The sequence below is a fragment of the Phodopus roborovskii genome, unplaced genomic scaffold, assembly GCF_943737965.1.
Source record: "Phodopus roborovskii unplaced genomic scaffold, PHOROB, whole genome shotgun sequence".
In the NCBI taxonomy this organism is placed as follows: Eukaryota; Metazoa; Chordata; class Mammalia; order Rodentia; family Cricetidae; genus Phodopus; species Phodopus roborovskii.
Window position 1 is genome coordinate 32,709,265 of NW_026126407.1, and position 115,107 is coordinate 32,824,371.

Below are 115,107 nucleotides of genomic sequence, written 5' to 3' on the forward strand. Positions count from 1 at the left end.
AAATGAAGTTGCCAGTGAGAGTGAGGGCAAGCAACCAAAACACAGTTTCCTTTCTTCTTGTCCTTTGTCCTTTTTATCTGAGCAGCTACATGAACATGCCACCATTCTTCCTGCTTCTAAAAATCTGATTAAGGAAATTCCTCACGGGGGCTCACAGTTAGTTATTTCAGATTCAAACAAGTTAATAATCAAGATTATCCAGCACCTGAAGATAAGTTACTAGGGCTGAGGATGCAGTTTAGTTGGTAGAAAACTTGCCTAGAATACATGAAACTGTGGATTCTATCCCCAACATTGCATAAGCCAGACATGATGGCCCATACCTGTAACCTCGGCACTTAGGATGTCAAAATAAAAGGACCTGGAATTCAGAAATTCAAGGTTATCCTCAGCTATATAGTTCAAAGCCAATTTAGACTATGTGTGGATGTGTCTCAGAAAAGAAATAAGGCAAAAAAAAAAAAAAAAAAAAAAACGATTTCTCTAGTTTTATAATCAACTACTACATCAATATTTTGATTCACATTGTCTCTGGTTCCAATTAAAAGCTACCCTTTTCAAACTACTAATGACTTTTAATTGGCTTGTAATCCTTCCCCATCTTGCTCCCCCCATCAATATTCATCAATATTCATCAATCCAGTTTTAGCATGTCTGAATCAAGTTTTTCTCAAGACACCAACATGTTCCACATCACAGACTGCCAGTGTTATGTCCAGTCCTCACCGCACACCATCTGCCAGCAGTACTTAGCATATATGATCATTTGGATTACCTCAGGACTCAGTTGTGAAGCCACTTCTCAGTCACATGGTGGCACATAGGTAATACCATGAAGACCCTGGAACCCCCTCACCTCTACACTTCAGACCCTAGCAGGCAGCTCTACCCAATTGTATTGCATCTGTTTGCAAACAGTCCCTCTTTTTTCCCTCCAGTGCACCGAAACCACCCAGCCAACCCCTTGCATTAGTTTTCTTCTAAAGTGTTTCAAATACAAGAGATTGTTACCACTGTTGTGACTCTGTTGCCATTCTTTCTTACCTTGATTACTGCAATAGCTTCCAAAATGGTTTCTTCCATTTTTCTCCCTTATTCTGCTTCGCACACTGATCTGAAGTAGAAGATTGAACTCTGTTCAACATTCTCCTTCAAGGCAGTTTCTATCACTTATACCATGAAATCTAGCACCCCTACCATGGATTATGGAAAGCTCTACAAAGGTATGGTTGCCCTAAACATTTTTAGATGCACTAAATATCCTTCATAGAGTTTGTAATAGACTGAAGTCATCTTTATGTGGCATTTTTATTGTCTTCTCCATCAGAGAACAAGTTTATGAGCATAGAAACTTTTCCAGTTTCAGTCACCGTTGTATTGTCAGCACCTAGAACAGTGTCTGAGATGGGAAAGTACTCAAGAAATATTTATTGAATAGGCAACAAAATGACTATTAACTGTCTCCTGTACCTTCAGGGGATATATTCCATGATCACTAGTGAGTACCTGAAAGCAGATAGTTCCTAACCCTGTACATACTATACAGTTTATTATACCCACCTATAATAAAATTTAATTTATAAACAAGTACAGTAAAGTGAACCACAATAGATAGTGATGGAATAGAATAATTATAACAACATATACAGTGGGCGTGGTCTCTAAGTATCAGAACACTAATTTTCTTATAGGAAATACTTTATGACTTCCTGTTGTCATGTGCGAATAGCAAGATTGACTCCTCTTGCATGTGAGCATCATTATTAAGTGAAAGAAAACTTGAGCACAAGTACAGCAATAATGTGTTAGAAAATCTGATAGTTGATGGTGTCTACTAAGATACTACAGGTGACATACATACATACATACATACATACATACATGGCAGGCCAGAACTGGGCACTCTATCATTCTGTTCAAATTGTTGCACACTTTAAAATATAAATTTATGTCTTGGAATTTTTCACTTAGCATGATGGTCTTGAGTTACAGCTTGAAAGGAACCTGGTGCACCTCTTGTGGCATGCATGTTACTCCTTGTGTCAATGAATGTAATGTTACAAACCTTTGAGTTATAATTGCTCTGCATCTTCAGTCTGCCCTTGGCAATTGCTTTTGCTTTGCTATCCCAATAGATGAGCAGTAGTTTAATCTGCCATCATTTGGTGTTAGGAATTTGTCATATGCATCTTTTCTCCAGTTAACTGCTTGAGTTTTTTTATTATCCTTTTTAAAAACTGGCTTGTCTTCTCTGTTGAGCTGTGTGAGTACATCCCCCCCCCACCTCTGTATAATAAATTATTTACTGGGTATATGTCTCATAAATATTTTTAAGAACTTATGGCTGATCTTTTAACTTTCATAATAGTATACATATATGTATGCACAATGCATGCAATGCCTGGTGCCCACAGAGGCCAGAAGAGGGTTTTGGACCCCCTGGGACTAAAGATACAGCCATGTCTATTATTTTCGTTCATGGCTCATACTTCATGCATCCTATCCAAGAACTTTTGATTAAGCCAAACATTGTAGGGGGTTGTTGCTTTTTTTATGATTTTAAGTGTCACATTGAGGTTTCTAACATTGGGCAGATTTATTTTCATATATAGTTTAGGTAAGAATTAAGGTTCCATTTATTTATTATATTTGCATATAGAAATCTAACTTTACCAGCACTTCACAGACTCTACTGGTATTATAGTGCCATTAATAGAAAGTCAGGTTCCTAAGTAATAATCTGTGAGTTGTCAGTTTGTATTTTCAACCTGTTAATTGGTCTCAGTAGAAGAATTAGAAGCTAGCAAATGAAAAAAGTTGGTTCCAGTATCTTCCTATTTGTATCATGTAATATATAGCACATATGGTAATATATAGTGTTATTTGTGTGTGTGTGTGTGTATGTACATATATTCAAATATATAACCTAATGAATTTTCCTCTGAAATCTACCGTATAGCTTCAATGCCTAATCACCATCTGAAATTGTTCTTGTTGCTGTTGCTTTATTGGTGTGAACAAACTTACCGCTAACAGCATCAACTGCCCAGACCTGGTACCACCTTTGGTGGGAGGGGCAGTTTGCTTTGCTCCTTACATTTTTCTTACCAGCAGGGGGCAGCGGTAACTGGATCAGCTAAATTCAGGCTGTGGGGCTTCTGTGCTGATTTCCCCACTGTCTCCCACTTTCCATCTGTTACTCATACCACTGCCAGGCTGCTGTGTGCTTGGTGTTGATGTACTATTTCTCACCTTTTGTGTGGATAACCAGGCTTTCTGGGTCCCTCCACTCTATCCAAAAATAAACTTCAGTGACACCGCCCCCCAGTCACCCATCTCACAGAGAAGTTATTTTCTAGCTTTCTGATTCCAAATGCAGGGAACCTGGAAAAACACTGGAAATGACTCCCTGTGTTGTGTTCGAATCTCAGTGCCCTTGTTCTTGGTTTAATCTCCAGCAGAACCAAAAAGGGGCAAAGGACAACACACAATGATTAAGACAACATTTTAATTAAAAATTTAAAAAGTAACATTTAAGACAAAACATCTATAATAGCAAAAATGTGACCATTCTAAATAAGGATAGATTCCATATTTAGTTCAATGCCACCACTAAAAGGGAATCTATACAGCCCTTCACATTTGAAGACTGGAATTATTTTCCAGATGGTATGGGTGGCAGGGCTCTTAGGCTTTTTGAATTTGTGTACTTACCTTCTGGTGTTGATTCATCAAGTATTTATTGCTCACCAAATAATAAATAGTAGGACAGCAGCCACTGCTAGATGATGTAGATACAGTGTTCTACCCACAACAAGTCCAGTGTTACTTCTCACAATTCTCAGGAGTCTTTACCCCATTGATCCACTCTGCTTCAGGTCTTCAATGCAAGTTTTCAGAACCTTCGGTGTCCTAAAGACAAGGACAGATTTCATGATACAGACACAGTTTGTTTAGTCAATTCAGACTGTCATTGGATTTTCCTGTGGGCCACCAACTAACCAAAATAATAATAATAATAATAATAATAATAATAATAATAATAATAATAATTAAAGAAAGAAAGAAAACAAAAAGTAACAGAGATTTATTATTAATTATGAAGGCTGGGACTATAGCTTAGGCTTGTCCCACTAGCTCTTATAACTTAAATTAACCCATTTCTATTCATCTACACGTTGCCACATGATTCGTGTCTTTTACCTCTCTTCCTGCATGTCTGTTGCCTCTGTGTGCTCTGGGGACTCCTTACTTCTTCCCAGCATCCTCTGTGCCAGGAAATCCTGCCTACCTATTGGCCATTCAGCTTTTTTATCAAGCCAATCAGAATGACACATCTTCACAGTGTACAAAAAGATTATTCCACAACATCAGACACCAGCATAAACCATGCACAGGACTTGGCTGTCTTCCTTCTGTATCTGCTTTCCCTTGTCTTCGTATTTCTCACCAATTGACTACCAGTTTGGCCTCCTATAACTATCAATGTGGACTGAGAAATTTCCTGTTAAGTCAGGGTAGAGCAAAGTACAGAAGGTCCTCTCTTGGGATTTAGGAGACCTGAGTTTGGCTAGTGTGATGGATAACTTCAGGTGAGCCACATCTCTCAGTGAAATGAGTGAGACTGTCAGGCAAACGAGACTAAGGCTGGGAAATGCTGTTCAGGGGTCAGTTGGGGCTTCAGGTGCTCGCCTTGTGCCTTCTTTCAGCACCCTTACTTTCTCTTTTGAGATTTCATGATTTTAAAAGTCATCTGATCACTAAAAGTCCTTGAGAGCTGATGCTGGCTCATTCTATTAGAACCACCCCCCCATGTATGTGTTATTAATAACAGAGAAATGTTGCAATCTCAGAGACTTCATAGAGCACTTGGAGAGTCACATCTGAAGGAGGGAAAAGCTTGCCATTCCAGGAGCCAAGGAAAAGGCTTCTGTTTGAATTGTATTTATTTGTTCATTAATTCATTTACTTAGTTATTTTCTCCATTACTAAGCACACCCCTTACCTTAGATCAGTGGTTCTCAACCTCCCTAATGCTGTGTGACTCCCCCTTGCTACTTTTATGAATCATGATGTAAATATATGATATGCAGAGTATCCAATAGGCAACCCCAAAAGGGGGTCATGACCCACAGGTTGAGAACCATTGCCTTAGACTTTTTTGTAGCATACTTTTAGGCTAATGGCAAAACTGACTAGAAAATGCTGAGTTCTACTAAAATCCTTCCTTCCATATCCCAAGAGCCTTCCCCTCTGTCAGCATCCTGCCTCAGAATGGTATAGTTGATGCTGTTGAACCACTGTTTGTATATCACCAGCACTTAAGTCTGTAGTCTACTTCAGGGTTCACACTTGGTATTGCACATTCTAGAGGTTTTAATAAATGTGTAATGGCATATACCCACCTTCATACCCTAGAAAATAGTTTCCCTGTCCAAAATACAAAAAAATCCCCTGAACTATACCAGCTCTCCCTCTCCCTCCCCCCCCCCAAGTCTCTGGAATTCATTGACATTTTTACTATCTGAATGATGTGGCCTTTCCAAAAATGTCATATAATTGGAGTCACATATAGTGTCATCTGATAATTTTCTTCTACTTAATTTAGGACTTTTTCATTTCTTTTGTAACTGTATCTTTTTTTTTTTTTTTTCATTTAACAACATTGCATCATGTGGGCATTCCTCATTATCCATTCCCTCTAGAAGAGCATTCTAGGTGCTTTCAGGTTTTAGAAATTGTGGGTAAGGCTTCTGTAAGCCTCAGTCTCTAAGTTGTTATGCAGATATAAGTTTTCATTTTGCTAAATACCAGAGAGTGTGATTGTTGGATCTCATGGCAAGAGTATTTTTAGCTTTGGTAAAGCAATAAAACTCTGAACTGTCTTTCCCAGTAGCTGTACCACTTCATTCCCCACAGCAGTGAACAGGAGCTCCTGTTATATTTGCTGGTAACATTTTGAATTTTAGCAGCTCCTGTAGATGTGCAGTAGCATCTCCCTATTGTAACTTGATAATGTCATACATTGTAGCCATCTTTCCTTCTGCTTCTTCACCACCTGTGAATCTTTTCTGTTGAAGCATCTGCTCATGTCTTTGCCCATCTTCAGTCAGAATGGGCATATTCTTTTATTATTTACTTATTTTCCAACTTTATTTATTGATCAACATGTGTATATGATGTTCAGGTGGGTGAGTGCTCAAAACCCAGCAAGCACATGTGGAGGCCAGAGGACAGCTTCGTGGAGTTGGTTCCCTCCTGTGTTTCTGTAGGCTATGGGGATTGAACTCCGGCCAGCAGGCTTGCACAGCAAGCACCTTTACCTGCTGAGCCATCTCACCCATCTGTATTGCTTGCTTTTAAGAGTTCTTTGAAGATTTAGGGTAATAACCTTTATCAGATACATCTCTTACAAGTTATTTATCCCATTCTGTGGCTTATCTTCTCACTGTTCAGTGGTGTCTTTCATTGAACAGAGTTGTTTTTTGCTGTTTTAGTCAAGACTGGCTCTTATTTACATGGATTATGTGCTTGTTGGTGATACAGTTTCACATTTTACAGACAGGGCTTGGCTTGCCTTTGTGATGGTTAAGGTCTTGGGATGGGATGTCTAGTTGCTTCTGTTTACTGACATGACCATCCTGCTGCCAGTGAATTGCTTCTCCTTCTTTACCAAAAGTTAGTTTTTGCGGTTACCCTGTTTGGATACCCCTTAGGGGAGGGGGTAAGAATCCGCAGTAGCAAGGACTCAGGCACTGGGAGTCAGTGAGTAGCAGGGTGTACTGCAGACTCTCTTATTAAGGAAGTTAGACCTGACTTCATACCCTTTCCCAAGGTCCTATTGGCTCAGTCGGCTAATTCTTCTGTGCTGCCCTTTCCTCATTGGTGTCTCTGGTCAGGTGTCTCCTCACCAGCAGTCTCTGGGTATAGAGGCAGGCAGGGAGAAAATGCCTGCCTCATATGCTCGTTCAGGCTGGCCTGCGCATCTGGGTGGGGGCTTGAATAGGCTGGTCACAGTTTCTCCTACAGTTACTCTCTTTCTGGGCTTTCCCTTCCCTCCCTTGGGTTTGTCAACTGTTTCAACAGTGCTACATTGTACTATTGCAATAGTTTAAATAGTCTTAAAGTCTGGTGCTATTAACTGTTTTGGCTTTATTTTCTCTCAGGATTGCATTCTAGATTTCTTGCCTTTCCTTATAAACTTTAGAATCAGTTTGTCAGTATCCATAGAAACCCCTAAATAAACTAGTTATTAAAATGGGAGACAGTTGTAGGCAGTTACATAAAGCAATGCAGAGAGATCCCTTGTACACTGTGTCTGGTTTATCCTGATGCTAGGTCTTGCAGAATGAATAGTAGGGCATAATTATTACAGCCATGATATACTACAGTCAAGGTCCCTTCCCATCACCTCCCATAGTGCCGCTTTATATATCTATTTCCTATAGCTCCTGGAAACCTATTAGCCTGTTGTTCATTCTATAACATTTTAATTTAGGAACATTGCATAACGGGATCCAGTAATTGTGTAACCTTTAGGGCTAGCTTTTCCAATTAGAACAACTACTTGGAGAGGCAGATAGGTTGTTTGATAGCATATTCCTTTTTTTCTGGGTATTACTCTATGGCATAGATGCTAAGAGGATATTTTAACCACTGAAGAACAGCATCCAGGACTATTTTATTATGTGGAAAAGCTACTATAATCATTTGTCTAAAGATTTTTATATTGAGATACATTTTTATTTCTCAGGGATAAATACTGAGGGGTGAAATTGCTATAAAACATTTACATATTTGGTATTTAAGAATCTATCAAACTATTTTCCATAATGGATGTACTTCCTTACATGCCCATTATCAACAAACACAGATGAGTGACATAATTTCTCCTGCTCTGCATCACTCTTTTGTGTTTCCTTATTTATTCTTTTTTACTTTAAATATTTTCATAGATAAGTAGAATTATAATATTGTGATTTTAATTAACATTTACTCAAAATATTTTATGAATTTATTTAATCTTTGCGGTAAATTTTTTCTTTTTATCTTTTCAACCGAATTGTTTGTTTATTTTTAAAATATTTTTATTTTTGATTATGTGTGTGCATATGAGTGCAGTGTGTACAGAGACCAAAAGACGGAATCAGATCCCTTGCAGCTGGAGTTGGCAGTGGCTGTGAGCCATCGGTTGTGAGTGCTGGGAACCAAACTCAGATCTTCTCTGTGACCAGTGTGTGCTCTTTACAACCCCAGGTGGCTTTCTTAGTGCTGACATTTGACACTTTTAAACTATAGAAACCATTCCTCTGTGGGCTATTTGATTGACAAATATTAATATTTTTCAAGTTTTCAGCTTGTTTTTATTTGGTTAACAAGATCATTCAAAGGACTAGTGTTTTTTAATTTTGAGCAAGTAAAAATGACCAGTTTGTCTTCCTTTATGGATTACATTTTTAACGTCTGGGGTTTCTTCTTACATTTTTTATGATTTTGTTTTCTTTAACTAAATCTTAAATAAGTCTTTGACTCACTTTGAGTGCTCTTTAATAAGGTTGAGATTAAATAAAAATTTATGTATTTATTTCCTTTGTTTGTTGCTATCCAGTACCATATGTTGAAAAGGCTCTTTTTCCCATTTAATTGCTTTTGCACCTACATAAGGAATGTGCCAGCTGTCTCTACATTAATGTACCTCAGAGTTTCCCATTGTGATCCGTTCAACACTGTATTTTTCCACTTAGGCCACATAGTCTTGGTGACTGCCATTGTACAGTGTCTTGAAATTGGGTAGCTATATACCTAATACTTTGTTATTTTATAGTTATTCTAGATACTTGTATTTATTTTTCATACCTATAATTTTTTTCATAAATTTGTCTTTACAAAAATTAGGGTTTTAATTGATAGCATGCTATACTTATAAATCACTTTGGGAAAGACAGAAATATTCAGACTTCAAATTCATGAACTAGATGTATCTTAGAGCTTCTTGATGTCTCCCCTCAGTGATGTTTACAGGTTTCTAGATTTACATGTAAATATCTAGGTTTTGTATTCTGTGAACTCAGGGAACTCACTCACCACTTCTTGGAATTTTGTTGTTTTACCTTTTAGAATTTTTAAAATTTCTGTGTGTATGAGTATTTTGCCCACATGTGTGTGTGTGTGTGCATCACATGCATGACTAGTGTCTGTAGAGGTCAGAAGAGGTATGCTATCCCCTTATACTGGAATTATAGATGGTTGTGAGCTGTCATGTGGATACTGAAAAACAAACCAAATCTTCTACAAGAGCAGCAAGTACTCTTTACTACTGAGCCATCTCTCCTGCTCCTCTTCTACTTTTTTTTTTTTTTTTTTTTTTTTTTTTTTTGAGACAAGGACTCACTATCCTTTAATCAGTATTCCTTTCTTTTAATTCAATATTTTGATGCCTCAGTCCCTTTGATGCCAGGATTACATAAGTGTGTAACCATATCTAGCCCTTCTTTTTATTACTTTGGTTTTGGAATCAGAACACTCCTAGCTTTATGAGATAAATGGACAAGTATTCTACCTTCTAGAAGGCATTGTGCTGAGTTGTGTTCCCTTCCTCCTCTCCCCTGCACTCATCCCTCAGCCTCCAGAGTGCTACAGTTACAGGTGGTTACTGCTGTGCTCAGTGTTTATTTCTTTTAACTGGAGGTAGGATTCTCCATTGAAATCATCTTGATTAGGTTTGTTTTAGAGGGAGTTCAATTAAAATGGCAGTTTAATATCTATCTTGTGGTTGTATACGTGTGAGAGTTTTTGTTCTTTAAGAAAACTGGTACACTTTATAAAGTTCTGAAAGATCTGTATAGCTCTGCTTATAGAGTTCCCTTAGTATCTTTTTCATGTTCTTGGGGTCTCTGTATTTCGGGTTTTCATCTGTGATATTAGCAATGTGTGTCATTCCTGTCCTGTCTTTGCTCATTTCACTGTAGGTTTGTCAACTTCAAACAACCAGCTCTTTAATCTGTTTCCTCATTTTCAGTTTCACTGACTTTTTGCTTTGGTCATATTACTTCTTTTCTATGTCAGCTTGACTATAATGTGATTGTTTTGGGTTCTTCTCTTATGATTTTAGTCTTAGGATAAGAACTTAAGTCACTTAATTGAGACTTTTGCCTTCTGTTGTATATGCAGAAGATGTGTACATTTGCCTCCACACTGGTTTAGCTATATTTCACAAATTTCAATATTATTTTTATTTTGAAGTCTATGTATTTATTTCCCTTTGGAATTTATGAAGACTGAGGCTATAGCTCAGTTGTAGAATAAATTCAATCTCTAGCACTAAAAACAAGCACACACACACACACACACACACAAAAAAAAAAAAAAAAAAAAAAAAAAACTGGGTCTTAGACTTCCTATATGATCTTGGAGAGTTAGAAGTGTACTGTTGAGATTTGTAGTATTTGGAGTGTCTATTTCCTGTTATCTTTCTGTTTTTGATCTCTGGCTTTCTTTCATTGCAGTCAGATAGTACACAGTATAATTTCAACTCCTTTATGTCTGTAGAGATTATCTCTAAGGTTAGAATGTGTCTTGATACATTTTTTTTAACTTGAAAATAATGCATTTCTGACAGTGGTGAGTGGAGTGTTCAGAAAATCCTACCTGGATGCTTTTGGTAGATATTTTCTTTTTTTTTTTTTAATTTTATTTTATATAACCAAGTCCATTTAAATGAAAACAAACATTTATACACAATATTTGGGAATTTGAGCATCGTTCTTTCCAAGCTACTTTCTGCTGGTAAGGGGCACTGTCATGGGGAATTTGAAGAAGATTCAGAAATCCTGGCTGTAGTCTGTAAGGCTGCTTTGTCCAGCTGTTTTGAATATAGGATCACCTGGTACTCTGTTTCAGGCGGTCTGGCATGATCAAACCACATTAGTCTGGAAGGAATCCACATCTTTTCATTTTCTGTGGAAACAAAAACAGAAATCCTTTTCCCCAGTAACTAGTCCTTGAACTTAAATTTTGGAGTCAAAGCATTTTTTTGATTTAATTTATTATTTTACATGTCGATCCCAGTTCCCTCTCCCTCCCTCCCACCCTCCCTTCTTCCCTCCCTCCTTTCCTTTTTCCCTCCCTTTTAACCTCTCTGCCCTCTCACATGCACTCTAAACACCCTCCCCTCCCATTCCCCCACCCCAATTCCATATGTAGGGGAATGCCATCCAGTTGGGGTCATGTAGATCTGACAGGTCATGTGAAGTAGGGACTAGGGCTTCTCTCCTGTCTCTAGATTAAGGCAGTTATCCCTCCATGGGGGATGTGTTCGCAAGGTACTTTTGTGCACCAGGGATACATCCTGGCTCCACTGTCTGAGGTCCCTTAGACTGCTCAGTCCTTCTGGCTGAGACCCATGTTCAGGGGGGGCCTGAGTCAGTCTGGTGGCCCGTTAGCTCCTCCTTGTTCAGGTAAGCTGTCTCTATGTATTTCTGCCACCTGGTCTTGTCCTCTCCATCTGCATCTGGGTTCTACTTCGACTCAGTGTTTATGTATGGGTGTTTGCTCCTGTTTCCATCAGGCATTAGTTGAAGGCTCCATGGATAAGTTAGTTGTTGATCTCACTCTCCGGGAAGGGCATTTATGATAGCCTTTCCACGGAAGCTGAGATTGTTAGTTGGGAGCAGTCTTGTAGTTCCCTCGACCTTTCTTTGTGTTCAATTTTATCTTCAAACCAATATTGGCTCCCTCTTTTATGTGCTCCCCCCCCCCCTCTCTCTCCCCTGTCTTCTATTCCTAACCAGGCTCAATCTTCCTGGTCACATGTGTTTTCCTTTCCTCCCCCTCGTTTTCTCCTACTTCTCTCTCCTTTTGCTGCACCCCCCCACCTCCCCTGAGCTCTGGGGAACTTGTCATTTCCCAGTTCTGTGAGGGACTTTATATGAATCTCTTAGAATACACCTTGTATCCTAGTTCCTCTGGTGGTGTGAATTATAGGTTGGTGATCCTTTGATCTAGGTCTAAAATCCATATATGAGTGAGTACATACTGTGTTCCTCTTTTTGTGACTGGGTTACCTCATACAGGATGGTTTCTTCAAGTGCCATCCACTTGAGTGCGAATTTCAAGATACCATTATTTTTTTTCTGCAGAGTAGTATTCCATTGTGTAGATGTGCCACATCTTCATTAACCATTCTTCAACTGAGGGGCATCTAGGTTGCTTCCAGGTTCTTGCTATTACAAATAGTGCTGCTATGAACATAGTTGAACAGATGTCTTTGTTGCATGGATGTGGATCCTTTGGGTATATGCCTAAGAGGGGGATTGCCGGGTCCTGTGGTAAACTAATTCCCATTTTCCTGAGGAACCACCATACTGATCTCCAAAATGGCTGTATGAGTTTGCATTCCTACCAACAGTGGTGGAGTGTACCCATTTCTCCACATCCTCTCCAACATGAGTCATCATTGGTGTTTTAGCCATTCTGGCAGGGAGTAAGATGGTATCTCAAAGTTGTTTTGATTTGCATTTCCCTGATAGCTAAGGATGTGGAGCATTTTCTTAAGTGTCTTTCAGCCTTTTTGATTTCCTCTATTGAGAATTCTTTCTTCAGTTCTGTACCCCATTTTTTAATAGGGTTATTTGGTGTTTTGGCTACCCTGGGTCTTTTGTTTTTCCATATAAAGTTGATTATTATCCTTTCAAGGTCAGTGAAGAATTGTGGTGGGATTTTAGTGGGGATTGCATTGAATCTGTAGATTGCTTTTGGCAAGATTGCCATTTTTACTAGTTTATCCTACCTATCCAAGAGCATGGGAGATCTTTCCATTTTCTGGTATCTTCTTTAATTTCTTTCTCTAGGTCTTTTACTTGTTTGGTAAGCGTTACACCAAGATACTTTATGTTGCTTGTGGCTATTGTATTGTGGCTGTGATTTCTTTCTCTGTCTCTTTGTCATCTGAAAAAAGTAGGGCTACTGATTTTTTTGAGTTTGTCTTGTATCCTGCTAGTTTACTGAAGGTGTTTATCAGCTATTGGAGTTCCCTGGTAGAGTTTTTGGGTCGCTTATGTAAACTATCATATCATCTGCAAATAGAGACAGTTTGACTTCTTCCTTTCCAATTTGGATCCCCTTGATCTCCTTTTGTTGTCTTATAGCATTAGCTAGAACTTCTAGTACAATATTGAAGAGCTATGGAGAGAGAGGGCAGCCTTGTCTTGTTCCTGATTTTAGAGGAATTGGCTTAAGTTTCTGTCCATTCAGTTTGATGTTGGCAGTTGATTTGCTGTATATTGCTATTATTATGTTTAGGTATGTTGCTGTTATCCCTGACCTCTCCAAGACCTTTATCATGAAAGGGTGTTGAACTTTGTCGAAGGCTTTTTCAGCATCTAGGAAGATAATCATATGGTTTTTCTTTTTCAGTTTGTTTATATGGTGGATCACGTTGATAGATTTTCATATGTTAAACCATCCCTGCATTCCAGGGATGAAGCCTACTTGGTCATGGTGGATGATTTCTCTGATGTATTCTTTGTTGAGTTTCTGATTTGTGGTCCTGTCTAGTATTGAGACTGGTATATAGAAGTCTCCCACTGTAAGTGTGTGAGGTTTTATATGAACTTTGAGTTTAGTAGCATTTCTTTTACGAATGTGGGTGCCTTTGTATTAGGGGCATAGATGTTCAGAACTGAGACTTTGTGTTGATGGATTTCTCCTATGATGAATACGAAATGACTGTCTTCATCTCTTTTGATTAATTTTGGTTTGAAGTCTAACTTGTTAGATATTAGGATAGCCACGCCTGCTTGCTTCTTGGTTCCATTTGATTGGAAAATCTTTTCCCAACCCTTTACCCTGAGGTAATGTCTATGTTTGAAGCTTAGATGTGTTTCTTGTATGCAGCAGAAGGATGGATTCTGTCTTCGTATCCATTCTGTTAGCCTGTGTCTTTTTATAGGTGAGTTAAGACCATTAATGTTGAGGGTGAGTAAGGACCATTGATTGTTGATGCTTGTTTGATTTAGGTTTGTTGTTGGCAGTGGTATTGTGAATACATTAGTACTTCTTTACCCTTGGTTTCTGGTGTAGTTGGATTATCTGTTGCCTACATTTTTGTGGGCGTAGTTACCTTCCTTGGGTTGGAGTTTTCCTTCTAATACTTTCTGTAGGGCTGGATTTGTAGATACGTATTGGGAAAATCTGGTTTTGTCATTAAATATCTTGTTTTCTCCATCTATAGTGATTGAGAGTTTTTCTGGATATAGTAGCCTAGGCTGGCATCCGTGTTCTCTTAATACATGTAGAACATCTATCCAGGATCTTCTGGTCTTGAGCGTTTCCATGGAGAAATCAGGTGTAATTTTGATAGGTCTGCCTTTATATGTTACCTGTCCTTTTTCCTTCGCTGCTCTTAATATTCTTTCTTTATTCTGTATGCTAGGTGTTTTGATTATTATATGTCAAGGGGTCTTTTTTCTTTGGTCCAGCCTATGGGTTCGGTATGCTTCTTGTACTTTCATGGGCATGTCCTTCTTCAGATTTGGAAAGTTTTCCTCGATGATTTTGTTGAATATGTTTTCGGTACCTTTGAGCTGGGCTTCCTCACCTTCCTCTATGCCTATTATTCTTAGGTTTGGCCTTTCCATGGTGTCCCACATTTCCTGGATGTTTTGTGTTAAGGATTTGTTGGATTTATGATTTTCTTTGGTCGATGAATCTATTTCTTCTAGTTTATCTTCTGCACCTGAGATTCTCTGTTCAATCTCTTGAATTCTGTTGGTTATGCTTTTTGCCCACTTTTTCTATTTCCAGCATTCCTTCGGTTTGTGTTGCCTTTATTTTCTCTATTTCAGTTTTCAAGTCTTGAACCATTTCCTTCACCTGCTTAATTGTTTTTTCTTGGCTTTCTGTACTTTCTTTGCTTTCCTTAAGGAATTTGTTCATTTCTTCCACTTTTTTGTTTGTTTTTTCCTCCATTTCTTTAAGGGATTTCTCACATCTTCTTTGAGGGCCTCTATCATTTTTATGACGGTAATTTTTAAGTCGTTCCCTTCTGCTTCCTCTGCTTTGTTGTTGTGTTCTCTTCTAGTTGGTGTAGATTCCCTAGATTCTGGTGGTGTCATGCTTGTCTTTCTGTTGTTAGGTGTTTTCTTGTATTGCTGTCTTCCCATAGCTTCTTCCAGTAGATGTTGGTGGGGTCTCCCCCTCTCTCTATGATACTTCCCCGGTGGGCTTATGTGGGTGAGAGATTCAATATCTGTATCTCTGGGTGATCCAAGCTCTCTAGGAGGTTTCTCCGCAGACAGGGATGGGGTCAGGGCTGAGAATCCAGTAGAAGATGCCACTAGCCAATGGCTGGCAGAAGAGGACAAAGGCTGAGCTGAAACTTGGGAAGTTTCTTCAGGATAGTCTGATCTCACTGGAAACTGGGATTCTCCAGCTGAGGCCTCTTTCTTTAGCAGAGGCCCTGCTTTGGGGGGGTCAAAGATCTTGCAGGCGGGAACTCAGAGTGGACCCGCAGAGAGAGGCGGATCTCTGGGATGGGCCCGGGACTCCAGCAGAGGACTGGAGGTAGGGTCAGAGACCAAGCAGGTGGAAATTACGGGTGGTCCCGCGTGGATAGGCAGGTCTCCTTTGTTCAGAGTTGCTCCAAGAAGTCTCCCAAGTAGGGTGGACTGTTGGCTCTACCCTCTGTCCCAGTGCACAACCAAAGCGGCAGGACAGTGGGCAGGGTAGGGCACAGGGTAGGGGGGCAGGCTCGTGGTGGGGATGGGTGGGGGTGTATCAGAGCTCCAAGGGTGCTCTCGATGGGGACAGGACACAGGAGCAGCAGGATCAGGGGCCAACCCCTTGGTAGATATTTTCACTGATGTAGTCTGTATACTTGCCAATCTGTCTAGTTGTTCATCATATTGTAGAGAAATGTGGAACTTGACACCTAAATCTAACTACAACTATGAATCTGTTTCCTTCTATTCAAATTTTGCTTGTCATTTTTCACACCTCTTCTGTTTGGTGAATACTGTTTTCTTGGTCCCTTAAATGCCCCTCTGCCTTTTTTCCTCCTATCATGTCTCACTATGTATCCCACTATGGCTTTGCATCCTCAGCTTCTGAGCGCTGGGAATACAGGTACATATCACACTGTAATGTCTTCCTTAATCACAACATGGCATGTTTCTCTTGTTCATGATGGTTTTCATTGCTCTGTGGTCTACTTAATTATATTAATATAACAATTTTTGCTTTCTTTAATATTTTCTTTCTTTTACCTTTAACATTTCTAGGTCATCAGAGGTGAAATGAGGGTTTTTATATAGATAGCATATAATTGGATCATGCTTTTAAAATGGGTACATATAGTTTTTTTTTATGTTTGATAGGACTATTAATATGCCAGGGCTTACAGATACCATTTTGAATTTTTTGTTTTGTTTTCTGTGTTTTTTGTTTATAGTTTATAATTTCTGTTTTCCTGTGGATTTTGTTAGCATTTTCTAGAGTTTCATTTTGGTTTATCTATAATGTTTTAAATATGCCTCTTATTTTAAAAGTTAGTCTTTTCTTTTATTATGCTTATGTGCGGGTATGTGCCTGTGAGTGCAGGTGCCTGGCAAGGCCAGAGGCACTAGACACCTTAAGAGCTGGAGTTGTAGGTGTGAGCCACCTGACATGGGTTCTGAGAACAAGACGCCAGTCCTCTAGCAGAGAAGTGCTCTTAGCTGCTCAGCCATCTCTCCAGCCCCAAATATATCTTTTTTCCAAGCACTTTTACTCTGCCACCGCAGGTATGACATATAAACATATCTTTTCACAGCCTACTGTTGTCATTTTATAGTTTAAGTAAAATATAGAAATATGTATATCCCCTTTCTCTTCACTTAGAATATAATGACCTTAGATATTTTTGTTAACATTTAGAACCAATCAAAAAGTATAATAATTTTTCCTGAAGGTGTCAGACACAATTTAGAAAAATCTTACAGCAGAAAACCTATGTATATTTTCCTGTATTTTTGTTTACTGCATTCTTCCATCTTCCAGATATTTAAATAAATCATTTTGAGTCCATCAAACATGCTCTGTGTCTTAGTGTTCTGTTCTTGTGAAGAGTCATCATATCCACGGCAGATAACAGAAGAAAGCATTTTTTTCCTTTTAAAAAATTTTATTATTTAACAACCTGATGACAGTTTCTTCTCCATCCTCTCCTTACACCCTTCCCCCACTTGTCATCTCCCCCCCCCCCATCCACACCTCCTCTGTCTCATTCAATTCTCTTCTGAAAAGGGCAGGCCTCCCATGGATATCAAGCAAACAAGGCATGTCAAGTTGCAGTAAGACTAGGCAACCTTCTGTTAAGGCTGGATGAGGCAACCTAGTAGGAGGAAAGAGTCAGAGACAACCCTTGCTCTGTTAGGAGCCCCACAAGACTAAGCTACAAAACTGCCAGCCCCAACTCCCTGGTTGTCAATTCAGTCTCTGTGATCCCCTGTGACCCCAAGTTAGTTGATTCTGTGGGTTTTCTTGTGGTTGTTTGACCCTAGAGAAGAAAGCATTTAATTAGCTTGCTTCCAGTTTCAGAGGATTAGTTAGTTCATTAACATCATGATGGAGAGTATGGTGGCAGGTAGGAGGCATAGTGCTGGAGAAGTAGCTGGGAGCTCTACATCCTGATCCATAAGCAGGGAGAAGGAGACAAGACGCTGAACCTACCATAACTTTTGAAACCTCAAAGCCACCTTGCTGGGTGTTGGTGGTGCATGCCTTTAATCCCTGCACTCAGTAGGCAGAGGCAGGTGGATTTCTGTGAGTTTGAGGCCAACCTGGTCTACAGAGTGAGTTCCAGGACAGGTTCCAAAGCAATAGAGAGAAACCCTGCCTCGAAATTACAAAAATAAAACAACAAACAAAAAAAAAAAAAATGAAAGAAAAAAAAAAAACTAAACAAAAACCACCTCTAGGGACACAGTGCCTCCAACAAGACCACAGACCTCCTAGTCCTTCTCAAATAAATTCAGGGGACTAAACATGAAAATATATAAACGTATAGGGCCAGTCTCATTCAAACCACCACACTGTGTAAGGGAATATGACCCTGAACTTCTGATCTTCCTGCTTCAAACTTCCAGGTAGGGAAATTATTGGCCTATGTTGCTATCTTTTTTTTCTTTCTTTCTTTCTTTCTTTCTTTTACAGAATGTCCTTCTGTGAGTCTTTTAAAACAAGTTTTCTGGACGAGTCCTCCCGCCCTTGTCCCTCACTTGCCCTTCACCCTTTATCCCCTTTCCTCTCCTCCCCGTGTGTGTGTGTGTGTGTGTGTGTGTGTGTGTGTGTGTGTGTGTGTGTGTTTGTGTGTTTTCCTCCCAGAAAGTGTCTTTCTGGGAGATGGTGGCAAAGGCATTTAATCCCAGCACTCAGAAGGCAGAGGCAGGCAAATCTCTGAGGCCAGCCTGGTCTACAGAAGTGAGTTCCAGGACAGTCAGGGCTACACAGAGAAACCCCATCTTGAAAAACAAAACAAGAGTTTTGGGGGAGGGATGGAGGGATAGGAGGCAGAGAAGAATGTTTTGATTTCATGTTCATTTCTGAAGGGCAAATTTCTTGCAAAAAAGACTGGGTATTTTCTTTTGTTTTATTTAAGCATTTGAAAAATACTGTGCCACTTGTTGCTGTCTTCCACTGTTTCAGATGAGAAATTCTTGTCATTTGAATTTCTATTCTCTGTAGGTGTATTATCATTTTTCTCTAGTAGTTTTCAATATTTTTACATAGTCAGAGCCTATGAATTGTCTGCATATATTTTTCTGAATTATCCAATTTTTTATTCACTTAGCTGAATCTGTAGATTCCTCTTTTATTACAATTTAGAACTGTCAGCTGTTATTTCTTCTAGTATTTCTATAGCCCTCCCCTTTGTGCCCATTTCAGGACTCAGTGGCGCGGTGCTAGGTCTTCTGTTGTAGTTTCACAGGCTCCTGAGTCCCTGTTCATGTTTCTCAGTTTTCTCAGATTGTTCTAATCACATCCTGCCTATTACTTTCTCTTTCAGTGCACTAATTATTCCCTCTTCCTTATTTTATCTGGTATGGAGCTCAGTCACAGCATTAAGTGTGAAGGTCTTTTATTATTTTTTAGTCTATGCATATGTGTGTATACATATAAGTTGGTGCAGGAAACCAAACAGGCTCTCTGCAAGAGTGGTGAACTCTCTTAGCTGCTTGGCCATCTCCCCAGCCCCTTCCTCTGCTGTTGGATTTCCAGTTCTAAAGCATCTACTTGCTTCTCCTTTACATATTTGATTTCTTTGCTGGGGGGTTTCTATCTTTTCCACTTGTCTCAAGAACTTTCTCAATTGCTTTGTCAAAGAATACATGTCAAATAATTCTGACATTTCTGTCATCACAATATCTTGTAGACCTATTCTTCATTTAGTCACAGATCTTCCTATCTCTTGGTTAAAATATGGGGTTTTTGGTCAAGACTGGACATTATTGCACTAATGTTATGATGTACTGTAAGTTTTATTTATACATTTTTTAAATGGGCTTCCTGTGATACTATTCTAGTAGGATACTGGGAAGGCCTCTTTTTTTACTATTTCATAAATCTACATTCTCCCCTTGGCCTCTGTTCACATTCCCAGATGTTAGGGCTTCTCATCACTGCTCTATGAAAGGAGAAATTCCATATCTACAATGATATGCTCTGTCTTTTTGGAAGTATAAGTTTAACTTGTCCATTTTTTCCTGGACACCAATAGACGATTGTTTCCTTCTTGTTTGTATATCTTTAAGTTCTAAATTTTCCTAAGTACAAATTATTTTGTAATAATAAAATATACTTCAAGATGTTTAAAACCCAAACCATGCAGTTGATATTTCATGTTTTCTGGCTATTTATTGTATTTCACAGCGCTAGTGGAGTTGGAAGGAGATGACTCCGATGTGTTACACTAATATCCTAGGTTGTTTCTCTGAGAAGCAGATCTGAGATGGAACTATGGGAAGGAGCTTCTGTAGGACCAATGTCTGTGAAGTGGAAGTTGGTGTCAATGCATTATTGCAGGGATCTCTGGGAAGGGGAGAGCCTCTGAGGTTAGTCTCCATGCGTTCTCAATGGCCACAGCTTCCTGCTCTTTATCTTCACTCCTTGGTGAAAGTTCTAAGAAGACTTGACTTTGAGTGGAGGCGTTCATGACAGATGAAGCAGTTCTCAGACTTAGTGGAGACTGATGGCTATCACTGAGCAGTACTTATCTGCCACCAACCCAAGTCCTTCACTGAAGAATTTCTGGGTGCTGTGCGCATCCTTGTGTCCACTCTGCATGGATATTTGTAATTGTCTTTCAGAGCATCACTTGTATCTCCTCACTTTATATAACCTACTGCAAGAGACAGGTAGCAGAAGGCCATGGATTAACTCCTCTCTTGATTGTTTCTCCTCACAATTACCATTGTGTCCTTTATAAAGTGCAAATCCAGTCAAGTCTTCTCAATTTATAATGGGTTTAGTGGCTTCCCATACATAGATCTCAAAGTTTTACATTGCCTGTTATCTGCTTCTTTGTCTCCCCAGCTTCTCTCTCCTCATTCTTACCTTGATAGGCATGATGGCTAGCCTTCAGTATCTTGTCTGTGCAGTGTTTTTATCATATGCCTCTTGCTTTAAGCATTCCATTCCATAGTTTGATACAATGGTACATGCTTAAAATCTCACTGCTGAAGAGACTGAGGTAAGACATTCATGACTTCCCATCCACCCTGAGCTCTATAACAAGTTCCTGACCAGTTTGGTTTACACAGTGAGAAACCACAAAAATAAATAAATAAATAAATAAATAAATAAATAAATAAATAAATAAATAAGACTCCACTACAACATTATAACAAGTAAGTGATCTTACTGTTCTTGGCAAAAGATTGTTATCTTTGCACTTGTGTGAGTGTGCACTGTGAGTTTGGAACACTGGTTGGTAATGAGCTGCCTGTTGCCTCACTGCACTTGCAACAGAATTGCTGCCATGGTGATAGATATCACTGCTAAGAATGTCAGCCTTTATCTAATGGGGCTTTGACTTGATACCCCAACTGATATCTCTGTCCAGAGGAAGAGACATGTTACTTTGAAATACATTGACATCTGTGCATGTTTCTTTTGATGACATATCAAGATAGGAAAGGAGGTGCGTAGAGGATATATTGCAGAACAGGCTATGGTGGGCAAGTCCCTGACTCCATTTCACTTTGGTAGCATGTGTGTTACTTGTGGTTCTGATTAGAATCCCTGCATACTGGATATAGTCATGTTAAAGCAGCCCCACCCAAAGGCAGGAGTGCCAAATGCCAGAGTAGGACAAGGAGAAGAGATGAAGTCAGGAAACTTAACTGTCGCTAAGACGGGGCTGTAAACTGATGATTTAGAACAGGCCCTCACTTTATCATCTCCCTTTTCCTGTACCCCACCCTCTCTTATTCCCCAATGGCTTCTCTAAGGGCCATACTTTAAAGTATTCCTCTCTGTACCCAATGATTGAAGGATCAACTCCAAAGCCATCTGGGGTTCCAGTTTCTGTTGACCTTTGAATGCTGAAAATAACAAGGTAGAATTTTTTTGGGAGCACTCCAGTGTAGCTACTAAAGGCTCCCTGTATTTACTGTAAAACCACCACTCCCCTTAGAATACCTTGTTTCTCTCTCTCTAGCTCCATAAACACTTTTATTTGTGTGTGTGTGTGTGTGTGTGTGTGTGTGTGTGTGTATGAGCCATTGGTTCTCAACCTTCCTAATGTTGTAACTTTTTAATACAGTTCATGTTGTAGTGATCTCCCCACCATAAAATTATTTTTGTTGCTACTTTATAACTGTAATTTTGCTACTGTTATGAATTGTAAATACCTGTGTTTTCTGATGGTCTTGGGTGACCCCTGTGATAAGATCATTTGAATCCCAAAGGGTTCATGGCTCATAGGTTGAGAAGTGCTGCTCTTGTACAAATGGGTGTCTTGCACCATGTAGTGCCCTCAGAGGTCAGAAGAGGGTGTTGGATCTGCTGGAACTTGAGTTACAGATGGCTGTGAGCTGCTATGTGAGTGCTGAGAATCAAACCCAGGTCCACTTCAAGAACAAATACTCTTAAAAGTAATTTCACCAGCCTCAACACATTTACTCTTTAGAGAAGGTCCCCAGGTTCCCCTGGAAACTCAACTTCTTCATGCAAACAAAATTATTTTGTGCAATTTTTCTCGAGTTCAACTTTTATCATATTTTGTTAACTATCTGATTTCATGTAGAATTATGAATTTATCATTTGTTTCAAAATTAAATGACAAGGCAATTCTGTAGTATATTTGAATTTTATAATTTCATATCTATATAATATATCATATCTAAACCTTTGGGCATACTTGTGTAGTATACATAATTTATATAGTTAATTAGTAGAATTATGCAGTATTCTGTTTCCTTTTCTGTCCCCCTTTTTTGTTTTGCGTGCTATGAATCGATCCCAGGACTTCACTTCATTCATGCTAGAATGCTAAAACTCTGAGCTACACTCCCAGGATCATCTCGTCCCTTATAAATATATTGAAATACTTTCCACGTTTCCAAATTATGGTCATTAATTTTTAATGTCTCTGAAATTTTTCATTTTATGTTTATGAAAGACATGTTTCCAGATAATGTGTTTTGTCATAAAGCCATCTTCTACGTATGCAAAGGGGATAAGCTTACATGGGCACATCCTCTTGCTTGAGTAATAGGCTATTTGCTTATGCCTCTCACATCATGCATTCCTCCCTTTAACTCTGTAAGTCGTCTCTATCCTGAATTTTGTGTTTCTGTTTTTCCAAATGCTTTCAGCAAATATACTCCTCCAGGAATTGTTTGTTCTTTTTTTTAATGTATTTTATTTTATGTATATGGGTATTTTGCCTGAATGTGTCTGTGTATCATGTGCATGCCTGGTGCCTGTGTAGGTCAGAAGTTACAGGTGGTTGGTGAGCTGCCATGTAGGTGCTGGGAACTGAACCCGAGTCTTCTGAAAGGGTATCCAGTGCTTTTAAATAGCTGGCCATCTCTCTGGCCTTTGTTCTTGTTTTCACAGTTCCACAAATGGAATCCCCTGAAATCATCTGAATTTCATTAGTCCATGTTATATAAAAATCATTCATGCCAGAATGAGTAGCTGCTGTTTGTTTTCACTGTCATAAAACAGGGCCCTGTAGCCATATATCACAGTTTATGAATTTCCCTGTTTGATGAATATCTGGGCTATATATGCCCAGGGTCATGTTATTACAGTGTGTTTTTCTGCAAGCATTTTTTTCTGGCTGGCTCCTGATAAGTATTTCTCTGAGTTTCTCCAGGGTGTGTATACATCAGAACTGTTAACACCTCCTAGACCAGAGGTTGTAAACTCCATTATGCCTTCACCCTAGGACTAGGTATATAGGTCGTTTTGTTCTTGATTTTCCTTTTCTTAGAACACACTTGTTATTCACTGTTTCTCTAAAGGGAAAGATGGTAAACATTTAAAACCTGGGGACACTAGAACCTATGTGCAGCAGATCAGATCTACCATTTTAACCTGACAACTGCGTAGACCACAATGACTATACCTGTGTTTCAATCACACATTATTCAGCGGCCAGGGAGATGACTCAGTCAATAAAGTGCTTACTGGACAAGTATGAAGACCTGAATTTGGATTCTCAGCAAACACATTAAAATCTAGGCTCTAAGACAGGAGGCCCCCTGAAGTTCATTGGCCAGCTAGTCTAGCAGAATAGATGAACTTCAGTTTCAGTGAGACGTGTGAAGGAAGATTGTGGAAGACACCAAACTTTAGCCTATACACACATGCACACACAAACTTGGTTCATTCTAATCAAAAATCCAGTGCTCTGTGTTAGGTCTCAGACCCAGGACAAATGGCTGGGGTACTTATTTAACATATCAAAGTGAGCCTGGCTCCCAGCATCTCTCAGTCCCTACCTGTTTCAGGGTATGGCTGGCATACCCCACCCCTTACCCTAAACTTCTCTAGCCCAGGGGCTGTCCATTCTTATATAATCCATCCATTTTGGTAACCTGGCAATTTTTTTTATACCCTTTACCCTGCTGGCCTCTTGGTCTCATGGCTGTCTCCTTCCCCCTCCCCATTCTCCTCACATGGTTCAGGTTTTAGTTACTTAGGGTTGGGTATGGAAGGTGATGCTTAGACTCAGGTATATCTTTTAGACAGGAATAGGGTATGGTTGGGAAAGATATGGTTTAGATGGAATATAGGTAGATTAGCCTATCTTCTTATAAATTATTGAGTAAAAGTGAGATAATAATATACAGCTTACACTGTTATATGTTCTTATTTGTGGTAACCCTTCCCAGAAGAATGGTATATTATTTTTTGTCATATTGTGTGAAATCTTTCCACTTATGATGTTTTATGCACATTATTCTTACCATATTCTACATATGTATACTTTTACTTATGTTCAAGATATTTCATATATTGATACAGTTTATGCACATTTATTCTTGCCATATTCTATGTATGGATACTTTTTCTTTATTCAAGACATTTTGTATATTGATATATTTGGGGATGTTTATCATGCTGCCCTTTATAATTCTACCTCTTGTCTAGACATTTCTACTCTACCTCTATTTTAGGGATTTACATATATATATATGTACATATATATATATGTACATATATATATGTACATAGTTATATTGTTTAGGTATTAATCCCTGATTTACTCAAGGAATTTTAATCAGTTTTTTTAAGCTAAGTTTCTGAGTATTGCAGATTGTCTTCACCCATGTTTCCTTTACCTATGAGATTAGTCAGACATAGATGCTTAATCTTTAATCACTTCATAGACATGCAGAACATGGCATTTAAATGTTTTAATATTAGTACTCCATTGACATGAGACAATATTGCTCCTGACAGCACCGTTCACTTTCCCGAAAATATGTTGGACACTGTTGTTACTCCTTCTGGAGTTCATCCTCGCTTCAGCTAATGGCCTCTTGGGCAAAGAACTACCCCCACCTTTGTAACGAGTACGGTTTTTCCGCCTGCCGCTGTTGGTACAATACTGTTGGCCCGGTTACTTGTTTTTTATCGGCTAGCTCTGCCTTAGTTATTAACCCATTTCTGTTGATCTATGTATTTTCACATGGCCTTCTCTTACCGGGGAGGCGGCTGGCGTCCAGCTCTCTCCAGACTCTCCATCTTGACTCCTCCTTACTACTTCCTATTTCCTCCTTGTCTCCTAGTCCCTTCTATCTTCCTTTCCTATTGGCCAACAGTGCTTTATTATTAACCAGTATGAGAAACATATACAGAATGACATCTCCCATCACACCTTGACCATTGGTTTGGACATGCGGTCCTATGTGCTTGCAGGAGACAAATATAGAAGACTACTGAACCTTGCCAAGTCAGAGTAAGACAGCCTTTCTACATCCCTGCTGCTGTTGTGATCTGTCAAGTACTCTTGGCCTTATCCAAAACTGGATGTACCAATGTTGCTGTGAGACCTTGGGTGATTGTCCAGGTAACCTGCTGTTTCTGTCCTCACTGCACCTTTTGGAAGTTGCCCATCTGCACTTCCTGTCTACCCTAGTGTCGTTATTTTCCTTCTCAGGTCTTGATGAGGTTGGAGATTAAACTATCACAACTATTATTCTCTCTTCCTAGTTAAATATATTAGGTACCAGACTTAAGTTTTCCAGCTTAGGACAACTCTATTGTAAACTCCATTATGCCTTCACCCTAGGACTAGGTATATAGGTCGTTTTGTTCTTGATTTTCCTTTTCTTAGAGCACACTTGTTATTCACTGTTTTGTATATAGTTTTGTATCAAGCCTAAATCTTTTCTTTAGACTAAAAGGGGAATTGTAGTGGGATATTCACTTTGTCTCCTGTGGCACTGACCACACCCATTGGAGGGTGGAGCCAGGGGCAGAAGTGACCTGTGGAACTAGGTCTGAAGAGGAGTGCAGGAATGCTCTCTTGCAAGCTGCATGGGGACAGGAGGACTTATGGAGGCATTCTTGGAAGCAGGAACCTGCTGGTGTTCACCTGTCTATGTTGTGAGTTATTTCTCCCTGAATAAACATCTGTTCGGCATAATTGTTTATCCACATCCTTATTAAACTGCGATATCATACATTTTCACATGTGGTACTGGAATCTTGATCAAAATCTGGGGAGGTCATAGGTCCTAGGGTAGAACCATGGCTAAATGCTCATGCTGCCAAATAGCCTTCTACATATTTATGTTCATATCTGTAGACCTGAGCTGCTTTCAACCTTGGTCAGAGAAGCTCCTTTGTATGGTGGGCAACAGTCATTTCAGGGATGTCCAGCTGGTTCAAATTCTCAGAACAAGAGTTCTGAGTGCTTCACCCTAAATAGGACATCTATACCAATCCACCACTAGGGCTCAAGGAGCATTGTGTATGGTGAACAGGGGAGAATGTAGGAGCTGGAAGATGAGGGATGCTATAAAATGCTGTCTTCTGGACATGGCATGGCTGTCACATTTGTAAACTCATGACATCTGTGGTTACCCATACATGATCGACACACCCAATCTAAGGCATAGGTGGGGTCTGTGAGCTCCAGGCCCTATGCCTTGTTGGGAAGCTATTGGCAGCTGACAGCTGCTTGGAGAGGGACAATTATTATTGTTGGAGGATATGGCCACTGATAGGCTTCTCATGCTCTGGGGGATGGCCCCATACCCAGGCAGATATGGGCAGCACTAACTAAACTTCCTAAATTATAAATATACATACATACATATATACATACATACATATGATGAAGTTGAGAGGGTGACCTGTTGGGAAAGATATGAGGTATGTTGAAAGAGATGGATGTTCAATTATTTCATTATGTATAGTAGAAAGTATAGTTCAAAAGAAAAATTAAAACATTATTTTAAAAAGTTCTTTTAAATGCATTTAATTTTACTGCTTATAAGAGAGTAAAGCAAATTTGTGTATCAATGAGATAAGTATAATGTTTTTACATAGAAATTAAATATTGGGCCTGGAGAGATGGCATAATGCTTAAACTTGCCCTGCTTGCAAATAACCTGTGTTCATACCCCAGCATTCCTATTGGGTAGCTTACAGCTGCCTGAAACTCCATTTAGGAGGATGTGATGCCTCTAGCCACCAAGCACGCCTGCACACATATGCACATACCCACACATAGACACATGATTTAAAATAATGAAAACAAATCTCTAAAACGTCATCTTAACTAGATATTTGATACTTCTGGATGTGGAACATTTTCAACATTTTTCAGACTTGACCAATATTTTGATTTTGTAATAACCATTGCTCATTGATACTTCACATGAATACATACTAAGACATGACAGAAATACGTCCAGGGTTATTTCAGAAATTGTGGGAAACTGGTCCTGATCTCAAGTCAAAATGCATTCAAAATCACACATGCTCACACAGTGCAGTCCAGAGATACTTATATGGTAAGGGGTGAGGGTGGGAAACGATGGAAAGGCTTTGTTTTCTCTAATTAAACCATTGTTTTTATGAGAGCAGAAAACTATTGTAAAAAGTCTTCATCTCCTAACTTACACTAACCTTTAATCAGACACCTTTGACTGGTGTGGCTTGGTATGATAGTGTGTACATTGTGGAGTGTGTTAGTTGTGTGTTCAGAGCCAAGTTTGCTTTGCCAAAGTCATCTCTCCTTCATTAATTCTGATTTTGAACTTTTTGTTTTTATAAATTGAGAAAACTTTAACTGTTGCCAGTGATATTTTTTGTTCGTTTGTTTGCCAGCCTGCATTTAGGATTTGCACCCACAGTTTAAGGAGGTTTGATTTAGATCATAGATTTCCCTATGCCAATTTCCTGGTAAGGCCACTGTATCTTCTTGCCCTGTCTTCCCTCAAATATGCACTAGACTGAATGCCTCTACCGACTAATAGCCTTTGGGAAGGAGGACAGAATGGATCCATGGGCTCTAATTAGCGAACCAAAGATATAAGGGCACTAATGCTTCAACCTTGGCTCATTTGGACCTCTGGGCAAGACGCTCTACCTCATCAGAGCAGTTAATGTCACAGAAGCCACTGTGAAGTCACTGCCAGGGTGTGCAACACAGAAATGCAAACAGGAGACAGGATTCTTTTCGAGTTATGTGACCTTTATTACTGGAATTGCCATCAAGGAAGCTGGAATGAGCTCACCAGCACTGCTTTCCTGAGCCCTGGTCTCTGGCGCAGCTTCCCACTCTGGATCTTACTAAATGGATTTGGTTTCAAAGATGATCCTCTCCGTTGTCTCAGTTACAGTGCCGCTGAACTCTAACTCCTTGCCTTTCTCCATCTTTGTCTCTATGTTGTGCTTCTCCACTGTCTTTGTCACAATGTCTACCCCTCCTCTATCACGTGAGGTGGGCCCTAGTTTTGAAGTAGGCCTTATTATGAAGCTCCTCAAAAAGGAGCTAATCTTACTGGATTTCTTACTCACAGACCCCGAGCTAGGTGTAGATCGGCTCTTGCTGGGTTTCTGAGCAGTCCTGGACTCACTCTTGTGAGAAGAGCCATGTCTCTTGCCCCTTAAACTGCTGTACCTTTTTTCTTTTTTGTCTTCTCTTGTTTTCCCATGGCCAGATACAGACCGGTGGGAAGATGATTTCCGGGTCTTGTCCTTGCCTGAGCTTCGGTGACTTGCCCCCGACCTGTGGTGATGGGAACTTTTCCTGCTGGAATTTCTGTCCTTCTTTTCTCGCCTCTCCTGTTTTTCCTTCTGGGCCTCAGAGCCAGTGTGAGAAACCTTCTGGCTTCCATCCCTTTCACACATGTAGCCTTCACTCTGCAAGGTTGACACGAGTGGGGCTTCAGGTTTGTCTGCAGCAGGCTCCTTGGTCGTCATGGTGCCCGCAAATGCCACACTTAGGCTGCTGTCTGCAGTGGCACTGGCAGCACCCCCGGCAGAAATGGACTCCGAGGAGGAGCTGGCAGCTCCTGCCAAGACCACATCTATATCTTCCGAGGATATGTTAGCAACAGCTGCCAGGGCCTTGCTGGATCCATTTCCTCCCAAATCTTTGCTGGCTGTTCCTGCCAGGGCTGTGATTATCTGGCATGAGCCTGGAGACTTGGTTGTTGCCATGCTTACAGCACCTGAGGGAGAGCCTGTAGCTGCCCCCACTTTTGCCACACCTGCTGAGGGGCTTGTTGTTACTCCTGCAGCCACTGTGCCACCTGCTGCCCCTGCTGCTACCCCTTTGGCAGATCCTTGACTACCAACGGCTGTAGAAGCTGCAATAGCTGGTTGTGTTCCCTCTCCTCCTGCAAATGCAGCAGAGGTGGTTCCTGACACATCTCGAAGCCTTTGAAGCCCGGAATCCTGATCCCCTTCTCCGTGGATATCTGAGCCCTGTGCCAAGGGGAGTATAAACAGTGAGATAGAGATGATGGAGAGGCCAGAATGCTCAGGTCCTCTCTCACCTCAGAGCTTAGTAACCCAGGGGCTTCTTATTGAAACCATCCCATCTGAATTCCCATTTATTAGAAGATCCCTCCCATTGCACTTCAGTCCATGGCCACTCAGTTGCACCTCAGCAATTCTAGGGCAAAAGGAAGCACTGTTATAGAATGTATTTTCCACATTTGTGTTTGTCTTTGCTAGGCACATTTCTACAAATGGAATTGTTGGGTTAGGGATACGTTAGACATGTTGATGGCCTTGAAACCGGTTGTGCAAGTACACACATGGGGATTGTGCTTATTTAAACAAAATCACATAATAGGCACAGGGTGACAGATCATGGCTCAAGGGAAGGAAGTTAAAAAGTGTTCTAGACTAAAAAGCTGATCTCAGAAATAGATTAGTGGGCACTAGGACCTGAGAGGGTTATTGAGGAGCAGGAATGTACAGAATATGGCTAATAGATACAGTTAGATAAGAGGAGTAACTTCCGATGCCTTATGTTCCTGAAGGATAATTATGATTGACAACCATTAATCTGATCTCAATAATGAGTAGAGAGGATTTTCCATATTCCTATCACAAAGAAATGATCAGTATCTAGGGTGATAGACATACCAACCACCAAAGTTTGATCACTAAATATTAAATATAAGTATCAATATGTCACAGTATACCATATTAATATATATAATCAATATATTTCAGTCAAAATGTAAAATGTAATTTTGTCAGGTGTGGTAGCACCTGCCAGCAATCTCGATGCTTGAGAGGCTGAGGCAATTCGAGGCCGGCCTGAGCTACATAGTAGGTTGAGTTCCAAGGCCAGGCTGGGATACATCTTGAGACCTTGCATCCAAAAGAAGAGAGTATATATGTAATCTATTCCCTTCATGTTATATATTACACAATATTCCACAACATAGGAGGCTGAGTTGGTGTGTAAAGAGCTTAAGACCAAACCATCAGGAAGTTGTAAGGGTCACCTACAGTCTTGGATGTGAGGCAGAATGACCAACAGTTCATGCCCCTGACATTAAGCCCCATGAGACATTTCAGAGAAGCAGTTCAGCCTCCCAGAATATAATTAAGTCCCTAGTGCTGGCACAGGGCCCTTACAAATATAGCACATTTCCCAGGCGGGCCTCAGAAAGCACCTGCATGTCTGTGAGACCTGCTCTGAGATGCTCTCCAAAGCTCCCCACCCTGTCTGAGTCTTTAGAAACTTACCAGTAGGCTTTTGTCTTCCTCCGGGGTACATGTGTCACCGGTGTGAAGTGTTGGACTACTGCTGCAACTGTCTATCGGTGGCCTCAGGAGATAGACAAGCTTTTCCCAGTAGCAAAAGAGGTCTTCTCGTGCGTCAGAAGAGGGACACAGCTGCAGGTAAAACGTTCGGCCTGTGGCAAGCTTCAGGCGTAGCTGCTGTTTCTCACGGTCGTGAATGGAGATCTTGACAAACTTCAGAGGAAGCAGCCTGGTGAGCTCTAAAGTCTTCGAAGGCTTGCGGCCTCTCCCCTTGATGAACCGGGCCCGCCTGGCATGTTCTTCACAGACTTTAGCTGGTCGGGCCAGCAGCATGACATCAGGTAGTGGGAGAACCGGGCTGGTGGATGCAATGCACACAGTCACCATTCGGACGCGGTTGTGAACATCAATCACCTCTCCTTTTTTGCTAATCTGGATAAAGTCGCTCTCAAACATCGGTGCATACTTGAAAATATCATACTCTCCTCCCTTGTACAGTTGTCGCTGTAGGTTTCCCATGGAGGTGTTGAACACGCCCATGGATCGGTAGCTGTGGGCAGTGTAATAAGGTAACAAACATTCACTGCTCATGGTTCTCTTCATTCCAGGCATCACTGACAGCCACAAATCGTGTCCCCAAGAGAGGGAGGGAGTGAAGGCAATTGCCCATCTCCCAGCAAGGTTTCTGCCCACATCTCCTCATGTCTGCACAGTTATCCTCTGCTGTCCTTTGTGACCTGTCACCAGCACACACCCCTTTGTCCTGGCCTCCAAGCAGTCACCCCCCTCAAAGCTGGATCAGCAGCCTCTTCTTGACCCCAGCCACACCACCACCTTCATGGGGGACAGGTTGCACCCTGCCAGAGTGTATGTGTGGGTGTGCTGGACATTTTTAAAATTGGACTATAGGATGCTTGAGTTATAAGCCAATCTGCTTTTGTCAACATCCACATCTAGGATGTGTATCTCCAGTTCTATTGTTGGTCACATTACACTCCTCTAAGGGCCATCTTCCTGCAAATACATTTTTCCTTCAACCAAATGACTTCCTGGGGTATAATCCTAGTGGTGGAATGTAGTTTGCTAATGGCAGGACCCCATCTGGATTATGATTCACCAAGGTCTCCATGTGTAAAAGCACAATTTTGGCAGGCTCTCAAAGGTGGTTAAAGGAATGGTTCCCCGCTGCTCCTGTGACCTGTCAGGACCAGAGTTTTATCAATACAACTTTCTTGGCCATGTACTCATTTAGGGAAAGTTAATTTTTCAAAGCCATAAGTTACATCGAGGAAACCAAGGCTACAGATTATCTTGCCTGAGGTCAGAGTTCAGGGCTGGATTCTAAGCTAGTCTTGGAACTGCTGTGAGAATTTTCTCTGACAGGCTAGGAACTTGTAAGACTCCTGTTTTTTACACACAGCAAGGCTGGTGGTCAGCAGTGTGTGGGGTTGGGTGTCACTGGGAACCGCAGGGATTCGATCACAGTAGGATTTCCCAAAATGCCACTTTACCCCCATGCCTTCCTGAATGGTTCTCTGAGTGGTTTTTCAGAGAAACTGTAGCAAACGTGTTTCTGGAGTTTTTTCTTTAGTTGGCAGAAGGTGATAAAGCTAAAACCCCCCTCCTCCAGTTAGCAAAGTACTTCTGAAATAAACCCACACCCTGTGATTGCTATGTAAAGATCTTGAAATAAACTCAAGCCACAGAAAAACCTTTCTTCTGTTCTCAGTGTGGAGTGCACAGTAGCTTTTTAGTGAATATGGACCCGTGTCTACTGAGGCTCATTCTTCCATGCATTTTTGTAGCAAAAAAAATGAATAAACAAGTGTTTTGTTCATTACCAATAAGAGAAGAATATTTTTAAAAAAAATAAAGTTTTTTTTTTTAACCACAGAAGAACTAAAATACTTTTTCTGAAGATACTGAGTTACTTCTCCAAAAAGAGTAGCACAGTGGCTTGTAAGGGAATAATGATTAAAAGTCAATGATACTAGATTTTATTGACTAAGAAATAATTTATCCCTCCTAACTCACTTTTCCCACTTGGCCCTGTCCCCATATAATGTACAATGTATATTATACTTTACACATTATAAAATATATGTTCTCATATATAAGTCACAGATGTATTACTAAAATGAGAGATTTGTCTAGCATGTATGAAACTCTGAGTTGGATTTTTATTATTTATTTTTTTAATTAAGACAGGGCTGGTCAGATCCTTCAGTAGGTAAAGGCCTCTGTTGCTAAACCTGGTGACCCGAGTTTAATCCCAAGAACCCACATGGAGAGAACTAACTCCCAGAAGTTGCCCTCTAACCTCCACACATTCCTCATGATATGCACATGTGCGCACACCACACACACACACACACACACACACACACACACACACACCTAATAAGAGTAAACAATTCTAGAATAGACAAATCATGGTCATATTAATGAGAACTTGTGTAAGTCAAGCATGGTCCTAATCAGTTTATGTTAAGAAAATATTTTTCTTCAAAATAGTCCTATAAAATGTAGGTCAGACTAGCATCCTTATTGTACAGGGTGGCAGGGGGAGGGGGGAATCAAGGCTCAGAGAAGTTAGGCAACTTCACTGAGGTCACAAGGGGATGAGGAAAATACTAATCCCCAAACATACACTAGATTGGGTCACACTAGTGGAAGGTAAATATATAAGTAGTATGTAACCTTAATTGGCTCAGTTTAACCTCATTAGCAGCATACTCTGTGCTGCACCCTGTTCTGAGAAAACAGCCATGGATGAGATAGACAAGTGTACTTGGTCTTGTGGAGCTTTGTAGAGGTTACGAGCAGTTTCCCACTAGCCTGGTCCCAGAGCTGCGTCAGTCCCAAATTACACACAGAGACTCTATTAGTCTCTGTGGCTGGTTACTAGCATTTCTTATTGGCTAGCTCTGTCGTAAATATTAACTCATTTCTATTTAAGTGTTCCACATGGTCTTACCAGAGAAAGAGAGAGTCCAGGCCTCCTATTGTTCTCATGACCTACATCTTGACTCCTCTCTTCTACACCTCCCAGCATCCTCCTTGCCTCATAGTTCTGCCTATCTTGCTTTCCTATTTGCCAACAGTGCTTTATTCATTAACCAATAAGAGAAACATATTTATAGTATGACATCTCCCATCAAGTGTGTGGTACAGTATTCACAATGCTGGTAAGATCTGTGGAGAAAGAGAAGTAGGCCTGTGTGGCAGGAGTGCTGCCAGGTAGCGCAGGAGCAGAGGACTAAGGAAGATGTGGCAGGAACAGGTCTCAGGTTCTCATGGGATCCCTGAGCACGCAGGTGTGATGTATCAGCACCTATATGCATTTCTTGTGCTTTTTCTTTGCCTCTTTTTCTTGTTTGGTAGTCTTGTCATATTCTGATTTGCTTGTCTTTTTACTTATTTTATTTTATCATTATTCCCCCAGATTCCTGGTTTTTTGTTTGTTTGTTTGTTTTTCTTTTTTCTGATGAGAGACAGAAAGGAGTGGATCCAGGTGGGAGGAGAGGTAGGGAGGGCCTGGGAAGAGTATAGGGATGGGAAACCATAATCAGGCTATATTGTATGAAAAAATAAATCTAATTTTAGTAAAGGAAGAAAAATGGAGGAGAAGGAAGAAAAAAAGAAGAGGGAGAGGAGGGGGAAGTGGAGGAGAAGAAAAGGAGGAAGAAGGAAAAAGGAGGAGAAGGAGGAGCAGAAATGACCTTTGAGCAAAGGCATGGAGAGGGTAGGGGGAAACAGGCAGCAGTCAAACTTGATGAACTTGATGAAGCTCCTCTTGGAGGTATAGCAAGGAAACACAGTCCTGCAGCTGAACGTGCTTGGCACGTTTAAGGCAAACTACTGGGAGGGTTGTCGGCAGCTGCTGCAGCCCGAATACTTCCCTCCCCACCTCAAATAAAGCCAGATCATTGACATCCTGAACACATAGAAGGCGTTCAGGATGAGTCATAATGAAGCAAAGTTAGCGGGTTTCTTAAGTCATGGAATCCCATAGGAAAAGGACAGTACACAATCCAAGATGAGGGTGCAGGCTTCTCAAGAGAGAGCCATGCTTAAGTACCATTGCAGTCTTCATACCTGTATTCCTGTGGCTTTCCAAATTGAATTTCCAAAGCATGAATTCCCAAAACAATTAAGCAAAACTTCATACTTAAGTAAAGCAAAGCTTCATATTTAAAATGCATATGCTGGTTCACATCTTTTAAAGGACTATTTATTTACTTTTTTATTTGTTTGTTTACATATGTGTATATGTCCATTTGCCACATTGTGCGTGTAGAGGTCAGAGGACAACATGTAGGAGTGAGCTCCCTTCTTTCATCCTCTGAAATCAAATTCAGGTCATCAGACTTGGCAGCAAGTGCTTTTACCTTCTGAGCCAGCTCTCTGGCCCTAGTTTATTAAATTTTTTTTATATAAAATGAAATTGTATGGTGGCTTTATAAAGTGCATCTTTTAGATTGAGGAGTAAGAGAGGAATGCTTACATGACAAATTCAAGGTTTTGGACATTCTGGCACTAGGTTGCTCGTTTTTAACATCTTGTTTATGGTGTTTTAGGATGTTAAACGCTGTCTCTGTCAGCAACATCAATTGTATTTGTTGTGTTAAAAGTTTCAGACTCACATCCAGATTTCCAGAGTGAGGAGTTCCTTTCTCCTCCTGTGTCCTCCTAATTTTTCCTTCTTGTTTATCCTGCCTCAGAATTTGACTTGTAGGGAAGGTTAGGCAGACACATTTTGTTCCACCAAGCCTAGAACCTACACAAAAGGAATTAATACTTCCAGTTTACAGATTTTCAAGAATATTATGTCTGTAAAACTACATTCTTAGAACAACGGTGATTCAAGCCTGGATACATACATACATACATACATACATACATCTTTATTCAGATCTTATCCTGGCACAGAATTCCATAACCTGCGAATGAAAACTCAAAATCATTAACTCCCTGATATTTAAACTGTGTGGACATGTACCCTCTACTCTCAGAGTTTAAAATCAGGTAGATTGCCCAGCATTTGAGATCCATTTAGTGATTGCCCACCATGCTGTACCCATCATTATGCCAACAGTATGCAGGTTGTCAAAAACGTGTTTCAGAAAGCATGAACCATGACTCTTATGCAAACATAGGAATCAGTTTCGTATACCAATGGGGGAGCATTCAGGATGCTGAAGCTGGTTCAAATGAGAATTAGAAAAAGAAACTGTCACTAGAGAAAAGAATCCTGGAGTGATGTTACCAGGCTGGGTAGAAAGCCAGTTCATTGTCTCAGTGCACCGAAACAGTTCACGTGCTTTGGGATAGCCCTTTCTACTAAGCAGAGGTCATTTGTGTCTCTTGAATGAAGGTCTGCAGGTTACTAAGGAGCTAAACAGAACCGAAATTTTAATCAGTAAGATATAGCCTTCACAGGAGGTTGAAGTGTGATGGCTGTACAATGTCATGAATATGCTAAAAACAACTGAGTTGTACATTTTGGCTGGTTCAACTTTTTGGCATGAAAGACATATCTTAACTAAAGTGTTAAAAATAACAGATAAGCTGTTCATATATGCTTTGCCTTCGTTAAACAACTTATACATGAAAGCCCTAAACTTAGCGTGTCTCCCTCTCCACCTCACCACTGTGTATGTGTGCATGCACATGCATGTCCATGCCTGTGTCTGAGTATGTGTATGCATATACAATGTGTGTATGCTGTGTGTGTGTATGCATTCATGTTAAGGAAATATGGGCACACACATGCCATGGTATGAGTGTGGAAATTGGAGGACAACTTAGGCCCCTAAGCTTACAGAGGAAGCACCTTTACCAGCTCAGCCATCTCCTTGGTCCCCAATGTTATTCTTAAAATCATATTATTCTAAAAATAATAATAATAATAATAATAATAGGATACAATGCTCAATTCTTAAGTTATCAATGCAGTGGCATTATTTTCATTTCTTTTGTGGAATAATTAGGCAATTCTTAGGTGAGAATGTTAAGTAAGCTTTAATAAGACACAGTAAGTACAAATCGTCTGTTCTACGTGTTTCCAGTGCATTTTTTTAAAGCAATGTTGTGGAGCATGTAAGTACAATAATCTATGCTCAGAGAGTTCACAAACTGCAGAAAATTCTTAAAAGACTCAGAGAAAACAGGGAGACAGCAGACATAAGCTGCATCTAATAATTATATCATTATCACTGTATTTACAATCAACAATAACTTTTTGCGAGAAGGAATGCCATCAAAAACAGATTCTAAGTTTTCTTGCCTATACATTTTAAATCAGGCTAAGGTGCAAGAGAGGTGAAGCTTGGGAGCATAAAGTCTCGTGCTGCATATTGAGTATGGACATGCATGGTTATAGACAACAGGAATCAGGACATTTACTGTGAAAGAGGTTACAATAGAGTGTGTTCCCATTGTTATTTTTGAACAGCAAGGCAGAGAGGCTGCTATGTATAGCCTTTTCAATGAGTCTGCAGCCTGAGGAAGGGATGTTGTGTGCTAGGCAGGATGTGAGGGTGGGGAGATTTCCATATTATACACAATATGTACCTACTGGGTAAATCCCCAGGCCTAAAATATAATCCACAGTACTTTCATGTTGGGTGCTGCACAGTGGGTAGCGTGGGATGGGCTGTGGTTTACCCTGGGCACCAGGACTTGAAGAAGCCAACTTGATTTCTGCATTGCCTTCTTGCTGTCTGGAAAGACCACGGGTACCTGAATCTTCCCCTGAGGGTCAACATGCAAATCAGCTCCCTCCTGCCCTGGGTGAGAGGAAAGGAGCTGGCATACAAGACAGCTGCAGCTGATCAAAAGAGTTGTGTTGCTTAATATTATGCTCCAGCTGTCTCCTCCTCTTCCTTCTGCCCTGCTCCGCTGTACTCAGCTGTACTCTCAACCAAAATTCTTCCCTGCTCAGCCAGGTCTTAGGACTCTTCTCCGAATTTCCTACTTGGCCCTATTGGTTCTGTGTGAGATATCCCACCTCAAGTCTTAGGTTTATTTATTTGGTGTTAACACTGAAAAATATTGGAGCTAAATACGAATGCACACATGTGTGTGCACATACACACAATTACATGCACATGTGCATAATCTCATTAGAGATAAAACAAGCTACTGAGAGGTAGAGATGTGAGCAGTCCAGGATCTGGTTTGAAATGATGATTGCAAGTAAATAATTTAACTCTTGAAAAAAATAATCAGAAAGTGTAAAACGTTATTATCGATTAGAAGTGATTTCAAATTTACTGACATGATTTTTATTCCAAAACTATGAAACACTTTCATAACTAGATTACCTTTATTTTTAGTTTATGTGCGTAGGTGGTTTGCCTGCCTGTTATGGTTGAGCACTACTTGCACGCAGTACCCTCAGACACCAATAGTGGGCACTGAATTCCCTGGGACTGTAGTTAACAAACTGTTGTGAGCTACCATGTAGGTAATGGGAACTGAACCTGGGTTCTCTGGAAAAGCAGCTGTTGTTCTTAATATATAAGCCAGCTCTCCAGTCTGGGTTAGATTTCTATGGTATGAATGCCTTTAATCCTAGCATCTGGAAGGCAAAAACTGAAGGATCTCTGTGAATTTGAAGCCAGCCTGGTCTAGACAGCAAGTTCCAGAACAGCCAGATTACATACTGAAATCCTGTCTCAAAGGTAAAATAAAATAAGTAATTAAAAAAAAACAAAAACAATAACAAAAAAAAAAAAAAAAAAAAAAAACCACTAAGCTTCCTGGCCATTTCCCTTAGCACGGACAATAACTTCTTTTCTTCTTCCTCTTCCTTCCCTGCCCCTCCCTTCTTCTTTTATGTGTATGTGTGTATACTTGTGTGGATGTGTGTGGATATCTGTGGAAGCCAGAAAAGGGTATTGGTTCCTCCGGAGCTGGAGTTACAAGTGGTTGTGAGCTGCCTGATGCTTGCTGGGAATGGAATTCTGGTCCTTTGGAAGAGCAGAAAGCACTCTTAGTCACTGAACCATCTCTCCAGCCTCTGTCAATGACTTCTAACCAAACTGAGGATTTCTGATAAAGGACATTTTATTCTTTTATTTTGAATTAGAAATCTAAATATTTTAACAAAATCAACACCCCTCTTCACCCTCAATCCTACCCGACACCTGATATGGGATAATGCTCTTGTTCACTGTAAAGATTTGTCACTCCTGTTGGTTTAATAAAATGCTGATTGGCCAGTAGCCAGGCAGGAAGTATAGGCGAGCCTGCCACATTAGGAGACTTCTGGGAAGAGGACAGGCAGAGGTCAGTTGCCAGCCAGACACAGAGGAAGCAAGAGGAGAATGCCTTACTGAGAAAAGATACTAAGCCATGTGGCTAAACATAGGTAAGAATTATGTGTTAATTTAAGTTGTAAGAGCTTGTTAGTAATAAGCCTGAGTAATAGGCCAAACAGTTTACAGATAATATAAACCATTGTGTGTTTATTTGGTACTGAATGATTGCAGGATGGGGCAGGACAGAAACTTCTATCCACACACACCCAAATCCAGAAACACCTAGACTTTCACAACCATGACAGGTAGTCATGGAGAGGCACTCAGGCTCAGGTCTTCAGGAGCTCTTGTGTCCCCCAGCATTTGACAGCAGCAAGCAGGCGGCACTGTCTACTGTTACGCTCCCATGCAGGCATCTGGTAGTCAGACCCTTAGCTGTAGTGCCCCAGCTCTTGTCTATGCCTTAGGAGTCTGGATTCCTGAACTCTTAGAAGTAACCAATAATACGGTTTCCAGGCCTGATGTATCTGAGTCACTGACCCTAAAGGCTTGTGAGCTCTCTGAAATTCTTCCAGTACCTCGGGCCTACAGTTCCTCTTCTCTGGCACTCTACCCTATTGACAGTTCTTCCATCCCTCCCTTTCATTCCCAGGAAGGTCTTTCAAAATGTTCAACCTCCCTGTGTTGCTATAGTTCTTGTCACAGTTGCCACCATCTAGGAGGCAGCTACTGCTGCTCCTTTACTGCCGATGCTGCTGTCCATCAGTCCCGTGGCTCTGCCCCTTCTTCAGCTGCCCAGCTTGTCAGTTCTGCAAGTCAGCATGGAAGTTACTCCAAGTATCACGTTTTCTATTGCTCTGCCATTGCTGCACCGCTGGCTGTGGCTTTCTTTTCCCATTACTAGCTCAGCTCAGTGCACTCCTAGAAGTGGTCAAGAATAGACCACTACAGAGAAACCATTGTGAGGCCTAGTGTTGCAATGCCAGGGAAAGCAGCCCCACCAGTATTTACCAGTCCACTCTCCAAGTGAGGTTAGGAGCTTGTTTATATAGCTCAAGATGGGTATTTGCACCAATCGCAGCTAATTGCCCATGCAAATGAAGGATTGTGTCAGCACCAATCACAGCACTATCCCCTTTGTATCAGCTGCAGCACTAGACTGCTATGGTCGGTGCTTTTCCTCCCTGGTCTAGGTGCAAAGGTTAAAAAGCATCTAGCATTCACCAAGGCTTGTGATAGCAAAAAGCATGGTACAAAATGAACAACCCTGACAGGAGCTACACCTCCAAGAACCAGAGCCAAGCAGCGCTGACTGCTGTGTGGTTTCTTTCTGGCATCCGTACAGTGTTCAGAACAGCTGGTGCTGGCATAAGGGCAGACCAGGTGGCTATTTAACTAACAGTCTTTTTGCTCAAGGCAGCTAGGAAAAGAGCAACAGTTGCAAATTAGGAAGTTGCTCTATAGTCCCCATGAAAATGAACGTAGGAGTGCTTAAAATGAGAACTTCAGAAAGCGTAATCAACACTAGCAATGATGTTCACATAGTCCCTGCCCAGTGTCCCACAGAGAGAAAGGTCCTGCTCATTGGAATCACTGAAACTCTTCTTTAATTAAAAATTAGTTTTTCCAACTTAATTTACGAAGTAATGGTCTCACTGTATTATTTTCATACCTACCATGTTCTTACTCATCTTCTCCTGTCCTCCTTTACACCTTTTGCTTCTTGCTGGTCCCTTTCCCCCACCTCCCCAACAGCCCCTTCTTCCCTCAGGACACATGTGTTCATTACCCTCTTCTTCCTTCTTTTAGACCTCTTCTCTCATGGTTCCTCTCCTAGTTTTGTGACCTGCACCCCTCATACCTCCCCACACATACAGATGCAAATCTAGGATTCACTTACAAAAAAAAATGTGGCATTTGTCACATATTTTTTTTGAATCTGACTCATTTTTTTTTAACATGGTGATTTCCAGTTCCATCAATTTTCCTGTAAATGTCATTCTTCTTTACTGTTAAAGAAAGTCCCATATTATATATGCATTTCTTTATCCTTTCATCCATTAATGGACATCTAGGCTTTTCCCATTTAGTCTCTCTGAGATGCTTTCTGGAACTATTAGGAAAAAAATCCTATTCTCATTGCAAAATGTCAGAAGATTGCTTCTGGCAACCATTTTCATGCTATAAAGAGCATATCTGGTAAGCAGAGGCCAACACAGAACCAAGGAATGGCAAATAAAGTTGCAGATGTTTTAATAGACTACCTGGGCCCCACAGAATTAAGTTGAAATGTCTCTATTGAAAGACATTAAGAAAGGCTTTCTCAATTCATCTGAGGCTGCAGAGGCTCATAAAATTATAATTAAAGGAGTGAAATATTTTAAGATTCTAACTTGGGGTGTCTCATCCACTAAAACACAGGAAGAGGCAAAACCAGTTCCTCTGGTAAGTGTCCACCAACTTCTAGCCTTCAGAAGCCAGGACTGAAAGAATCATGGGATTGAGTTCTTGAGGCACTATAAATGCATTAATACCAGTCAGCAGGAAGAGCCCTCAGTGCTTGTATTCCCCAGAAGCTAAGTAACAGGGCCTTTAAAGGCCAACTCCTTGAACCTTGGAAATGTAAAAAAAAATATATATATATATGTATCTAAATCTGAGTAGGACAATAGCAATAACTCATGGGAGAGCTGTTTGTCATTAGAGAGAAGATTGTGTCCTTGGGACATGTGTTGTATCTACAGCTGCAAAGCAGGAGTGTTGGTTGGAGTTGTTGGCAGAGATGTAAAAGAGAACAGCGGGGAGTGGGACCAGGAGACTCCCAAAGGGGCCTCAGCTGGAAAATCTTGAAAAAAAAATATTTGGGACTAGTGTTTTCCACAAAGAAAAGAAACATTGTGTGTCTATATCACATCACAAGGGTGCCAGCCCAGAATTACCAATGTCATCATGTTGCATTCTGTGCCTTTGCTTCTCTTTCTTCTTCCCTTCAACCTGAAGGGGTAAAGCAGAAACCCAGCTGGTACCTGAGGGAGGAGACTGAGGTAGAACACAGTGGGAAAGTCTGTGTGTTTGCCAAAGCAAGCCCAGCTGATGCTGAGGAAAAGCAGTACCTGGAATATGTGCTAAGATTTCTGTTGCCACTTATTTTAGTGCATGTGTGCATGCCTGCCCCCCTTCTCTCTGTGTGTGTGTGTGTGTATGTGTATGTGTGTGTGTGTATGTCTGTGTGTGTCTGTGTGTGTGTCTGTGTCTGTGTGTGAGCGCGTGCGTGTGCGCCTGTGTCTTTGTATGTATATGTGAGTGTATGTGCAGATACCCATGGAGGCCAGAAAAGATTGCCTGGTGCCTTGGAATTAGAGTTGTGAGCCACCTGTCCTAGATCTTGGAAACCAGACTTGGTCTACTTCGAGAAAAGTGCATGCCTTTAACTGCTGAGCTGTTTCTCCAGCCCTGTGCTTAGAGTTTTGATCATCTACATAAACTGCTCTTTGAAGTGTTTGTTATAGACGCTTCAAACAGATCCTAGTGTAAGGAAGACAATAATAAACCCAGTACCCCATCACCCAGCCTCAGCAATTGTCAGTTCAGGAACATCATTTTTGCCCTATTTGTCCTCCCTGGCCTCCATTGCATTATAATAAAGCAGATCTCAAATAGGTGATCATTTTGTCAATCATTTTTTGCACACCTGTGAAAAGAACTCTTTGACTACAGCAGTGATGTCATTAGCTTGCCTTAAAATTTCATAGCAGTTCCTCAGTTTCTTCAGTGTTTAAATGTCCAACGATGGCTCATAACTCCTTTATACAGTTGATTTGTTTGGCTCTGAATCCAAAGTCCTCTCATATTGGAAACATCTCCTAAGGTCTTTTTCCTGATGTATAGGTGCCCAACCACTTCATTTGTTGGGGATCTTGGGTTATTTGTCCTTAGCATTTGGTATATTCTGGACTTTCCCAGTTATATCTCTAACTGTTCTTTGCCATGTTCTTTCATGTCTTGAGCTTCCTGGCAGCTCAGATTTTAGATCTAGAGCTCTGACCAGAGTCGTATGTGACTCTTCTCTCTACACAAGACGTCTATGTGGGTGGTTTGTTTGCTTCCTATCACATTACACAGAAGCCACATAGTATTTGCTTGTCTCTCTGTCATGTGAAGAAAAGTCAGTCTGTCACTGTCAGCTTCTTACTGTTGTACATTTCCCTACTGACTTTTGGCATGGAGACTTTAACAGCTATCTAGGGTCATCATCTACATTCATTATTGTATTCAGGTTGTAAAATAACGATGCTCTGTTATTCCTTCTTGGCTTACTTTGCATTCTTAAGTTTTCATTGACTATACCAAAATGCAATCCTTCATGAAAAGCAGGATGTTCTGGTTTGCTTTGTTTTCAGTTTCCAGAAAAATAAGTTGGTTATTTACCAGTCTCTGAAAGTAGTCATTGGGGTGGACTTTTTTAGTTTTCTTTTGAACTTGATGTTCTAATACCTTTACTTAACTCATCACAGTTACAAATTTTGGTGCCCAAAATTGTTCTATCTTTGGCTAGTAGGAGCTCTTTTGTATTGTTAGGGTTTTTGTTGGGCGTGTAGGATGTGCGTGTGTGTGTGTGTGTGTGTGTGTGTGTGTGTGTGTGTGTGTGTGTGTGTGTGGTGTATGTGCACATGCATAGGCCAGATGAAGGCTTCAGGTGTCCTCATATATCACTCTGTGTGTTCTTCATTTGCAGCAAGATCTCTCCCTCAAGCTGGAACTCATGTTTTTTAGCTATGTTGGCAGCCAACAAGCCTTGGGAATCTGCCTGACTCCACCCTTCAAAGTGCTGAGGTTACAGGCGTGCAGTAGACCATGCCTGGCTTGTTATGTGGATGCTAGTATCTGAACACCAGCCCATATATCATAAGTAAGTACTCTCCACCACTGAGCCATCTCCCCAGCCTTCTTTGCATTTTTTGTTTGCTTTGTTTTTGAAACAGGTTAACACCTTGTAGCCTAGTTACAGGCACCAGTATGGAATGTGTCTCCTGTAAACCAAAATATAAATAAAGAGACTGTTTATCTTAACATTATGGGGAAAATACTGGAGGCTCTAATATTATATTTAAGAGTGAACATAGACTCATCCCAGTAAGTGTTTTTGGAGTGTTCTGTGTTGTAGAAAGTAAGATTATTTTTTATTGCACTACGTAGAGACTTGGCAAATGGAAGTCAATAGCTCCTCATATTCTGCTTTCTCAGGTGAAAGTGCTATGTAAAGTCACTAAATCATCGTGCCTGAATCAACCTGGCATAAATCTATCCTTTCTGGAGTAATTTACAGCATAACTGAGAAGGTAGTACATGATACTACATTGATACTACATGATAGTACATTATGTTAGAGTTGGGTATGCTACCAGTAACAGAAACTAAAATAACAGGGTCCTAGGAAATATTAATGGCATATTTCTTTTTATATTAACAATAAGTTAATCCACTACTTCTCATCCCTTTGTCTAAGATGGAGTGTAGAACAGGTATTCCACAGCTGTGTGAATGATCCAGTCCATGGTCATTATAACCCCAGACTCCTCTATCATGTGATCAGTCACTCTCAACATGTAACCTCCAGGGCATAAAGTGTAATATAGTTCTTCCAGCTCCAGCCATCAAGTCAATACCATGATCATTAGGAAGAGAAATGGAAGAGATAGGGAGGCTCCAATTAAGTAACCCCCTTCTTTTCTTGAGACAGCCTCCCAAGGAGCTGAGATTACAGGTGTGTTCCATCACATCCTGCCAGGACGCTTCCATTTCTGCCATATACTTTTGTTCAGAAAAGAGTTACATGGTTCTTCCAAGTAACTGGAAAAGCTAAAAATAATGTGTTCCTTACTCAGGCTGACCAGATGTTCAGATAATTTTCAGCAAATCAGTTACCCCTGAAAAAGGAAAGAGAAGGAAAATAGTAATCTTTGCTGCAAACTATATTTTGAAAAGGCTACCTCTTTTGTACATTTTATTTCCACATCTTAAAAAAAAAAATCTCAGAATATCTTCCCTTCCATTCCTTCCCTTCTTCTTTTCACCATTCCCTTCCCTTTCCTTTGTCTTCATTATTCAACAGCTTCCAATACATGATGTGAAGAGGCTATAATTAGCAATTCACATCTAAAAATAAACAACAGAATTGTGGTCCCCCACTTTGTTTCATCATATGTCCCTCTCTGATCTGTGATGTCCCTACTTGCATTGGGACTTCTTAGTTATTGACTTCCTGGTCACAGTGAACCTCACATGAGTATATATCTTAATGTTGTCCTGACGCATTATTCACAGAACAGATGCAGTTTAGTTCCCAAATACAGTCACGAGGAGATAGCTTCTTGTTTGTCTGTGCATGCTGCCTCCTTGTAAGGGTCCTTATATACAGGGAAAAAATAGATTAGAAGATTCCGTGTAGGAAAGTGTGCAAACCTCCCCGGAGGAAGTGCATGTTGGCTAAGGCTGGCAATATCACTTCAGAGTGAACCAGAAGAAAGAGACAAAAAGGATACATTAAGATACAGCTTATAGCATTTGTGCAGTGGCATACACAGAAGGCTAATGTGACACCGGTGAAACCAGGCATACTTTGAGGCTGACAGAGGAGCCAAAAAGAGCCCTTCAGTGCCTCATACAAGGCCCACATTGCTTCCTTTAACAAAGGAACTGAAATTCCAAGCCATTGTTAGGTGTTAAGTGGTATGGATGGAATTCAAACTTGGAAGTATAATGACAGCCCTGTGCAAATCTTTCTGTGTCCTAATCCCTACAATCTGTGACTGTATGAAGTTGGGTGACAAAGGGGAATTACCATACGAAGTGGAGTTACAGTGCCCATTTTCTGACTTTAAAATAGGATGCATCTCCTAGATGATCATGTGAGATGGGTGGCTCTCAAGAGTGTTCCTCAGGGTCCTCGAATGTGGCAGAAGTAGGAGGAGGGGCTTCTGGCAATATGGAGGAAACAGGACTCAGCCTGTAGTTGTTGAGTTTGAAGATGGAGAGAGCCGAGACAAAGGGTGTTCCTCAGTGTCCCCAGAGACCTGCCAGAAAGGAGCACAGTCCCACTATCACCATGGTTGTCACTTAGTGAGGCCCATTTTACACTTCTAAATTAGAGAATTGTCCGGTAATCCAAGACACTTAGAGAAACTAAGCCAGTGGCAATTCATGACAGCAATGGGAAACTTATACACAAGCTATGCTCCACTGACCTATGGACCCCTCTTTTTTTCCCCTTTTCTACATGTCTTAACTGTTGCAGAGGCTAAACCAGGAACTATAAAAATTAAATTGAATTCCTTTTATAATTCTAAATTTCTTCAAACCTCATTTCCAAACCATATAGCAAATGGGACGCATATTTTTGCATGTGCTTCTTAGCTTGGTGAATTTTGAAAGGATGTGGTCGTGGCCTTTGACATCAGAGGAGGAGCTCAGCGGTAAGGCTGGCTGATGTTGATAGAAAAGATAAGGTTAGACAAGTTGCCTTTGAATGACTCGCTCAAGATCAACTGTATCCTGTTGCATTCCCAGCTGTTTCTCTCCATCTGTTGCACTGAGGTGTGATGCCCAAGACGCATCACTTTTCAGAGCTGGACCATGAACAACTTCATCCTCCTGGAAGAACAACTGATCAAGAAATCCCAGCAGAAAAGAAGGACTTCTCCCTCGAATTTTAAAGTCCGTTTCTTTGTTTTAACAAAAGCCAGTCTGACATACTTCGAGGATCGCCATGGGGTATGAAAACACTTGCTCTTAGCTTTGTTTTGTGTTTGGATTGAGTTGATTTGTGTGATAAACTTGAACAACTGGAATATAAGCATGTTGTGTTTAACAACAAAGTACTCAGAGATCGAAGCAAAATAGAAGAGATCAGAGAGTCTGGTGTTGGAATTGGCTATTTTGGTTCTAAAAGTCATAGGTTTAACATCCATTTTTCTTCTCCGCAAACTTATGTTTAATTTATAAGCATAGAAATATTTTATGTGGTGAGTTTTGTGGATAGAACTTGAAGTTCATATGAAGTATATGGTATTTTACAGGCTGTAGGGCAGTAGGATATTAATTATTGCTCATTAGGACATAGGGGTAACCTAGCCCAGTGTCTCAGTTTTACAAAAGAAGCAATCCTTAGAATAGTGAAGGGGAGGTCCTATGTCAATTTTTTTTTAATGACTTGAACTCTCTTTGTCTCAATGGCCATCTGTCTCTTGAGGCCATGTAATATCAAATATTTTGTATTTCATGTGTATGTATATATGCAGGATATTCCTATAATATTCTGAAAGTTGGCATGTGGTGACCCTTCTTATCCATGGCACTAAGTCTCAAGAGACTAGGGGTATAGGATAATGGAACACAAAGTATCTGCCTGCAGACAAGGGCTCCTCCCTACAGTGGCTGCTTAGCTAGATGTATCTAAAGACAACTGCCTCTTGTACAACAGCAGTGACAACAAAAGCAGATAAGTCCATGGTAATAATATAGTGTAATAAAAGCACTGGGTGGGGGTCAGGAAGTCTGTGCTTCCCATTGAGTGAATGGACCTGGGCAGATGACCCTCTCCATCAGACTCCTTTCATTGTCGATGAAAGACTAGACATCAACCTAAGTTGCAGTCTTTCTTTCAGAAGCTTTTGGTTATATGCAGTGCCTCTTGGTCAGTCTTCCTCAACCACTTCTCAAAGTGTGTTTGATTTCTTATCATATTGTTGTGCTATTTTTACATCATTAGAGAGGTAGGGCAGTGATGAGTACTGAGGTTGTAGCTATGTGGTCAGTGAGTCAAAGATGTGTTCCTTGCTGGTATCTCACTAGAAGATACAGGTGTGTGTGTGTGTGTGTGTGTGTGTGTGTGTGTGTGTGTGTGTGTGTGTTGGGGCAGGGGTGAGACCTGATCTTTAAAGATTTTCATGAACTCGGAGTAGACCACTTGGAAGGATGCCTAGCCTTTTTAGTTTGGGGCAAAATAATGCTGCTCCTCACTTTACTTTTGCAATGAAAACAATCACTTGTCTTCAGCAGGGCCTCACCGATAATTTCCAATAGGTTAGAAGGATATGGAACTACATACATGCTGGCCCCATCGGGCTATGGCCAGGTGCCAAGCTTTAAGCCTGGAGGATTCACCACAGAACTTATAAATCACATGGCACCAAGTTTGTGTTTTTGTGAATGAAACATGCAGTTCATGTTTCATAATGAAAGCATAGCCTTGTACCTTTAGATAACTTTTCACAAAATGGATTTTATGCTTTCACCGATATTTTTAAAAAATATTTTTTGAGATTATAATTACATCACTTCTTCCTCTCCTTTCTTCTTCCAAACTCTTCAATGCACCCTCCTTTCTCTTTATTGTTGTTGTTGGCGGTAGTGGGGTGTGCCTGTGCCTGTGCATGTGTGTGTGTGTGTGTGTGTGATAATGTCACCATATAATCCAAGCTTGAACTTTAAATCTTCTTGCCTTAGCCTCTAGAGTGTTTTGATTATAGGTAGATGCCATCATACCTGCTTTACTTCTTAAAAGGCATAGAAGAATTCAAATACAAGTTGCAAATGGTGGTGTGTGCTTTTAATCCCAGTACTAAGGAGACTGAGGCAAAAGGATCAATATAAATTCAAGGCCAGCCTTGTCTACATGGTAAATTCCAGACCAGTCTTGTCTGCATAGCAAGACTTGAGCTCAAAATAAATAAAACAAAACAAAACAAAAATAGCTAAGAAAAAAGAAAAGAAAAATTTCATAAAAAATAATTCATTCTGTAGTATTTGGCTGTAGTCTCTAATGTTGTGTGGACGTGTGTGTGTGTGTGTGTGTGTAAAACAAACATCAAAGTTCTTGTCTTCTAATACTAATTGTTTATATTTAACATCTTTAAACTTTTATTTAAAGATTATAGAAATGTATAAATTAGTTATTCATGGTCACTGAGTTACTATTGCATATATCCCACCTATAGTACATTGCCCATGGCTATCAATGAACACAAAACAGTGCATTGCTTGTAAATATGTAATTTGCACTTGTGTAAAGAACTCTTGTGTTCAGTCCTCTCCATCTGTGAAGTGGGTATGTTGATAGCACCCATTTTATGGGAACATGGCCCAGACACAGATAATATATGTGAACTGAGCTACTAAAATTACCATTGGGCAATTAGAGAAAGTCAGATGCTGGCAAGTTTAGGCAGTTCAGTTTAAGACATAGCATACCGTTATCCCATCAGCAGCTAGTAAACATTACCCATTATTTGTGTCATGTTCACATCTTTGAGGGAACTGGCAGGCTGGTATTCATTCATCTTCAAGTGATGGGAAGTGTCAGAGGGAGGGATCAAAGCCGGATAAGAGAAGGGCCTTTGGCAGTAGATACACACCCATGGTGAGTTACACAAGCCAGGGTCACCCCTCTTAAAGTCACAGCTTCTTCTTCCCTTTTCTGCATCTGTAAAATTGTGTTCCTTAAAGGTCAACTCTCTATCAAACTGGAATATCATGTGAAAAATACTCAAGAATGGATGTGTTGAGTCCAACTGTAAATTCCCATGCGCGCTGTCTTGAACTCTGAATGGAATGAACTTATATTTAAATATGAATTAGTTGGGGATCATGTGCCTGTCATCCTGAACTGTGTTGTAAAAGTGGTTCTCACCTCCCAGAACCTTTTTCTGCCTACTGAAACAATGGACCAGGAAGATAGAGTGTTTGCAGGTGATGACATGTGCACACATAGCTTCCAATACTCCCTGTGCCTTCCAGACATTTTATAAAATAGTCTCTGGTGTCTGCAGTTCTTTAGCAGAGAATGATAACCAGCAGTAGCATGCTGGTTAAAAAAAAAATAGATTAGTAGAGGGGAGTCATGGAGCCTTGATTAGTTGTGTTTGTTGATTTCTCTGTTATAAATAACTCCTTCATACAGCTTGGATGGAGCACAGCTAGAGGAGTATTTTCTTAGCATGCATGAAGCTGGACTCGATCCATAGCCCTACATAAAGTAAGCATGGGGATGCACAATTACAACCCCACTCTTGGGAGGTAGAAAAAGAAAATCAGAGGTTCAGAGTCATTTTCAGCTATATAGTTAAATTTAAGGCCAGTCTTCAATATATGGGAGCCTATTTCTAAAAAGAAGAATGCCTTTGGCCATTTCAGTTAATCAGTGTGATATGTGAATCAGAAATTCCTGAAAGCATAGCAGCTTGCTCTCATAGGCCAGTATAAGCCAAATCTAGCATACCACTGGCAGCCTTAAGTACAATCTCTGGGGAGGTTACTCACAACTGAACCACAGGGGAAAGAAAAAAATCAGAGGGCCTAAGCATGAGATGGAAGGGGCATCATAGATGGAGACAAACATTACAGGTTGGGAAAACCAGTGTAGCTGATAGGAGCTGGGTTCAAATTCTACCTCTCTCACTTTCTAGGTACGGAATCTCAAGTAAGAATTTCATATATTTAAGGCATTTTCCTATTTGTAAAGTCAGCACCCTAATGACTCCCCCTGTCTCACAAGACACTGAGTACATTCTAAGAAAAGTGCATTACAAGCTTCATGTTCATGTTGTGCCATGGTAAATGGTTATTACCCAGCAAGCACCATCATGATCTTCTGACAAGATCCCTTATTCTAATAATTCCTTATTCTAATGCACCTCAAGGATGAAGCTTGCTATACCTCCCACAGTGTGGGATATGTTACCATCTAATGAGGGATGGAATGAACAGTCAAGATCACCACCACCACAGCTATTGCCCAGGAGAGCCCCCCCACCCACAGTCTGATCTAACAATAGAACCAGCTCTCCCAGCACAAAGCCTTCTGAATGAAAGAGGACAGGTGGGGAAATGGCCCCTTCCTTCTCTTTGGAACCATTGTGTAGCATCATCAAAAACATCCTTGCTGGTATCATCAGACAGATCTGAGTCAAAGATCAGCTCTACCACTTGATCTGTGTGACTTACTATAAACCATATGATGCTGTGAGATCTCGAAACTGCTGTGTTTTTGAAAGCTTAAATGTTCCTTTTTATTTTCTTTTTAATGAGATGGAAGTCACCATTATTCTTATAATAAGAAATGACTAACATTGAGTGAGCACTTCCTATGTGTCAGTGTGACCATGTGAATTGTTTTGGATAAACACTACAATCATCCTGTAAGTAGGAACTGATATTCCCTCATTTATAAATCAGGATAGAAAGTGAAGAGGGTTTAAATAGCTCCCCTGAGGTCCCTTATGTCTCCAGAGCTGACACAGTCCCGTGATAAATGGTGCTTTTATGATTAATGGTATTACTGTCTGGCTATTAGACAATGTCATGTGCTCTCGCTCTGCCTGCAAAGGGTTCTGAGCATCGACACCTCATGTTCGCTGGTCTGTCACAGTGAGCTCTGCCCCTTCTCTGCACACTCCAGAACAGCCTCCCCTTCACTTTCTGGAGCTCTGTCCCATGTCTAAAACAATGGGAACACATTCCTCACCTTTTCTACTAAAGTTGCTGTAGTCACCCACATTTCCTTAGTCACTTTCCCAGGAAAATCCACATGTCTCATTTGGCACTGCCGTTCCTGTGATGTGTCACCCCACCACATTCCATGCAGCAGTTTGGGTGAGCACTCACATGGTGGCTGTGATCAGTTGACAATCCTCATCGTAAGCAGACATGCTGCTCATGGCACTATTATATTACTTCCATTAGCCTGAGGCACAGAATCTAGTACACATGTCCTTTGTCTCCTCTCTGGGTTCCAGGCATACCATACTGGTCATCTCTAAATGTCCATTCCTTAGAGAAGCCATCCTTGAATTCTTTAGACTGTGTCAACTTCCCATTATGTTGTGCCTTAGTAACATGTGTCCTTTCTTCAGGGTTCATGCTAAAGTCATAATTGCCCATTTACTAACGTGAGCCTCCATTAGACTGGAGCTTTGTAAGGACAAGTATCTGATGATATCAGCAGTTTCCACAATACCTTCCTGCCTCTTAAGATTCATTAGTTTTTTTTTTTTTTTTTTTTTTTTTTTGTTCTTTTGTTCTTTTGTTTGTTGTGGAGAGAGTAGAAGGAGAAAGGAAGAGAAAGGAAGAAAATACAGATCCAGGGTGGGATAGTAAAGTACAAATAAGCCTCCTTAGAAAAGGGCTCAATACTAAAGAATAAACATGTGACATAGGACATCAAAAGGGAGGGTTCAGGATATAAGAACAAATAAAGAAAAGTCCCTGGGAGAAACAATCATGGCCTTGTCTTATGCAAGAAAGGGTTGGGTGGTTGGGATTCTCACCTAGGGCAGAGACATGCCTATGGAAGCCCCCAGCTGTTCAGGAGAACCATCAACTCTCTTCTCTTTTCCCCTCAGCCCTGACGGTCTTTCCTTCCATCATGTTTACAGCTAGGCCCTCTGTGGGTAATATTCTTAAAATACCAGAGCATTTCTGCCTGAGACTGTCACAGTCATGATCCCTCCCCTCTCTGTCCCGATGTGATTTCATTGATGCTAGTTGGTCTCACAGACAATTGAGCTTCCATACCAGTTGGTCATCTCCCACAACACCAAGAGTCAAGTTTTAAAATTACAGCTCACATGCCACTCTCTTCCTCAGAGCTTGGTATGATCGTTTAGAATATTAATCTCAGCTATGGCCCCCAAGCCCCTTCACTGCCTGTCTTTCTGCTTTCACTTGACACTACCCTTGCTCTGTGTGCTGCAAGCACATCTGTCTTCTTTCTGAACCTTAAGTGCTTCCAGTTCATTTTATTTTGGGGGCCCTTGCACTCAACTAGAGTGAGGCAGTTGAAACACATGCTATGGGGTGCTGTTTCTCATTGAAGTACAGACTCTCCAATGGCTTTTTGGAGAAGCCAAGCTTGCAGCAAGACTTTTCTTCCTGCTTCTCCTCTTCCCTCCATCATATCTTCCCTTTTTTTTTTTTCATCTTTAAAAACCTTATAAACAAGTTACAAATGGCCCATGCCTTTAATCCCAGCATTCAGGAGGTAGAGGCAGGAGGATCTCTGGGAGTTTGAGACTGGCACACCCTTTCATTATTTCCTGCAAGGGAAAAAAAAAAAAAACAGTCTTGATGAAATACTTTCAAGGAGAGAACTTAATTTAAAAGAAAGGATTAACTGGAAAGCAGTGTAGTTTCTTTTTCTTTCTTTCTTTCTTTCTTCCTTTCTTTCTTTCTTCTGATTTTTCCTTCTATATTTTTTAAATTTAAGTGAGTAACAATCTTGTTTTACATGTCAGTCCCAGTTCCCTCTCGCTCCCTTCATCACTGCCCCCACCCCCGTCTCATCTCCTTTCTGCTCCTCAGGGAGGGTGAGGCCTTCCATGGGGGATCTGTCACTTCATTTGGACCAGGGCCTAGGCCCTCCCCCCATGTGTCTATGCTGAGAGAGAAGGGCATAGTTTCTACAGGGTCCAAACAAGACCTACATATTGAGGTCCAAACATGACACACATTTGAGTCCTAAGGAAGTTAACTTAAAGCTCTTCTCAAATTTTCGTGGGCCGCCTGCTACATCTTTATCCAATTTCCTTAACTAGTAATACATTTTCCTATGTCAGTGACTTATAAGGATACCAGAAAAAGTAGGTCTCCTAGGATGTGATTTTCATCCAGAGGCAAGTTGGAGATTACCTTCATGATACTCAGGAGTCTCACAAAAGTGATCCAGAGGAAAATAACTGCTCTGAAATGGTTTTAAATGCATATAAAATCCCCCCCCCCCCAGTAGACCACCTGTCTGTCCTTGAAAGTCAATACAATTTTCTATAGATTTAAGAGAATGAGAACTTGGCACAAGGTGTCATGTCTCCACAAAATTTCCATCAATTGAAAGTTGTTCATAAACTGCTATTTACAACCTTATATTGCCATCTGAAAAAAAAAAAAAAAAGATTTGTATTGCCAGGCAGTGGTGGCACATGCCTTTGCCTTTAATCTTAGCATTTTGGGAGGCAGAGGCAGCTGGATCTCTGTGCATTTGAGGCCAGCCTAGTCTACAGAGTGAGTTCTAGGAGAAACCCATTCTCAAAAAAAAAAAAAAAAAAAAAAATGGTAACTAACAGTAAAACATTCTATGGGGTAGATGTTCAACTTATTAACCATCAGGTAAATGTAAATAAAAATCACATTAAAATATGATTGTGTCCCACCTTTGTGTCCTTTTTTTATTGAGTTGTTTTGAGAACTTCATCCCTGCGTACTATGTCTGCATCATCTCACCCTTCTTTGCCCTCTCCAACTCCTCTGTACCCACATTCATAACCTCTTCTTCTTTATTATTGTCACATACAAATTACTGAGTCCACTTAGCATTCCTCCTACTTACATGTGTTCAGGGATGACCACTTGGGATTAGACAACCTAGAGAGGAACTCAACCTTCTTTAAGAAGCCAATTACCACCAATCATCCTTCATCTAGAGGAAATTCCCATCCGTGTTGGCATGTGAACTGGTTTGTCATTATGCCCATCTTGTAAAGACACTCATATTATTGAGAGTTCATGAGTGCAGTTTCCCTGTCATGTCTAGGGACACTACCTAGCAGCAGGCATACTGGTTCTATGGCTCTTAAAATATTTCTGTTCTTTCTTTAGTGACATCCCCTGAACCTTAGGTGTAGGAGTTGTATTGCAGATGCATCAATCCTCTGCATTTTGACCAGTTGTGGATTTCTGTAATAGTGTCTCACAAAAAAAGAAGAAGAAGAAGCTTTATTTGTTTTAGGATGAGAGCTACACTTACCTGTCGGTATAAAGATGAGTATTTAGAATATAGCTAAAAATTACATCTAAAAAAATGGCAGTAGTAAGTTTTCCTCTATGGTTTATGTCTTCTCCAGTTGGGTAGTTGGCTAAGTTTACAAATGCTAAGCATGAATTCTCTCCCATCAAGTTCGCCTTAAGTTTAACCAAACAGGTGTTGGTTACTTCTAAGACAACAGTGCCACTATTGCACAATGGGGATATCTTGCGGGGCCAGTCATTGTTGTGATTTGTAGGCTTAACAGCTGGGTAAGTCTACCAATTGCTCCTCTCTCTTGTCAGCTTACATAGCATCTTTTTAAACCTCTTTTTATTTATTTTTTTTATTGTTTGTTAATCATTTCTTAAATGCCTACTGTGGTCACAACTAATGATGTAGGTGTGAGGAATACAGTGTTAAATAATACAAATGAGATGTTTGCCCTCATAAGCAGGTGGAGGAGACAACCCATAGTGAAGAAGTATATAGCGGCACATGGTAGAAACAGATGGGCAGGTTCCATGTCAAACCTCAGCAGCAACTGGAGCAGAGCTGGAGGAAGTGTGGTTAGAAAGGGAATCTGTATATAGGACAGAGTCAGGGTTTGGGAGAAATGGATGTGCCAGTGAAGTTAAAAAACAAAACAAAACAAAAAGCAGAATGGCATCCTGGGCAGTGGAACTGCAGGCTTGAGGACCCTGTGGTAAATAAAAGCTTGTCACATGTGAGGAGAGCATCTTGAGCATAGTTCCAGATAAGGCTGCAATTTGAGAGTACAGAAGCCTGGCTATGGGAGCCATCATGGGCCATGGCAAAGAGTTTGTACTTTATTCAAACAACTAGAAGCTACAAATGGTGGAAACAGCTCTGAGACGCCATCTGTTTTATATTTGGATGTGGTTGTTCTGACGACTGTGGGACTGGTAGATTATACACACACAGGGCAGGAAGCCAGGTCAGGGATATGGACCCAACACATGGTATCTCATCCCATGGGTTGTCCTATGGCTATTTAATGTTTTAACTTCCGTGTGTTTTTCTGAGGGCTTGTCTAGAACCAAAGATAGGTGGAAGTTGGCCTACTTTATATCCTGGGTCAGAACCAGGTATCCTCTAGCAAGGAAGACAGAAAACAAGTTAGAATTCAGTTAAATCAGTGTTGATTAATACCACAAAATAAAATAGAAAGGCTTCATATTATTATACTGCTAAAAGTAGTTAATAAAACAACTAAACCCAAAACATTTTGTATAACACTATCAAATTGCTGTGCAGATACACTTTCAATTATATGCTTAAAATTATAATGCATGGCAATTTTATATTCTACCTCCCCATTCATTCTTTGACATAAATACACTTCTATATGCCTATATGGTTTTAAAACTAATCACTTTCTCATATATCTGGATTTTTAATGGTTTGATCCATTTATTGCAAAGATGAACGTATCTGTTTTATGTATCCACATATATGGATGTACATATCTATCATTTTATGTCTCAACCTTCAAGTTGTTTCCAGGTATAATGAAAACACATATATAATGGAAGACTGTTCTTGTTTTGAAGTTCTTTGGAACTATATTCTATGGTATATTCTATACCATAGAATAATAATATTTTACATTTATTTATTTAGTATAAATAGGAGCATGCATGCCACAGTCCCCAAGTAAAGTCAGAGAACAAGCTTTGGAAGTTAGTTCTCTCCTACCTCGTAGGTTGTGGGGATCAAACTCAAGACTGTCAGCTTGGCAGCAAGTGCCTTTATCTGCTGAGCCATCTCACCTTCTCAGGGCAAGAACATTTCCTAGGCTCCGGCATTTATTGCAGTATCATTTTCCAAAGAGCTAAAGCAATGTACAAGCCACCAAAAGTGGTCTCATGTTGGCTACAGAACCATTCGTATTTTCTACGAACCATTTATTTTTCTAAGAAGGAATTGATAAGAAAATTCCATTGCTATGATTTTCAAATATTTTGTTATATAGGCATCATTTTGTATGTGTATTTTTATGTGAACAAAATAATTTGATTTCAATTCAGTTGTGTATATGTTCATGTACAATTGGATGAATAGAATATCCCAGAGCCAGTGGTCTGCACAATAGCAGTCTCACTAACAGTTAGTGGCTAAACTGATCGTCCCAGAGGCCCCGAGAGGTTCACGAGGCTCATAGCTAGCACCTAATCAAGGAATGGATAAAATTCAGGAAGTTATCGCATAAGCCGTGATGACTGTTCCCAGTGTCTGGTAACATTTGGCCGTGTTTAAAGCACTGACAATGGCCAGCAGGCTGCAGTTCTAGGTGAGTGGCACAGGTAAGGAGCAAGGAAAGAGCACAGGCACTTAACAGGGACAAGGCCAGCACCTGGTCACTTCCTCACATGGGCTTTGCCTTTGTTGCTAGAAAATCAAGGGTATGAATCAGATCAGTGGGGTCCCAAACTTTTTAAAATATAGAACTCTCCTCCATGCCTTTAAGTCATTACAGTTTCTATAAGGAATGACTCTTTAAATTGAGAAAGGGGATTTCAAATTTCCTTTAGAGTAAGTCTGTTTGTGTGAGTGGAGCCTGGGGTATGTGTGTCAGTTTATAAAATGCCACCAAGTATCCAGTCCTGTTTGAGATAATGAAAGAACACTAGAAATTCAAGAAATTAAAAGAAAGAATTCAGGGACCAATGCCGGGAATCACAATACACTCTTCTGTTTAAGTAGTTCAGAGGGTGAAGCCCCTGAACAGACACAGTCCAGGACACCTAGATGCATAAGGACAGGGTCAGGGAAGATGGGGGAAGGGTATTCCTCACCCATCTTCAACTATAAATGCCTAAGACCCAGGATGCAATGAGCAGATGAACCTGCTGCCCCAAACTGGACTCAGGTCCTTCCCAAGAAAAGCATGTCTAGTGAAGCAGGAAAGGGTGTTCTCTCTTTGTCAGACCAAAAAAAAAAAAAAAAAAAAAAAAAAAAAAAAAAAATGGAGGGACAGTATGGAAGGTAAGCCTGGCCCTTGTACAAGGAAGCATCCCTTAGGGTTTTTTTTTTTTTTTTTTTTTTTGTTGTTGTTTTTCAATCATAGTATAGCGTGCTGAAAAACATAAATTACCTTGAAACCTAAAAATAAAACAATCCACTACAAAGCTTGGGGGCATTACGCCAAGACCTTTCTCAGTACCTTTTTGACTGGGTTTCAAATTGATCCAGTTGGATCATGCAATAGAGTTGATTGTTGGGGCGTGGGCCCTGCCCTTGCTCAGTGCCTGTTGGACCTCTCACCTATGTACTCATCACCTGCATTTGCCCATCTTCATCTCCACACAGAGACAGAAGCAGAATTGTTCTGGTGACAGGTCATATACAAACATTTCTCAAGTGTATAATATTGCTGCATTTATATTTTTTATTTATTTTTGGTTTTTCAAGACAGGGTTGCTCTGTGTAACCCTCACTGTCCTAGAACTAGCTCTCTGTAGATCAGGCTGGCTTGAATTCACAGAGATCTATCTGCCTCTGCCTCTCTAGTGCTGGAATTAAAGACATATGCCACCACCGCCTATCCCACAGTTTTTAGTTACCAAATGCTATGTAGTAATAAAATTTCCAATCCTTGTCCCAAACTTCATTTCTCTAACCCCACAATAACCAATATGAGCCAGCAAGGTGGCTTAGCAGATAAAGGCACTTGTTACCAAGCCTAGTGACCTGATTTCAACCCCCAGGACAGATTCAGTGGAGGGACGGCACCAGCCCTTGTAAATTGTGCTATTTCCATGCATGTGCACACGTGCTCACACACACACAACACACACATACACTAAATAAACAAATAAATGTAAAACTTAACACATCTATCAGTTTCTTACATACTTTTCCAATGGGGTTTTATTCATATACATGTAATACAAACAGAGAGCCTTTTTGTTTGTTTTTTTGTTTGTTTGTTTGTTTTTATACATCAACAGCATACTCTATCTACACTACCCTAACTTCTTTCTCTCCATTGGTTAATAGCCTAGTTTGGAGATCAGTCCATAATGGATACACACAGAGCCTTTTCATCCTTTACAAATGGAAACTAGCTCATTGTATGGATAAAACATTTCCATTGTACATTTAGTGTGTTTCTAACTATTTTGTTTTTATAAGCAATTGGAATTAATAACCTTGCAAAGTATGTTACTTTAATGAATATAACTGTGATTGTTAGTCAGAGGCAACTTTGTCAACCTGTGGACATCTGGTCTTGCTGGAGATGTGGAGAGGTAGCTGCTACTGTTGTCCAGTGGGTAGAAATTAGAAACAAATGCTCAACAGTAGAGAGACTGAGAAGCCCCAGTGCATAGAAAACATGCCCAGATGTGGAGTTGCTGAATTAAAAGATATTTACAGTTGCTATTTAGTGACCAAGCCATTCTCCACAGAAGTTGCACTTTCCCCAGAGCTATGTGTGTCAGACTTATTGTCAAAACCTCAACAACACCATTATCTGATACTTTGATCTTTGCTGGTCTGATAGATTTTAAGTAATCTAAGTGGAATTTGTTTGCATTCCTGTTGTCATAGTAGCTGAGCATCTCTTCATATGTTCTAAACAACATTTACATTCCTTTTGCACATTTTTCTATAAGGCTGTTCATAACTGGCAGGAGTGCCTGGTGCTTTTGGTGCAGTGTAGTGTTAACTTACTTTTCTACTCCCAAAAGGTTTTTATTCATCTGCCAGTTATTCTGGAGCTCATACCCTAATTTCTTTCCATTCAGGGTTCTGCACATACCATCTCAGAGTATACCACTTTCAACTGTGACACTCTTACCTGCTGTTCCTCAGTCAGCCAGTTAACAAATACGATTTAAACATTGACTCTGTAAAGTGATTTCTGAAATGTAATGAAACTGTTCTCTATCTAATCCATCTACAGACTCTTTGGGACTTAAAAGGAAGATAAAATAATATGTTTTCCAACCTCACTAAACATCTCCTATGCTGTCCCAAAAGGGGACTTTGAAAGAGAGTTCACAGACTAGAGATACCGCAAGATGGGGCACAGGACCTGGAGGATTGATGCTTACCATGTGCCACTAAGTTCTTTCAAAGACCCGGTCCTGCTTTGGAGCCCAGGGTAGACTGGCGTAGATGATCCTACCTCAGCCCCAAATGCTGTGATTACAGACACACACCAACATACCCAACAACACATCCTTCTTGAAAACAAATCTAAACTAATGTATTTGCTCTGTTCCCTGGGTATTTTTTTAATAACATTAATTGGGCTTAGAAATTATTGCCTCACAAGATACACATGTCCACACAAAAGCTCAGTGATTTTTCTTCAACAAAATGAAGGAAGAAAATGGCTGCCCCTTGAGAACATGAGAGCTGCTGTGAACTTGAACCTCCAAGGATACAGAAGGGCAGGTGGCAGATGCTGCCTAGTTACAGCTTCTTGCTAATAGGGTTATGAGGTCACCAGAGCAGAGGCCATTTTACATAGCCAGTTTTTCCTCCGGAGCCCCTTTACCTTCTCCCCCTATCCATCTGTCACTGCTGTGTTATAGTGTGATGTTGTTTTAATATTTCTAACAGCTTTAACATATTCTTTTCAGTTTTGCTCCTCTTACCCTTTTTCATGCTTGCTATTTTAAAAACACCTTCAAATCTCATACAAACCTATGATTTCTGCTATGAAACTCTACTGTTTGACACATAAGGAAACTGCCGTTAGCACTTTGAAATCTTTTTTCCCTCCTGCATTACTTGTTTGGATATTGTCTTACTAATATCTATTTCATATTTTTCCAAAAAATGGGAAGATTCAGCTATTGCTCTAAATCTGCTCTTTGAATTTAACATATGCCCTTGTCCCTTTATATAGAACAACTCTCTTCTTTATTAATGACTACAGAGTCATTGTAGGGTGATTGATGTGCTCATTCAACCATTTATCTATTGATGAATTTTCCCCCCTTGTGCAGTAACGCTGTCACAAGCATCCTTTCTCTCATATCTTTGTACATCTTGAGCAATCATTTCCATTGGATAATTCCTATATGAGAAATATATTTGTGTTAGTTAACTTTTAATACAATAAAGTAAGTGTATGCTTCTGGTAAAATGTTCAAATAACATATGAAAAACAGCATAAGAAAAATATATGTATTACTTTTCTTTCTGTTCCTTATTTCTAAACTTCAGCTATGCCCTCACTGACCTCAGTTTTTAATATTTTTATAAGAAAAAATGTTCATAACTTGAGTAGAAGACCCTCAGTTGCCCTATGAAAGTTAAACAAGGATATAATTCTATTTCTTTTCCTTTTGTAAAATTCTCACCTTTTGCCTAGTCAGGCTGCTACTGTTGAAAATATGGTCAACCTTAAAAGAAGCCAGATGCTTTCCCCCTCAGCAGGCCTAGTAGTAAACCACAGAGTGAAACATGGCTGTAGTGAAAGACAGGCGGCTACTGCTCTGTCTGAGTGTGAGGTCTTATGAGAACAAGGAAAGAATGAAGGCAGGTGTGGGATGGACAGCAAGTTTGGAGCAGCTTTGACAGCTGCCGTGACTTACCCTGGCTGCCAATGTTACTTGATTAAGTCCAGTGAAGATGGGCTAGAGAAAGGAGAGAAACAACCACAACTAGGTACAAAGTGCACTAATGATTGACAAGATGATGCCTTTTTCTCAGAGACAGTAATGATCTCACCTTTCCTGGGGGTCTTCCTGTGACACAGGTCATAGTCACACTCAATGTCAGCACTCAAAATTCCCTTAGTCTCCAAGGACCAAGAGAACTACAGAGAGGGGAAGAAGTGAGCTGCCAGCCCTGCCCCTGCCTGCCCGGTGTCACACCACTGTGGGAACATTGATAATCCAGATCCTCCAAGTCTGATTCTGGGGTTCTCCTGGCCGACTGCTGGAATAGAGATGAATGTGTGGATTGCCCCAAGCAAGCTCCCTGTAGAAGATGAAACTACAATGGAGAAAAACTCCTGAAGCCATTTTAGAATTGCTGTGAGTAGGGAAAATGGCACCCCCTAAATCAGTCATTTAAGTTTTATTTCATACGACATCAGGCTTAAAATGTTGTGGACCACTGCAAATTTTCAGATGGTACAGTAGACCCAGAAGAGGCATTGAGCAGAACACTTGAAATGCCTCGTTAAGATCCTGATCACATCAGAGCATTGAGAGTGTTGCAGGTAGCTCCTCTCACAGCCTGATCCCAGGGAAGGCCGCAGATAGACACACGCAGGGGAAGCCAAGAAGCCACCTCTCCCATGATTTTGTCCTAATTTTACAAATCTCTCTAGGAAAACAACTTCCAACTGTCACAATTGTAATTCTCACCAGCTAAGTGTGACTATTGTCTTCTCCGATGATGTTTTCTGGTTACATATGTCATAAAAGAATATTTGAGCAAAGAAAGTGTGGATACCTAAAGACAAAAAGGGCACAAGAAAGGAAGGAGGAGAGGAGATAAGAAGCATTTGAGTGGCAGCTCATCACGTGAATGATTTCAATTCGCCAGTGTTTCTATGCAGTTGTTTCAGATCCTCTGAGTTAAAGCAATGACTGAGGAGCCATTTTTTTGTTTTGTTTTGTTTTTTGCCACTTTTATGAAAACAAGATGTAATGGGCTGGAAAGAGGGGCTAGCAGTTAAGAGCAATTTTGCTCTTGCAGAGGATCTAGGTTCAGTTCTTAGCACCCAAATACTAGTTCACAAATATCCCTAACTCCAGTCCCAAGGAATCTGATGCCCTCTGACATCCACAGCATTGCACTCATACGGTGTACATACATACATACATACATACATACATACATACATACATACATGCAGGCAAAAACAGCCACACACGTAAAATAAATAAAAACTTTAAAATACTTTAATACACAGTTATTAAGTAGTTGAAACCTTCGCCTAAGGATGTGTGGCTGGTGAGAAATGAGTCAGGGATTGAATTTTAGTCTGTCTGATCTGGGAGCATCCCTTCTGCGTTCAGCCCAACAAAAGTAGAAAACAGAAATTCTGCTGTTTATCAGACACTTGGAATCATCCTCTTAAGGATATCTGTCATATACTTCTTGATGTATCCACTGGGCTCAGCAAGCAGTGACAGAAGCAAGGAACTATGATGCTGGGAGACCAGGAAACATGTCTGAAATTCAGCCTAAGAGCCGAACAGGCCAGTGCCACAGAGATAATGCTCCACTAAGGAAGCCATAGCTGGAAGAAATCAGATGCAACTATCCTGTACCAAGCTTGGGTAGTGAAAGCTTCCTGTAAACATGGAGGCAAGCACCAAAGTTAAATATTTCTCTTCACTATGAATTAAGAAAACTGGCCTCCCTGAACCTCAGTTTTCTTGTCTACCTAATGGAGAAACAGTACTTTGTTGTGTCATGTTAAATGCAATGGAGAAAGAAGTTAAACATATTATTGACTTTTATTACTTTCCCCTCTCTCTCAAGCTCACAATCCAATTCAAGAGGATATAAAATCCACTTGCAGTATTTTGCAGTTTTGTATTAACTTTGACTGTATTAACTTTATTTTCTTGTGTTTTATTATAATTTTTTAAAAGTTCATTACTTATTGTACATGGTATTTTTTATGTGAACATTTTCCTACAAGTATATCTTGTGTGTTGCAATGCACCTCCCCCTCTTTCCCCTCGTGCTCCCCGAAATCACCTTTGTTCACCCAATACTTTCACTTCTCCTTTCATTTATGTGTATATGATTTTTATGTATCTATAAAATCTAGGAACCGAATATGAAAGAAAGCACATAATATTTATCTTTCTGAGCCTGGCTTACTATGGTTGTCTCCAACTGCATCCAATTCTCTACAGACATGACTTTGTTTTTCCTTATAGCTAAAAAAGTTCTGTGTGTGTGTATCTATACAGCCTGGTCTTGACCCTCCTCTCTGTTGATGGACATCTTGGCTGAGTCCATAACTTAGCTGTTGTGAATAATGCTGCGTAGTTTCTCTATGACATGACATGGAGTCCTTTGGGTAAATACCCAGGTCTGCAGGCTCATGTAGATCTACTGGTAGTTTTTAGAGAACCAACTGTCCTGGTTTCCATTGTGACTGGACTAGTTTACCTTCCTACCAGCAGTATATAGGGCTTTCTTTCTGCCACATCTTTGCTTACATTTATCTTATTGTTTTCCTCATGACTGAGATTCTAACTGGGGTGAGATAGAATCCCAACATAGTTTTAATTTGGAATTCTGCGACAGTGAAGCTGAGCTATTTTTCATGTGTTTAATAGTATTTAAGTTTCTCTTCTGGGAACTAGCTGATTGTTTCGTGATTCCATATATTGCTTGGGTTGTTTGCATTCCTGTGGTTGAGTTGTTTTGTTTTGTTTTTTTTGTTGTTGTTGTTGTTGTTTGTTTGTTTTTAGTTTTTTATGCATTTTATATATCCATCTTCTGTCTGATGTATGACAGGCAAAGTTGTCTCTCAGACTGTGTTTTCACTCAGTTAACTGTAGTTCTTGAATCTGCAGAAGCTTCTTAATTTAACAAGGTTCCATTTGTTGACCACTGGCATTATTTCCTGAGACAGTCTAGCTCTGAACATGGCAACAAGAGACAATGCTACCCAAAGTCTTGTGACCTTGTGTGTTGCACAGTCAGAGGAAGAGTGGAGACAAGCTAACGTGGTCTCTCCCTCTTCTACTGGCTTTTGTGTGGTTTTCTTGGCAGGACTTACCCTGCTGTTTTTCAGAAATAGCTCAGTTGTTTGGGAAGATTGCAGGCAACCATCATTTCCCAGAGACTGAACTGTGTTTAGCTCCTGACCCGCTGCTCCCACTGACCGGTTGGGGAGGGAACATCTATGCCTGCTGTTTCCCAGATAAATTGTGTGTAATTCTGGATGACTGATGGGACAGATGGATGAAGCATGGGGTCTCAAGCAGTTACAAGGGACCAAGAGTGAGGTTGATGGTAGACAGTCAGATCCCTCTGACTGAAAGGGCTCATCAAGTCCATGTATGGAACAAATGGATGTTAGGAATCATCTGAACAGAGAGGAAGAATCCTCATTGGAAACTATGTGAAGACTTAAATGTGGCACATCCAAACTGAGGTGTATGGAAAAAAGAGGATTTCAAAGCTTAGGACTAGAGAGGAATTGGTCAATTTTTATGCTTAGTTTGAAATGATAGTAATTGAGATTCCTGGGGTTAAATACCATAGTTGTCAAAATTAATTTTACTTGCCACTATTGCTTTTCTGAACATACTTATAGGAAAGACATTATTTTGAGAACGGGTAGCCTTAGCTATGTAGCCAAGGTTGGTTCCAAACTTGTGGAAATTCCCCTTTCTCAACCTCAGAGTGGTAGAATTATAGATATAATCTACTATGCCCAACCAAAAAACTTTAAATTACATGTACAGTTCACGTTCTATTTTGATTTTTATTGGGTGCTGCGGCTTTAGAACTTCACATAGGATTTTCACCCCTACTTTTGAATCCAGATCTATCTCCCTCCACTTGGTGATGTACCTGCAAACAGAGGCTTAATTAGCCCTTTTCTGCTCAGGTATTTTGCTCTAGAGCAGTGGTTCTCAACCTTCCTAATACTGCTACCCCTTAATACAGTTCCTCATGTTGGGGTGACCCCCAACCAAAGAATTGATTCTCAATGCTACTTCACAGCTGTAATTCTGCTACTGTTATGAATTATAATATAAATATTTTTGGAGATAGAGATTTGCCAAAGGGGTCATAACCCACAGATTGAAAACTGCTGATACACAGTAACATTGGTTTGTGCCTCAACTAGTAAGTGAAGATTGGTTTCCAGGCAGAGGATCAGAAAACTAAGAGAGATTTTTCTGGAGATACAACTCCCAGTGCTAAACAAGTCTATTCATGTGTCATAATTCTCTTGCATTAGTTGGCCCTTCCTTAACTTCTTTGGAAGGTACCCTTTATTAAAAAGCCCCTGTTACAATTTATTAATATCATCCTTCCTTACTCTCTAATCAACCCCATGAGGCAGGAACTGTCCTTAAAAGCTATAAACAAAGGTTCTTGTAAGTTAGATGAGCTGCCAAGTTTGTGGCATTAACAAGAGGCAAAGCCCAACCTTGAACCCCATCCCTCCACTCTTGTGTTGGTTTTACACCTTCAGAAAGAATGACATCTAATGGCGTGTTTCACAAATGGTTCCATAGTTGGCTGAAACTTAATTCTCAATGGCAGCCACATTCTAGGTACCTGAGAAAGGCTCCTATATCCAAAAGCCTCTCCTAACTCACCTCCCTTAGAGACTGACAGTCCCACTGATAGAATGTCTCATTAGTTAAGGTGACCCATGTCCTAGGATCCATTTCCTGAGGGCAATGACATTTAGGTAACATTTAACATCATTATCAAACAAGACACCATTAATTATTCAGACAACACATCTAACAAGCTTCCAAAGGACCGAGGCATGGAACCAGTACAATTTTATAGGGGATGGTGAGGTGAGTGACAAAAGGCAGTTACAGAGCAGGAGTGTGCTGCAGGGTGTTATTGTGACACTGAATAACTAAGAGACATGGGAAAGCCAGATGTGGCAAAGACATCACTAGTAGTCTACCTCACTACCTGTCAACTGTAAGCACAATTACGAATGAGGTCACAGATAGCACAGAGCAGGATATGTTGCTATACATGCAGTTCTTTTCCCACTGAGTACACAACCTGTGATGCCTACAAACATTGCCATGTGTCATCAGGACCATGGTGGGTACCACTGTGGCTGATTGAATAGAAAAATCGATCCCCATCATGACCCTTCAGAGGCTTTTCTCCCAAGAGTCTCCTCAGAGTCCCTCTCAGATGGAGGCAGGTGGAGGCTTCAGGATATTTGGTTAGGAACACTTCACTGGCTCACAAAGGGATGGAATATTTTCTAATAGTAAATTTCTGGAAACAATCAAAATGAAAACCTTCTCTTCTCTCTTGCTTAAACAATGTAATATCTCCTCACAGAAAAAGCGCACATTGAAAGGCTCCATTGAACTTTCCAGAATCAAGTGTGTGGAGATCGTCAAGAGTGACATTAGCATCCCATGCCACTATAAGTACCCTTTTCAGGTAAGCCCATCAGGACTATAATGGACAGCTTTCTGGCCATGGGCCATGGTTAGAATGCCCAGCCCTTGTGAGAGAAGATGGTGAAAGTATGAATCTCACCTATGCTGAGAGCCAAGCCCACAGGAAGTGTTGTGTGTTATTCTCCCAACCTGTAACATACATTCATTCATTGATTCATTCATTCCACAAAGGCACAGACTCTTGGACAGGTTTTTGGTTTCCTGTAGGGCTGTGTATTGAACCTGGGGCTTTGTACATGCTGTGCAGTGCTCTACCACTTACTACAGCCCCAGCCTTGGGGGTCCTGTTTCCTTAACTTCTCTGCAGTTTCTGAAATGTCACAATCTGATAGCTACCTGAAGATGGTGGTGATGTTCAAAATAGCAGTCACCTATGGGATGTGAATGTTTATGTAGAGATGGTAATCTGAATTAAATAGTATTAAAGAAGTGATAATTTTCAAGGGGTCAGCAAGATGGATCAGCAGGTAGAAGTACTTGTATGTAGGCCTGGTGACCTGAGTTAGATCCCCCGGATCTCAGAAGGTGGGAGAAAAGAACTCTGAGAATTGTCCTCTGACTTCCACATCCATACCATGGTGTACTCTCTTCCACAGGCACACAGTGAAAGAGAGGGACAGTACCAGTGGAGTAGATATCTCTTCCCATATCCCAGGCACCTTTATGTTTCCCAGCCTGAAGGGCAGATATCCCTAGATTGTGTTTGTTTGTTTGTTTTCCAGTGCTGGGAATTGAACCCAGGATCCTGAGCATGTACTAGACAAGTGTTCTACCTCTTAGCTACATCTCCAGCCAGATGGTCCATTTTTAATGAGTCACAGAACAGGACATTTTTTTTTCCTACTAGAAAAGTAGCCCCCATGAATTGGACCTTCTCCCTCTTTCTTTCTCTTCCTTCCTCCTTCTTTTCCATACCACCAGACTGGTTTAGAACATAGAACCCCCTGCCTTAGGCTCCCAAGTGCTGAGATTACAGAATGTAATCAACCTGAGTTGGAAGTTATAAATCTGGAAGTAAAATGAATGACACAAATTCCCAGAAATTAAAAGTATCAATCACAAATGAGTCTTGTGGGGGAGAAACTAATAGCATTTCAAAGACCCAAGGCTTGCTTAGTAGTTTCCTACTTTAGAATTGTGCTCTGATTGTGCGGGGTGCCATCCATCCATGAGGAAAGCTGAGTGAACATATGTAGGGTCCACACTGGGCAACTCCTTGTGTATTTTAAACTTTGCTAAGAATTTTAAAAGTATCTTGAGTCCATGTTTGTCATCTAACAACTTATTCTTACATACACCAGGAAGGTTTCCTTATACTGAAAAATTAAGATGAGAAATAAACATGTTATCTGGTCAAAAGACCAACTTCTCTTTCCCTTGGTACTTGGATTGGGCAAATAACCACTGTGGTGTGATTACCAAGACAAGCCACCTACACTATGGAGGGTCACCCTAATGGCACAGCATCCAAGCACTCTGATGAGAAACATACTAGTTCCCAAGTGACCCAGGTTAAATGATGATAAATACTGGGATGGGCCTGTGGTGGGTTCCCCACTTCTGGCTACACTGCTCATCTTGGGCTCTTGTGTGTTTCTAGGTCATGCATGACAACTACCTCCTGTATGTGTTTGCTCCAGACTGTGAGAGCCGGCAGCGCTGGGTACTCACCCTTAAAGAAGGTAATTACACTCCTGTGCTGTTGAGTCACCACCACCTCAGTCCTGTGCTGGGCTTGAACTCCAGGAAGCAATACAGTAATATCTGCAAGCAACTGGTATTCAAACTTTATCCCATTGGTTGTCAGCTAATGCCTTGAGTTTCTATCATGGACCCAAGAACAGCAACCAGTATAAGCTAAGGATTGTCCAAAGTCAGCCCACACCACCTGTTCATGTGAGGCTCCAAGATAAAAACAGGTCCTGTATTTTAAATCACTTAAAGGGACTATTTAAGTCCACATGAGGCCATTTTGCCTGTTGGCCAGTCAAACCTAAAATACTTACTATCTGACATTTTAAAAATGTTAGCTTACTCTAGTAGAGCAAGAAAAGTTTAGAATGAGGACCCTTCTAGTTAGATCCCAGGGTTTGGTATCCTGGTTCTTGCTTGTGCTTCTGAGCAATTTCTCAACTTCAGTATTCCCAGCTGTCAAACTGGAGAGGGAAGGGAGCTCATTAGGTTCTCTCCACAGAGCTACAGTGGGTAAAACTCTTGGAACTAGCAGGCATGACCAATGCCCAGGAAACATTAGCTTGTTTGTTTGTTTTTGAGACAGAAGTTCACTGACCTCCAGTTTTCTAAGTAGCTCTTGATCTTCCTGCCTCTACATCCTAGGTGCTGGAATTACAGGTATGCACCACCATACCCTCCTTTCTTCATTCTCACATTCCTGGCAGCACAATTAGAGGCCACACAGTGTTTAAGTTCATGGGATGAGGAGACAGGGTTCAGCAGTGAAAGTCCAGAAACTGGACCTCTGTGCATCTCTGTTTTCTTGGCTATAAAAGTCATGTAAGCATAGTCACAGGGCCCTTGTAAGAATCAAATGAGTTAGGACATTTAAGGTACATTTAAAAATTCTCATCCCAAACAGTACTTGATCAATGTTATTATTCTTATTCTTTAGCCTGAAGCCTCCTGTGTATCAGGAGACCTGTCTCTAGGCAACTGTGAGGAGTAAGGAAGCAAGACCCTTACCATGTCTGGAGCCACAGTCCTTCTGTCTGAAAAATGAGACTAAAGTTATATCCTAGGTTTCCACAGTCAAATGAATCTCAAATGGGATGGGAACCAGCAAGCTTTAAGACAACTAGAAAGTACTCTCAAGTCCAGTGGCCATGGTAGAAAACAGACGCTAAGCCAAAACTAATAAAGAGCCCCAGCTACATTCATTTGCCTGTTGTGTTGTTTAGTTTTGTTTTTTGAGACAGAGTTTCTCTGTGTAGCCCTGGCTGTCCTGGAACTCACACTGTAGACCAGGCTGGCCTGAAACTCAGAGTACCTGTCTCTGCCTCCCAAGTGCTGGGATTAAAGGCATACTCACTACTGCCTGGCTTTTCTCCATATATTATACCATGGTTTTGATCCAAATTTTAGAACCAGAAGTATCTCTAGAGAATCAATAATGTTGTTTTTGTTGTTTTTAACTAGTGGAGTCCCTTCTATTCCTAAGAAATTTTACTTCAAAGCCATAAGCCTAGAGAAAATAAAAGCAAATTTACAGGGCCCCAGAGCAGCTTGGTTGGTAGAGTACTAACCTACCATGCATGAAGTCCTGGGTTCTAACACCCAGCACCATACACACTTGACATGGTAGTGCCCACCTGGGATCCCAGCATGTGGAGGATAGAGGCAAGAAGATCTAGAGTGTAAGGACATACTCAGCTACATGAGCCCTTTCCTTAAAAAAATAAAACAGCAAATCCGGTGTCATTCAAAGTGAGAGAGATGGAAATTCCACCCTCTTAACTTTCTCTTTAACCCCCCAATGCTTCATCATAGCACACACTCATCAGGTTGAGGGCATAGCAGGGAAATCTGGGGAGAGTGAGGCTTACATGAGAGTTCTCCATCCTAGAGACACACAGCCAAAGGGAAGCAGAACCAGAGGAGAAACTATATCTGCTGCTGACTGGCTTAACCCACACTCCCTCAATAAGGAGCACCATGAATTGCCTGACTCAGGACTCAGGCACTCAGGACATGCCTGCCTCAGGGTCCCATCTCAGGGAGTTAAAAGATTGCTAGTGTTTGATCAGCTGGCCTGTAAATGAGCCCTCTGTTGATACCAACTTCTTACAGAAACGAGGAATAACAACAGCCTGGTATCCAAGTATCACCCTAATTTCTGGATGGATGGGCGGTGGAGGTGCTGTTCCCAGCTGGAGAAGCTTGCAGTAGGCTGTGCCCCCTATGACCCAACCAAGAACGGTAAGACTATGGTAAAGAGACAAAGAGGGAACCATCTCAGCTTTCCATCAACAGGGGGGTCTGAGACCCAAGGGAAATTTTTCTATTTCCAGAATTTTCACTGGGACACCTATGTCTACCATCTCTTCCATGCTTTTCTACTTCATAGTCCATGCACTCTAAGTATGGTCCTTAGTCAGCCATCTGTGCTACCTGGGTGTTAGTTATAAATATTTTTTTAAAAGTATCTGGTCCTGCCCAATCTACGAGACCAGAATGTGCATGCTAACAAGATCCATGGAACACTGGTAGACAACAGTAAAATCTGAAAAGTACTGCAGTAGCCTGTTGGGAAAATTGAACAGTCTTCTTAGATCTTAAATTACATAGACAGCCCTAAATAACTATATCCCCTTATTTCTTTCTTTTAATGACATCACCCCATGGATATGTCTAATTATATAAATTCAACTCCAAAAGCTTCAGGGAGAGAGAAAACTTCTCTTAATTTTAACTCTGGCTTCTTCCTGCCTGGTGTTCAGACTTGCCCTTGATCTGTTCAGTCTCAGAGAAAAAGAATCCATAGTCTGGATCCATCAAAAGCCCAGTCCTGGGGATTGGACTGTGTCTTAATTTGTATCTAACATCATGGTGACTTAGGGACACCTCCATTGAACTTCAACTGTGTCTTAATTTGTATCTAACATCATGGTGACTTAGGGACACCTCCATTGAACTTCAGCTCTGCTCAAATGCATCTTCATAACACTATGCTTGGGTTTTTTACTGCTATCTCCAGTGGAGAGAGAGGTCAAAGAAATGGATGGCCTCGAGCAGTTCAAGGTCACACAGTTAGGACAGGATAGAAACGAATGTTTTACTTCCAGTTTTCTCATCTCAGCCTCTCCTACCACAGACATTATTTCTCATCCTGTGGTTTTTACTGTCCTAACATAAAGCGGATATAACACATAGTTGGGTTTCCCATGGCTTCCTGAGTCACAGCCTCCCACAGCTATTTTAAAAACCACTGCTTTTCACCTTGCACTTGGGAAAGAAAGAGTCCAGGTCATCAGTCTACCAGCCTTCATGAATAATATTTAGCATTGTGGAGGTCAGTGCCTACTCCTTAGTACTGTTGGCCCTACTGGCTGTATCTGAGCAGAGAGAACAGAAGTTTGATTACATGGATCACCTTGGGGAGTTGGCAGGATGTCTGGCTCTTGATAGGAAGCCCTCCCAGAGTCAGAGCTGGTCTCTGATTCTACCAGTACTCTTCTGTGGACCCTTGTAGGAGTCACCTGACAACCTGGGGCCCTAATGTCCTCAGTTCTAAAGTGGTACAAGAGGTCTCAGAACACTAAGGCAATGTAATCCCTCACCCATCCCCCATGTAGGTTACAGTGCCCCTCAGCAAGCTTCACAGGCTTTCCCTCACCCGGAGGCATGTGACTGAGGTGTTATAAGTGGTTGAGTAACTCAATATGACTACCCTTGAGAAGGGCTGATCTTCACCAGCTCCTCCACGCTGACCCCAGTAGCTGAAGAGTTTTCAGCCATGACCATGCCTGTGAGGTGCAGCTGTTTGACTGATAACTTTGCTTTTGCAACCCACTGCCATCTCTTCTGACTTAGTTAAATAACATCCCTCCCCACAGTTTTGGCAGGATTGCAAGCAGTGTGGGGAAGCATACTTCATGGTGCACACAGCACATCACATTCCTGGGGTAAAGACTCTGAGGATTTCTTGTGTTGAATGCATCAACAGTGCAAGGTCTATGAGCATAGGGTTTTCTTGTTGCATAACTTTATTTGTTCCTTAACTTCTCTGAGCCTTTCAGGTAATTTCTTCCTAAGTGGATAGAATAATAAGCAGCTATGTCAAGTGACTGTTGGAAGACTCACCAGGGCAGTAGAAAGCTCTTAGCACACTGACAGCCCGTAATGAGCTCTCAGTAAAAAAAAAAAAAAAAAAAGGGTAACTGTGTTCATTCACCTTTCTTATTTGTGATGAAAGCATCCAAGTCTAAGATACTGCAGCATCTAAGAAACAGCAAAATAGTTGAGAGGAAATGACCTAGCGACACATTTCTGCCACCACAGGCAGTCCTAACTATATCCCATCCCCACATTACACACAGAGAGAATAAGGACAAAAAGAGCAAGATTACTAAAGAAAGACAAAGTGACCAGTCACAAGATGACCAGGCATAGAAGAAGCTCAACCTGGTGATGCTACGGTTAATCCAGTGTCCTGGTCCAGGTCCCATGCTAAATAGAAACCAGACCTGGCATACGTGCGTGCGTGCATACGTGTGTGTGTGTGTGTGTGTGTGTGTGTGTGTGTGTGTGTGTGTGCACATGCATGCATGCCTCTTACTGGCAATTAAAAGTGGGGCTTTTGCATACAAGTGAGTTATAATAACCCCAGCCCAGAAGCTAGAGTTTAGATTGTGTATGATTTCTTTGTCTGTTCACTGTTTACACAACCCAATACTCCAACCTACCCTTGCTCAAGGAGTCAGCATGGGATTGTGCTCCAGTGTCCACATATGAATCTTAGTCTATCACATCCATGATGTGGGATGTCTTCAACTCTACCACATGTAGGAATGACAACCTTCCAGCCTCCCGATACAGCCCATTCTCTTACCTCCAATGCTTAAAGAGATCATTGTCCTGAACTGAAATCTGTACACACACCCATGCCTCTCATGCTTCTCTCTCTCTCTCTCTCTCTCTCTCTCTCACACACACACACACACACACACACACATTTTTTTGGGTGTCCATAGCTTCTAGGCCTGGCCTGTGATGTAAGGAACATGGTCCACATAAATCAACTGAGAGATGGAGATGAAGATAAAGGAAGCAGAGAAGGATAAGGAGAAAAGAGGCAAGAAAGAGGACATAAGAAGACACATGGAAATGAGGGAGGGGAGAGATTGATTTTGAAGGAGAGAGATGATTTTTAAGTGAGGCATCAGAATATATATTTAAATGCCTCAAGGCAACTAAAAGCAGCCCTCATCCCACTCAGAAAGCACAATGCCCTCCCACATCATCAAGCCCACAGTGGCATCAGGAAGGTAGTGAGTCATTGTCTCTGAGTCACATATCCCCACTCCTGAGCTCAGAAGGTGACATATGCATTCATGGAAGTTTCTCTACCTGCAGAGAAGAGCCCAAATCTTGGTCTCTTCCCAGGCAGGGGATACAAAAATCCTAAAATATTGGCTTCTGGACGTCTCTAGTGTCTTCTAGAAAGGGGAATTGGAAACCAACAAGTGCAAAAGATGAAAGACAAGTCTGGCAAGGCCGATTCCGGTGTCTATGTCATCACCTTTCTGCCCTCTCTCTTCACTCCTTTCCTTGGGCCCCTTCTCTGAAAGCCTGGGGTTTCATGTTCTTCTTTTTCTCTTTTTCGTGTTTCAGCTTCAAAGAAGCCTCTTCCTCCTACTCCCGAAGACAACAGAGTAAGTGAGGTGGGCTTGTGTGCTGGGCTTGTGTGCTATAAGACCTCTGTCTCTCAGATTTATGTGCGTGTAGTAGACAGCTGCAATTGGGGTATACTTAACAGTGGTTTTAGGGACTATTTAGTGCTGTAGTCCTCAACCTTTCTCATGCTGCAACTCTTTAATGCAGTTGCTCACATTATGGTTATCTCCAACCATATAATTACTTTTGTTGCTACTTCATGACTATAATTTTTGCTACTGTTATGCATTATAATGTAAATATCTGATATGCAGGGTATCTAATATGCAACCCCTGTGAGTCATTCAGCACCAAAGGGGTCATGACCCACAGGTTGAAAAATGTTTGTTTAATGAGTTTATCCACTTAGAGGATCACTCCAGTCCTGGACTGTCACCTCACTGTACACAGTCTACAAGCACTGATACCAAGCTGTCTTTATGCCTGAGCATAGAGCACTCCAGAGACAAACACCTGTTAAGACTTTATGGATTCCAAATCACTTCCACACTTTTGCTATTTATGATAAAGCTGTGGCTTCTATTCACTTGGAAGGGTTATAGTTTTATCCTTGCTTTTAAACTTAGCAAAACATGTATCAAGAAGTCTTGAGGTTTTTCAGGGCTACCAGCCTAGGGAATGATGCTGTCCACAGTGAGCTGAGCCTTCCCATATCAATTACAACAAGACAATCCCCCACAGACATGCCCAGGAGCCAATCTGATCTAGGCAGTTGCTCAGTTGGTACTCTCTTCCGAGATAATTCTTAGTTAGCTGTTATCAAGTTGACAGTTAAGGCTAACCAGGACATGCTCTACTTGAGGAAGACTGTGGAGTTACCCTAAATGTATCTGCTTATGTCCTTCTCCCTGGCTCCCAGGCAAGTCCTCTTCTTGCCACTGTTGCCCAGCCTGCATAGTCTTTCAGCATAGTGGATCTCTACCCACCTACAGTCAGAACTCCCAGGGCCCAGAAATATTCTCACCTGTGCAGTAAGTAGAGTGGCCAAGAAATGGGACCCTCATTTCCAAGCCTCCTCTTTGTACTTGGGACCTCAACCAGTCCTTCCTGAGCCTCATTGCCCTCTGTTTCTATAAATGCCAAGCCTTGATTTAATTTAGTGATTCTCAACCACAGACCTAATGTCTCCTTTTTATGAGAAATGTTTTTTAAAGATTCTTCTGTTGTCCTGTGGGTGGGGAATTCATGAGTAGGGACTGCAGAGATAGCTCAGCAGTAAAAAGCAATGACTGCTCTTCCAAAGGATTCAAGTTCTGTCCCCACACCCATACTGGGTTACTCACAAGCAGCTGTCTGAAGCTTTAGCTCCAAGGGATCCAGTGCTATCTTCAGGCTTCTGAGGGTACCAACACTCATGTGGCATAGATACCAATACACATAGACACACACACACACACACACACACACACACACAAATAAAAAGAAAGATGTTTTTAAAAATCTTAAATAGTACAATTTATGTAAACAAATACTTCTTAAGAGAATAAATAAATATACTATTTGTAATAATAAACATAAAATAGGATAACTTGTATTCTTAAATGAAAATATGGGGCCATGAGTGTGGGAAGACGATAAAATATGCCAATACCCATAGGCAGAATCCATTGAATTTGGCAATAAGTACTGGAATGTCTTACTGATGGCTCATCTCTAGTGTTTCCATGGGTTATATGATTTTCCAAAATGGCGGATAAAACAAGGGTAAGCTTCCTCGGTGCACAAGTAGTGAACTCCTGGAAATTCTTTTTATTGGATAGAGGTATGATGTGGCCTTCAGGTCTTCAGTTATATCATAAAACTCCAATGAGCTATGTCCACTTTGCAACAGTGTACCATAATTATTTGCAGGTTTTCACCATGTGGATGAAAATTCAAAAGTTGTAAAGTCTGTGAGATACTGCAGAACATTTTGTATTCTTGGCACTTGCCTACTAAATACCCATGGTGCCCCACAAACTTGGTACTGTCTGCATGTCCCACTATGTGCTCTCCTTGACCTCTGTAGAAATGTACTACCATCATCCAAGCCTCTGTGCTAGCATTTTTCCTTTAAGGGTTAATCAGGGAGTTATATCTACAGTAACATGAATAACATGTCACTTCTGCACCTTCTTCCAGTGCCTTGAACACAGTTTCTCCATGTGTTAGTTCTATATGAAGCCTCAGGTCAACAGGCTCTTAGCTATCTGGAGGACCCAACCCATCACCTATTTCAAGCTCCATAAATACCATACTTCAGTGTACTCAGAGAATTTGTGACTGCCCAACACTACATCACTTTCTAGCCAGTAACTCCATTTTTTCCTATATTTGCTTTATTCCCACTCGGTCTCACATGTGTTCATCTTGACTTCTAGCAGTTGTTTGCCTTATCAGCTGTTCTTCATGTCATTAATATTTCACCCTAATTGAAATATGGTATGTGTCTTAGGGTTTCTATTGCTGTGAAGAAACACCATGATCACCTCAGCTCTTATAAAGGAAAGTGTTTAATTGGGGCTGGCTTACAGTTTCAAAGGTTTAGTTCACTATCATCATAGTGGGAAGCATGGCAGTGTCCAGGCAGACATGGTGCTGGAGAAAAAGCTGAGACTCCTACATCTTGATCTGCAGGTAGCAGAAGGAGACACTCAGCCATGCTGAGGGAAGCTTGAACATATGAAACCTCAAAGCCCACCCCTATAGTGACACAGTTCCTCCAATAGTACCACTCCCTATGGGCCATGTTCAAAACACATAAGTTTGTGGAGGACATTCTTATTAAAACCACCGTAGTGTGGAACAGAGATATAGGTCAAGGTTTCTGCAAGAGGAAGAAAGGAGCCATGTGTTACTGTAGAGGAGGCATTGAGATGAATTCTCTGAGAGTTGGATATGTCCATTCCCTGCCATGGGATCTGATTCTCCATTCTAAATAGAAGCAATGGTGAAATGTTCTCTTGAGGGAATTCCAGCCCTGATAGCCTCTGATTTGATGGATCTTGGCAAATCCACAAATCAGATGAACCAATATAGAAACCAATAAATTTCTATGAAAAGTACATGGCTTCTTGGGATTAACTGGGGTCAGAATTTACCTTACAGAATGACAGAAATGCATACTGTTGCTATTTGTATCTTTTCATCCCCATAATTCTAACTCACAAAGAATGCCAACTTGAAGAAGGCAACTGTCTCTACAAATGACCTCAGTGGGTGGAAGGAGCTGGCATATTGACCTAGTTTAAATCCAGGATCCCCAGGACTCAATCCCTACTTATGTCTTCACTTGGTTTTGTTGTTTCTTGTCCAGCGGTCACTTCAGGAACCTGAAGAAACCCTGGTCATTGCCTTGTATGACTACCAAACCAATGACCCCCAGGAGCTTGCCCTGCAGTGTGATGAAGAATACTACCTGCTGGACAGCTCTGAGATCCACTGGTGGAGGGTTCAAGATAAGAACGGGTAAGACAAGTACATGGCTGCTGTGAGAACGAAGCAAATATGGGAAGGAAGTCTAACTTCATTCAGCTGTCCTGAGGCTGAATTGGAAAGCAGAACTGAGCTCAGTGGAAGGGAGAGAGGAGTGAACTAGTCATTCCTCTTCTCGGAAGTAGCAGAGAGGCTTTCCCTTGCCATTCTTACTCCCTGTGCCTCATGTAAAGTAAGTGGAAAGAAAAGGTGTGTAAAGATGGCACAGAATAGCGGTTATGTTAGAAAGTCTCAGGTGGCACCAGAGACTTCATTATGAAAGCAATCATTACATAATGTATGGAGACAACAAGGTTCTAAAAATACTAATGGCCAACTCTGAAAAACATCTCATGAGCCCCATATTACTGTGACCAATATTCTCATATATTAACATCAAGTGTTAATAACAGGTAGTTGTGAACCACCATGTTGGTGCTTATAGGAGTCAAACCTAGGTCCTCTGCAAGAGTAACAAGTGCTCTTGTTACACCGAGCCATTTCTGTAGCCCCTTCTGGGTTATTTTGAACAAAGCTTGAATGTAGACCGGGCAATATTTATGTAGCATGACACGTTTTTGGATGTTTACATGTATGTGCACATATATCTCAATTCTAACTATGGAAATGTTAAGTCAGAGTATAATGTTTTCATTTTAACAGATAATTTCTACTAGAATTTTACCAAGTTTGCATGTCCCCAACAGGATATAGAAAAGCCAGTGCTGGCTAGTATTGTTTTGAAAGACTGTGAGAAGGGTCTACTTTTGTACATTTTTGTACATCAGCAGGATCTAGAGGTATTTTAGATGTAATCAAGTTTCACTAGTAAGAACAAGAAGCCAAGAAAGTTGAAGGACTCCTTCAACTGTTCGGTGGTGCTGAGGGGTGAATACAAAGTGAATTCAAGATCTGCAAAGCTATCTACAATGTAAAAGGTGTTGATAATGCTTATTAACTTTTTGTCCTGTTTTTTTTTTCTGTAATATTAATTCCAGCTCAAATGTGACATTTGATCTTGGAATCCAGCTTGATCTTTTTTTGATCTTATGCAGGGTCTCATGCTGCACCTCAGGCTGGCCTGAACTCATTGTGTAACCCAGGCTGGGCTCAAATCCACAGCTTTCCTCCTGCTTCAGCCTCTGGAGTACTAAGATCACCAGCATGGGCCATCTGATCAACTTAACATTATCATTTCTCTTGTGGTTCTTTATCTGAATATGCTCAGCCAGGGAGGTTTTAAACTTAAAAGTGGACAGCACCAGCTGGGGATGAGCTTTAAGGACCTGTGGTTAGAAAGTTGGGGTCTTACATCTTAATTACTTTGATTTCCTTATTGGAAAATGATGGCATAAAGTAGAAAATAAAGATTAAAAAGTAATTTTTCCAGTAGAGGAAATTTCATGATGAGAACAGCAAACTAAAGCCTTAAAGTAAATAGCCACTTGTTATTTATTATATTTTATGGTTTGTGGTGGAGTGTGTTGCTTTCAACTAAGCATATCTATGTTACTTTCATTAGCTGTTCTACCCCATTTTTAAATGTTTTATCATAAATGCCAATAATGTGAAACTTCCAATTCTTAAACATTTTAGTGGATTAAATCTACTAAATTGGGATGTATAAAAATCAGTTCTCTACAAGTCTAACCACTTGCTTTCCTTTTTACAGGCATGAAGGATATGCACCAAGTAGTTACCTGGTGGAGAAATCTCCAAATAACCTTGAAACATATGAGTAAGATACTTTTTATTTAACAATTTTTAATTTTACATAAAAATATGGAATGCTTCATGAATTTGCATGTCATGTCATCCATGTGTAGGAACCCTGATAATCTTCTCTGTATCATTCTAATTTTAGTATATGTGCTGCTGAAGCAAGCACACTTTTTTTTTTTTTTTTTTTTGATCACTTACTTATTTGCATGTTTATTGAGACAGGGGCTCATTGTATAGCCCTGGTTGATCTGAAATTCATTATTGAGACCAGGCTAGCCTAAAGCTCAGAGATTGTCCTGCCTCTGCCTCTGCCTCCTAAGTGCTGGGGTTAAAGGCATGTGTCAGCACAACCTGCTCCAATTAGCTTTTTATAACTATGGTAAAGTTTCCTCCCTATTGGTTGACTATAAAAGTTCCCAACAGTTCCTTTTTTTTTTTTTTTTTTTTTTTCCTTTTGGCTGTTTTATTTTCTTCTATTCTCTGATGACCAAAACACTATGGGTTTAACCCAAATAGGAGAAAAAGGAGTGTGGTCAGTATACTGCATTACCTTTTTTTATTAAGTAACAGTTATTGGGACCTTAAAAATACTCTGTAGTAGGGAAATCTTTTACTGGAAATCCCAAGTATTGGTCACTTGAGAAAAAAATCCCTATGAATATTAGATAAAATACCAATTGACTTAAAACATAGTTAAACATAGTATTGCCAATATCAGGACACTATTCAAACCCACAGGTGGTAAGTATCTGCTTAGGCTGTGCTAAGTATTTATCAATAAGCTGTCACTTAGAAGGAAAGTTTATACGTTCAATTTTAGTGGGAATGTTAAATGCTTGTTTGATAAAATCCAATATAGTGTATGAAGTAACCGCCATACATGTGTACTCCCTACCTTGGAGGCTGGAATGTCTACAGCTACCACTTAGATCTTGTTTCTTCATGGCATCCCCACTAAAGACTTCTCGAGGCAGTGGAGCATAAAGACTCCAGGGTTGAGGCAAGGAAAGAATAAGATGAATTTGGGATGTCATGTTGCACTAGAAAGAAAAGAAGTAATATTTTTTGAAAAAGTATTTTAGTGATTTCATCATGTCAAAGTTTAAGGCTATCATTGATCAGATTGGGATAATTTGAATATCAAAACAAATGAGGATAGTAGTGGGCTGTAACTGATTGAATAAAGTAATAATTCATAATAAGTAGATTGATTGTAAGTAACTAAATAAATAAAACAAAGTTTTTTCTTAGGAGAATGCCAACTAATAGATGTAGAATGCTAACAAAGCTTGAAAACCACCTTTTGTAGCTCTTAAGTATTAGCACTGGCAAAATCAATGAATGTCACAACCCAGGATTCAATGTAATAAATATAATAAAGGTTTTTCTTTATTTACAGGCTCAAAGTAATCCCCTCATAAATCAATTATAACTACAAAATGGAGATAACTGGTTGATCTTGTGATCAACTTTCATCTCAATGTGGCTCCAAAATATTGCCCATTATCCCTGCTCCAAAACATATACAATATGAATTTAATCATGAGAACACAGTAGCAAATCCAAATTCTATAAAATAAATGGCCTTTAATCTTCAAGAATATTAAGTTTGATGAAAGCCACAAAAAACTGAAAAATTGGTCCCTGCCAAAGGAAACTAAGGAAGAGAGTAACTAAATGCACAAGTAATACTGGATTGGATTTCTAACCATAAAAATGTTTTATTGCCAACACAGTATTGCTAAAAGCAATACGATTTTGATAAAGTCTACAATTAGATAATATGTAGAGATATTAAAATTCATTATTAAATTGATCTTTATAAGATACTAAATAGAACTCTGGGTACTTAGAAGTAAAAGTTCACTCTCAAGAAATGCAGGAAAAATACACCAGGGCTAATGGGATGGCTCAGAGTGTAGAGTGCTTGCTGTGGGCTGATGATCTGAGTGTGCACAAAGATTCCCAATCTGAGATTCCCAAGTGTGCACAAAGATGAAAGGAGAGATTTAGCTGCATAAAGTTGTCCTCTGACTTACACATGTGTGTGCACATACGTGCATGCATGCACTCACACAAACACACACACACACACACACACACACAATCCCATATGCACACAATAATAAATAAAATATAATAATTAAATACACCCATCAACATGCCAAAAATATCTAGAGAGAATAGTAAATATATAAACTTTCAGCCACTGGTTTATCTTGGAAAAGGGTCAGTGGGAGTTCCTTGATACTGTTTTATAACTTTTCTATAAGATTGAAAAGTTATCATTATTGTATGTATGTGGAAGTCAGATAACAACTTTCTGGAGTTGGTTCTCTCCCCGCACCTCTATGCTCCAGTGGTTTAACTGCTCAGCAATCACTTTTACTAGCTGAGCCATCTTGCCTGCCTTGAAATGCAGAGTTGTGGAGTTCAATCACAATGGGTACATCTACAAAACACTCCTCTATATAAGGTCCAGGGAACCTTATAGGAGATGGGGTGGAGAGATTGTGAGAGCCAGAGGGAGTTGGCTTTGAAGTTGTATCTCCTAATAATGGGAGAAGCTACACCCATAAAATAGTACCCACACAACTGCAAAACTGTGAGATGGACAAAGATGACATGAACATGCAAAGCTGGATGGAGCGAAACCCACAAGGCCTCAATCCTATGTAAAGAACTACAGGCAACTGAGAGAAGAACACACCAATTGGTTGTCCGGTACCAAACAGTCAACCCTGAAAACATACAGACAGGTAGAATTATACAGAACAAACAGTTTATACTTAGTATTAATGCAATAACAATTAGTGGGGGGAGGCTTGGAATATGAAAGAGATTAGGGAGGGGCAGGTAGAAGGGTTTGGAGAAAGGAAAGGGAAGGGAGAAGTATTCTAATTAAATTATAATCTCAAAAGTTAAAAGGGAGAGAGAAAGAAAGAAGATAGCTAACTGTGAGCCTGGGATTAAGCTAGTATGCAGGGTTCCCCTGCAGCTTCTGCTTCAAGCTCCTCCCTTCAGGTCCTGCCTTGGCTTCCCATGATGATGTGCTATAACCTGAAGATGAAGTAATGCCCTCCCCCAAAAATAAATAAATTAGTACTCAATAAATATAAAACACCACAGAAGAAATATATATGATAACCAGAATTTCCACTAGCCCATTGGGATTCTTGCTAGTTCAGTGTGACCAATGTAATGGTTTTTGCAATCTGAATACATGCTAGTAACCAAGTGCTATCATTTCCTTGAGTGTCTTTCAACACTTTGATCAAATATGTGTGAATAGCTCTTCCCTGGGTTGTGAGATGATTCATCCTTTCCAAGAATGTTTATGCTGAGAAGAAACAGATGAGCGATACTTAGCTGAAATAATTGTTTTATATAGTCAGTGCCTTTGGAGGAAAAAATTAATTATTACAAATGACTGCTTGGCTGAATAGCTATATTTCTTTTGGCATGCAACTAAAATCCGTTTGTTTATGCTTCAAGAAGCAAATCCAAAGCCTCAACAAAATAAAAAGTGGTAGAGACTTGATGGAACCCTGGGGGCAAGTTAAAATGGGTAGTTCTGACCTAAAGGAATTTTACATCATTTTCTTAATAAAAACCATATGGTCTGTGAACTAGTTTGTACCGTGCACTGCCAGCTTGCATTTCCAGGGTTATGGAACCCAGCTAGAAATAATGTAACATAAGAAAACATTCTGGTATTTAATATATAGCAAGACATAGAAAAGCTACCCAGACTTTTTATTCTTTAACTTAATTTTTACTACTTTTAGATGAGTCTTGAACGACAACTCAAAAACATGTCATGTAGTAAGAGTATCATTACTTAGTAGCTTAACTGGATTCAGGGTTCCTACCTTTGTCTAGAGGCCGGACTTTGGACAAGTTGTTGTAGCCTACTATTCCTGGGGCTGTATTCCATGACCTACAGTATCCTGAAATTGCAAGTAGTTCTGAACTCAATATGTACTATGTGTTTCTTTCTATATACAGCCTATGGTAGGGTATAGCACAAGAAATAAAAGCCCAGAGACAGATATTAGGGTTCAAGCTGAAGATCAAAAAAGCAAAGCAGCCAAGCCACTAGAGAGTTTTTACCTCTGCCAAGGCTAAGACCAAAAGTGGGGGGCAATTCTGTCCTCACAGTGAGTGACTGCAGACTGCAATGCTCTCCACCAAAACCCTTAGACTGCACTAGACTGTTCCTGTCTCCTCCTCTCTGGTGCTGAGATTAAAGACAAGTCAATCCATGTGGTGGATCAAAGGTGTGAGCTCCGTTTTTCTTTTAGACTGTTTCACTCTCATGTAGCCCAGTGTGGCCTTGAACTCACAGAGATCTGTCTGCTTCTGTCTCCAGAGTGCTGGGATTAAAGTATACCATCACTGCCCAGCCTCTATGGATGTGGCTAGCTTTGTACTCTGATCTTCAGGCAAGCTTTATTAGATCATAAACAAAATATCACCACAGTAGGGTTTACTTTAAATTAGATACATTGAGAAATTAACACTAATGGCTAGTGATGAAATAGAACTTTTAACCATATACTGTAGTAAAATTGTCATCATAACTATTCTTGCAAAATGTTAAGAGTCACTTGAATGCAGACACAGCAATATTGTGGCAGTCTATCTGGTAACCCACACAGCTAGATAGTGTATGTAAGCAGATACGTTATCTCTTGGATGACTTATAGCCTAGATGATCATCATGAAATTTCACCATGCTACCCATAACTTAACGGTAGTTAATTTCTAGAATTGTCCATTTAACATTTTCTGGGACCACAGGTTGGCTGTGGGCAACTGAAATCACAAAACTAAAACTGCAGAAGAGCAGCTACTCACTCCATTTGAGCTCTGATCCCTCCTCTGGTAAAGGATGGGTTAGACGGGACAGAAGCAGGCAAAACACTACACTGCAAATATTTCTCTTCACTACCTGTGCAATGAACACAAGAAGACCTCACTCTATGAGCGTGACACTATTGTGTGCTGAACCCCGAGTGGTTTCATACTTTAGATGCACAGATCTAGCAACCCTTATGTATTGTGTGGGGCTTGGATTGGATGAAGCATGCTTGCTATCAGCTTATATCTGGGAGCCTGTGGAGGTGTATAGTCTGTGTTTTAAAAGCTCAAGGGAATCCCCTGGATCTCTTATCCTTGGATGCCCTCAAGTAGCCAAATAAGTTTCATAGATACTATTCTTTCCTCATCTAGAGCCTCTCCTGTGTTTATTAATTTCTGAAACAAATTGTCAACTGATGATCATTTTACTTTTGTTGCAGGGTTTCTGGTCCAGAATTGAGACCCAGTAGGCTTCCTTTACCAGGAAGTAATTTATTATACTGTCCTTCAGGTTTCTAGAGAATTATTGTCCAAGTGCTAGATAGCCCTGAATGTTACAGGGCTGGGGCTTTTATTCATTTTGGGATTCTTTGTATCTTATATATGGTTGCATATATTCAACTGGATACATTAAACTACCATTAATGGCTAGAATGAGAAGGGATGGGCAAGGGAGGGGGCTGAAGGAGAGACATGGTCAATCTGCACAGCACACAGGAACATTAACCAATTTGCATGTCTGCATATCCACATGGGCTACTGACTGTCTTGCATGTACACAAATGCATGGACATTTAATAGCTGCATGGCCACTTCCTGTTTTTCTTCTTTTTAACTCTGGGTGGGTCCCTTCTCCCACCACCACCACATTTTATCTTATCTAAGTGATTAATATGGTCAGGATATGTCTCAGCATTGTAGTAACATTCAAAGATTTCACTCTTAAAAATTATTCCCTTTTTTGCCACTTATTAATTACATTCATCAATTTAAAAAAACTGCAAAGTCTGGAGTCCAATCTTAAGAAGAAAATGTGGCAACTGTTTTCAAAAGATATTTGCTAACCTTGCAAATTAATATTAACGTTTTTTTATGGCTGCCTAACACCCTCCTACTTACAGCCACCCACTGAAATATGAAATGGGGGAGATGAATGTTTCCTACAACACTATCATGGAAATTTTTCAACTTTCACACAAGTAGAGAGCATAATACAAAGCCCTGAAACACCACTCTCTAACAATCGCCAGTATTATGCCAACTCTTTGGGTTTGGGGTTTTTTTGTTTTGTTTTGTTTTGTTTTCTTCTTCTCCTGGAAATGATCACAGCTTTCTTTTTGAGTTTGAAAGAGCTGGTAGAAACCGAAAGCAAACACATAATTTTCAAGCATTGTCTTTTATAATAATCAATAGTTTTCAAACTGTGACACATGACTTGTTTTTGGCTTCCAGGTGGTACAATAAAAACATCAGCAGAGACAAAGCTGAAAAACTTCTCTTGGACATGGTGAGTTGCCTTCATATGTCTACTGACTACAGAGAAATTCTATGGTTTCTATCCATGTGATTATGCTGATGTAGTAGATTCCTGTGTTGGCTTAACAGTGGCTTTCGTGTCTGAGGACACATATTCTGCAGAGTTAGAAGGCACGGGAGAGGAAACCTGGGGAGGCGGCAGGCCACTGCTAACAGTTGCCACTGCAGGGACTTGACCCTGGGTGGCCTCAGAGCTGCTCTGCCTTGCCTTATGATTACCTCACTGTGGACCAGATTCTGCATGAAGGGGCTGTAGCTTACAGGAATCTGACAGTTTTCACCTACAGTTTCTTGTCTGAAGCCTGGCATCTGTCAGAGGGACTGACCCCCACCCTGGGATCTCAAAGTTAAGAGAAAGAAGGATGAGAAGAAAGGAAGCATAATGGAATGGAATGGGTACCCCTGTTCTGCCATCAACCGAGTGGGTGGGTGACTGTAGGGATTTCTTTTCTGCTTTCCGGTCCCTCATTTCTCAGGAAGTACAAACTGAGCATCAGAGTATATCAGGGTGCCAATGATCTGTTACCCCCATGGATGTGGTCCCTGTGTGCTCCTGGCCCTGTACACATAGTGACTGCTATTGCATCTGGACCCCACTGGGACCCAAGACTCAATGAAGAGATAGAGGCATTGGAAAATGTACCCAGTGGGAGAGGAACTGAACTGAGGCCTTCTTGGATGCTTGTTTCTCCTTGGTTCTCAGCAATTAACCATTTCCTGTGGTTCCCAACAAATCTCATATCTGAATTGCTACAAGTGGTTAAAATGAAGATTCTCAGGGGGCTGTGGGATGGCTTAGTGGGTGTAGGACTTTGCCATCAAAACCAACAGCCTGAGTTCCCGCCCCAGGACCTGCATGTTGGAGGAAAAAACCTAACTCCCGCAGTTGCCCTCTGACCTCCACATGTATACTCTGGTACATACATCCCACCCTACACACAACAAATAAATGTAACAAAAACATAGATTTTAAGATTCCATGGTAGAGCTGCAGAATCACTCCCAAAAGTGATTCTCAGGAACCTTTCGTTGTTGTTGTTGTGTTTTTGGAGCCCAGGCTTTTCTGTGTAACAGCTCTGGCTATCTTGCAACTTACTTTGTAGACCAGGCTATTCAAACTTATAGAGATCCTGCTGCCTCTGCCTCCTGAACGCTGGGATTAAAGGTGTGTGCCACCACACCTGGCACCTATATTTTCTTGATGCACATATTGCCAGCCCATCTCATTCCTCAGCCTGTATTGCTGGCAAACAATAAAACTTTACTTGTAAGAACTAACTCCAAAGAGCACACAAATAAGTCCCTGCATTATGCTGTGTAATGAGGGTGTTTTCATTACAATCCATCACATCCATAGTAAAGTCAGTGCAGAGCTTTAAACAGCCCACATCAATGGCAAACAAACACAAGCAATTCTTGTTATTGAGCCTTTTTTTTTTTTTTTTGAGGTATTTAAACGTATTTTGCTTACTTGGACTATTACGAAATTCTTTCTTGCTAATATTTTAAGTTCACTTACCAGATACTCTCTTCCTTCTTAGGTAAGTATGAAGGCCAACTTGAGAGGGCCACTACATGCTTTAGTTCTGGTTCTTGACATTTAGAATGGGATAAGATGTTCTTTCTTTTTTCATACAATTGCTCTCTGACTCAGTGATGGTGTTCCATCAATATACTCAGAATCTTCTTGTCTAACAAGTATATGTCTCTTAAGAGGTGCATTTTATTTGTTTCCCTTGTTATTTACTAAAGCTTCTAGGTTATAGACTGTGTATATGAATTGTATATGTATATGTGTGTATACTTCTTCATTTTACCTTGTTCCTACTATGCTTATATACCCCAAACTATACCTAGCACAAAGTAGTTACTCAAAAACTACTTGCTACATCAATGAGTTTACCAAATACTTATTCTGTTTTTAAGTTAACATCCATATCTAGGGACCTAACTGGTCATGAGTTTCCTTGGGGAAACTTTACAAACACTAACTCAGGCCTAAAAATATGACTCAGTGGCTAAGCATGCTTACTGTTCTTGCAGAGGACCCAGGTTCAATTCCCTGCACCCATATGGTAGGTCACAGGGGATCCAGTTCCCTCTTCTGACCTCTGAAGCTTCTGTATATAAATATATGCAAGAGCATGCACATAAACATAAAACATTTAAAATACCAACAACCTCCCCCAATAAAACTCCTGAACCCCAGGCCTATCTGATCAGAACCTCTCCAGGGACACTCAAGTGGTTATATGACCTACATTAGCTTAGGAACATGGGAAAGAATCTCCTGCATGTTCTGTCAAATCTTCAGCTGACAGACACCTCCTTTATAGTACAGTCCTCTGCCCGGCTGTGAGACATAACTTTTTTCTCTTGATTGGACATTAAGTTACAATGTCCCCTCTCCAGTGGTTCTGTCTGCACTCTACCTTCAGTCTCAGCATCTAGAGAGAGGGTCAGTTCCTTGTGAGCAGGTATTTCATAACTGTCTTCATGCATGAGGCAGCATCTCACACTTTGGGTGACCCACACTTTAGACAGGATCCTAACCTAGGTTTATCTGTGACTCTGAGATGGCATCCAAGATGCAGTGTTGACTTAATAACAGATTCATTTTGAGGGAAGAGCCCCCACAGAATGATATATGTCAGAGACATTCTTAAATCATACTTCAGCATGACAAGCCCACAAAGCTTCAACCTGTCTTTGATGATAACATACCTTTGTTTTGAGATTACCTTCTACAAAGTCACCTTCAAAGCATATGAACATACAGGCTGAAACATGTCTCAGTTGAAGATGGACAATGTATTTCATGTTTCCAACAGATGATACACCATAGTATGTGATAATAATGGGAACTAATAACCCTAATAGTGCTTGTCCTGGAATTGTATTCCAGGACCTATTCTGTGCTTAGTACTCGAGTCTCCCAAGTGTCTTGGAAAGTTCATTTTTCAAGATGAGAAAACTGACATATATACTTTTAAAAAGAAACATCTGGAATTAACAATACCATAAGCTGTTGTAGCTAGAAGTTCCTTCAAAGACCATCTGGTCCATCTCCTATGTATTAAAGACTGATAGACTGGGGCCACATTCAGAAAGTGAATCAGTGGCCTATCCCCACCACAGCAAGGGCATATCTTCAAATAGACAGATAGTATAAGGAAGTACACGAGTTATTGTTTTCTCCCACTCCATGCGTACCACACACATACTTCACCTCTTGACATAATCTTTCACACTGAGATCTTGGTTGTGTCAAGAGGAAATAAAGCCCCATCTGGCAACATTACAAGTCAGTGCCCCCTGCAACCCTCTTGGGTATTTGTGTGGCTGTGGCTACCTCTCAGCTCCCTGCAGGAAGTGTGTGGTAAGGCATGTGCTTTCCTCCAAACTCTTAGCTGCTTCAGCTCAAATGATAGTCCATGTGGCTTTCACCAAATGCCACCCACAGCGACTGCAATGGAGAAGGAAAGCCTTTGGGGGATGCAGAGCCTACCATGCTCTACAGACCTGACCTCGACCCTACCCTCTCCCTCACCTTGTGTTTATAGAGTGCTTACTCTCCATAACAGCTGAGGGCTGCTATAATCACAGCTTGTTTACAGAAAAACAGTCACTCCTTTGAAAGAGTAACACCAACACAAACAATCAGATAGTATTAGTTAGGTAAGAGGTGTTTACACCCTTCAGATAGTTGGTGAGCTTCTGCTGCTTCCTCTGTGTTTCTTCCTTTAGAATAAATGACTTAACCAGATAAAATCTGCCTCTGCTTGAAGTCTGTTTCTTCCTGTCTCAGGTTTAACCCATCACATTCCAAACAGCCACAATCCAAAGCTGCATTACTAGGCAAATGTCAAAATTGAAGACAATTTATCCCACCTACCATGTGTGAATAATACCATTAAAAAAAAAAACCTGTCGAGCGAAAAATCCAGCAGCCAGAAGGTGACTATCAGCTGATATAGAAAACAAGTGTGGTCTATCCCTACAGTGGAATGTCACTCAGCCACAAGTAGGAGTAAGGTCTTTATACCTGTCACCACCTAGGTGGTCCCTGGAAACAATGTTATAAATGAAAGGACTCACAGAAAACCACATATGATTCCATTTACAAAAAAAAAAAGTCTACAATAGGCAAATCTGTAGTCCAACTGCTTACTAGAATGCATATCAGCGCTGTGTGTGTGTGTGTGTGTGTGTGTGTGTGTGTGTGTGTGAGCGTGTGTTTCTCTCTCTTTTTCCCTCTGTCTCTCTCTTTCTCTCCTCTCTGTCTCACTCACTTTCTCTCCCTCTCTTTCTCTCTCTCTCTCTGTCTCTTTCTCTCCTCTCTCTCTTTCTCTCTGTCTCTGAGTATGTATGTGTTCAAGTGCTCATGCAGAAACTCTCGAGACTGAAGGATGGGGGGAGGAACTTCCGTTATCTGCTTTCCTTGTATATATAAGCCATATGGCTTCCATATAAGGTTCCTGTCCAATTCTGACCTTCACTTGTGGCCCTCAAGATGTCTAATATAAGTAAGTCATAATTACCAAGCTCTGCAGATGTTTACAACTGGTAGAAGAGCTGGGGATGCAGTTCTGGAAACAGTTCAGATTCTACAGTCCCCATCAGGACTGTAGGAACTGGCATGTCCATTGCTTCTGCTGAGTCCATCAGAGCAGGCAAAATTGTCAGGTACTCCCCTCTCCCCACCTCTCTCCCAGCATTCACCTCCCACCCTCTCTTCTGCCCAACAGTGAAATCAGCATTGTGGGAGGGGCCAGACAAATAAAGCCCAACCCAGGAACTCAAGAAGCTTTCAGGATGAGTTTTGTGTCCCTGAACAGGTATAGAAGATCTGGAGCATCATGGGGCAAGAAAAGGTCCTGGAATTTGCTAGGGTGCCAAATCTCAAACTCCAGCCCCACTGCTCACTAGCTGTAGACCCTGGGAAAAACCACTTACTCCCTCTGACACTCACTTCTGCTGTCCTTGTTGTCAAAGGGGATAATGGTGTCCAGACTCCATTGTGAGGAGGGTTGGGAAGTGTCTGATGAGTCCAGTCCGGTGCTTGGTGAATAGTAAAGGGGAGGGCCCGTGTCTACCTCTGTTTAGGACTTTTCATGAACAATTGTCAAATGTGTAGTTGAAATGGTAGCTGTTACAAGGAAAAGCCTGCTCTGTGCCACTCAGTGCTTCCTCCTTCCACAAGCAAGAACCTGGAGCCTGGTACAGGAGCCTGGGTTAGATTACTAAACTTTCACGCTTTCTCCCCAATCCAGGGTAAAGAAGGAGCTTTCCTGGTCCGAGATTCCAGGATACCCGGGACGTACACAGTCTCTGTGTTCACCAAGGCCATCATAAGGTATGGCATTCTCTTGGCTCAGAGGACCAGGGACAGCTGCTTTTGTGTGATAGCAAGGTCCACCTGTGCATCCTGCAGAGCCTCTCTAGCAGGGCCCCTGTCAAAATAAAAGCCCAGAGTTCAAGGGCAGAACTGAAAAGATTTAATAAAAGACAGTGCTGAGTGGACACTGGGTCCTCTTCTTGGCTATGGCCAGGCCTGATGGCAGAGCTCTGAAGATGTCAAAATACTTGCCCCTATATTTGGTGAGCCTGTCAGTTAACATGAGAAGTGCAAGAAAGCATTGTCATCTAGAAGAGGAGATAGACAAATGCCAATTCTTGGTCTGCTAGTGAAACTGCCTACCATATTGAGAGCCCTGTGTGCCAGGGGCATGTGTGTGCATGTGAGTGTTTTATGACTAGATTCCAATTTGAAAGAAAGCACTTAATGTTTGTCTTTCTGAATCTGGATTATTTTGCTTAACATAATAATTTCCAATTCCATCTATTTACTTGTGAATATTCTAATTTCTCCTTTTTTACAGCTAAATAAAATTCCATTGTGTAAATAGTGAGACCATAAACATGCATGGTTAGAAGTCCCTATGCTATTCTGGCTCAGAATGCTTCCAGTACACCACCCCCCCAAGAGTGGTATAATTGGAGCATATGGTAGTTCTATCTAGTTTCTGAGAAACCTCCATACCAATTTTCATGGCAGCTGCACTAGTTTGCATTCCCATCAGGAGGGTTCTCCCAAACACACACACACACACACACACACACACACACACACACACACACACACACTTTACCAGCATATATCATCAATTTGCTTGATGAAAGCAATTCAGTCTGGGGTGGGCTGGAAGACCCCTGTGTGGTTTCCATTTGTACTCATAACACGTACAGTGCTGCTCCCTCATTTTGTGGCTGTGGGTGAAGCATTACAAACACCAACACACGTCAGCACCGTTGCCTCTCATGTCCAGATGCAGCCTTGAAGTCTTTCTTAATATACATCAGCACCAGTGCCAGCCTGCCTAGACTGATACACACGCTAAAATATCGTGTGCCTGTCCTCCTGGCAGGAGCTTCCATACCAAGACAGTGAGATTCTGATGCCAATTGATGTCTTTATATGTCAGTGTTGCTTCTTGGTGATGACTGTGTGTTGTGTTCATTTGTTTCAAGTGAGAACCCCTGTATAAAACATTACCATATCAAAGAAACAAATGACAACCCCAAGCGATACTATGTGGCTGAGAAGTATGTGTTTGACTCCATCCCTCTCCTCATCAAGTATCATCAGTACAATGGAGGAGGTAAGTTTTAGGGGACAGCGCCAGAAGGGGACTCTCACAAAGAAACTAGAGAAGAAATTACATAGTTCCTACCTGGTTCTTCATGCTGCACAAGCTGGCCATTAACTAGCATTTCAAAATGCAAATAAAAACAAAAACAGAAGCAAACAAATTTCTAAATCCCTAGGACACCCCCCCCCAGCCTGTCACCAGAAACATCTGCTCTGCACATCCCAAGGTCATTATCCACCATGTGCTTAAGAATCCTCTCAAGAGCTGTGTGAAAACCATGGTAAAACTTTGAAATTTGAAAACAGGTGTTTCACGTATCATTCTTTTCCTGATTATTTAACCTAGCCAGTTGCTGTAGCAAAGCCCTAACCACAGATTTGACTTTTCTGTCAACCTAGGCTTGGTCACTCGACTCCGGTATCCAGTATGCTCCTGGAGACAAAAAGCCCCAGTGACTGCAGGGCTAAGATATGGTAAGCAGAAAATAGGAATTTGAGCTAAAACACCCATACTTAAGTGTCTAGGACAAATTCTAAGAGGATTTGCCATTAGCTTATCTGTTTTCCAGGCTTGAGATAACTTGGAGAGATGGTAGGATAATGATCATATGCAGTTGTGTATGAAATGTGTGTGTCCATACACAACAGTGAAGACCAAATCAGTGTTCCCTGGCTTTAAAGAAAGGCTCATTGACGACACATTTATTGAGTGTCTACTTTATACAGAGCGCTCCACTAAATGTTGTTGGGAAACAAACCCTTGGCACTGTGTTTTATCTACCTTTGGGAAATTTTGTTATAATCTAACTTGCTGGGTTTGGGTCTTCTGAAGGGTTAGGTATCCGCATCTAGAAGTATTTATATAGTATAATGTTAAATTTTGAGATCTGGTCCTTTAATTCAGTTGCAGAGTACTTGTCTGGCATGAGTCAGGTCCTGAGTTCAATCCCAGCATCAGGAAAAAAAATGTTTGCTTAATGCTTTTAATTAGGGCCTGTACCTCCAGGGCCACGGTCCTATTGATGTCTGTCCTCCAAAATGGCTTCCCTCCTTGACTATCTACATAGAACCTAAAAGCATTTCAGTTCGAGTCCCTTGGTCAAAATGTGCTGTTTGCAAAGGGGACTAATCTAAGCTTCATTTTGTACCCTTTGGTAGTTCTCACACGTCAGTGTGCATCCCAGTCTTCCCAAACATTTATCAAAAATGCTGGTTCCAGGACACTCTCTGCTGCTTACCAAAACACTCCCTGAGAGTGTGGCCTTAGGCTCTACATTATAAATAAGCAGCCTGGTAGTTCTGACCCAGATGGCAGGGAAATACTTGGAGAAGCACTGCTGTGGACTGTTCCTATCCAGCCAGCAGCATCTGTGGCACACTGGGGCTACTCAGTGCTGTCTGTTCAGGTTGATAGGCACCTGGCTGTTTCTAGGCCAGACATCAGGAAAGAATAATGCATTATCCTCCTCCTGAAAGTAAAGCTATTCTAGTGTTGCTGAATCCTAAAGTGCCCTGCTGGATGGGATCACAGAGATTATTCGGTCAGCCCATTTACTTTATCAGTTGGAAAATCGAGGCCTAGGTCCTTTTGCTTGTTTATCAAACACTTATCATGAGCCTGCCCTGAGCCTAGAGACATGGCTGGGAAGTTAGTAGTGCTTAGAGTTCTTCCAGAGGAGCCAAGTGCGTTTCCCAGCACCCACATCTGGTGGCTCACAACCACTTATAACCTCACTCCAGGAGATCTAGTACCTTTTCTGGCGTCTGCCGGTACCTGCATCCGTGTGCCTTACAGACATACACACATACACATAAGGAATAAATAAAAAAAATCTTTATGGAAAAAGAGACCTACTAGAAATAGCTCCCTTGTGCCTCTGTGTAAGTCCCCTCTGAAGCCACTTTTTCAGGCTCCATTCTGGTCCAAGCTTGGTAGAGTACCATGAGTACAGAGAGACTCTCAGTGAATTAATGAACATTGCAAAACTGGAAATAAAAGTATAGGTATGGTATTTGCAAGCCTCTGTATACTCTGGAGACTGAGGCAGTAGGATTACAAGTTTGAAGCCAGTCTGGGCTAGATGGTGAGTTACTGGCCAGCCTGAGCTACATAATAAGACTCTGTAAGACTTTGTCTCAAGAGAAAAAAAATATGCCTAAAAATATAAAATTAAGTTAAAAAGTTTTGGACCTCATAACAATTCTTTTATTTGTATTCTCTGTCATACTTTACATCATCTTCCTTTTCTTCCCATGCCCCCCTCCCACATTATGACAGTTTCAAAAAACATACCCTATGTTACAGTAATTACCTGTATCAGTCTAAGCCATTTTTGAGTTATAGTAGCCATAGGCTAGATAGAATTGTATATATTTCTGAGAGTCCTATACCTTATTAATTACCCTCTCTTTCTCTGTTCCAGGGAAGTGGGTGATCCACCCCTCAGAACTAACGTTTGTGCAGGAGATTGGCAGTGGGCAATTTGGACTGGTGCACCTGGGTTACTGGCTCAACAAGGACAAGGTGGCCATCAAGACCATTCAGGAAGGAGCAATGTCAGAAGAGGATTTTATTGAAGAGGCCGAGGTCATGATGTGAGTTAAAGCAGGGGTGTGCAGGCATCCTGGGTAGGGAGGCTCTGGGCTGTGTTCATCAAGCTCCACTCTGATGTTTGTTATGCCCCAGTAGTAGAACCTATTGCACAGGCAGAGAAAAAAGGAAGTCACCTCATTAGGGCTCAGTTGGTGAAGTGCAACCACTAAAAACAGTCTGGGCATGGTGGCTTTACTAGGAGTCCCAATGCTGGGGAGCTGGAGACAGGCAGATCCTGGGCTTATTATTTGCTTGGCTGGTTCCAGTGCAATGAGATCCTTTTTCAAAAACTGCAAAGGTGGGTGCTGGAGAGAAGACTTAGTGGTTAAGAGCACTTGTAGCTCACAACCATCTGTAACTACAGTTCTAAGAAATCGGAAGGCACACACAGTACACATACATACTGGTGCCATAAAAAGAAAACAAGGCCCTCTAAACCAGTGTGAGCAAAGCTCACAGAATGGGGCCTGCATGAGTCTGCACCACATCCTCTGCATGTATACTGTGGCTTCCACTTCAGTGTTTCTATGGGACTCCTGGGTGTGTGAACGCAAGGTCTCTGATTCTTGTGCCTTTGCTTGGCCCTTTCCTTTCTGTTTGTGTCTTGTCCAACTCTACTGTTAGTTTTTGTATTATCCCCTAGTGAAAGACAGAAAGGGAGTGGACCCAGGTGGGAAGGGAGGAAAAGAACAGGGAGGAGTAGAGGAGGGGAAACTATAATCAGGATATTATGTGAGAAAAAGATCTATTTTCAAAAACAGAAAAAAATTTTAGAAAGAAAAGGTTGACAGTGTCACAAGAACACCCATTGTTGACCCTTGTCCTACACACACACACACCACACACATACACATATACATGCACGCACACACACATGCAGGCATGCACACATGTGCACACATACGCGTGCACACACACATATGCACACATGTATGCACATGCACACACATACATGCACATGTGCACAAGCACACACAAAAGCACATACATGCACACATGCACACACATGCACACACATACATACACTCACATGCGCACACACACGCATACACGCACATGCACACGTGCACACATATGCATGTACGCATGCATGCACACACACATGCACACACACATGCATGCACACATGGACACACACACATACTTGCATGTACACATGCACGCACACATGCATGTGGGGGGTGCACTTCAGCATGATCTAGAGGACCTGCTATGTGGTCTGGCCCTCCAGTCTCCTCTTCCCCCATCTCTCCTCTGGCCCACACTGGCCTTTATCCACCTTCATTCATACCAGCTGACTCCCTGCTATCTCAGACCTTGACTCCATGACTGTCTTTGGTTTGGGTTTGGGATCTGGTTTTGTCCTCAGAACCATGAGCTGGGTGAAGTGACTCTCATCTACCTTAGTGCCATAATGTGTTCAACACTTTTAGAAGACTGAATTTAGGTCATCTTATTTCTTGCCTTTTTCTTCCAGGAAACTCTGTCATCCCAAACTTGTACAGCTCTATGGAGTGTGCCTGGAGCAAGCCCCCATCTGCCTAGTGTTTGAGTTCATGGAACATGGCTGCCTGTCAGATTACCTGAGAAGTCAACGGGGACTCTTTGCTGCAGAGACCCTGCTGGGCATGTGCCTGGATGTGTGCGAGGGAATGACCTACCTGGAAAAGGCCTGTGTCATCCACAGAGACCTGGTATGATCAAGTGCCTGGGGCCAATGCCTGCAAGTACAGACAAAGGAACATCTTCCCCTGAAATGTAGCACTACCAAGACTGAGAGAGTGTCAATAAGTGACATGCCCCCTGTGGCCTTTCCTCCTCTCAGCTTCTTATTCCGGTCACTTCAAGAGGTCCATGATAGGGAAGCGTTTTAGGAGTACTCAGAGCTGAAGTACACCCTAGCCCTTTTTTGCTTGTCTGCTTTTTTTGTTTTTTGAAACAGGGTTTCTTTGTGTAACAGACCTGGCTATTCTGGAATTCATTCCAATGACCAGGCCGGCCTCGAACTCACTGAGATCCATCTGCCTCCACCTCTCAAGTGCTTGGATTTGAGTTTCAGTTCATGTTCTTCCAAAGTGGAGCTTAGAATCACTCCTCATTAGCCTCTCTGTGCCTCAGTTTCCCCCTGGAAAAATGAAGGAAATGGGCAAGGACAGTCTTACTTTGTAAAACATATTGACTGCATGTGTTAACTGTAGAAAGTAATGGGATCACATATGACTTCCCCTGTGTGTATCATATGCTTTGATCATACTCAGCTATCCTGTACTGTATTTTGTCCCTGATCTCACTGAATCCCTTCCTCACAAACAGCTCCACTTCTACCTGCCCGTTTTATTTATTTCTCCATCTAGATCCCATGCATGAGATAAAACACACCTGCAGTTTGTCCTTACGGGGAGCTATAACCTGATGACCCTCAGTTTTGTCCCACTTTCCAGCCACTAACTTCATTTCATTCCTCCTTATGGCTAAATAAATCCCACCACCCACCCCCCGGGCTACACACACCAACTTTTCTTTACCCCTTCTCTCACTGATGGGCACTTGGGCTGAAACACAGTTTTTCTACTGAAATTTCACTAAATAATCTGAGAGACAGCCTAGGAACCTCTGATGGTGAGAGTTAATGAATATTCATATCTCCCAGGGCTTTTCCAAGCCTTCTGGGATACTGAGAGTGGCCGGTACTCCCCCTGTTTAGGGTAATTTTAAGAGGATTAGCTTCTGAACACTTTCATACTAATCACTAGGGAGACATTGCAGTCAGCCCAAGTCAGCATTGCCTACCATGTCAGACTGAATTCCAGTGAGTCACTGGCTGAACAACACTGGAGTTCTCTAATAATTAGGATCAAGAATGACGATAAATTCCTCATCCTGGGAAAGGGGCTTGCAAGTTCAGCTAGCTGGCTGAATTTCCTGCTAGCTCAGCAGGGTTCTGGAGATGCTTGACCTCCCTCAGGCCTGCAGAGCCCAGCAAACACTAATAGTGGGAGACTCTTCCACTACTGACTGACCACCTATGGCTTCATTTCTCCTTTGCCTACCTGTCTGTCCTCTAGGCTGCCAGAAACTGTTTGGTGGGAGAAAACCAAGTCATCAAGGTGTCTGACTTCGGGATGACAAGGTAACACAGGGATGTGGCATCAGTAGATTCTGAAGAATGTCACTCAACCCTGGAATGTTTTGACCTCTTCCTCACCTCTTCCCAGGTTCGTCCTTGATGATCAGTATACCAGCTCCACTGGCACCAAGTTTCCAGTGAAGTGGGCATCCCCAGAAGTGTTCTCTTTCAGTCGCTATAGCAGCAAGTCAGATGTGTGGTCATTTGGTGAGTGTCATCCTTAGCCCACCCCTGTGCGATCTGGAACCGTGGACCAGCTATTTCTTCCTCAGATGCAAACAGTCTACTTTGTTCTGACCCCTGAATGGAGAAATAACCCACTGAGAGCCTGTATGGGATCAGCCTGAAATGTTTGAAGGGGCTGTTATTATTGCATTTGTTTCTAGAGATCTTTGAAACAGCTAAGAACTTAAAGATCAGGGTGGGGAAGAGTCTTGTGGTCACTTCCTTGAGCTAGAAAGCTAGAGGAGTCAGGGGATTAGAATGTGAAGTGGGACCATGCTGTGTCCAACATCACATTCCCATACTTAGTCCTCAGTAAGCATGTTCCTCGAAAGTGGTTTACTGAGTGTCTGTTATATTCCAGGGCTACTCAAGGTGCTGAGGAGCAGGAGGGCACAGGGCAAAAGAGACATCTGTCCTCTTGAAGCTAAATTTTGGAGGAGAGAGACAACTATCACACAAGCTAGCAGATAGAAAATTCAGTCAGGTTTGGATCAGTTAGTGCTATGAATCAAACAAAACACCAATGGTACAGGTGGAAGAGGGGTCTGTTTTAGCTAGTATGGTCTGGAAAGGCCTTTCTAGGAGGTACTTCTTGGACAGATGTCTTTATTCAAATATTCATGGTGAGCTGTGTCCCTGACAGGAATCAAAAAGTGTACAAGCTCAGCTGTGTCCAGAGAACAGGAGTCACTGAGTTAGAGGGAGAACAAAGGCAGTTACAGTTGGTGGGCTATGATGGATGGATGGATGGATGGATGGATGGATGGATGGATGGATGGATGGAGTCAGCATATGGGAAAGGCTAAGTGACTTGCTGGGTTTGATGTCAGCCTAAGTCATAATTTGTGCATGTATCAGTGTAAATGAAAATATACCAAACAACCTCTGTGATATGATAATAACCATAAAGAGGGGACTTTGGAGATAAACTGATTCAGATTGACCTTGCCATTCTGTAGGAAAGGTTTACTAGGGCACAAAGCAAGGGAGATACTGGCCAATTGGATATCATAGGATAAGACCAGTGATAGGATTTTCTTCACACTGTAGAATGCCCATTCCCAAGAGCCCAGAACCTGTTAATTATGAACCTTTCTCATCTGTTCCTTAATTCTGTCCCACCTCCAGGCTTGGCTGTTACTCTGTTAACTGGGTACAAGTTACAGAATGAATTTAGGAGAAAATTGTTCTGGCATCATCTTTGCACAACTGTCCACAAGTATTGAGGATGGCTAAGGCCAGTATGTGGCCATCACTCTATGGGTAATGGAGTTATAGACACTGGCAAGGCAGAGCCTCACAAAGATGTTCAGAATGGTAGCCATACCTGTACCTCCACCTGCAGAATGTAGTCTATGACATCATAGTATGTCAGCCAGAAAATTTCTGCTATTCTCCAGAAGATTTATGTAAAATGCATCCCTTCCTGAGATGTATGGTTTGAAGGCAGTTTGGAAATGAGGTTGATAGACATAGATGAAGAGCAGAAACAGCCACAGCTGGACATGGTGGTGCACACCTTTAGTCTCAGCTCCCCAGAGGCAGAGGCAAGCAAATTTCTGAATTCAAGTCCAGCCTGGTCTACAGAGTAAGTTCCAAGACAGCCAGGGTCACATAGAGAAACCCTGTTTCGGGGGGCGGGGGAGGAAAAAGAAAGGAAGAAAGGAGAAGAGAAGGAAAGGGAGGGAGGGACGGAAGGAGGGAGGGAGGGAGAGAAAAGAAACCAGTAGCAGCGTGCAAATCTGAGCAACCTGCAGCCTGAGAGCCTCCTGTCTGCCTTAGCCCATCAGACTTTGTCATAAATAAAGTCTCGTTTTTACCCTAATTGGCTTCTTGAACAAGTCAGTAGCCTGTGTGAACTCTGCTTTATCCATGCTTCAGATGGCTCATATTAAAGTGGTACATGCCAAACTGTTTCAGCACCAATAACAACTTACTTTCAAAAGATGTCTCATTAGAAATCTTGGCGTCTTGGACTACTGAGCAGTCTTCTTCATACTCAGAGTCTGATTTTTCAGGTCCTCGGGCACCTCAGAGATTCCTGTATGATAGTGACCCCAGGAGGAGGGTTTTAGGATGGGGTTCAGATGTCTGCCACTCAAACAAGTTTGGGGGCTGATTCTTATTTGCATGTTTGGGAATCAGACTTTGGGAAACATTCCTACAATCCTCTGGACTTACCCTTTGCAAAGCTCTTGTTAGGGTGTCACCAACTTCCCTTCTTTTCTGGGAGGCTGTGATCTGTCAGTACATAATAAAGACAAAGCCAGGACAGCCTCCCTGTGAATGGCAGAAGTGGGGAAACATACTACCAGAATGTTCTCCTCAGTCCCTACAGTACAAATTAAGATTCCACATATGAAATGCCTAACACCAAAAATGGCTTAGACTTTAGATTCGAAGTATTTCTATATATGTATATGTATTTATAGCTATGGAGAGAGAGGAGTCGAGGGAGAGAGCTTGAAAACTAAACCAAAGTCTAGTCATAAATTAATTTCATATGTACCTCACAATCTCTGCAGAAGATCTGGTGACCTCTTCTAGACTCCCCAAGCATCTGCACACACATGGCATACATTCATAGCAACATACACATAATAAAAATAAATCCTTTAAAATGGAACAGTTATCAATGAAAAAAAAAATTAAGACAGCCCTATAAGCCTCCAGCAGGCCAGATACTGTACTTGTAGAGGTCTACAGGATGGCTTGGATGCTAATTCCAAGGACTCCATTTTTTGTAGAAGAGTCTCTTTGGTACTTGTGCACTTTGCCCTTAGCTGCTGTTCTGCTCACTGTTGCTTCTAGGTGTGCTAATGTGGGAAGTCTTCAGTGAAGGTAAAATCCCATATGAAAACCGAAGCAACTCAGAGGTCGTGGAAGACATCAGCACTGGCTTTCGGTTGTACAAGCCCCGCCTGGCCTCCAGTCACGTCTACCAGGTCATGAATCATTGTTGGAAGGAGGTCAGTACGTGAGATGGTTTCCCACTCCATATCATCGAGTGTGTGTTTACCTTTTACCTTATCTGTTGATTGTGCTGACTAAAGTTCTCTTGATGGGTACCTAAGTTGACAGATATTGTGAAATGTGCTATTGTGAAATATGCCACCAAAAACACTGGCAAACATGTATTTATTTAATATATTGACATCATTTGTTTTGAACATGTACCCATAAGTAGTGGAATAATCTCTTTTAAAGACCCTCAGATTATTGCAGAACAACAAGGCAGAATCTCAAAAAGTCTAGTAGACTCAAGTACAATCTCAGTCCTAACAGGTTTTTTGTTTGTTTGTTTAAACATGAACATTTCTCTGAACCTCCTTTCGTAGACTTACAAAGCAAATAATGCTTAACCTATAATTTCACAGAGAATTTATAATGAGAAACAAAGAAATAAAGATATAAACAGGAACACAAAACAAATCTTATTCATGAATACTGAAAGAATAATATATTGTAGCTGATATTTATTTGACAATGACATTTTTTGCTGTTTTTTGGGGGGGCTGTTTCGAGACAGGATTTTTCTGTGTACCCTTGGCTGTCCTGGAACTTGCTATGTAGACCAGGGTGGCCTCAAACTCAGAGATCTGCCTGCCTTTGCCTCCTGAGGTTGGCCTTAAAGGCATGCACCACCACTGCCCGGCCTCTTTTAGCTATTTTTCATGAAGCAGAATTCATTAAAAGACAGTTTAATGTAGACCTTATGCACACATGTTACATGGAAAAGAGAGTTCTCAGGACACACCCAAGAGTGTGGGTAAGGGCTGCCCTAAGAAGTATCTTTTTTATTTTTTTCTAACAGAATTTAGAATTCTGTGTATATAGAAAACTTGAGCAAACAGTACAAGTATTTCCCTTCCACCTCAGTTTACTTTGCCTTATTAGCACTTTATAAGAATTTGGTTCATTTCAAACATTTTTAAAGAAACACCTGCTGATACATTGTTGTTGACCAAAGTTCATAGATTACATTAAGGTCCACTTTTGGTACTGCTGTATTCAGTGGATTTTGACAAACACATAATGCCATGTATCTTCCATTATAGAATCAAATAGAATAGTTTCACTGTCCTAAAAAATCTCCTATGCCTCTGTTTGTCTCTGCCTTCACTCCCCAAAACCCTGAAAACTATTGATTCTTTTACTTTCACCATAGTTTTGCCTTTTCTAGAATGCCTCAAGGTTTGAATCATACAGTTGTAGCCTTTTCAGACTAGCCTCTTTCTGCTAGCAATATGCATTTAATGTTGTTTTGTGTGTTTTCTTGATTTTTATTATTTACTTATTTTTTATTGTTGACTAATACTCCATTGTATGGATATATCATAGCTTGTTTATTCATGTGGTTATTGAAGGAAATTTTAGTAGTTTTTGCTTCCAGCAATTATGCTGTAATTATGCTAAATCTGCTATAAATGTTTACTGCAAATGGACCCATTTATGTGTGGACATAAATTTTCATTTATGGGTAAATGCCTAGGAGTGGCTGCTAGAACAAATGGTAAGGCTATGTTAGTTTTGTGAAACACTGTCACGTTGTCTTCCTAAGTCTTTTTGCAAGTCTTACCAGGGATGAGTGTTTCTGGTGCTTTATGTTCTGTTCTGTTCTGTTCTGTTCTGTTCTGTTCTGTTCTGTTCTGTTCTGTTCTGTTCTGTTCTGTTCTGTTCTGTTCTGTTTTCTGTTGTTTGCTGCTATATAGCCCTTGCTGTCCTGGAACTCACTATATAGACTCAGCTGACCTTGAACTCACACAGATCTACCTGCCTCTGCTTCTGCCTTTCAAGGGAATGGATTAAAGATATGTGCCACCAAACTCAGTCCTGATGCTTCTTATATCCATCAGTACTGGTCATGTTGGACATCCACCCTTCTTACAGAGAAGAGATGAATTGTATTTCCTGCTGTCTGAGTTGATATTTCCTTAATGGCTTGCCATGTTGAACATCATTTTATGGTTATTTCCCACCTCTAATATTCTTAATGAAACGCCTGCTCAGATCATTTGCTCACCATTTACCAGGGTTGTTTATTTCCTGTATTTGGTTTTAAAAGGTTCCTTGTCATTATATATTTTGCAAATATTTTCTCCAGGCCTACAGTTTATTTTTCATTGTCTTAATAATTTCTATAATTTTTTATTTAAAAAATTACGGATGTGACTGTGCACCATATGCACATAGTTTCCATAGAGGACAGAAGTGGGCATCAGATCTCCTGGGAGTGCAGTCAGAGATTATTGTGAGCAGCTATGTGGGTGCTGAGAATCGAACCCAGATCCCAGCAAGTGCTCCTAACCCTTCATCCATATCTTCAGCCCTTATTAATATAATTTAAATTAATTTTCTATTTATTTTGTGTACACATGTATACAGGAATGGAGGAGAGAACTTACACTGTTAGTATGTGCCTATGGAGGCCAGAGGACACCTTTCAGGAGTTGAACCTGTGGGTCCCAGGGATTGAACTCAGGTTGTCAGGCTTGGTGGAAAGTGCCTTTGCCTGCTGAACCATCTCACTGACCCTCTTGACAGTGTCTCTTACAGAACAGAAGTTTTCTAATTTTAACAAAACTCAGAAGGGCATTAATCTAATTATTCTAATGAATAAAACTCAGGAGTCAGATATCAGGGGAAAAACTGGAAGATCAGAGAACCAAGAGTAGCCACCAGTTGCTTCCTATCTGTCTCGTTCATTCATCCAAAAAGGGTGAGATCCTGTCTCCCCCCCACCTTATCACTTCCTGTCTCGACCTCCCAAGTGAGGTGTTTAAGGTGTGAGCCACCACTGCCCAATTTCTATGGTTAACTAGTGTTTAGCCCTTCCCTCTAATCTCCATAACACAAACAAGATATCACACAACAGTTAAGCATCATTTTCTCCATGAATTGCCTTTGAAGTTGTAGCTAACAACTCATCACAAAGCCCAGATCTCTTCCAAGATGATATCATGGAAATTTAATTTTATTAATTTTGTATTTTTTAATTAAAGTGTAATTATGTCATATTTCTCCTTCCCTTTCCTCCCTCCAGTCCTTTCCATGCCTCCTTATTTTCTCACTCTCAAAATTATGGCCTCCTTTTAATTATGATTGCTACATTCACATACAAGTGTGCATAAATATGCAAACAAAACCTACATGTCCTACTTAATGCTACTAGTATATATACAATTTCAGGGATGACCAGGTGGTCTTGGAAAACCACTTATGGGACTCATTCTCCCACTCTTGGTATCCCCTAATTGCCTGTGGTTCCCAGTCTAAGGGTGGGGTCTTGTGAGATTTCTGCCTTCCATGTTATCATATCATGTTTATAAGTGTTGGATTTCTCCAGATCTTGTTTAGGCATCCATACTATTGAGGTGTCATGGATAAAGTTTCCCTGCATTTCTAAGAGACAATCTCATAACATATTTCCTGTTCCTCTGGCTCTTACGGATCCCAATCCACAATGTTCCTTAGTTGTGTTATGGGTGTGTTAGTTAGGGCTATACACTAGTCCCCTGCATTTGACCACTTATGGGTTTCTGTAATGGCCTCCATCTGTTGCAAACAGATGGTTCTGGTTTTGGTTTCTGTGAGGAGTGAAAGCTATAATTATCTGTGGATATAAAGATAGATATTTAGAATGCAGTTAGGAATTCGGCTGGTTTAATAAAGTGGCAGTACTAGGTTCTTCTCTAAGGTCTATGATCTCACTAGCCCCATGTAGTTGGGTTAGTTTACAGTACCAGACATGATACCCTCCTATTGAGTAGTCTTTAAGTCTAATAGGAGAACCAGTGGTTACTGCCAAGTTATGAGTGCCATTATTGCATCCTTAGGGTTATGGTACCATGCTGAAAGTTGTGGTTTATAGGCATCACAGCTGGGTAGGATTGTCAGTTGCTTTCCTCCATTGGAAGATTGCATAGTACCCTCAATATAATGAAGGCTAGTCCTAAGAGAGGAGGCTTTTAAGTCAAGTCCTGCTTGGCTTCTCAAGGTCATATATCCAAAGGGCATGATGTCTTCAGCAACAGGCACTTGCCTTCAACCTCAAGGGCAACAAGAAGTCTATATTGTTTGGGAAGTCTCTTGGACTCCCATAACCAGCAACTCTAAAGGGAGTTTCTCATGCCTGGTATTTGGGTTTCTGTTAGATAGTCCATGGCTCATGGGAGTGGAGGGGTGGGGTGAGTATTGTCAAACCAAGTGACATAATTTCCTTTAAACTATATATGTATATGTAGAGACTTATATATGTTGAATATAATTTTAGGTAAATAAATAATATGATTACTGATGGCTTTTTCCAGACATCCTTAGTGTTAATCACTGTCACTCTTACTGTTATTGACCTCCCCCCCATCACCAATCAAGGCTGCCTCCCCCATTTCACCCATTTCCCTCTTCAAACCATTTGTCTTACAGTTTCACTTTTTGTGTTTAGGTCTATGATAGACTAGGGTCTACTTTTTGTGAGCAGCCTAAGTCTGCTGCTCAAATTGCTGGTTCCTACAGGGGTGCTCCATTACAGCACCGTTGTTGTCTCTAAGTCTTTCCATTGTCTGCTTGCTGTGTTCAGGGTCTGTTTCTCAGCCCTCTGTTCTGTCCTCCTGATCCACTGTTTATCTTTTCACCAGTGTCACACTACCATAAATACTCTAACTTCAGAGTAAGCCCTGAGTTTGGGTGGTATGTATCAATCCCCCAAGTCTGTTTTTCTTTGTCTTCATTGTATTAGTTTTTGCCTTTCCTTATGTGTTTCAGAGTCAGCTCATTGACCCCACAAAATCACTTGCTGGGAGGTTTGGTTCACATTACATTGAATCTATAGGTGAAGTTGTAAAGAAATGACAACAGATTTATCAGAGTTTTATATTTTCCTCATTTATATCCCACACATACTCTGTGAGCTTTAAAAATAAATGTTTCCTGTTTTGTTATTTAACAATAATGTTAGAATGTTAGGATTCATTTTATGCATGATTTAATTCTCAAAGCAATCTTATGAGTTATATTTATCTCCTTTTTACAGATGTTCAGAGAGGGTTAGTCATCTGTCCAGTACCACACAACTAACAAATGTGAGAGCTGAGATTTAAGTGTCTAGGGCTGTAACTCGTGTTATGTGTCAAGGCTCTGGCTTTGATACTCCAAAAAGAAGAAGAAAAAGAGGCTGAGAATGTAATAGATTCTCAGACTCTCCATTATGGACAGTAAGGGCATCCTGTCTCCAAGACAGCCTGTGTAGGAAGATTTTAGAACAGATGCTGCTATTGGATTCCAGTCTGCTTTGCACTTAGCCAGGACACACAGGCATAAAGAACTCACAGAAATCTCTTTGTTACTCTCCAGAAACCAGAAGACCGGCCACCGTTCTCCCAGCTGTTAAGTCAGCTGGCCGAAATCGCAGAATCTGGACTCTAGCAGGGACTCACTGACCAGCCACAGCTGTGCACCCTGAGTGAAGGAACCATGTCCTTTTTCCAGAGCATTAAAAGCTGCCACCAGCCCAGGACCCCTGACAGGTGCCTGGACCATGGTGCCAGTCCTATACTACTATGACTGCAGCATCCTAAAAGAGGCTGGAGGGCCAGCCACTGGGCCAAAGACTGGGCTACAACAGTAGCAGTATCTCTCTGTCGACCTCACCCCAGCCTCTTGTCATATGCTATCTAAAAACTTTACCACCTGCTTTTATTTCTTGCCCTTCTTAGCGATAGGGAGAAGCAGGTATAGGGCGCATTCTTCTTTTTAACTATTATTTTAAGCATAGGTCCAATATTCAAGGGACCTTTTATTTGACCCAATGAGACAATATCCCCATTTATGGATGAAAGAGTGGGAAGCCTCATTCTTTTTCTAAGAAATGCAAGAGGTGATTAACCAGAGGGCTCTGCTGCTGCTGTGGGGCTGCCAGCCACAACTTCCTGCCTCACATGAGGTGGAGTGGCTGCTTGTGCCAGAGGCTGGATGTCATGAGGTTCAGAGCACACTGCCACCTCTCTTTGATGAAGCATAGAGAATTTGATTGGGTGGAGAGAGTGGAAGGACCCATTCAAACCCCAAGGCTAGACCATTGTGTGTCTGAGATTGGTCAGGAATGAGAGGGCCTCTGATGGTGGGGAATCAACAGGTACAAACAAGGCATTGGGTTGTTACCGATCAATCACCCTGCTTCGTAGTGAGCCATGTGGGTACCTGGGTCTCCTGTTCTATGCAGAGTGTTGAGGCAATGACTACAAAATGTTTATCATTCCAGCCCCTCAGGAACAAAACACTCTGCACTACCCACCTGAACCATGAGAGGGCAGCACTGTGCTGGTCTGTGTGGACTTGAGACCTTCGGGTTCTCAATAGGCCTTAGGAGTTTAGGAGTTTTAAGGTTGAGACTTCAAGGCTCTCAAAATCCTGACAAAAGAAGTTTGCCCTTGCTCAGACAATCTGGAAGGTGCTTTGAACATGCACAAGATGTCTACTGTTGATTAGCACCTACACAGGTCACATGCGTATATCCTGAGCTATAAGCCATTCTTGGAGAATCACAGTCCATACGAACTCGACGGCACAGTATTATTGACGATGTACAGAAAGCAGAAGCCAGACAGCTGCCCAGAGTGGCAGAATTGAGAAGGACAGAGATTGAAATGCCACCCAAATACGACTCCAGAGCAGCCTCATTTCTCTTCAACACTGCCTCCTCCTGAGATTGCATTGCTGAGCAGACTAATACAAGCGTGCAGTGCCACCCAGTGACGCTGCTCCTGCATAGACCACTGGGGGGCGCAATGGATCCCTCCAAATTGAAATAGGTGCTTGTCTTTCTTCATCTTCACCCTCACCTGGATCTGAGTTCACAACTTCAAAGCTACCCAGAACTAACCCTTTCATTCTCCCAACCTACCAGAGTCACATTTCCTGAGGCCATTCATACAAGAGCTTCAAAGGGGCTTTCAACAAGTCTCCTGCTGTTTCCTGTAATTACCCCCTCCCCCTCCAGCTGGTTCTCTTGCAAGAAGGATTATTCCCTGATGCCAGGCACACTTGATTCTGCTAAGGTGTTCAGATAAAGCTCCCAGAGAAGTGATCAGAGTTGTGGATCCCTCTTTCTAAATCACACGGTATTCTGGCTGGCTTGAGACTCAGATGCAATCACTTCCAACTATAATTATGGTGTCCAGATAAAACTCTGTCATTCAGAAAAATGGTCTTCCTCAACTGGCCCACAATCATCCCTGATTACTTCTCAGCCTACTGTACATTCTCTTTCTGGAACCCTTAATTTAGAGACAGTTTTGGGACATTTAATATAGAAGAAAACCACTGCCACTGAGAGATGTCTGTCTGGGGTGTGGTTTAGAAGACTGCCCCCATGTGGTGGTATTGTCTTCCTTAACTTCAGATCCAAGGAGGCTTGACCTGTGTGCACCTCTCCAGGGTCCTCCATGGGAAGATGGGATACTTGTCGGTTGGTTTCTTTCTTACACCCTTACAAATGATGCTCTGTATTCACAGAGAACCCCCAGATGAAAAGTTGGGGTTCCAGTTGTACTTTGTAGGTCTTGAAATTTTTAATGTTTTGAACTATGTATTTATGCCTGAATTGAGAGTATTTATTGCTCATGCTCAAGATAAAAATATTGCATATATATCCATGCCTTGGTGGCACACATCTTTAATCCCAGTACTTGGGAGGCAGAGGCAGACAGATCTCTGTGAGTTTGAGGCCAGCCTGGTCTACAAAGCTACACAGCGAAACCTTGTCTCAAAAGAAAAAAAAATTACTGCATATATGTCTTATCCTCTGTAGAGGCCACAAGTCAACAGTTGCATATGGCAAAAAAATAAAGCTATATATTTTACAAATACAGGGTCTGTGGCTTGAGTTCCAAATCCCTGATACTTCAATTTTTGCTTAAATAAAGATGGTAACATAGTTTCTGAATGAAAAAGAAAGAGAGAGAGAAAGGAAGGAAGGAAGGAAGGAAGGAAGGAAGGAAGGAAGGAAGGGAGAGAGAGAGAAAGAAAAGGAAAGGACATGATTGCTTCTAAGTATAGCGGAGAAGGTTTATTGTAGAGATGAGGGAGAGCATAGTCAGAGGCAGGGACATCTAGGAGTCCAGAGTGGACATGACCCTGAGTAGTGCTGTGTGAGGAGATGGGAGAGGGGAGAGCCAGGAGAATACAGGGTAGATGAAAAAGGGTGGGGTAACCCAAATGGCTTGATTACATAGGGAAGGGCAGCCCAAACTCTTGGGCCGGAGAAGTTTAGGGTAGGGGCAGGGTATGCCAGCCTTATTCTGTGACAGGGTAGAAACTGAGGGATGCAGGGAGAACCAGGTGTCCAGGTCCTCTTTGTTATGTTAAATAGGCACCTCAGTTGGCCATTAGTTTGAGACCTAACAGTTTTGTCTTTCACAAGTAAAAACTACCTAACCATCAGTGGCATGTCACATGTACCCAGCACGTTATCAAGGTTTTTCAACACTGGGTACAGATGCTCACAGAAACCAAGAAGTCTAGAAGCTCCTTGCTGAAGAGTCATACACAGAATCAAGTATGATTAGAATACAGCAATTAAGACAACAAAGGAAGTATTGTCTGTCTGAGAAGACTAGGGAAAAGGTGATAAAATTGGTCCAGGCAAGGATGACCTGGGGGAGATAATCCTGGCACCATTTCTCAAACTGTCCAGCAGCAACATTACCAGGTCATGAGCAGGGTCTAAGGCTTCATCTTCACCTACGGGAAAAACCTTCATTTCAACAAGATCCTGGCAGTGATAATGCACACTAACTTTAAGAAACATCCCTACAGAGAGTGTAACATCTTACTTAGTTTGGATATAAATTACAGGTATTTTTAGGAAGCAAGTGGGCAGAACTAATAGAAGTATTTTGCAAATTGAGGGAATAGAACATTTTGGGACGTTATGAGTTTGTTGTTTCTGGGGTATCAATTTTGTGTGTGTGTGTATGTGTGTGTGTGTGTGTGCACGTGCGCTTACATTTGCTGTTGGATGATGGGAATGACCAGCAGTGACCAAATTAAAACAAACTGTAAAAGTAAGCATATTTTAAAAGCCCTACTCTCTAGGTAAAAATTTTATTGATCAGGAAGAGAGGATCAAATTTGCATTTAAAATACACCCTGACAGCGTGGAATGAGTTGAATTGAGAAAGGCAGAGTTGATGGAAGAGAAACAAACTGGTACTTGCGCACAGTGCCAGGCCACTGGCCATACTCACTCACTGTCTGCTGTGTGGGTGGCATACAGCTACTGTGAGTTAAACTTCCTCTGCCATTGCTGACAGTAATAAGTAGTGTCTCCTCTTATAACTTTCATGGACTGCAAGCTTGGCTATCAGGGTTTGGGTGTGTTGGGCATTTGATGTGTCTCTGCTCACAAATGCCCAAGTCCATTTCAGGAATCAACCCCTGCTCTGTGGGCCATTAAGCACGGGGAGGAAAGCATGGGACTTCCACTGGACTGTGTCTAACACTCCACTCTGGGCTTGGTGCCTGACATGGGAAAACTCTAAAGGAGCTTGGACAAACAGATTTGTTTCTCAGGATTCTTCCTGCAGGGTCCTTGCTGCCTGAACCTCCCAACACACAGTGCCATCATTTTAAGACGAGAGAGAAGGTATCCCAGGAACTCAGATGAGGAATGTGGTTAGAGGAAGATACTGTATTTGCATGGTAAGCATGTGTTCTGAGGATACAATTCATATTAATTTGCAATAGCCTTAAAAGTGGTACTACTGGAGGTACTAGCTCTGCCTCCTGGTAGCTGCTCCTGATGCTCCTTCCAGACCCCTGCTCCCCTGCTTCCCTCCCACTGACTCGATGCCCACTGCCCTCCACTCCCCTCCAGCACTGCTGTCCAATTGAACTAACTTTGTGCCTTTCTCACAAGAGCAATGGCTTCTGTCTGCTTTGGACTGTGGGGCTCCCAGCTATGGCTGATGCTCTGAGAATCATTGGAGAGAGAGAGAGCTCTGGTATTAACTATTTCAAGAATTCATATGTTGAAGCATAATGCTACTACATAAGGCAGAGAATGGAAAAACGCTTCCAGGTAAGGCCTGATTGTTGGTAGTGACTTGGAGGACAGGGTTGGCATTTCAAACTGCCAGCTGTTTTTACAAGTCGTTACATAATCCTAATAGAAGCTGTGCATGCTGGCTGGTTAACAAAGCCAAGGAACAAAAGCTATGGCAGTTAAAATGGTCCCTCCAAGCCCAGGGCCTTTCCCCTGGATTTTAACACCATGGATCTCTTCCTTTTCATCCCATCAGTCATGTGGTACTTTTTTCTATTTGACGACAACAACCAATGCTTAGGATCTGCCTAACTAGGGTTGGAGACCTCCTGAGTCACAACTGAGGAAAAGGAAGTTTCTGTTTTATTTGGTACCTTGTGCAGGGAGCACACTGACTCTTGCAGAAACTTGTGTGTGTGAAAATGAGGTTGAGTTTTTTCAGACAAACTCATGGTTATGGAGAGTGATCCGATGTGGTCAGAGTGGGCAAGAGAGCACTCATGCCAGGCTATACCATGTTGTGGAATAGGGGAGTGAGGAATGGTGGTTAAACCCGCATGATTGTGCTGGTCCAACCACATCCAGCTGACATGGCTGAGTCTCATCATCCTGGTGTTCTTCCCCCTCATTGATCATGATTACATCACCACTCTGGATGAGGCAGATGAAGCCAGCAAATGTGTCTTTGGCCCTCAGTCTGGCAGTGAACTCTATGAGGTAAATCATGTTCTAGCGTCGGATTTGTGAGTCTGTGAGCCAAGAGCTTCTACATCGGAAAGCCAAGCGATAGGAGCTGAACAGTGAAATCGCCAAACTAAACCTCGAGATTGAAGCCTGTAAAAAAGAGCCTAGAGAATGGCAGGCAGGACCACCTGCTGCAGCTCAAGAACATCATTAGCCAGACAGGGTACAAGGAGCTGATGGCCCAGAACCAACCAGAACTGTCCCTGTCCATCTGACTGCTCCCCAGAAGGACGATGCTGGTCTCCTGCCCGCCCCCAAGGTCACTCAGGGTTGCCAACTACACAACTGCTTTGATTACTCTCTCTGACCTCTGACCTCTGGCTTTCCTGTCTGTGTCTATGACAGTGACCAGTTAGCTTTTGGAAGCTATCCAGACCCTTTGGGCAAGCAGGTTACAGTGAGAGCCAATGTTTATGTTACAGAAAACGCAGCCATTGCCTGCCTATATGCGGCATTAGTGGGAGAAATGCAGGAGCCTACTCTGCATGCGGCCTGGCAAGCTTGGGAAGCAGTTGTATTCTCTGCCACACTGGAGGATGGATGGACACAACCATGTCATCATCAACCTGTCCTGGAAGTCAGACACCCTGAATTTACTATACAATGTCAGTACAGGCCACCATAGCATGAATTATGCAGATACTGTTAGAAGCAGTGTAGAGATATTTTATTTCACACATGTGTCTATTCACCTACTGTGATGGTTTGAATGAAAATGGTCCCCACCAGTTCATCTATTTATTTTAATGCTTAGTTACCAGGGAGTAGAACTCTTTAAAGGATTAGAAATGTTAGGAGACATGGCCTTGAATGGGTGTGGCCTTGTTGGAGGAAGTGTGTCACTGGGCTTTGAGGTTTCAAAAGCCCATGCCTGGCCTGGTGTCTCTCTGCCTGTTGCCTTCAGATTAGCTGCTGCTCCAGTACCTTGCTCTCTGCCATGATGAAAAGGGCCAAAGCCTATGAAACTGTGAGTTTTCTTTTATATTTCTTATATATTCTTTTAAATGTTTTCTTTTATTAGAGTTGTCATGGTCATGGTGTCTCTTCATAGCAATAGAACAGTGACTAAAGACACCTACCATGTTTTTGTGCTAGGTGCACACAGCCACAATTACTTGAGTGTTTGCTAGAGGATCCTGGCAGATTCTGATGCCTCAGCCTTTTGGCTGATGACCCACTCCCATCCCTCTACACCTTCAGAGCTTCTATGGAGTTTCCTGCATCTCAAAGGCTGATTGGGGGGTAGATGTGCCCACAAACCGAGACAAACAACTCAAACATGTGCTTGCTTTCCTGTTTTGGCCTTCTAGAAGCACTGTCTTGCCTAAGGCTGCTTGATCTTCCCATCCTCTGTGGGATAATATTAGGAGTGGGTGTGTCATAGGAGGAAGCAGGGTCAGAGAGGTTTCTCACATACTTTGAGGTGCAGAGTTTGGACCATGACACTTAATCGGAGTCCTGCACTTCTCTAAGGATTATTCAAAATGCAGTCCACATTTAATAATAGCAACGCTAGCTCCTGTTCTTGAACATTTACCATGTACCAGACTCTGCCTAGCCTGTTAAAGGAGTTGTTTCATTTATCTTCACAAGAGTCTAAGGGAAGGGTCCAGTAATATCTTCCCAACTTTACAAATAAAGAGAATAGGGCTCAGTGAGTTGTGTAAATCACTCAGGTCCTACAATTAGGAAGTAGAAGAATGGGGCTCCAAGTCAACCCTGGCTAGCTCCAATTCCCAGTGCTGGCAACCATCCTGTGACAGGAGTATGGAGCCACTATGCCTGGGTTTTCCTCTCAGGTTTTGCAACACTCTTCTTTTTAGTTATTATCTGAAATTATCATAAATGGGATTTGTTTAAATAAATGAAATCTTCACCATCAGTGAATGGCCAGGTGACAGGCAAATGCTTTTCATGGCAAATATTTTCAGGGCCTAAGAAAGACTACAGCAACCTAGTTCCCTAGAGAGAGATCTAGAGTCTGGGACCAATCAGAAAGCGAGGCAATGCGGAGCATTATATAGTAACCAGTCTAAATTACATAACTGATGTGGTTATAAAGTGTTTCTTTGCTTAGTAGCAACATAGATGCTTAGAAGCAAATATCAAGTGCTACATGTAGTAAGTACACAGCGTTTTTCTTTTGTTTTGTTTTTGTTTTTTTCTGTCTCCAATGATACTCAGTTTTGCCTCCATCTCCCACTTATACCCCTTTAATCTTCCTTCTTAGAAAATTCTTCACTGATTACATTTACTTATTGTATGTATGTGTGGGGGCACATGTGTGTCATGGTGCATACATGAAGGTCAAATGACAACTTGTGGAAGTCAGTTCTCTTCTCCCACCATGTAGGTCTCAGGGTTTGAACTCTTATCATCAGGCTTGGCAGCAAGCACCTTTACCTACTAAACCATCTCATCTGCCCTTTTATATTTTAGCTTTAATATACTATAGCCCAACAATGTACTTTAAGAATGATTTAAGGGGCTGGAGAGATGGCTCAGAGGACTGGCTGCTCTTCTAGAGGTCCTGAGTTCAATTCCCAGCAACCACATTGTGGCTCACAACCACCTAGAATGAGATCTGATGCCTTCTGGTGCGCAGGCATACATACAGGCAGAACACTATATAGATAATAAATGAATTTTTTTAAAAGAATGTTTTTGGAATAATAGCATATGAATACAGAGATTTTTCTCTGGGAAACAGGAGTTTAGGGTGCTGTTGTAGCAGACAACATAGGTTTGATTTCATTACCTTGGGCAAGCTCCTTTACCAGCCTCACCTTCACTTATAGAGTGAAA

The 115,107-nt window shown here is 41.2% G+C and overlaps 2 protein-coding genes and 1 non-coding gene across 3 annotated transcripts; 1 reads left to right on the forward strand and 2 right to left on the reverse strand.

Moving 5' to 3' along the window:
* Positions 1–28,296: 28,296 nt before the first annotated feature.
* On the reverse strand, positions 28,297–31,449 carry Garin3 (golgi associated RAB2B interactor family member 3). The gene is made up of 2 exons (XM_051180899.1): positions 30,718–31,449; positions 28,297–29,436 (listed from the first exon to the last, which is right to left on the reverse strand). Exons 1-2 carry the CDS (start codon positions 31,345–31,347, stop codon positions 28,297–28,299), a joined length of 1,770 nt encoding a protein of 589 aa, XP_051036856.1. The 5' UTR covers positions 31,348–31,449.
* Positions 31,450–46,169: 14,720 nt separating this feature from the next.
* Itk (IL2 inducible T cell kinase) lies at positions 46,170–109,383 on the forward strand. Its single transcript, XM_051180879.1, has 17 exons — positions 46,170–46,772; positions 66,811–66,915; positions 68,536–68,617; positions 70,740–70,868; positions 74,283–74,323; positions 77,641–77,792; positions 79,471–79,536; positions 85,836–85,890; positions 91,193–91,275; positions 92,451–92,581; positions 92,971–93,045; positions 94,995–95,166; positions 96,642–96,858; positions 98,230–98,294; positions 98,380–98,498; positions 101,328–101,485; positions 106,869–109,383. Exons 1-17 carry the CDS (start codon positions 46,635–46,637, stop codon positions 106,938–106,940), a joined length of 1,860 nt encoding a protein of 619 aa, XP_051036836.1. The 5' UTR covers positions 46,170–46,634; the 3' UTR covers positions 106,941–109,383.
* LOC127219910 (U6 spliceosomal RNA) lies at positions 79,575–79,686 on the reverse strand. Its single transcript, XR_007834336.1, has one exon. It is a non-coding gene; the product is annotated as a U6 spliceosomal RNA (small nuclear RNA).
* Positions 109,384–115,107: the final 5,724 nt, after the last annotated feature.

What these genes read in the sequence shown, in the direction of transcription:
- Garin3 (XM_051180899.1), bottom strand. Translation starts at nt 31,347, where the DNA reads ATGCCTGGAATGAAGAGAACCATGAGCAGTGAATGTTTGTTACCTTAT. An exon ending in AGGAAGACAAAAGCCTACTG is followed by an intron (nt 29,437 to 30,717) that starts GTAAGTTTCTAA and finishes CCCTTGGCACAG; the next exon opens with GGCTCAGATATCCACGGAGA.
- Itk (XM_051180879.1), top strand. Translation starts at nt 46,635, where the DNA reads ATGAACAACTTCATCCTCCTGGAAGAACAACTGATCAAGAAATCCCAG. An exon ending in CTACTCCCGAAGACAACAGA is followed by an intron (nt 74,324 to 77,640) that starts GTAAGTGAGGTG and finishes TTTCTTGTCCAG; the next exon opens with CGGTCACTTCAGGAACCTGA. An exon ending in GACTGCAGGGCTAAGATATG is followed by an intron (nt 93,046 to 94,994) that starts GTAAGCAGAAAA and finishes TCTCTGTTCCAG; the next exon opens with GGAAGTGGGTGATCCACCCC.